Source organism: Numenius arquata, chromosome 1 (genome assembly GCF_964106895.1).
Source record: "Numenius arquata chromosome 1, bNumArq3.hap1.1, whole genome shotgun sequence".
NCBI classification, from domain to species: domain Eukaryota; kingdom Metazoa; phylum Chordata; class Aves; order Charadriiformes; family Scolopacidae; genus Numenius; species Numenius arquata.
The window spans coordinates 32576625-32720803 of NC_133576.1; the positions used below are offsets into that span (position 1 = coordinate 32576625).

Sequence of the window (144179 nt, forward strand, 5' to 3'; positions counted from 1 at the left end):
ACTCATTCATATAGTAAGATGTATTTTTCTTTTAGGAGTGTAGAATTTAATTTCTGTAGTCCAAGGCCGTCTTGTATAAAAAGCTTAATTCCCATAAATTACCCCCCACCTTCCTTTCAGCAGACTGGACGAGAGATTCAAATGTTACATCTCTGAGATCACCATCTTGAGCCTCAACATTGAAGATATCTAAAAACAGCAGATGGATTTCTAACTGTACCAGATGAAGTAGAACAAGTTAAGTGTGGTGCCAAGGTAGATAACCTCTTTTAAGACGTTTCTTTTAAGTCAAACTGACCCTTAACTTTGTACTCAAGTAATATTCATTCCTCAATTATCACTGTCAAGCGTGTTACCATACTGCAGTATAAAGTGGTAATTATGCTTAGAAAATAGGTCCAAAGACAGACATTCACATGAAAGATGTCCAGATTTTTATTGCTGTGCCGTCTGTGCTGAATAATTCTGTAGTTTCTGGTTTACATTGACAGCATCTTGAAAACTGATGGCAAAGATGGCGAAAATAATAACAGATTCACTCAAAAATGCTTCCTGCAATAGCTGAAATCTATAGATTTGTCAGATAATATGTAATTAAATGTTAGGCTCAAGGGAAGTTAAGATTTTGAGCTATGGTATGTATGGAAGGGCAAGCTACAGATTTGGCTGCAAAGTGAATGGACCGAACTTAACTGCACTATCCAGGTAGTATGATTCCGATCATATTCTCTCAGTGCTTGCCCCTGCAGTTTTAAAATCCTTCATACATCGCTTTCCTTTTCCTTTCTATAGGAGCGAGGGGAAAACTGCGTGTATGTGCATTGTGTGCGTGTTTAGAACAGTTTAGTAGAAACCTAAATCAGAAATTTTAGTGCGAGATTTCTACTGTCTTTTCAATGTGATGAGGTTCGTAGTCATCCTCTCTTGCAGAAGAGGTTTCCATAGTTTGAATCCAATCTTGAAAAAGGTCCTTTTTCTGTAGCAATCATTTGTCTAGGAAGGATGCCATAGTGTATTTGTAGCTTTCTCTGAATTAAAAAAACAGTTTACAAGTACAGAATTGCAGTTATTTATAAAGACCTAAAATAATTTTGTATGGGTTTGGGAAGGGAAGGCTAGATCTTAAATAATTTTGTATGTACAATGATGAGTTTTAGTTTCAGCAAAGTGGAAATAAGGAGTTGTGTAAACCTTAATTATACTTATTAATTATATTTCTCAAATTAACTAAAAAAAAATGAATTGCTGTATAAGAAATTCTTGTAGCAATTTGAAATGTCTGCTGTACTCTCTGAAGTATTTTTTCTATAGTTGCATTACAGTAGTGGAGAAATTACTTTTAAAAACTAAAACTTACTGGGAAATTCATATTTTATTCCTTCAAAGTGTTTATTGAAGTACATAGGTCTGTATTCTTTTTGTTGAAGATGTTAGTTTAGGTCTCTGACCTGCTCCCCGGTCTTTGACCTGGCAGGTTGCTGCCTGTGCTAACTATAACCCCGCAGTCATCATCCTGGCTAGTGGCATCCATCAGCAGAAATCCTTGGAAATGCGCTGCCAAGTCTCTTCCCAGAGCTGTGTGCCAGGTGGGCTCTTAGAGGAGCCACGCTTGGTGTCACCTGCAAGTGACAGAAGTTATGGGGTTGGCGCTGAGTAACGGAGGATGCTACGTAGCCCATCACAGGGAAAAGAGACTCTCGCAGAGAGGCTACCTTATGTTGTTTAACAATCCAGAGAGTATCTTGCTTGGATGTGGGTCTTTTGCAGTCAGAGATGGGAATTTGGATTTCTAGGTTGTTAATGACAATGCTAATTATACAAGAAGATACTTAGAAGTTAGAATGCTAGGTTTCAGGTTTTTTGATGTTTTTTTTTCCCCCATAAATACTGAATGGCTATGACGTTATGTTCCTGAAAAATCTCAGAGCGTTTGGGCCATAATTTACTAGTCTATTCACTACTTTAAAGATGAACCTGAACTGTCTGGGGATGAATTGCTCAGACTGAATTGTGTGAGGTCAGAACCTGGAGTATCTCTTTTTATCCTGAAGGCAGGTACCAGCTCCAGACAGTTCCAGACACCTGTTCACAGTGTTGCAAACTAGACATCTAATCTCTCACAGTTCCTAGTTGTCATAGTTTAACCCCAGCCAGCTACTAAACACCATGCAACCACTTAACTCACTCCTCACCCCATGCCCCTTGTGGGATGGGGAGGAAAATAAAAAAATAATAATAAAAAAAAAAAAGGTAAAACTCTTGGGCTGAGATAAAGACAGTTTAACATTACAGCAAAGGAAGAGAAAATAATAACAACAATAATGAAAGAATATTCAAATTGAGTGATGCACAATGCAATTGCTCACCACCTGCTGACTGATGCCCAGCCTGCCCCTGAGTAGCGCTCCCTGATCCCTGCTCCCCAGGCACCCCCCGTTTATATACTGAGCATGACATCTATGGTATGGAATATTCCTTTGGCCAGCTTAGGTCAGTTGTTCCGTCTGTGCTCCCTCTCAGCTTCTATGGAAAGCTGAAAAAGTCCTTGACTTCTTAGCAACAACTGAAAACATTAGCGTGTTATCAACATTATTCTCATCCTAAATCCAAAACATAGCATTAGTAGGAAAACACTAGATGATCCTTGAGGTCCCTTCTAACCTGGTGTTCTATGATTCTGTGATTCTATCTGCAATGTCTGCCTGCTGGGAAATAATTATATCCCATTGATTTCTCTATATGCCATATTTCAGCACGGAAGTCATGTTTTTCAGGTGACTACTTTTTTGCTGTGTAAAGTGTTAATTCAAAACGTTGTTGTTGTTATATAGGCAGCAAAAAGGCCCAGCCTTGCTGTTGCCCTCCACTCACAGGGGAGTTTATACAGATGGCGGGATTAGACATGGCTGATCTCAAATCTTGTCCTGCCGTGGCTCCAAGTTCTAGCACCGACTTCAGAGGACAGTGCATAGGACTAGTGGGTGTCATTGGCTGACTTTGCTCATGAGAAAGCTGAAGAAATTATCTACGTGTCCAATTCCGTTCTTCCATATTTCATTTGGATGGGCTTTATACACAGTCTTCTCTTATAACCTTGAATCTTGCTGCAGTGTTTCAGAAAGCTGTAACATATACTGTATGTTCCTTATGAAAATTGCCTAGCTTCTTCTCATTACAATAGCTTCTTGTTCTGCTGCCAAGAAAATGGCATCATCAGCTACTTGGATTATACAGAATATTACAGAATAAAGACAACAACAGAAATACACTGTTATTTTTCCATCCTTATATCCTGCCTTGTGACAGAAATCCCTCCCCCTGCTAAGTTCATTGGTTAACAATAAACAAAGCTGCTTCCAACAACTGTCTCGCTATGGCCTCTGTAGAGCGTAATACAGTATAGCCATGATAGTATTAAAAAACTGGCTTGCCATGATAGTTTTGATTCTTTTAGTAAACTTTATTTGACTTACAACCTCTTCTAAACAGACATGATACCCTTTTCTTGCATCCGCATAGAATGGGGTGTCTACAATCCCAATAATAAAGAGTAGCATAAATAATTTTCTTTTAAGTGTTTGATTAACATCAGCAGAGAAAAATGTTCACTGCAAGAGATGGCAGGGGGGTTGGAACTCGAGGATCTTTAAGGTCCCTTCCAACTCTAACCATTCTACGATTCTATGATTCCATTCTAAGATACAGTGTCACCACAAAGACTCCAGAAGTGACCAGAAGTTGTAGTTTACTCAGCCCAGGGATTCTGGGTTGCTTGTATCTTGCATTCCTATTAACAGAAGTTTTTGTCGCTCAAGATTTTTAGAAATTATGTAAAGGTATTTGGCTGAATCTCAAACACTGATTTATCAGAAAACATTTTTAAAACCTTAAAAATTTGTCTGCTTTGCCTAAGGGAAATGCCTTGAGGAAAGGATAAGGACTTCACATTCCCTAGCCTTAGGCGACTATTTTTGTTCAACAAAATTAAGGCTTTAATTTCCAAGGACTCCCTCTGTAGTCAACACAGAGAAAGAGGATCTTCCAGGGCATTCCTGACCAGAAGTCTACCTCAGCTATTCTGTGCTGTCCTTCAGAGGGGGCTTATGAGAGGAACTAGAAAGCTCCTAAATACCCTTGGCAGTATGTGAGGGGTGGACTTGCATTAGTGGTCCCAATTTTTCAGTGCTGGAGGCTGCCTGCCAGGTCTGGGGCTCCCCTGAGAGGGTGCCATGCACAGATGCAGAGAGGGGTACCAGTTTTTGCCTGCTGGCATGCCCTGTCTCCTCCAGAACTGCTGGAGAAAAGGTGGTGCGTTAGGACCATCCCGTGTGCCCAGTACCTGACCTGCAGGCCACCAGTTCAGCCACCTATTCCTAGGAACGTCAGTCTGCCCTTTCTCTTCCCTTACAGGTTCTCCGTCTTACCTGGCTTTTGTTTTTCAAGAATATTGTAGGTGATGTATCTGACATTTTGGGGCAAGGTCTTACTGCTCCTGCTTACACCAGGCAAATTATAGGACGTTAAGTTCTGACTAATGCTTTGTTCCACGTGTGATTGTCAGCTGTGGGGGATAACATCTGTATTCAGAAAACACGGATGGCGCCTTTGCACTTGAAGAGTGGTCTCAGGAACGTACCCAAGTACCGCAGGCCTTCTGACCTGCCACGTGGTGTCCCCACAGCTGTCCCACAGGCTGGCCATGAGGAACCAGTGAGTTGTTATCTGTGAGACTGGAGCTGCTGAGGCGATTGCAGTTGTGGGTGCACCTTCACACATATCTGAGATGATTGTCTTTTCAACGTCACAGTTTGAGATCTATCCAGAACTGGACTTCAGAGAGGTGACTAACAGATTTCAAAGATAATGTATGCACCAACTGATTTACTTCAGACAATCCTCTTGGTGGGCACTGACCTCCTGCATCTCTGTGCTGGACAGTCTCTGTTAAGAAGTCCTGTAACTCGCTGTCCTCTTTTGCATTGCGCTGCTAGATCCGCTTAGCTAGTTAGTATTAAACTTTTACTCAGACGATGCATTAAGTATCTGGATCTTGAAGTTTGTTGCCAGATTCTTTAGTATTCGTCCTTCTCATCCGATAAAATTGCTCAGCTCTCCCACAGTGGTTAAGACATAAAAAGCTTCCCTGAATCTGAAACTTTGGTCGGTACCAAAGTCTGAAGGCTACTGGCTTTTCTGAGTATAACACTATTTTGTTTGCTGTTATCAGTGTTTCTTTTTATTAACAGATATGATGTTTTTTTCTTATTTAGCCTGGAAGCCTAATGTTTAAAGTAGGTGAGAATCCGATTTTACTTACAGAACATTTAATTTATTTAAGGCTATTTGAAAGGACTTGTTTAATGAATGTATTGGAACTTAGTTGATGACCTCATCCTCTTTGTGTGCAATTACAGTTCTGCAAAACAGAGAGAGGGCCATATGTATCCAGGGGAAACTGAATCACTTAAGCAGAAAATAAAGTCTGTCAAAACACTACATAAATGCTGCACATGCCTCTTTTTTAACTGAGCCTGGTAAATTGAGATATTTCCAGTGTATTCTGAAAGTTTAGTCCCTTGACCAAGTCAAAAAATGATCTGCCACTCCTCAAGGTAAAATACAAGTCACAAATCAAACAACTAGTCCTTTTAATGAACAGTGAATATGTGTACATTGGTGATTATTTTAGAGCTCCTTGGTTCAACTAATCTCATTAATTTAGTTTATCAAGTACTTAAGACATTTGCTGCATTGAGAACTTCTCTGCCACCCTCCTCACAGAGTTGGAACCTAATATGCTAAAGTGTAGGCTGACATAAAAAGGGTTTGAAGTTTACAGTGCTGATCAGAGGTGTGCCTGTATCCAAGAGCAGCTCTTGCAGTACACTTGGCTTAGCACATGCAAAAGACCTTCAATATTTCTATTTTGTAATGAGAGCCTTAAAAACATCCTCTCATAGGAAAAAGACTTCAAGGGGAGGGTGGGGGGAAGAGGCTTCTTCCCTTAGTGATTCCTTTGAGTGGTTTGGTGCCCTGCAGTGGCTCTCTAAACTGCTATGGATTTTAACATTTACTTGAGCACAGCTGGGCATTTTTTTCCTGACATTTTTCATTCAGATATAAACAGAGAAATAGTACCAAGAATATTTTTAAAGAAATAACCACTGAAGCCATAAAACACATCTAGAATGACTGCCATGATTTTTATGCTCCTCTTCTGGGTGAACACGAGGCTATCTAGGAACTGTAAACTTAAGGAAAGAAATAGAAAGGTGTATGCCAAATACAGTAGGTGAGACCTTTAGTGTAGCTTGTTCAGAGATTCTTTTTGTTAATGTGGCATTATTTCTGTCAAAAATGAAATGCTTTGGAAAATATGCAGTAAAAAAAAAAAAGTCCAGGAAAGAATATTTTGACCATTTTTAGAAGATTTTACAGTGTGAATTTTTTTATTTAAAACAATTCAAAAAAATGTGAACTCTGTATGAAATGTATAGCAACTACAGAAAAAAAAAAAAAAAGAATTTATTAGGTTGAAATAGGAAAAAAAATGGCAGCATGAAGTTTCCTGTGAAATGGGAAATCCAATTCCTGGCCAGGTCTGTTTAGTGTCAATTTTCTAAATCTGTAAATACTTTTGATTGATGGTTTTAAAGAGAGAAAATTCTTGAATGTCAACTCACAAATGCAAGTGGGGTAAAATCTCCCAAGCCACCTGCTTACTCTAGTGGGGATGGCTTGAACCTAGTGTGGAAACCCTGTTCCACATGTTCTTCAGAAAGGTGCCTCAGTACTGAAGCTAGTTGTGCCTTTCTGTGAAAGCTGGCTGATGGTATTTTCCCAAGCTGTAGATACTAATGGTCTCAGACTAATTATGCTTTGCAAAGCCTAAGACTCTCAATTACCTGAAGTGTACGTTGCTGTTCATTTGCTGGCTGCTGACAACTCGTCAGTTCAAGTTGACCTCTGCATATTTTAAATTGGGTATTACCTTTGAAACAAAAAGAACATGTCAGATGAGCTGTTACCGTATCTCCCATGTCACCACAGAGTACCATGCCATAGGTGTCACTGGGAGCTGGATAGTGATGGCGGAACAAAGTTGGGAAATTGTATTATTTTAAAGAACATCGTAGTAGGTGGAAAAAGTGTTGATGATGACAAAGTGTCAAGGAAGCAGAGCCCATTAACTAGCTCTTCTTTCTATGTTGGAAATTGAAACAGGAAATAAAAAGGACTAGTTGCGCTGTGCTGAGTTGCTGAGCAATGAGCGTTGCACCGCGCTTTGAATATAACAGCCACCAAATATAACAACCATCTAGTGGCCAGATTTCTTTTTTTTCCAGGGATTTTTATCTATTTCCTCTAGAAGCAATTTTTTTTTATGTCACATCCATGCATTTCCCATCACTTTTTAAGTTGAAGAAGAAATCCAGTCTGCCAAATTAATTAGCTAGAATTCTCCCATGTAGGAGACCATGTAGGAGTGTGTAGACTTTAGAGGAGTGTTTGTCACCAAATGAACGTGTCTGTGCTAGTTCAAAATGCCCTTCAAGCTATGTCTGAAATATTTCTCTGTTCAAATGAGTTATTCCTTCTCGTGGGTGGAATGAAGAATCTTGTCCTTCATCTTAATTTGTATACATTAGGTTCATGACAGAGTAACTTAGTCATATAAAAGAATGCAGATATCACCTCCCTTCTACACCATACAAAGCTGTTCTGAGCCAAGGAGTTGTACAGCTAACAGACTAGTAAAACCAGGCCTGTGGTGTATACCAAAACAATCAGGTTGCAAACTCTGCATAGTCAAGTTAAAAATCTAATTTGGCTATTGGTATGGGTTCTTAATCATACATGTACAAGTTCACATTGAAGTTTGACTTAATTACATCCCTCAACTCATCCATCTAAATGAACAATCCTTTGCTGAATGTAGCTTTGTTTTAATAAATATCCTCTCATTATGTAGCAACTGAATGTTCTTATTTTACCTTGGCTTTTGTGTGTGGGAGAGACACTCTGAAAACTAAATATATCCAGTATTAATTAAACTATGTATCTAGGAAGGACAACAGGACAATTCTTTATAGTTTTATAATGAGATTTGTCTGCGCATGAAAAAAACTCAGCCATTCAACATTTTTACTTCAATTTTAGAGCTATCTTTACATCTGTGAGGGTGACTAAGAGTTGGCTCCTGTATTTTACAACCTGGTACATGTGAAAAATGAGCTTTTGTGAAATTGAGTTTTAGAAATACTCAGAAAATTGGAAGAAACAATGCACAGGGGAAAAAGAAACGAGGAACAAAACATGGAGAAATGATAAAGATTTTTGGCGTCTAATGAAAAGCGTGAGATAAATGCCAGTGAAATACAAATCTGAACATGAAAGTCTTGTTGAATCCTAAAAATGACGCGCAGTATGTTAGATCGTAATTTTCTCTCTGTTATGTCTCTCTCCTGATTAATCCCCCTACATATACCATATTTTATGCGCTCTCTTTGTGCTCATCTTACTTTCTAATACCGTGTGTGAGCTAGCAAACTTACCATGGCTTCCATTAAGCCCACGAGGTAGGGGTTTCGTGCCATGTTTCGTGCCATGAGCAGTTTGCAGAGGGTTACCATCAGCCTAGCTACAGCAGTGTGGTACAGCCCTCTCTTGGCACACACACTAGCCAGCGCGCGTATGGGCACCGTGCTGTCCTGAGGCCATGACGCTGCCTGCAATTCCCGGGTATCTCTGCCCTGTGTGGACGTGCCCACCATCTTGAATGATCTTGGCTGGTTGCTCTGATGCAGAACCACAAAATTCGGAGACCTTCCTTTGCTCTTGACTGTGTGCAGAGACCATGGAATGGTTTTACCTCTACCCTGGATTCAGCAGAAGGCCACCAAACTTGAAGGTGTTGTGAACTAAATGCTCTGAACTCCAGGTACCAGAATTTTCCCACTGAAGTCTTGGAGGAGTCACTTCAAGATGAAGTTTACTTCATCCGTCACACAGGTACCCTGTTACGCATAACACTTGTGTTTATTCCTTGAACAAAGCAGTTTACCCACTCTTTCAGTCCAGGGGTGAGGTCAGAGACAGCCTGGCAAATGTGCTGAGGTTGTTCAAGGCACAATCCCTCCAAGTTGTCCCATGTGCCCTGTCCCTGCTGCAGCTGGCCTGGCAGGGTGGAGCATCTGCACGTGTCTCAGCACAAAGTCTGCTGTCTTAGCACAAACCAGCTTTCATCAGCACTTTAAAGAAAATTGCTAGACTTTGCGTCTGAGGCATGTACGCGCAGCCCCAGACGGCTGCTTTTCTGCAGGGATGTCTTCCCCCGGAAAACAAGTGGTAGCAAATTGTGGAGGGCGTAGAAGCAGAAAAAAGAAATAGTGTCTTAAACCACCAGTCATTTCTGTCATAAGTATCCAAAGACTTTTTTCCATGATATTGCAGAAATCAGTCCTTAGCCCCATTTAAATAACTACAACAGAAGGCTGTTACAAATGTTCTCAACTGAAAGAAAAAAATATGTGGTATGCAAGCATCGAAGATTACAAATAAATATTTTGCAAAACTGCCTGTAATTATGCAAAGTAAATTTTATGCAAGGAGTGGCGCCACCGAAATGGCAACATAACTTATGCACACATTCAGAAAAGAGTCTTTTCAAACAAACAATTGCCACCATCCTGGAACAGGATGTTTTCAATTACAAGTTAATCTATCCTAAAATGAATTCTTTAATGTTGGGAGTAGTTGTCTCATTTTTTACTAGTAACTGTATTCTTTCTACTATTCAGTGTCAAAACTGTAAAGTGGCATTATAGGAGAAGGTAGAATTACTGCCAGTATGAACACCCTGTGTGGCAACGTGATAGCAGTTCTGTTGCAGCTTTCCTCATGGCAAGGTAAGAAATCCAAAGTTAGATAGCTCAGATGTTACCAAAGCTGGTTTATAACTAGAGTTTGTTAATTTCTCACTTTAAACTTAGACTCGAGCAGTAAGTTTTGCAGTAGCAACAATTCCACTACTCATAGAATCATAGAATCATCTAGGTTGGAAGGGACCTTTAAGATCATCAAGTCCAACCACCAACCTAACCAAGTCCACCACTAAACTCTGTCCCTAGGCACCATGTCTACCTGTCTTCTAAATACCTCCAGGGTTGGCAATTCCACCACTTCCCTGGGTAGCCTGATTCAATGTTTGATAACCTTTTCTGTGAAGAAATTTTTCCTAATATCCAATCTAAGAATTTATTTTCTCCCAGTCACTGTCTTTTCTGTTTCCTGATTTGTGGTGCTGGTCTTGTGGCATTGGGCTGCAGCACTTCTCTGCATACCAAGAGGAAACAGGGCTGTTCCAGCCACAGCAGTTGCTACCTGCTCCTGTGCCGTGATGCGTGTTCTTTACGCAGCTTCTCCGGGGAGCTCAGCTGAAGTTACAGCACTGTGATTGAGAGTGCAACTGCCTTGTAGGAGGGGAGGGGGATACCAGTTTATAGGCTGCAAACTTGAAGCTTCCTTACCTAGTTGGTGCAAGAGCCGGCTTCTAACTGCCTGCATTTTGAAAGCTTCCAGGAAGTCCATGAAAGGGGTATCTGGTATGTTGACGCTGCTGCAGTAATAGCTGCGGAAGAAGCAGCAGGTGTTGCAACTTCCTAAGCAGTAATAATAGATGGGTTGATACCATCTACTTCCTTAGTTTGTCTTTTCCTGCTTTGTCACAAGGGTGTCTGGCAGGGCTAGAAAAGGGAAGACACTTAAGTTTTGAAAGATTTGCAATTGTAAGCATCTGGGAAGGAAATTAGTACTAATTATTGTCAGAGGCAGACTATTACTCTACAGGCTCCATTGTGCAGTGGAGCAGGCTGAGTGACAAGCTGTGGATCCAAGCACCACTACAGAGAAGGGGGAGTAGTGAGTTTGAAAGGTAAGAGTGTCAGTTGGCCTTTAGTAATTCTCCTGGTCATCTGTGAAAGCCTTAGGTATGTGCCTGTCAATAGAGCTGTATCATTCATTAATCTAAGTCTAGGTGACTCTTAAAAGTACAGCAGGCTTTAAGAAGAAAATTCTGATGGTCAGAATAAGCAACAGAACAGACGCCTTCATGCAGGACCTTTCCAGATGAGTCCTCAAATTCGTGACTGCTTGTGCCAAAATTAACTCTACAGTCTGTACAACTTGGTCTTTAAGTATGATTCCTAGATCCAAAGTTTTCCTTCCACTGAATTCCTCTAGTGAAGATCCAAACTCTTGTCATTGCGTGAATTAATAGATACACTCTTTGAATCAGAGAACCTTACATAAAGATGTTTAATTTGTGTGTTACATTGATCCATGGGTCTTCTCTGTGGAGAAGAGAGTCCCCTAGAATAGAAGACAGTTTGAATTCCCTTTTATCATATATATGAAAGAAAACCAACCAAACAACAACAACAACAAAAAACCCAATCCCGTCACACCATATAAAATGTGTTTACCTGAATTTCTCACCTTATTACAAAGGTACATTTGGTAGGATAAGGAATTATGTGTTTCTTCCTGTTTGTCTTGCTCTGTCACTGTGTGCACAGAACTCATATTTCCAGTAAAGCTTCATGACTTCTCTTTGACAGGCCATAAAGGTGTGTGTTTGCAAAGGCTCACAGTGATGGAGACATCGTAATATGGCCACCTCCCACATGCCTGCTACTGAACTTCCATGCCAGTCACCTAACCTGGCAAAGGGTGCTGGTTGCCCTCATATTGTGGGTTGTTTTTTTTTCTCCACAGTCCCTCCTTAGTATTGAGTATGTCCTTCTACAGTTAACATTTTGCCATCACTTAACAATGTTAAGCCATACCACCTCCCAGTCTTGCTTAACAAAAATAGAGCGAGCCCTCAGAACTAATAGCTCTGCCCCCGTTTTCTAGATGGACCACTAAACTAAATGTATAAGACTTCACCTACCTGTAATGCTGACCAGCTACTGTTAAAAGCCTTCTTAATCTGTCTCTGCCTTCATGCTTAGATAATCAGTCCCCATCCTGTTCATGTGATGAATTATTTTATTGTCTTCATTTTGTCCATTTTTATCACAAATACTTCCCTTAGGTTTTTGCCTTTGGAGTTTTTCTTGCTTCATTGATTCTCTGGAATATTATATTGAGCTTGTTTAAAATTGCAAAATACATGCATGTGTAGCATGCCTCAATAAAACATACGGGAACTGCTGCTCAGAGCAGCTCTTGTCAATTGGTATGCAATGTTTCTGATGAGACCGCTGCACCCAAGTCCCTCAAAAGCACTGTCTAAGGCCATCACCTCAGTCCTGTCTCCATTTTAAGTCAAGGAATCTTCTCTCCCCAACCTCAAATTAACCCTTAATTTAACTGCACACCAGGGAGTCCTAGCTAGTGTATCGCTCCCCCCTTTCTGCACAAATGTTGACTTTCTGCCACCAAAGCTTGCCCAAGAATGGTTTTTCTTGGTAACATGTATCTAATGTCTAATGACGTACCAAGTTGAATAAAATTTTACTGATGCAATACTAAAGATCATCAATGAAAGTCCCCATCGAGAAGCAAGTGCCACTGGAGATCATTTGTCAAACAGTGTGACTAACACAATTTATGACCCCATCTCATCTCATCAGGCTCCCGTTTATCTAATGTGTCACCCTTATGTCACCCACCACACAGTCTTATGTTTCACCCCAGCTGTCCATGTTTTAACATTTAAAGGCTTTGCATCTGCTGTGCCTGATACTGTAGTACTGAAGGTCACTAAGCTGACTTTACTATTAGGTGGATTTCATTTTTATATACCAAACGTGATGAGGAAGAGTCATAGGGAGGCCTGTTGACAAGATCAGCTTTAAATGTTGCGTGTATTAAATGACTTTGCTTTCAGTTCGTCGTCTCAGCACAAGCGGGACTGGAAATCGCATTAGAATATATAAAATGACAGATTTTGCAGTGCCAGATGTACTCTTGGAGCCCAATATTGTCCTTCACGTGAATACACAGGGAGGATAGCCGCGTATTCATTTGGAGGTGGTCCTACAGCTGTGTCTAGAGTGCCCGCTGACAACAGCCACACAGTAACCTCAACGCTTCTCTGAGTGGGTTAATAGAAATAAGGAGGTCTTAAAGTGCCATTTTATATTATTTGAAAACTTTCCTATGTTAACTTTTAATCACCCGAATGAACACTGTGCTCGGATAAAACAAAAGTCAAACATGGCACGTGAAACGGCCTGCAACTGTAAGTGTTCTTTTGTAAAATTTAAGTGAAACAGGCTCGTTGATTAAAACCATGACAAGAAAAGAAAACATTTTTAGTTTGTTTTCTCAGATGCCTTTTCACTTAGAAAACTGCTATTGTTGCAGTCAATAAATGTGATCAAATGTTATTGAAATAACATGGAGAATATATTATTTTCTGCCAAAAATATTTTAGAAAGAATTATTTTCTTCATCCAGGTAACAAATACAAGATGGCGTGAGCCTGACCATGCACATATGTCAGTAATGTTTCACATCTACTTGACTTTTTACATATAATTTCTTATGGCCAGTAATAAGATACAAAACAAAGTGACACGTATTCAAGAAAATGAAGGACACATGGTCCCATAACTGAATACGAGAGAGAGAAAACCTTTCAGACAATATGAAATAAGCAAACACGCAGTTCATTTTGAAGAAATTACTACATCTACTACTCAGTAGTTTTGTGTGATCCAGACTAAGAAGTACTAATTTTAAAAAACCTCTGGGCTGAGAGCATGAAATCTTTATGCTATAAAAATCCTACAGGATCCTATTAAAATCCTAAAGGTCTGTTTTCTTGGAGGAAAAAAAAAAAAAAAGCAGTAATCAAGTCCTGCCATGGAGGCCACAGTCATTTGTGAGGGATTGTCTGATCTTTCCTTCATGTTTCTAAGGGCTGAATACAGCGAACCTTGTGCTAACCCCCACCGCGTTCTGTACTGCAGCTGGGTTGGCTGAAAATCGAGATCTAAAAGCAAAAGAAAAAAGTCCAAGTCCCACCTAAATTTTTAGACAAACAAATTTTCCTGGGTAAAGTTTCCTAAGTGCTGGGGAAGCTCTCTTTCTGTGTGTGTGTGCTTCCACCCTGCCAGGGCTGAGTGCCTAGAAACGTTCCCTAAAAGGGAAGCGTGGTATTCCCCAGTTCATCTTCCCTGAGACCAGTCGATAGCTATGCTTTGAGCACGCTGACGGGAATGAATCAACATGACACACAGCAGCCTTGGGTGCTTACATTTAAAAATACAGCCAGCGAGGGAGGCGGTAATGATGTTTGTTACTTATTTAATCTCCTCGTGTTTAAAGTACTCTCCCAGGAGATGGAAGATTTGGGTGCTGTGTCCTCCTACACCATCAGGGCTTTGGTGTCGACATTCCCCTCATTCCAGAGGAGAGGTCAGAAAAGGAGGCTGTTGACCATGCTGCGATAAGGAAGCGGCGTGGTTGGATGGGAGCAAGAATCATTAAGCTTCAGTTGTGAAACATGAATCCTTATCTAAACCAGCTTCCCACCTGTTCAAAAGTAGCTTCCCTGTCCATAGTAGGGGTAGGATATTAGGCACCTGCTTCTTTCAGCAATTTAGCGAGTCTTAGGTTGCTGGATGTTGTAGATCCCAGCTTGCAAAAAGAAGAAAAAATGTGAATTTTGTACTAGTGCCATCAGCTTTGCCTTCTAGCTTTATCTGTGGATTATAGGATCCTGATGGAGAGCAACCTTGTTTATCCACATAGACCATCAGATGAAAGGTCATTGGATAACAAAGCAATTGTCTGTCATTATTTAATTAAGGAAGACTGCATGCATGTACATGATTGCACGTACGGGAAACTTGTCTGGGAGGTTTGATAGGCTGTCATCACGGACAAGGAGCATTTGCTGGAACAGAAAGCAAGAAATGACTGAGAACACAAATGGAAGACAAGAATGTGACTTTTTACTTTGCAGGAAGTTCTGCCATTTGAAAAATATATATTCAAAGCAAAAATGAAAAAAAAGAATTGAATTTTCTGCAAAACTGACTTAATTACTTTGTACTCCAAAATAAATTGTTTAGACGGTGAATATCTGTTTCACACTTGTGATGCTAAAAAATAAAAATGTTTGAGCTGAAATAGTTTCAAAATAAACATTGGAAATAATCATTAGGTGAAGTCTAAAACAGGGGGAGCGTTAATTCTTATTTTACCTCAAAGAAAATTCAGTGGAGATAGTGATTTGTTGTGGAACATGCTCCTTTAAATGAGTTGCCATTCCAATGACAGAAGTACTTGGGGGAAAAGTTCTGGAACTTTCTACTGCTTGATAAATGGTGGGTAATGCCTGTTGGAAGGACTAGTATTCATTGCTGAGCCCTAAATTACCTTTGGCCACATAGGAAAAACCCTTATTGCCTCTCAGGAAGGCTGTGTGAAATATACGATCGATGCACAAGTGTGGTCAAGAAAGTAAATAAAATGTGAAGATGGCTAAGGTTAAATGTAAGGCATTTATCATAGAATCATAGAATGGTTAGAGTTGGAAGGGACCTTAAAGATCATCGAGTTCCAACCCCCCCTGCCATGGGCAGGGACACCTCCACTAGAGCAGGTTGCTCAAAGCCCCATCCAGCCTGGCCTTAAACACTTCCAGGGATGGGGCATCCACAACTTCCCTGGGCAACCTGTTCCAGTGCTTCACCATCCTCACAGTAAAGAATTTCCTCCTAATATCTAATCTAAATCTCCCCTCTTCCAATTTAAAACCATTACCCCTTGTCCTGTCACTACACTTCCTGACAAAGAGCCCCTCTCCGGCTCTCCTGTAGGCTCCTTTCAGATATTGGAAGGCTGCTATAAGGTCTCCCCGGAGCCTTCTCTTCTCCAGGCTGAACAACCCCAGCTCTCTCAGCCTGTCTTCATAGGGGAGGTGCTCCATCCCTCTGATCATCTTCGTGGCCCTACTTGAACCAGGTTCTTGGACAATCCGTAATTCCTATGGAATTCAGCTGCGGTTACATGGACTCAGTACTCTAAATCTCAGAATCTGTATTCTGAATGTAGCACCTGACTTTTAGAAGGTATATGAATAGGCATCTACTGTAAGGAAAGAACTGGAAGGTGGGGGACCTTTAAGATATATAAATGATGGAATATGGAATTGTGTTTTGTACCGCAACAAAAACTACATTCACATCATTTTAGTTTTACTTTTAGATTTTCAAAAGGCTTTCAGACAACAATTGCTCTCTTTCCTGAGTTGCAGCTTTGGTTAGTTTTGGTTTTATTCCCTTGGGGAAGAGCCAACGTAAGATTTTGCAAGTGCAGAAGCATGGTTTGAATGGTTACCGGTGACACAGTATTTGTCAAACTCTGATTTAAAAGGTGTCGTGCTTAAAAAGCTTCTTGAGCGGCAACGGTTTTGTTTCAGGTGACTGAACTACGTATTGCAAAGCACAAAGGCCTAACTGAAAGCGCTCCAAAATAGGTTTTATAAACGTGAATCCAGAGAAACTCTTCTCTAAGGTTAATTGTAGAAGCTCTATGTTTGTAGCGTTTACAGCACTTTTTAAAGCAGTGCTTTCCCCTGTCCAATATAGCAGGTTACACATTTGGGAAAAGAAAACCAAGAAGTCCTGACTTGTACTTCCCCAGCTGTAACCAATGCAGCCACAGTATAATTAAAGCCCTAAATAAATGATGCACTTAATTAAAGACAAAAACAAGCCTATTGAAAACGGAGGGAAATAATGAGCTATTTCTTGTTGTACACGATCTTTGTATACAATAAAGCATGTGCTAAAGTGTTTTGTGGTTGGATGGCGTTTTGTTTGCTCTTCCCAAAAATGGGAAGACGAGGAGCCGAGTGAGCAGGAGCAGGGTTTGCATCCCGCAGGCAGGCTGCAGATCAGAAAGGCGCGATCACTTACTGGTTTAAGAAATAGGTGAAACGAAGCTCAACGGGTATCGTGGCTGAGCCTGTGTCACCCTCTCTTTTGGGCCGGCACAGTTGTTCGTGCACCCGGTCAGTGAACCATTTTGGGGAACTGATCTAGCAGAAGAAAACAACTGGTTTAGGGGGGAGGGGAGGCTGTGGCTGTATTTCAGGTGGATCTCTTCTCCAGCACTGCTGGCGAGGAGACCGTGCAAACAAGGGTAGCCTTGCTGAGGGACCAAGCAGCTGGAGGCGGAGGTTGTGCAACGCCTTGCCAAATGTTTAATAACCAAACCCTGTAATATTGTTAAAAGGTGAGGAGCAATTAAGGGGAAATACGATGAACTTCCGGGGAAAATACATATAGCTACGCCTTATACTATTTAAGATATTTAAGGTACATTGCCCAAATTGCAATCAACAATATAAGCAACAGGAAGGGATAAAAAAAGAAAAATAAATTTTAGCTCTTGAGACTCATAAACAAATGTCATCACGCAGCCACTGACGCCTTCTCTTTCTGTGCACTGGTACCATCAATAAGACTAGCAAGAAAATGCTTGCAGCTCTGGAAGTGTGACAGCTAAATGATCACTGCAGACTAGCAACAGGAGCTCAGAAATTTAAGACTGTGGGCTCTTTGTTAAGGTAGCATGTCAGAAACAATACTTTACAGGTACCGCTCTGTAGGAGATTAGATGATATTACATAAGCGAAAAAAAGCCAAGTCTCCTATATGGTTCTTTTTGTGCTGTGCCAGTGTAGGTGTGACAGCTGTTGGACCTTGAGTTAACGTGCTGAATTCTCTGCTAGGTTTGCACAAAATTCATCTGGGCTCTAGTCAATGGGATTTGAAGCCAGAAAAGGAAGGAATGGTGAAACCAAGAAATCTGCTTTTTTAATTTCTTCTGAAATGATAGTTCTTTACCATATTATAGACAATAAGGAATACTAATATCATCAAGTCAAGAGCTCTTTCTAAATTGTGGCCCTTACGAAATCATCAGTGTTTTCTGATGAGGTACGAATTCCACTCTTATGCTCAATATACTTCATATAGAGCTTGTGCTGCAAACAGAACGTGGAACTCCATTCGGTCTGGTTTCCAGCAACACCATATGTACAACAGAATCCTAATTTGTATGGCTGTGGTTCAGATTATGGCAGTATTTAAATGATAAATCCCTGTGTCAGGAGTGGATTGCTTATTTTTTTTTTTATTATTTTAAAGAAAGTGAGGAAGGGGAGAAGCCGTTAAAAATGGGAGGGGGGGGGGAGGTGAGGGGGGTAAGGGGAGGAGACACAGAATAATTTCATGGAAGATGATACTTTGTCACCCTCTCCTGATTTGAGACGAATTGGACAAAAAGTAAAATTTCCTTGCAACACTTTCTTTTGGGACACATTCTATCTGTCAGGGAAGCTATTCAATTGAGATAAGCTTTGATGAAAATTATCTGAACACAAATAGTGCAGCATATGTCAAAAACACAGCGTAGAAGCTGTAAAGTTGTATGAAAAAAAGCATGACTGTATATTGGAAGAGAAGGACAGAGGAATTGGTCTAGCACTCTCACACAGCATTGCAACAGAAAACTTTTCATAAAAAAAAAGACCCCAAACTACTACTGTTATCTTTCTTACACTTAGCCATCAGTCTGAGCAGACATAATTTCTGCTCTTATCCCCAGAAAAGTAATTTGCAAGGCATTTCTGATCTTATTATATTATCTGCATAGTTTCTTGTCTTTTGCACAATGAATTGTCTTTTGCACAATAAATTCTTTGGGAACATTAATTTTAAAAATCACCTTGTATATTGCAACATAAAAGGCAAAAACATTAAAACTGATACAATCTATGAGCAACAAACCTTAGAAGAGCAAATATTGATCAAATTGCAACATCTCCTGCACAGAAGCTACAGTGAAATGAGGCAGTGTTTGCCGGTTGTCACGAGCTGTACAAAAACTGGTGTTTTACTTAAAGTCCAGGCTCTTGCGGTGACGTTATTAGCTGATAATCTCAGTTTTAAAAAGATTCATACTCTGCTGTGGGGAGAGGGGGGAATTGAATTACAGTCATAAATGCTAAGGCTCTGTGTGACTGATGAGCAGTAGCCACAACCCGTTTTGGTGCATTAGGCTCCCAGCTCATGATTTTTAGATACTTGGGGCTATTAGGCCCGTGCTGCTCTCCTCAGCTTTTCCTACCGACCGAGCTTCAGCGAAGCCGAACTGGGACACCGCCACCTTTTATGGTGCAGGCATCCAAAACGTGGGGTGGACTCCTCTGCTGCCCTTCGCCTGCTTCTGATGAAATGCATTTGGACGGCCCATCACCCCGGGGACTTTCCAAGGCTGGCTTTTTTCCACCTTGTGCTGATGCCCAAAGCTGAGTCCTTCCCCTCCCTTTCCTCTGACTCCGCAGAGCGGAGTGACAGAGGGACAATCTTTCTCCCCACACTGTTTAGCTGCGGTGCCAAAATTCACCGTAGGCTGCCGAGACCCGACACCCTCCCCACAATTTTTTAATCACCAGAGAAATATTTAAGGACGTCCCCGTTTAATTCAGATGCCGAATCCCTTCACCTCACCCAGCTAAACCCAAGTTGGGAGGGGAAGATTTGCAACTTTAAGTGCCGTGTGGTGCCGAGGTCTGTCGTCGATGCGAGCGCTGGAACTGGTCAGAAATTTCCTGCAAAACCCCTGGAAAGCGACGGGGTCTCGAAGCCGAAATACGCGGGTGGCCGTCAGGCGGCTGGTGACTGTCACCCGTGGCCCCCACGCCCCAGGAGGAGCCCTGCGGCCGGCCCACGCACCCCGCGGCGGGCTGCCGCTCCTCGCCGGGAACCAGGGGCTCTCGGTGCCGCCGCCAGACCGCGGCTCCCCGCGCCGTTTTCCCCCGGGGCCGCCCCTGACAGGGCCGGAGGGAGGTCTCGGGGTCTTCTCGACAGAGCGGCCCGGGGGGGGCGCTCGGCGGGGCCGGGTCGCCTCCCCTAGGACCAAGGCCAGCCCGCTGCTGTCCCGCGGGGGCGAGCGCCGCCGCCGCCAAGATGGAGGCGGCGGGTGTAAATAGCGCGGGGAAGGGCAGCGCAGGGGAGGCTGGTGAGGGGGGTCGGGGGTAGCCGTGGCGGCGGGCGGGCTCCGCCCGGGGCAGGTGCTGCGGGGCGGCGCCGCCAGGGAGCCGCTGCCGGGCCGTGCCGAGCCGAGGGCGGGGCCGGCGGCGCGTTGGGCGCTCCGGGCAGGCTGGGCGGCGGCGGCGGCGGGGGCGGCCGCGCTGGGAGTGACAGCGGGGCCTGAGCGGATCCGCGCTGCCCCATGGCGGCCGCCCGCCTCGGCGGCCCGCCCGCCTGGCGGTGAGTCGGGCTCCCCCTCCCGCCCCTCCTCCTCCTCCTCCTCCGCCGCCTCCTGCTCCGCTCGCCCAGCCCGGGCCCGGCCCAGCCGCTGCCGCACGGCGCCGCCGCCGCCGCCGCCCGCCGAGCCCGGGGCGCAGCCGGGAGCCGTGCGGGGGCCATGACGGTGGAGCAGAACGTGCTGCAGCCCGGCGGCGCCGCCAAGGTGAGACACCGGCACAGTTCGGCCCGGCCCGCCGCGGGGGCCCGCTCGCTGCGCCAGGGCCCGGCCTGGCAGCCCGGTTGCGCGCCCCTCGCCGCCTCCCTGCCCGCCGGCCTCGCCCGGGCCTGGCCCCCGCGGCCGGCCCCAGCCCCGCCGGCAACTTTTCCCCCCTGCATCGGGGGCGCAGCCTCCCCGCCGCCTCCCGGGCCCGTGGGAAGCTTCCCCCAGGCGAGGAGGGCGGGAGACCCGGCCTTCCCCGCGCCGCGGCGGCCTCTCCCGGCCCCCCGCCGCTTCAGCACCGGGCCGGGGCCACCGCGAAGCCGCCGGGGGAAGGGGGGTGCGGCGGGGGCGGCCGCCGTCGCACCGGCCCAGTTTCCCCCGAGCCAGCTGGCGGGAGTACCCGGCCCCGGGGGAGACCTGCCGTTCCCCGGGCTGGGACGGTGCCGGGGCCCCGGGCGGGCCTGTTGCACTTTGCGGGGAGGGGGAGCGGCGTATCGGTGAGTGGTGAGGTCCTGCCCGAGCCCCCGGTGTGGTACCGGGGAAAGAGAGCCGGGGCGAGATACACGGCGTGACCCTGCTGCCCCGGCATCCCTCCTGTTCCCCCGGTATCCCTGCCCGCCAAGGGTGAGCGATATTTCCAGCGTGTGACATGACTCCAGCGGCTCTCTCGCTGGAGTTAAAAAAAAAAAAAAAAAAAAAAAGGTGCAGGATTTAGGGAGTCGTGTTAACGTGCATCCTGAAATGGGGTGAAACCAATGTCAGCGCTTCTGAAGCTTTTGCTGTGCAGCAGGAGTTGCTGGAAAATGTTTCTCTGTCAAAAAGGAAAAAAAAAAAAAAAGGAAACCTTCTAAAGCTCTTCCTTGCTTGAAGTGAGCTGTCAAGGGAAAAAGAAACCTCAGATTAAATTGCAGTGCCTTTTAAGCTTTTTAAAATTTTTTTTAAAGGTAACTTGCTGGTTAACGCAACTACTCGTGTTAGCAATTTGTCTGCCTCCTCTTCCCTGATTTTTTTTTTTTTTTCTTTTAATGGCTTGTGATGCTTTTATAAGACAATAAAGATATATTTGCTTTGGTGTAGTCAGTGTGGAAGTTAAATGGTTCCAGTCGTAAGACTGGACAGTGGGAATGCAGTGATTAAGGTATAATTGGTTAAAGTAGTACGACTTAGATTCAAGAAGCTCATTTGGAGGGAGAGGCATGTCTTGTTAGGGACTGCTATCGTAGTCGGAAGTACTTAGTGCTGATTTTGGCTGCTTCAGCAGGAAGGCAAGGGCTGACCTGACTAATTTTGTCTGTTGGTTCCTCAGCTGGTAGTGTTTTGAATCGAGGTGTGCTAGCAGGCTACCGTAGCAAGAGTTTTGCTGCCAGGTCCCATGCTATGTGTGTGTCCTCTGTGTTTAACAACTTCATTTGTTGCTGCTGTGCACCTGACAACTTTTGTGAGCAAGGTTATCTTTTACAAAACCTGTTGTTGATGGTTTACTTAAATATCCCTTAATTATTGTATCGGATGCTCTGTTATGCAATACCTGGTAGACGCTGGTCAGAGCTGCCTGTTTGCACTTTCTGTCAGTAATCCTGAAGAAGAAATGTTACGGTTTTCAGCGAAACTGCTGCATGCAGGTCAGTAGTTCAGGATTACTTTAGCTTCAAATCGAGGATAAGCTTAAAGGGTGGTTGGAGATTGATTGTTGCAGATCACCTGGTAATCCATACTGCAGTAAAAATTAAACAAAAAAAATTAGTGATAATTCTAAAGTAGTAATTGGCATCTATGCATGATGATTACTTGTCTAAGTATCTAGACAAGCTGTATAAAATAACAGGCTTTTTCTTGGCAAGGATTTTCTTTTTTACTTCTGTTGAATTGCCTGATTATTATTTTTATCTGAAACTCCTTGTTACCTTCTTTATCCCTAATCGCATGCTGCGGGGGGGGGGGAGGGAGGGGGAAGGCCAGTCCTGAGAATGTTTTGCAAAAAAATACTCGCTTTGGAGTCAAGTAATATCTCATTGGTTAGTGAGATTAATGGATAGCTTATTGGATGACAAACTTTAACATTGTTCAGCTTATTTTCATGTAAGAAGAAAAATTGTGAAGGTGCAGTGGCCTGATGCATGGTTGAAAGGTGGAGAGGTTACCATACCAGTAACTCAAAGTCTTCCCTCAAAAGAAGAAAATCCCATGCTCCATGAATAAGGAGAGTTTGTTCTGGAGACCTCAAAGTTTGTCATGATTGTTTTCTGTTAGTGTGAAGAAACCACATGCAAGCAGAAATACATTGGATTTCCAAGAGATGCCTGAGTCATCAGCATACCTTATTCAGAACTGTGGTTCCCAACATTGTTCATCAGCTGTTTTCTTACTGTCATACAGGAAGTATGTGTCAAACTTCAGCAGTACTTGGAGATGTAGGTTTGTATTAATAAACGCTCTAACTACAAACAGCCCGTTTCCCACTGAAACTATCTTTAGTTTATTGTGTAGTTAAGGCATCTGGATAGGGTCAAAAGAAACTTTCTTTCATGTTTACTGGTCATCTTGACTCCTAGTTAAAACTTGTAATTTATCTTCTGAAGCAAGTAATTAATCATGTTATTCTCATTGCTTACAGCTTTTGTGTGCTTCTCTAATGTTAGGTGTCTGTAGGTTATCTGTAACATATTAAGACTAAAGACTGTGAATAAAGGTAAATGGCTGGGGAGTTAAAAAAAAGCCGCTTCTGGTTTTGCCCTGTCTGTATTTCCATCCAGTAAAATAGTTTTTGTCAGGCATTTTGCTGCTGAAGAGCTAAGGCATGTATGCAGCAGGATTCCTTGTACTCCGGCAGCCCCACACTGCTGCTGTGGGGGCAGCTTGCACTGGTGCACCTTTACGTTGACTTTTTCTCCTGGGGGAACACTGTCCCAGGCTGCCTCTTGTGCTGTGCAGACCCTTCCCTCGGCCAGTGTCCTTTACGCAGTGGGTTCAGCAACAGGGGCTGGGGTGAACGGTGATTTTCCTATTAATTGGAAGAAATGATGTGGAGAGGTCATATGTGTTTCAGCAGTGTCTCAGCTCTAGCTAACAATTATTGTGATGGTCATCTCAGAACAGCAGATTGAAGAAGCTGCATTTTAAAGGGTGACACTTAGCTGCCCTCTCAGCAATGTGTATTATCAAGTTCTGCTGCTTCTGGAGAGAGACCGAGTGTCGGTTGATACATGGATTTAAAGTCTGTTTTATCTGTCCTTTGGTTTCTCACGCCCACTGTTATTTCAGACCTGTGATTCAGCACCATATTGGTAGTGCAGTCACAGGAATAGTAGAATAAAGTTAGGTGTGTCACCTCAGCTCCTTTTTTCTTAAGAAAAGAAGCACAAACCTTTAAGGATATTTAGCACTTGAAATAATGCATGACTTAAAGCAAGGTCTAATACTATTTACTTCCTCTCTCTTGCTCGATTTTTGGAATAATAAGGAGAAAATGGTGCTAGCTCACGTATGTGCTTCTGCTCTGCTCGTCCGGTGTATTTGATGTACTTATTATTGAAAAATTTAGCTAATAATATGGTACTGACTGCTTTTCTTTCCTGAAAGCCAGAGCCACTAACTTCTTAATACTGTGGTAGTTCTTCATATGGAAGATGATACAGTCATATGTCTTCAACAATTGAAATAGAGACGTTGATGCAGTTCTGAATGGCAGGAGGTGATTGCAAAGAATATCTACTGAGGACTTGGTACGCAAGGAAGGTATTTTGGGAGTTGTGCTCATTTTTTTTTTTTTTTATCATCTCGATAGGTGGCAACCTTCCGAGGATACAGCCTTTAAAATCTTTGTGTTTTGATCAGTTGGGTTCAGGGTTTCCTGACCAACCATTTGCCCAGTGGATCTGAGAAGCTGTAGTTCCCTGCTGTCATCACGTGGCCAGAACTGCTCTTGCCTGTGAGCAACACACAGGTGTCCTCCTGTGTCTGAGAAATGCACCCAGGGTCATGTAATGACGATGGGCTACGTACCTCCCTGTGAATGGGCTGCCTGTGGTTGGACTGTGTGTCATGGTGGGCTTGAATATGGGAGGTTATACCTGCTACTACTGGTATGGGAAGCTTTATTATGGTTTTTTGGCCAGTATGAGCAGAGCAACCAGACTGGTTTACTGAAAGTGTTTGCACCAACTACTAAGTAGTTTGCAAAAATTATTTGAAATGCTGTGGAGTTAGGCTTTTAGATATACACATCTTGTTTTGAATTTAAAAAAAAAGTTCATAAAAAAGTTTGTATTTCTTGTAGTTACACCTTCTACCTAGATTCCTGTTTGTATTTTCTAAAAGCTAGAGCAAGGTGCAAAGGTCGGGCATTCAAAGTAATTTTGAAAGCCTTTGTCAGACTGGTATGCTGAATACCTTCTGGTTTTGTGAATGTTCTGATGTTTTGGTGGGAGGGTGTGTGGTTAGGGGTTGGGGTTTTTTTTGGTAGCTTTGCAATCCAGCTGAATCCTGGCATTTTTTTAATTGGTATAATATGGTATGAATCTGCGCCTTTCTGAAACCTTTATTAGCAGTTTAAAACCTGTTGCATTCTAGAAAACCTTTCATAAAAGTTATGTGATGATTTTGATTGTGGTAGCAGGAGTTTACAACTATAGTACTATCACTGGCATCTGTCTGAAGTAATTTCTTAAATATCTTTTGGTCCACACCTTGAAGAAAAATGGTGCTTAAGAATATGAAAATGTAAGGTTTATACATTATCCTGTTAACCTTTTGTAATATTACTTTAAAATATCTTTATTACTTCCTAAGAAAAAAAAAAAATTATATATTTTTAAGGTAACCCTGTATCTACGGCTATTAGGAGTGGCAGTTATAAAAGATGACAAAACCCATCATCTTCTATGAAAAGGTCAAAAAGCAAATTACCCATGTCTCAAAATAGAAAAATATTTCACATTTTTAAAAGTGCTTTGTAAAGGTAAGCGGAAGGATAATTGAACAGTTGCTTTTCTTGCACTTTTATGCCTGAAAAGATATGTTACGGCAGGAAGTAGCATCGCTCTAATCCTGTGAATTCAGTTGGTGTTCATGGAGTTCTCTTATTCAGTTAGAATGAAAAATAGAATGGAAGATACAATTTCTGTTCTGTTTATGCCTAAATCTTCTCTTACTCCTGACTGAATAATATACCCAAGTTTGATTATTCAGTCTGTGAGAAGCTGGCTTGAGAACTTCAGTGATGTGCATGGATGGGTTGAGGGACACCTTGGATTCTGGGGGCTGGTGCAGTGGCAGAGTTAATCAATCGACCTGATGCCCCAGCTGACGTGGAGGCTGCCATCTCGGGCTGGGCTGAGATCTTTGCAGAACTAGCTGGGAGATGTCTAATGCTCACACATCACCTGTGTCCGGAATTGCTAGGGGTGCTGCATCAGTCACCCCCTTATAGCTGTTGGTGGCAGTGCTAGTGATGGAGGGGGGATTATCAAGGCACCCAGGGGTGCTTATAGGGTTTCTTTATGTTTTATTGCTCTTCACTTTCTGCAGTGAAGATGCTGATTTGCAATTCCCAGCTAGTCATCTGGCAAAAGCTAAGATCCAAACATGACATTCCTGATATTCCTTAGCATAAAAAGTAAACAAAAAGCTTAAGATCAGCGTCTTCACTTACATATTTTCATGTAGGAATAAATGCCTTTAAAAGCCTGACTTTTTGGTTTTGTTTGAGTTGACTTTTGTTTTTTAAATTATTGACAGAAGTACTTATTATGGAACAGAGCTCTTAAAAATCTGAGGGGGGGGGTGTGTGTTGCCAAGACCTGGACGGAGACAGGAGTGTGTTTCTACTTTCACTGAGTAGGAAAGCCACATGCGTGGGAGCAGCTTTTCTGGGAAATGAAAGTATCCTGAGCGCTTTCACTTTCTAGTTCTCTTGTGATAACCAGTGTGACTATGTAAAGGCAGGAAGGTTGCATTGAATCACAGCAAAGGGGAGTGAATATGTTGGGGTTCTTTGTGTTCAGTTTCATTTTTTTTTTTTAATCTTAATTTTATTCAGAGGCATGTGTTAAAACTTCCCCATCACAACCCAGTGACTGAGTTACCGATGCAGTGGTCTTCAGTCAGCAGACAGACACCTGTAATTTGAGAGTATTCAGCTTCTCACAAGGGGGCTGTTGGCTCCTGCCTGGGGTAGCAGCGTAGCATCACAATGCAAATAACAAGCCAGAGTATTAGGTGAGAAATGTAGGAGAGGCTGTTGTGACAGCATATTTCAAAATGATTTTATGAATTCAGGGTAGACTTCAGTCTTTTTTTCCCCATTAGGAAATAAAGACCGCTTCTGTTAGCTGATGATTACACTTCATCAGTTGGGGTGCTGTTAAAGAAGTCAACAGCTGCCAAGAGTAGAAAATACTTGACTGGAGTGAATATTAGTTCAGTTTCACTAGTTCCGTGAAACTAATAGAACTTGCATGCGACCTCTGCCAGAGAGCTAAGTGTGCAATAGGTGGGGTGGTAACTCCTTCCATTCACTTCAGGACTGTGATATGTGCAAAGTTGTGGTTAATGAGTGGTCAAGGATAATTAATAGGGAAAAACTAGTACTGTGAATCACAATAGTTAGTTGCATATAAAACTGCGTAAAGTTGAAACTTTTTTGATAAATTCCTCATCTTTTTTTATTATTTAAAAAACAGGGAGAAAAGATGGTGATAAAGTAATGTAAAGCTGTGAGGCTGAAGTCAAGATGTGGTGGTGAGATGCTTTACTGCTGGACAGGATAGTGGGGGCATGCCTTGCGTGATGGTACAAACTTGGGCTTTGTGCCAAGTCAAAGGAAGTACTTTTTCCTGTTTCCTACATCAGGTTGGCAAATGGCATCTCTTGCTAATTTTTTGTGAACACTTTTAACTCTCAATTTGGCAACACGGCATTCTGAACAGTGCGTGTCAGATTTTTTTTTTTTAAATGTTACCTTACATTAATGCTGTGCTGAATATACATGTGGTCATCAGCCAAACTTGCAGGTAGAATGGAGAGCAGTCGGAGTGTGTGCTGTGGTTGAACACAATCACCATCTAAAATATTGCTTTCTTACAGCATTAAAATTTGTGCTTTCATTGGGTTGCAGGCTTTAGATCTCTCTGTCACTAGATTTCTTTAGCACTTCTAAACTTGCAATACACTAGTTAAGGGCCCTACGGACCAGTAATTGAAAATTTTCATTACTCTGGTTTTGAGTAATCCTGTCCATACCACCTTTCTGCTCTGTTACCATCCCAGTTTTCAGAAGTGAGTTATAAGGGAACGTTAATAAGTCTGTCTCTTTGCTGCAGTGGGTTACGTCTGGATATTCAGGGTGAGTACACCGGTCCATGGTCTGGAGTGGCAGAGGTTTGTGTTGCCTTCTGGTGGTATCTGCAGGGCTGTATCTTCTGATAGAGGAGTGGTTTTAACATGCTGAACTACGTAGTAGTTTTCCTGGTGAATGCGGTATGGAATTTGTGGGCTTAGGCTTTTACAGGAATGAGTTGTTAAGCAATATTTTGAGTCAATATTATTGAGATTCCCATGAAGTGCTATGAAGGAAGAACTGGATCCGGAGACGGTGTAAAGGACAGATTGACACAAAATGTTGCAAAAAGGACACTGATAACTTCGGTCATCTGTGGCAGGCTTTGTGAGTTATTATCTATTTAATTATGGACTGGTTTTCTGTGTATTTAGTAACACCATTAATTCAAAGCATTTGAAACAATGAAAATATTTAATCTATTTACACATAGACTTTTGCAATTTAAGGAGGTGCTGATTTTTTTTTTCCAGTTAGGTTTCGTAGCTTTCATTCTTTTGAAAATGTCATTAGCTACGTACTTTTGCTTTTCTTTGCCATAATGGATGAAATTCAGGAGCATGTTGAAAGCTATCAGCATGAGAGTTTTCCTGAAACCTGATGTTACCTGATGATTGGACTTTAACAGAAACAGCAGTCTTGTGAGAGGTGACAACACTGAATGTCCAGAGTTTTAATTTAGCTCTCTGAAGTAAGGATGTTGGAGAGGTAGAATCCAAAGAACATGCAATATTGAACAGCTTCAAGGCCAGAGTGCGGTTAGGTTAATTTTAGAAACATCGCCTGACACAGATTTGTGTATGTAAAACACTTTTTTTTGTAAGGCAGAAGAAATATTGGTATGCAAATTCTTAGTTTTTATTCTGACATGCACAGCTTTGACTTGAAGCTTTTGTTTATAGTAGGTTTCTGAATTATTTTAACTGGTGAATTCTTGCTGAGAAAAACATATACCCCGCACAACATTTCTTTTAAAATGTTTCTGTTATCAACTAATTGGCAACAGTCAAGCTTATCAAAGTTTAAGTGTCAGGCAAATGCAGATTGTGTTTATAATATGCTTGACTAAAGCTTTTTTTTAGCCATCAGGTGAGAGCATATTTTTAAGGCTTAGAGTAAGCACATGTAGACAGAATAATATATTTAATAAAAGCTTTTCAGAGAGGCATTAGTGTTTTCAAGGCATGATCTGTAGCTATTTAAATTTAATTTTGTTAATTTTAGTTTGGTCTAGACAGAATTCATGGAAATTAATGCATGTGATAAAATGGCATTATATGCTTCTGTGGCTCCTTCCTACCAATTGACATGTCATCATTTCACTCACATTGTACCCCATAATCCAGAGGGCTCCCTTTAATTAAAACAGGATGCTCATTTGACATTAGGGTCTGAGTCTGAGATGTAAGAGTTCTGGATTGTGAATTGTGTAGTAATTGTGTAATGTGTAATTGTGTGGCATTGTGTAATGCCATCTATTGCTTTTGGTGACTAGTAAATGTTAGGCTTGAGTTCGTGCATGGTTTCTATGATAGCTGTTCTCACAGCTGTATGAGTTACGTTAACAGTTGGGCTCGATGATCTTAAGGGTCTTTTCCAACCTAAATGATTCTATGACTTTAAGAAAAATCAGATACCTGTGCTGAAAATTTCTGTTCTTATTCTTAAACCAAAAATGATTCTCTGAATTTCAATAAAATTTCAATTAAAAAAAAAAATATCATTTTGAGAAGTTGAATTTAGCTGTGATTTAACTGGGATTAAGCAAGAAAAAAACCCCCTGCTTTGTAGAAGTTGAAAATGGTATTCATTTACATTCAGGTGTATGCTTTGAGAGTGCTTTAAAGTAAGCAGCTGGAAAAGGCTGGGTAGGCACAAGCAGGAGACATTATTCATTCTTTTCAGAAAAGGAGGAGATAGCAAGTACAGACTCCTACTCCACTTTCCTTTTGTGTTCAGTTTCACTTTATTCCTCTGGAAGTTAGCTACTTGGAAAAGGAAATTTCTCCTGGGACCACAGTTGTTGGAAATGTACTTTTTTTTTTTTTTTTTTGACACTTTCCAAAGTGCGAAGGTATAAATGGTGTGGTTAGATGACCGAATACTGTGTATTTCGTTATATCCTGGAAATCATATTTATGACTGAGAAAGCATTTCTATACTTTGCATATTTTAACTTTTGATTTGCTTTGGCACAGAATCATGGGAAAATATATGAGAGAGGTTCCAAGCTTGTAAATTTAAATTTTTCTTTTTCTTTTTTTTTTTTTTTTTTTTTTTGGAAAGCTAAATAGCTTTTGGACAGCTTGTAGAGTTGCATTTCCCTTCTTGGTGTTACCTACTTTCCAGTTTGTCAGCTTCTTTTTTTCAAATTCAAAATTAATTTGAGGACCATGCTCTTTTCATTTAAAGATTTTCTCACTATTATTTTATTTTCATATATTAAAACCTTTTGATTATTTGGTGATAGTAATCAGGAAGCTTTTTTGATCCAGGCACCTAAGTTTATAATTTTTTTTTTTTTCTTAATGGGGTGATAATTTTAAGTCTTCTGTTTCTCGCTGTATTCCTTTAGTTGTTTGGAAATTAAAAAATAACCAACATATTACTCGCAACATTTAAAAAAGTTCTCTCTAGTCTTGTGTCTGTTTTATGGGACTTGACGCTGAAAGGCACAGAACATATCTTGTGATAACCCTGGCTGGACTGTAATTGTCCCCTCGCCTGAAGCTGACTGTGCTGCTTTTCTGGCTGCAGTGTGCCGGTCTACTGGGTAACCGCTGGATTTGTTGACGGTAAGGGTGGACAGATTTCCCCATCATCACCAGTTTCAGCTCTTGCTAACTTAGCATGTTGCCTTGAAGCTTTTTCTGGGGCTGATTTAAAGAAGACTGGTAAATCTGCCACCTACTTCCTAGTGCTGACAGGGGGTGTGCGTGCAGTGTACAGACTGCTGTGTTCTTACAGACCGGGAAAGGAGTTTGAAGCTGCCTGCTATCCCCAGCAAAGATGCTGAGGTCTCTGTTGCTTTGTAACCTTACTGAGTAGAGAAGCATTGATAATTTTTGCTATTGGAGTTTGTTATTTCTATTGTTTGGTGGAGAATGTGTTGGCATAATGTTGCTGCTAGGAAGGCAGCACAGAACTGTAATTCTGTTAATGTTTCAAATTATTTTTCAAATATGTGAACTCTTTAGAGGAGTCTTTCATACCCTTTTACTCAAGTAAGTCAGCCTGTGAAGTTTCAGCTAGGTATGCAGTGATGAAGGATGGCAGAAAGTTGCTATTGGTGATATTGCCACCACACCACTGAAACAGGAGAGACTGACAGGACTGAATCGTAACAACTGGCGATTATAAACCAAAGTTGTCGTAAGTTTCTTGAGATCATGTCCTAACATATTAGAATATAACGTGTTCAGCTTTCTGTGAAACCTGAGGCAAACATGCGTTTCAATAGTTTCAATATAAGGTAATTCAAATTCATTAAAAAAAAAAAAAACACACCAAAGATCTTCCAGTTTTTCTTTTTTTTCTCCTTGTAAGAAAATGTCCTAGAAAACTTCAGTTGCCCTCTGTGAAGTGCACTGCTGAATTTACTGTTTCTTTAATTGTGAGGTAGTAAATTTATACGCTGATCTTCAGGACAAATCTCAACACATATTTAAATACTGTACTGCCTCCATTGTGTTTGAGGTTCATTTTAATTCTAGTGTCATCTGCATCCATGGTGGTTGTTACCTAAGGGAAACGAAAGCTGCTCACTGACCTTCACAGGCCGACAGTGTGTGGTGTTCCAGTGGCCTTTCTACAGGGGTGCAACACGTGCCGGCGGTGTCCTGATGCTTGACCCGGGAAAGGCTGTCTCGCCAGAGAAGCTGGAACTGCTGTCAGAAATCCGTCATCTTGCAGGCAACCTGTTAAATGCTGCCTTGGATTTTAGGTGACTTAGTGTTATCTGTAGTCTCATTCTCTTGCAGAATTTATTTATTTATTTTCCTCTCAAGCTAGCTATGTATGTCTTTTCAAAGGTTTTCTTTTTAAAAGATTAGTAAAGGGCAGGATAAGCTATTAAATAATTTTACTGATTGCTGCAAATAATGGAGAAGAGAAAGCTCTGGGGAGACCTTATAGTGGCCTTCCAGTATCTGATGGGGAGCCTACAAGAAAGCTGGAGAGGGACTTTTTACAAGGGCATGCAGCGGTAGGTTGAGGGGTAATGGCTTCAAACTGGAAGAAGGTAGACTTAGATTTAGATATCAGGAAGAAATTTTTCACCCTGAGGCTGGTGAGACACTGGGACAGGTTTCCCAGAGAAGTTGTGGATACCCCATCCTTGGAAGTGTTCAAGGCCAGGCTGGATGGGGCTTTGAGCAACCTGGTCTAGTGGAACGTGTCTCTGCTCATGGCAGGGGGGTTGGAACTCGTTCTTTAAGTTCCCTTCCAACCCAAATCATTCTATGGTCCTTGGCTTTTCTGATGGAATTTCCTCGTCATGCACCTTGGACTGAAAGTTGGGGTGGGATGGAGGGCATCCACTGGGGGTGCAGGTTAAGTTCACCTTTGGAAGACCTTCCTGCAGTGGGGCGGAGGTGCTGCCCTCCATTCTTCCCCAGCACCCTCTCTTCTCTCACCTGTCACTTCTTGTGGCCCAGGAGGTGGGCAAGCAGTGGGTAGCACTGTCAGGAGCTGTGTGGTGGCCATATGAACTGCTGGGGAAAGCCCTCATCCTTATGCCACCAAGGGTGCTGGGGAGCCCTGGGGTCTGGCCAAGCTGCTGGAGGTGGCCTTGGGCTGCTGAGGCTGCTGCTCTCGACAGACGGGAGGGCAGGCATGCCTGGGTACGTGCACACTCTTGTAATCACAAAGCCTGTTTCTGTAGGAAATCAGGTTAGTAATTTTTTTAATCGGACTAAATGGAAAAGCCTTTATTGAATGGCATTCCGTTAGTTATTTTTTTTCTTTCTCTATTCAAACCAGACAGCTGAGTTCTTTGCCCAAATGTGTCCCTGCTATTGAATACCGTGGACCCTTTGTAATAAAGGCCTGTCTTTAAAAATGCAGCTTAACTTTTCATTTAGAATTTCCAAGCTGTGCTATTCTGAATTTTGTGTGGAAGAATTGTCTAGTTTTTGAAATCTTCTCTGGTGTCGCTTCCCTAGGGCAGATAGTGGAACTGTTCTGAGACCAGGTGGGTTTTCTTGATACTTGCACCATTAACCGTTGCAGTAAATGACATCTTTCTGGATGTGAATACCTAAATGAGGGAGCGGAGAGCAGAGTATGTGGCTTCAGCCCGTGCAGGAGTGGGCCTGGGTGTGTGCCTTCACTTAGAAGGTGTGGTGTGCAGCTTTGACCACCTAGGCACACCAGGAGCATCGGATGCCTGCAAGCGTGCTGTTGGATGAATTTTATATTCACCTCTTGTTGGAATAAGTTTTCTGTGATAGTGCCCAAGTAGGATGAGGACTGTGGGAGGCTTTTTCCCCCCTCAGTTTCTCTCACTGGATAAAAATAGGGTTAAAATAAAGGCAGAGAAACAGTTCAATCTCATAAGGCTGCTGTTCCACGATAGTATAATCCAGTGGAAATAGGCGTAGCCTTGGTCCCACCCCTGACTCATCACTAAGTCAGCAGGAAATTAATTAAAAGCAAAGAGTGGCTTTCTGATGGTTTATTGAGAGCTCAGGCTCACTTGCTGGAGGTTCAGGCAAGTGGCGGTGCTGGCTCAAAGAGAGGAGTGGCTTGTAGCCAGAGCGGGTGGCATCTGGCAGCACAAGCCTAGGCTGGCCAGCACTGGCAGAAGCTACTCTCTGGGAAGGACATCTGACTCCTCAGAAATAGCTTGTGGTCTGACAGCCCCTTTAAACTTAATTGTTTGCAAGTGTCCCAGAGACCGGGATCCCACCGATTTGAGGACACTTGCAGCTTCCAGGGTTGGTTTGTTCCTCCCTAAAATTGTCCTTCTTGTAATAGCAGAACAAGAAGAATGAATGAACTAGCTAGAACTTGAGAGCTCTTCCGTATTGTGCAAAGCAGAGTGAGATTATCATGACTGGCTAGTTAGGGGGGGGGAAAAAAACACAACAAAACCACCAAATGCATAAAAAAGCTAAACACTCAAATGGGCTAGTGGGACTGCTCTCTTCAGTTGAGAGGTAGGTCTTAGCCTTTCAGTGAGAGATAATAAATGGATGATGAAAGGACTGTGAAAAGCCTCAAACGTGAGCCAGAATAGCTTGTGTTTGGTGTGATGGGTTAAACTGGGATTGCAATGCAAAGGAAAACATCTCAAAGCTGAAAGTTAAAATGTGGATCTTTGCAGCATTGCTTTAGACCTCAGAAAGACAAGATTTCATGAATTGTTTAAAAGACATTCAAAAGGACAATTTTTAATAGCTGCTACAGTGAAATTATGATACCCTGGGCAATAGTCTTTCCTGTGAGGAGAAATTCTGTGTCTTGGTCATACTACCTGGGGAGATGCTATAAAATTTAATGTTCAGGCATTATGGTAAATGTCTATGAACAGAAGAAGAAACGTTAAGAAGGAAACTTTTTTGCAACAGAAAGCAGCCAGACATGACTGGAAAATATGTGTATATATTTATATACATACAGAGTTAGCTGTATATCTGTCATCCTCCGCCCTCTGTCTCCTTTCTGTGTAATGTTGTGTATCATTGAGCCCACTGGTTTTAATTCGCTGTGGCTTGTGCACGCTATTGGCAGCTCTTTAGGGTCCAAATGCATTGAGGTGGGACTGGGACATGAACTGAGGCTGGAGCGTGCTGCTGGGATGTGGCACTTGTGGGCTCTTGGAGGAATGCAGAATTTTATACATAGTGTACAGATAACTTGTGCTGGTGCTTTGAAAGACCCTCTGGCTGCCACCAATAACTTCAGTCACTCATCAGATTTGGATCAGAGCAGATGTATTTTTGCTAATTACTGTCATAGTTATTGGAGTGCTTTAAGAATCAAAAGTGATTTTTGTAAAGCAAACTTCTGCGTGGCCATTCCAGTGAATACAACCTGAAGTTTAACTTAGATCTAATTAAACGAAACAAAAGATCTCATTTGTTTTTATGATAGTTAATTTTTAGAGCTGTTGTCCTTGCTGTTGGGAAGCTCTCCATCATGCTGAGCAGGGTGTGAGAAATCATGGTGGTGGTTTAAAACACAGATCTCAAAACTCTCAATCTTACATTTCTGACACCTTTTATGTTTTCAGTAAGTACTAAGGCTGCTATTCTTTCTTGATTATATGCCTTTCACTGAAGTTTCTTTAGGAGTAGTTAACTACAAGAGCCGGACATGTGGAACTTGGCAATTCTTCACACGCTTCTTCACTCAAGCAACAATGTTTGTAAATCAGTTCATAGACTAATTTTAAGCCAGAACTTCAGTTATGTTTCTGTTGTTTGTTCCTTTTTTGGTTTGGAGGGTTGCTTTGATGGAAATGACAAGGAAATGACAAGGTTTTTGAGCCAGTTCACACTTCTGTTGTGGTAAATGACACTATTGGGTTCTTGTAAGTCAGTTTAAATGGCTTTGCTTTCTTACTAATGTTTACTCTTGCTTTGTCTTTATGATGACTATTCCTATTGCCTTCAGCCACTGTTTTCTTCTTTATTGTTGTTTTTGTTTTGTTTCTTTTTCACTGGGGAAAACACAATCTCTTGATAATGTAAACTGAGCATGATTAGTTGTAATCCAGGCGATAGACCCGCAGGAGTATTGAGTTGGAGTCCAGGGCTGAGTTTCAGTACTTCTGTGGCCTGAGGGGAAAATGAGACAAAATCCACTAAACATGTTCAAGGAAATGTTTCTGTTGCTTTCTGAATGCTCTCCATGTTATCGTATGTGTGTAGTCAGTGGTGCCTCTTCCAGCTGCATTATTACTCCAATTATTTAGCACCCCAAAATTTGCCTGGGAAGATCTATGTAGTAATAAGGTGCTACTTTTCCCCCTGAGCTGTGTAAGAAATCTGGCTTTAGGTTCTGATTCCTTCCCTGTGCTGTCCACATGAAATGGCTTCACACCCTTTCTTCCACATTCTCTTGCATATGGGTGGAATAGTTTGGGAAGTGACAGACTTTCCCTCTGTGAACTGACAGTTTCCTGCTCATTGCAGGAGTGTTCCCCACGTAGATGATGATTTGAGTCACGTTTAACTTCTGGGTTTTTTTTTTTTTGTAAATGTGTATAACTATCTGAGGTGGGTTTGCCTTGTACTTAGTGTCAGTAAATACTATCCAAACTCTTCAAGCATCTCTTTTAAAAATCTCATTTCAAAAAGTTTAAATATTAGCTTGAATTAAAATAAGTGTAAGTGTTATATGTTGAGAGCAAATGAGATGGGTGTTGGTTTTTTTTTGGGGCCATATATGAGGCTCGGAATACTGAGTGTTTACATGAATGCATGCTCTCGTGTTGTGTAGAGTCCTTAGTATCAAGTCTTGAAATTGAGAAATCATTTGTTAAAGCATTTTCAATTGAAGTAGTAGAGCTTTGTTATTGTTAATGAAAACCATAGAAATGTGGCGAGAGTATTCTGAGTGTTGTCTTTATGGTGAACATAGGTTACATAATGCTATGATTAAGTAGGATCCTTCCTTCAAATTTTTGTGGAGTAGTAATTGAGGGTCTTTAGTATACTCCATATGTGTATGCATGTTAAGTAATGCACTCAAGCCTTTTCCCCATGAAACTGTGGCTGGCTGAAAATCACTGCCATACAGTGTGTCCTCTTGCTTCTTTAAAGTAAGTTTGCTCTCAGGCCGGAGGGTTGCAGGTGGGTAATTACCCACTTTGCACAAGCTGCTGCTGTAATTGGCAAGTTTTGGCAGTCTGCGCAGAGCAGTCCTGAACTGAAAATCTGCAGTCTCTTGTGCACATCTTTTGCTCTCCACAGGTGATTTTGTCCAAGCCAAAGCTGAGATGCATTTTGCATTTGTGTGTGTATAAAAATATATCTTTACCTACTTTCTTATTGGGTACAATGTTGTGCAAAAGCTTTTTCTTTTCACAACTGAACAAAAGGAAACCCAGTTAGCAGATACCAGGCAAGGGAACCTAATTCCACTGTGCTTTTGGAAGGTACTGTAAGAATGAACACCTTAAAGCCCATGCAAAGATTTAATTTGTCTTTGCACTAGCAAAATACTGTTTTAAAAATTATATGTATAGATATACCCACTTTTTAATTTAGATATTTATATATGTGTGTTTATTCTACACATACAGAAAAATCTTGAGGACAGAGATGATAAGAGCAAAGACATGTAATAAAGCCTTCTGGAGTTGACTGTGTGTTTTCCCTATGTTTCAACTTATTATCTTCATGGAAGGAGTTAGTTTTTATTTGCCTATTTGGAACTTGACCAACAGCTTATTTAAAAGATGGTTAATTTATCTCTGTTGCTGGAAGCCATAATGCTTCAGCAGTTTATGTGGGTCTTTTAACTGTTCCTAGGAGATATGATTAATGTGGCAGAAAATAACATTCACAGTAGTAATTGAGGGTCTTTAGTATACTCATTCTTTGTACATTTCCTAATTTTTGTTTGTTTGTAGCAGAAACTGAAAGCCTTGTTACAGAGGATTACATTCCTCTAATCTCTCAGTATTCTCATTACAGCAACACCATATGAGGAAATTAGCTTATTAGCTACTTGTTTGCAAACAGTACCATTAGCAGGTCCTCAGCATCTCAGGTTATGTTAGAATTGTCTTTAATACTAAATATTTTGTGCAATGTTGTTCAAGTTTTCCTCCAACAAATAGCTCTTTAAATTGGTGTTGCACTGGAAAGTAAAGCTGGTTTTGTGTGGAGGAAGCGCGTCAAGATGCTGTTCTTGGCACTTACATTTCCCCCCTTTCTTTCTTTTTGTCTCTAATAGAAATATTCATCCCTTGAAAGAAGGGATACCCATAGTTTGTTTTCATTATTTACTATTTAAATGAACTACGTAGTGAGGCAGTAGGCCCTGTTTTCTCCTGGTAATGGTTGGACCATCTCATTTATTACTAAACATACGGCTATTTCTGTGCTTGGAAACTGAAGAGGGTTGTTTTATCTTCGAAGTTTGAAAGCGCTTATGTTGCAAATACAAATATTTGGATATTGCTTGAAGAAAGCCAAAGCTTACACGTACTTCTTCAGAACCTACAGTGATGAGAAAATAAAACAGATCAAAAGGTGGCTAATTTTTTTCCCCAGATTTATCTGAAGTATAATTCAGAATTAGTCAATTTACGAGATGTACCCTGCCCAAAAAAGCATTGGTGCAATTTAGCTTTTTGCTCTGATTTTGATAAGTTATCAGAGTTTACAATACTGCCATGGAACTAATTTGGGCACAGTATCTCCCGAAGCAGATGATAGTGTAGGTCCTTTTCTGCTTCACCAGCGCTGGCACAGCTACTGAATATGCTATTGTGTGAGGTTATAAACCAGATAATCTTAATTGGGCATTTCCTGAGAGGGAGGGAGGGAGGGATGACTGAAAAAAGGAAAGAATTGGAAATAAGGGCATGCATTCCTTATATACAAATTTGGCTTCTATCCAGGAAAACGGGAGAATTTCCTGTTAGTTAAAATCTTCCAAGAGCTGAAAGCCTGAAGATACATACCGCATACCTCAGGGAGCCAGAGGAAGGGGGGAAGGCTGGGAATAGCTCGTGCATGAAAGCCCTGGGGAACCGATCGCTGTGTGATGTGGTGGGACCAAGGGGTGTGAGCAGCTGGATCTCAGGGCAGCTATAGCATCAGCTGGAGGGTAGAAAGGCTTTGCAGAGGGATCTGGACAGGCTGGATCAATGGACTGAGACCAACTGGAAGAGGTTCAATAAGGGTCCTGCACTTGGGTCACAATAACCCCATGCAGCGCTACAGGCTTGGGGCAGAGTGGCTGGAGAGCTGCCTGGAAGAAAAGGACCTGGGGGTGTTGGTCGACTGTCAGCTGAACATGAGCCAGCAGTGTGCCCAGGTGCCAGGTGCCCAGGCCAACAGCATCTTGGCCTGCAATCAGGAACAGTGTGGTGAGTAGGACTCGGGAGGTGATCGTCTGCCTGTACTTGGCACTGGTGAGGCCCCACCTCGAGTACTGTGTCCAGTTTTGGGCCCCCTACCACAAAGAAGACGTTGAGGTGCTGGAGCGGGTCCAGAGAAGGGCAACGAAGCTGGTGAGGGGTCTGGAGCACAAGTCTTATGAGGAGAGGCTGAGGGAGCTGGGGTTGTTCAGCCTAGAGAAAAGGAGGCTGTGGGGGACCTTATTGCTTTCTACAACTACCTGAAAGGAGGTTGTAGAGAGGCGGGGGTCGGTCTCTTCTCCCAAGTCACAGGTGACAGGACTAGAGGAAACGGCCTCAAGTTGTGCCAAGGGAGGTTCAGGTTGGATATTAGGAAGAATTTTTACACTGAAAGGGTTATCAAGCATTGGAATGGGCTGCCCAGGGAAGTGGTTGAGGCACCATCCCTGGAGGTGTTCAAAAGACGGGTTGACATGGTGCTGGGGGACATGGTTTAGTGATGTTTTTTTTTGTCAGAGTTAGGTTGATGGTTGGACTAGGTGATCTTGAAGGTCGCTTCCAACCTAGATGATTCTATGATTCTAAAATCAAATAAGCTTCCCCTGATTTGACTTTAGCGGTCTAGTGTAGATGCCCTAGATTAAAGTTAGATCAAGGACGAAGTAATCTTAGTACAATATAAGTACAATTGTGTTTCTCAAACTTCTTAAGGGAAAAGAAAAACAAAAAGAAAATTTGATCTCGCACTGATTAATGAATGAGGGAAGGGTTTGGTAGTAACTGTCATTTGTAATGAAAAGAAACAGTTATCTGTATTAATACAGTTTGATAACATGCTGTCAATGTAACAGTAAAGGAGAATGATGGCACAGTTAAACAAGCAGTTGCAAGAAAGGTCTGTACACAGTAAACATGGTGCAGTTATGTCAGATTTGAGAGGAAGGGGGGAGAATGGTGAATGCATGGAAGAGGAGGCCACCAGTGGAATGGTACCTTAAGGAGCTCCAGAATTGTTTCTGAAGACCTGTTAGTCTATTAGCAGGCAGTAGTAGAACACACTGATCAGGTGGAAACAAATTAAATCATACTTTTTCTGTTGCTTTGTTGTTTTCCTCCTTCTAGGAAGAGGAGTGTATTGTCATTCTTTAGCTTCTGTGTGATATGAAATAACTCCATTAGAGATTAATGGCAGCTTGTCCACATTTACCTGAAAAGTCAGTAATGTCTAAATCAAGTGTTTGTGGCCTCAAAGCAGTTTAGCTCCATTTGAGGTATTCAGAAGAACTGTTAATTTTCCTCTTAATTTCTGTCACGTGCAACTAGGATGCTTATGGATTCTCTGTGGTGTTCACTTAATTACCAGTTGCCTTAAACTCTTGGCCTTAAAAAAAAAAATAAATTGTATTTAGGTACTTAAATCATCTCTTGATGAGAAAGGAGCATCTTTGGGTCTGGTTCCAATCTGTTAAATGTGTATGTCCTTGGGAAGGGGGCCTCGAACCACAGCTTTACACCAGAATACAGAAATCTGGATATAAACTACAGATGTCTAGGTTTACAAGTTGCAGCTGTGCTTTTAAATTAACAGCCAATATTTTGAACTGCTAAGAGATTGTTTGTTGGTAAACTATGTCTCTTCTTTTCCCAATCTCTGTGAACAATGAATATCTTCCAGTCAGCCTTTCCAAGTGTTGTATATATTGTGGAAGATACAGAAATCTGATAGAACTTATTATAACAATTTATAGTGAAACTAGTTTCCATTTTATTAACCACCACATTGGTAGTAAATATAAAAAGAAATCCATTTTGCTGCCATGCACTGCCCTTAAATTGCTCCTGCCAGTTTTAATGCTGTTGTAATTACTTTTCCCAAATACTCTATTGCTTTGCTTTCCTGCCCCTGGGTCTGGCAAGAAGCAAAGAAACTTTACAGGGGAAACAAATCCTGCCTTTGTACAGTGCTATGAAATGCACAGAGTAAACAAACGAGGGGATGAGGGATGGGGATAGAGTGGGAGTTTGTTTTCCTGCATCACTTTGCTTTTCTTGTGCCAATAGCAGGGTTTTTAAAAAGAAAAGAAAAAAAAAAAGGCAAATTGGATTGTTAGCAGTGTCCCTTAGGATCATAAATGAAGGGAAGATTGTGTATGTAATTCATAAACATCCTGAACTATACGCCTTCTATTTCAACTTATTAGGGCATGAAGTAGTGCCTGCCAGGTTAATTTCACACTGGGGAATTCAGCATTCATGCAGCTCTTAATTTCCTCCTCTATACAAAGCTGTGATAAGGAGAGAATAAGGATATTTGAATATTTGATTCCAAATAATTCATTTTAAAGAAAAGTATGTTAGGAGTAGCCGCAAGACAATCATAGTTGGGGTTTTTCTAATTGAATTTGGAAAGTAACATGAGAATGTTTATTTGTCACTGCTAGGAAATATACTTTTTGTCTAGCAAACAAAATCCTGTACTTTGCAAAGTCTTCTCTTTTATAGATGAAATTACTGGTTTGAGTTCAGGATGTGGTGGGCAAACAATAAAAAAAAGAAAAGCCACTTGCAAATACCACCAAGCTTCTATCCTTTTCCCATCTGCCAAAGGAAGAGTGGAATTTGTTAGTATGGAACGATGGTCAGTCCTCTGTATTTTTGTGTTTTTAGTGGCTAAGGTGGTTTTAATGGTTAACTGGAGTTCAAGGATTGTTCCAGCCTAGTGCCTGCTTTTTGCTTCTGCGATGTGATATCTGAGCATGAGCGGAGGGAATCATCTTTTGGCTCTAAACAGGAGTGAGATCAGATTTTTATTTAAAAAAAGCCTCAATTTATATGAATTGAATATTTAAGACGCACGGAACTTCTTATTCTCTTTGAACTCCATTATTAATTGAAACTCAGTCATGGATGGTGACTGATGTTTTGATTTGGGAGAGCTGGATTCAACTGGTCTAGGAAGGCAGTTAAGATGGATTCCTAAGGTTTTGCTTTAGTCTCAAGAAACTGTGTTTTATGTGGATATTTGTACAGTATTTCTCTTAAAATACATAAATGATCGGTAAAAATTGATTTTTTTTTTTTTTTTTTTTAGTTTTGAGGTTGGAATGGCTGCGAATTGTGTATATTAAGGAAATAGTTGGATTGAAAATAGTTGGGAGTTGAGGAAATTGGTTTTGATGGGAGTTCAGTCAATTATTTCCCCTACTGCCTTTAAAGACCAAGCTATGGAGTTTTATTTGTTTAGGAGAGCCAGTTGTGGCTTTATATAGGTTCCTTAAAGCCATGTTGTATAAGCTCACCCATCATCAATATCTTTGGTTAAAGAAAAAAACAAAACCACAAAACCACACCGAAACCAACCAAACAAAAACATTACATTTGGGATTTAAAAGTGCCCAAGTTGCAGAACCGAAGACAAACTTGAATAATGAATGCTCTACTCCTTTGTGGTGCATAAAGCTTATTTGGAGATACTTTTTAATGTTTGTAGAGAAGCATACTCTTGTAAGTAACTAGTTTTGTTGTTATTTGGATCTTATCTTATTTTGATGATCTGTTTTTCTTTTTAGCACCAGCAAACATTTTTAAATCAGCTGAGGGAGATCACTGGTATCAATGACATCCAGGTACTACAACAGGCACTGAAGGTAAGATGTGTGTATCTGACTTGTAGCTGAATGTGTACATCTTGTCATTAACTGCCTGTAAAAGTCATAAACCCTGCCCTCTCTTACTCTTGTCTTCCCTTCCGTTCCCAGCTTGAATACTTCTTAGATTTATTTCAGGGAAATAAAGCTTGTTCACTTTAGAAGGAATCTTGATCTGTTTTGGTACTGACATAAGAACTAATTTGGCATTCAAATACAAAAAGACAGGAATGGTATGACTTGCCTTTAACCTTTGGCTAAAGTGTTTTGAGACACCTTGATCCTAGTACAGCTGGTCAACTCCTGAGGAGTTAAGTGTTGTTTTCTTGACAAGGTGTAGCTAAGTTTTTTTTCTATCATGAACAAGTCCTACTCAGTATGTAAAGTGAAGAGCTCTCTTTGAACTTGCCACTTTTTGCTAATTTGCTATTGTTTAATTTTTTTTCCCCAACCAGTGTAACTTCTTTCACAGCACCAGAGAGTTCTTTGATGCAAGTAAAGAATGGCAGGTTTCTCTGCATTTATTTCCTATATGTATATATAAAAATCCCTTGTCTCCCTCAAGAAGAGCTTTTCAGCTGTTTATACATGCTAAATGAGGATTTAGTGAATTAAAATCATATATATATATATATATATATATATATATATATATATATATATAAAATTTTGTTTCAGATTCAGCATGTCAGGTATGCAACTGCTTCTCAAAAGCCAGTATTTCTGGCCTTAAAAATGAAACAGTAGACTTTCAGAAGAATTTATCTGACTGCTGTAGAAGTTTGTGAGCGTGCTGATTATCCTTGTTGAGGGGTTGACCTACACTGCAAGATAACTAATTTTTTTTTCCTGTAATAAGTGAAATTCTACCAAAGTAAATTCTTATAAGATTTCCTATCTTCTTTTTTGTTAAAAATAGTGAATTATGCAGAATATGTCAAGTTTGGAAACTTTCTTTTCTAATCAATATTTCACCTAAATATACAATGTGTCATATCTTATAAGTTGCTTGTAATGTTGTCCTTTGCTGTTAAGAATTTAAAAAAAAAAAAAAAAAAGGGTGGGGGACTCTCACTTCCTGTTTTGTTGATGCTTAAAGGACAGCAATGGTAATCTGGAGTTGGCTGTGGCTTTCCTCACCGCAAAGAATGCCAAGGTTCCCCAGCTAGAGGAGGCAACTTACTATCAAACAGCCCTTCCTGGAAATGACAGATATATCAGCGTGGGCAGCCAGGCAGACACCAGTAGGTATTTTTTCTTTTTGTAAATTTTGTTTAAAGGCAAGAAAACTAAAAACTTGCCTGTGAGATGACTGTTCACCTGCTGATAATTCTTACTTAACAATATTTACATTATTATGTATTCTTTCTTTCCTTATTTCAGTGTATTTTTTAATTTATTTGATTAATAATTACCTTTACGTGTATGTATGCTGCTGATCAGAAGATAAGTCAGTTTTCAATCTTTTTTTTTTCTTTTCCCCTCTCTATTGTAGGCTTTATTTTGGGGTCATGCAGTAAATAATTAAAGTCAAAAGCTGGGTACTCTTCAGTCAAAATAAAATAAAATAGGAGAAGAATCTGTGAATGTTTGTCTTAAACATATTAATCTCTAGCATATTAAGAGTAGCTTCTCCCTGACAGGGATGACTTTCCCAAATGAAGAAGTGAGAGGTTAGCTGTGCATTTTGTAGTAAAAGATTACGTATTTTATATGTGAAATTAACCTTAAACATACTTATTTTTAAGCAGTTTTATTCAGTTGATACAGGAGGTCCCAGAAACTGTATTTCTCTGAGTCTTGCACATTCTACTCCTTTGCTTAAGTGCATAGTCATTTTTATAGGGAGGGAGAAACATCAAAACTACTGGACTTCTTATAAAATGTTGATTAGGAAACTATTGACAGGAAAAGTTTTGCTTTCTTGTGGTCCTGCATGTTAAATAAGCTCTGCAAGTAAATATGGAAAATAACCTAAAAGGAAAAAGTCAAAGGAAGTTTTGTAGTGGGATTGATTTCTGTAAAATCTGAGTTTCTTGACGCTGTATTTACATTCCAACATTCTAAACATAGATGTACAATATTTAAATTTTATATTAATCCTTTGACCGTGTATGTAGTACATCTATGTAGCTTTTGAGTGAGGAGAATTACTTAGCTTCACCCATAGCAGCATTTTTTTTCCCCTTCATTTCACTAATAGTGGGGTGGCTACAGTGGCACCATTGTAAAGTAGTTTAGATCTCCTTGTCAGTTGTACAGTTGTCTGTCTTTTGTGTCTGGCACCTTGACATAATTTTTTTTTTTTAAAAAGAAAAAAACACCACTTTTTTTTTTTAAATTAGAGGTGAGTTTATTCTCAACATCTCAGACCTGAAAACTGCATTTTAATCCTTGGTATTACTAGGAACCTCATGTAAGCTGCCTTGAGTGCATGATAGTTGTATTATCCCCTTCCTCCCTGCACCCAGTTGTTGGGGATGGTTTGGGTTTTTTGACTTTCGTGTTCTTTTAGTTTCTGTTTTCTCTCATTTGCAAAGAAAACACACACAAAACTCCACATGTATTTAATTTTCTATGGCAGAAAATTCACATTGAGTAAATGGAGACTATTTTCAAAAACTTACCACTGCTGTCAGTAGATCTTCAGTTCTGGAGACTATATGGCAGTAAGCTGAATTCTTTTGCAGTCTGTGTTTAATTAGATTTATTAGCAATCCCATTAATAGAAGTGTTTAGTTTTGCTATTACGTACTATACTATGCAACCTTATTGAAGATATGAGGAGACAAGGGATGTAAGAGGGGGAAGAGTCAAATCTGCAGAGTCTATGGTCAAACTGAAAAAAGTAACTCTGGAGTTGCACATTCCAAGCTGAATTTCAGGATTGTCTTCTCTTTTCTGGAGGGCTGAAGGCAGACCCAGGTTCCTTACAGTTATATAGCCCTACAAGTCAGTAATCAAGAAGCACCAACTGCTATGGAAAAAGCAGGCAGACTTTGCCAGCCTTTGTTATTTTAGTTAGACTGAAAACATGTTCTGAGATAAAAGCATCTTGGCCAACTTTTCTTCGTGTTGGAAGACTCATGGGGCAAGAATTAAACACCCACAGCAGAACAAAAGTCTAAACCAATCTCGGATCATAGAGCACCCTTCCATCCCCATCTGTAGAGACCCAGTAAAAGCTTCTTGTAGAAGCTGCAGTTCTTGGGCTCTGCTTGTCTGTAGTTATTTTGATTATTAATTTTAAAAATGCAGTACACTTAGAATGGACAAGGTTCAGGGCCCTGCAATGGTTAAGTACTGTCATGTAAGGGAGTGTGGTGAAAGACAGTGGATGCCCTGGGAGAAGAGAATGGAAGGGTGGGCATAGATGGAAAACATATTCAGCAATGATAGCTCTAACCATCAACACTCCTTTCTGCAAAGAATGCTAGTAGCACTTCTCATTAACTATGCTGAGTTGCTGACAGTATCTTGTCTTTCAAATTTGACTCCCTTTTGATGTCCCACGTAGGCATAATTACATGAAGATAATTATAACTCACCCTTACTGTTCCTTACTGCCTAACTACCTCTCTGCGTTTGGAACTTGCAATGTTATGAGTCACTGAGCTTTGCAGTCCCACCAAGTTAAGTCATCCAAACTGGGGATGAGAGGGAGTTACAGTTAAATACCAGAACTGTCTTTTATGCTGCATAAAATCTCCAGCCACTTGCAAATGCTTTTCAATGTATGATTTGCATAAAGGTGTATCAAATGTATTCTGCGAGCTTGACAGAATATATTTTTTTGAAATGGTTACTGAATTAAGGGGTAAAATAAAAATGTATATAACAGGAAGTCATACCTTAACAGTCAGTGGTTAGCCTGGATTATGCACTGGCTCTTCCAAAAGTGACAGTGGTCATTCAGCTGTTTGAGAGTTGCATCCCGTACGGTATAAGGAAGCTTCATTTCTCTTATTAGCAAATGCAACATTTCAGGAGCTATAAAAATATTAATGAATTTGCATAAAACTCCATCTTTAAAATCAAAGGCTGACTTACACAATCAGTGTTAATCATGATGCTTGTCTCTTTGCCTGTTCAAAATGGTATGTGCAAGCACCTGCAAGTGTAGCTTTTTCACGTCAAGAGTGATGCGTGCTGTATCTGATCCCTCTGCAAAGGGTGGGTTTTTTTTTTTCCTTCCCTTCACACAATCTGTTATTGAGCAGAAAGTGCTTAAGTACTAGGATTGCAATGTACAAGTGAACACCGTTTAATCTAAGATCACTTTCATGTTCTGCTTAGTAGCATAAAACCTAGGCATTGCAATTAAACCAAAACAAAATAAGTTGTTTAGTAGTACCTTCCACTACTTCCATTTTATTGATTTCTCTAGAAAGCTTTTTTTTTTTTCTCCCCTTTTGACGTAATTCAGTGTATTTTCATCTACAGCTGCACAACAGAACCACTGCATTGCTAAGCATATATCTATTTCCTTCTTATTATTTGAGAAACTTGCAGAACCCAGGGTTAAAGGAAGCGGCAGAATGAAGAGAAGACATGTGTTTTAGAAGTTGTATTGTCTTAAAATGAAAGAGCTGTCAAGACAAATTCTCTCCCTCCCTTCTTTTGAAAACTCAAAATTCTTTTTCACAAAAACTGAATTATTAGTCTCTGCAATTGCACATTCCATAGCTGAAACAAAAGATTTCAAGCCCTTTTATAAGGGCATAGTACAATGTAACTATAAAATGTCACACACCCCAACTTGAGGGTTGGGGACATGGCTTTTTATGTCTTCCTGTTCCTGGAGTTTGAGCCTTTGCATAGGTCTCAAAAGTAATTCAGTCAACCCTTTCCAATGAGGTAGACTTAACTGCATCTAGAACATCTCAAAGTGATGTTTATATAACATTTCTTAAAGACTCTGGAAAGTTTATGGAGTAACTTGGTTTGGTGCTTCACTGTCCTTACTCTTAGACTGCTAATGTCTTGCCTAACTCCCTCTTGCTTTAGGTTAAGTCTTTTTATTCTTTGTGCTATCCCCTGTGGAGATTATAGTACGCTTCATTCCTTTTATCTCAAATGAAGTGTGTGTGCTTGAAGATAGTGTATCATAACATCCCCACAGACTTTACTCAGATCTAAACAGCCCAAATTCTCTCCAAGTCTTTGGATGCATTTCCCATTCCTATTTCCATTTGTTTCCCCTCTTCTAGACCTTCTCTAATGGTTCTGCCTTTATTTTTGTGGTCTGTGGCACTCAAAACAATAACCAAGAATTCAGCTGAGTTGTTAAGAAAATCTTTATCTTAAGATAAATTTATTGTAAAATAAATGTCCCCTTAGTACTCGGACAATATACCTTAACTTCATATTTTCTTCAATGCTGTGATGATGTGAATTGCAGGTTAAACATGAATCAGCTGTAGCTCCTAGATCCTTCTTGTCACAAATCCTAGTCAGTCCTCATTCTAGAGCTGTACATTTTATTGTTTCTGCGAGTAGAATTTGACACTAGTTTCTTCTGTCACCTTACCTAACTTGGATATCACTATGTGTCTTCGTGACGTTTCCTTCTATTTCAGGGATTATTTGTGTCACCTCCATTCAGGTTCCTGGGAGTGTCTCCACCTTGGTATGGCAGGATTCCTGCTTCAAAATGTCATGAGTTTTGTGCCTTGAGGTCCTCCTTGCGTCCTACAGATTCACTTGTTCCTTTGTTCCATGACTACCCTCCCTCCTTCCCATCCCTGATAATGTGAGAATTGCAAGTTTAAGGTGTTATCATCTTAGGACAGTGGAAGTACAGCTGAGATGAGGAAGCTCCTGTAAGATAGTGGTGGCTAACATTTGCTAGCTCTTTGATCAATAGAGCTGTTTGGGTTGGTTGAGCATGTAGTTTTAACCCAAATTGGCATATACAGCCAATTAAATTCCTTTAAATCTTCACACAGGAGCCCAAGACCATCATAATGTTTAATATCACAGAATAGATGGTAGAATACAGGATCTTGCTTAGCTCTGCTTGTAATAAAACTGATGTAATCTAAACTTCAGTTTCTTTTTTCTTTTCTTCTTACATTCTTGATGTGTTGAAATTGGAGTCCTGCTGCTGGATTTCCATACTTGGCACCTGTCCATTGAACCCATCAGGCCTGCCCCTTCATTTTCCCCTCCCTGTGTCAGCGGTTGCACCACTTCAGTTGTTTATTGCCAATCCCTGGGTTCAATTGCTACTTCAGATCTGTCCCTCATGCTAAGTTTCCCAACCTACTTAAGTTTGAAGGTCCTACTCTGCCTCCTGGTATAAGTAACAAGTCAATAACACAGTAATTATTTTAATGACCGAGGCAGTTACCATGTAAGAACCATTTAAATAAATGATGGTAGAAACTTCTTAAGTAAACAAAATAGTAAGAGTTGGTTTAGAAAAGAAAGAAGATATATGGGGATAGATAGATATAGTGTGTGCATTTACTATATGTACACTAGTATATTTATTACAAATTTCAATATCCCATTTAAAATTTCCTCGTAGAATTACAAACTATGTCAAACTCTCTGGATCTCATGTACCAGAAGCACACATTATTATATATTGGTTTAAACCAAAAATACATTTCTTAATAAAACAGTTGATTAATTCTGCATGTTGATTTTAGTTGAATGAACATCATGAATGCACTAAGCCAGTCTGTGTTGATATGCAGTTTCTTGGTTCATAAAGAATTTTTTCAGAAGCTACCTTTTTTGTTTATTTAGTTTTCATGGCTTAGTTAAGAATCTTCGCATTTTCTAAGGCAATGCGATATACAATAAGCAGTACCTTTAGGAGGATGAGCCAATGAGAACTAAAGTGTTCTGTGGCCTAAAAGAGAGGGGTATTACAAAATCGGCATATGTTAATTAGTCAGATAACTGTAAATTTGGAAATGTGGCATTATTTTTCATACCTTTATGAAATGCATCCTTCAGCCTATCACAGGAAACTCACGTGTCTGATAAATACTTTGGGTAAAAGTCAGCTTTTTTTTTCTTCAAACTCAGTCACACAGGAAACTTCCATAGATCAGTTTAGTGAATGAATTGTACCACTCACTGCTATAAAATAAAGTTATAGGTTTGCATTAACGCTATAAAATTGAAGTGAAATAAGTATTTTAAAACTAGGTTAATGTTGAATTTATTGTAGATTGTGAGAGAAGGCAAAGTGATCATACTTGTAGAATAACTGCTTGGAAATCAGACATCTTTTCACTAAAAAGAGAAATCCCCATGCAAGAATTTACAAAACATGAAGATATTTTAAAACAAAAAAAAAAACTCTGCATGAATTTGATGTAGTATATGTAGTTTTGTATAATCTGTAACCGACAGAAATCCCAAATGTGCAGACAAGCTGATATATATATATATATTTTTAAACGAGGAGTTGAGTCTCAGACTGTTCCGCTTCTGTTATGACATCTATTGAGATCTCCTCTTTATAATCCTATGATTTAGGATTCAAGTCGTATGTGAGTTGTAGCTTAATGAGTTAGTGTGTCAGCTGAGATGCTGAAAAAGACCTTGGACCTGCTCCAAGTACAGCAAACATGAGCTAAAATGCATTAGCTTAAATCTCTAAAACATTTTTGTTTTACATTTGCTACAAACTAAAAGATTGCTTGGAGCAGGTTACCGTGGATCAGCTGATATTTAGAAATATATTTTTTCTGACAAATGTTATGTTCTGTGACCTAAGTTGGTTGCACCACTCACATGTGGTGGTAGTACCTGGCAGCTGGTCTTCACTGCATTGTACTTTTCATGTAGATCAGGAACAATGTCTATGTGAAAACAGAATTTCTAAAGGGAATCCTATGTTGTCTGCTCCAAGACCCTTGTGTGGCAAAGGAAACAGTTGTGTTGATCTGCTTTCTGAAAGCAAGTGGAAGTGAAGGATTTGGGCCTTTAATATTAATGTAATTGCGAGTAATATGAACGGTAATAAACTTCCCAAACATAGGGTGGTGGTGTAGATTAATAAAGATTAAGGAGCTAGGGAGGTGCAAAGAAGTTGAATAATTTAATGAAGGTGTGAGTTGGAGTTGACCCTGATAGGTTTTTTTTGTTTGCTTTGTTTTGTGTAAAAGTGGGAGCTTTTGTTAACGACATAATTTTCAGCTGAGTTTTTTTCTGAAAAATACACCCCATATAAAAGATTTTACTCTTAATCTTTCTTCTTTATTGTTGTATAAGAATTTAATCACTCTTACCTGACTGGAGACTAGCTGAAGGAATATTCCCTTCTGTAAGAAAATGATCGGAGTAATCCCATACTTCTCCATCAGCATGTGTGGCTGCTGGATTGAGGCTTACTCCAGCTTCAAGTGACCGCTACTACTACTTTCAGAAAAACAGCTTGTCTCCAGTGGAGATGAGGTGCTTTTGTGTGTGACTACCTGCAAATGGGTAGAAAAGACAACATAAGCAGCACCACATTTTAGAGCGAAATAGGTTGAGTGTGTGGTCACAGGATCCTGTTATTGCTGTTGACCTTTCCAGCCTTTCTCCTGTTCTCAGGCTATAGAACAGAGCTGTACTTGCGTGTGACCTAGGTTGAAGTATTACTGTAGCCCAAATTATATTGTTCTCAACATGGCAGCTCGTATATCAAAACTCCTCTGGGTGAGACTTCTGCTGGAGGTTCTTGTAATTGCTTTAGTCCTTTTGAAGGAGAATTTCAGGCATCTGAGTTGAAGCATGCTTTTGATATGCTAGAAGATCTGAGATGACTATAAAAGACATAAGAATAAAATTACAAAGTGCTGCTTTTGTGGTCATAGTGTTTTTCCATACTTCCAGATAATGACATGCTGTCCAGTTTACATTGCAGGTAGGAGTGCTTCCTTTAAAGGCTCACTAAATAAAACAGAAATTCAACCATCTTTATTTGGGGGAAGAAAGGGCTAAACTGAAAACTAATTTTTGAAGATGCTGGTGTTAACAGAAAAAATTATTTTACAACTTCTCTTCAGTCTCAGCTTTCTGTGAGGATAAGTAATCCAATTTTCTGTTCATACACAGCTATGGCAATGATTTTTGTATCAGAATTTCAGTGTTTTATTTTGATCCAATGAGAAATGTCACTGACAAGTAAGCCCAGGGAAACAGGGGTAGCTTGTCCCTACAGCGAGTCAGCCCGTCCAGGAGAAAAGTCAGAAGCTAGATGGAAAAGCTTTTTGGGTATGAGTAATTGAGCTGGCTTGTGGAAGAAGAAAAGCAGGGAAGCTGCTCATCTCTCTTTGAAGCGATCATCAGTTTTGAACCTGTATCTCTTTCTCGCCGTCTTTTAGCTTCTACTGTCAAAACTCCAGGCTGGATGGAATCCCTTTCATAGCTCTTTGGGTAAACTTTGGCCTTGAAGCAGGGAGACTGAAACCAGCCAGTGCTTCATGTGCATGTCTGTCTAATATTGCACATATAACTCTCCTTTGTACTTTCCCCTCTCTTTTTGTCTTCCTGGCTTGCAAAATGAGATGTTGAAATCATGGTAACCTTGGCTTTTCTGGAGCTCTTATGCAGTTGATGGACATTCCTGTTGGTCCTGGCTACTCTGGAAGTGTGGCTGTGCCTGATGGGGTGATGACTGGTGTGGCGGTGTGATGTGGGTAGTGAAAACCCTCCTTACTCAGGAGAGGGAGTGCTGTCACTACCCTCAGGAAACAGGGAGGTTTATGAGAGACGTTAGTATCTGATTCTTTAGATATCAGGAGCTGGAGAGGAACGCAGAAGTAGGGTTGGTTTTGTTATTCAGTCAGCAGCCCATCTAGCATTCCCCACATGTCCAAGTATGTATCCTTATTTTGACTTCAGTATTTGTGTTCTTAGTTTTCCTGTTGAGATGGGATACTTCCACTAGACAGAAATTGGATTTAAATACATTCAGAAAAGGAATGCACAGGCAGGATAGAAAAGAATTGGGTTGAATAAAGAACTCTCTTGCATGTTACGAAACCGTGTGAAAGTATTTGGCTCACCAGTGCACAGAAATACTTGTAGAATTTGGGGCTGTATTGGGAAAACTGCATGCGTTCCTCCATGAGGAGGGAAAAACAACTATGCTTGGTTAAGAGAACTTTTTAAGAGAAGCTTGCCTTCATCATGTGTTCCCTGGAAGCAACTGATTGCAGTAGCAGAAGTAATATATTTAAGTGTATTGCTTTAAGAGGGCTTTCAGAAACCATGGATTCCTAAATTTGTCCCATAGCTTTGTGAAACTTAAGATCATTAGGAGGAAGGAAGACTATTGCCTGTCATATCTTAGCAAGAGCAAGCTGCTGAGGCTTTTATCTGGCTTGGAGGTGGAAGGGAGCTGTTAGCAGAGTTAGTGGTTGGAAGAACGCAGGGGGGATGGACCGGAATGGCGCTCAGCAATCCACATGGGCTCTCTCTCCTCTACAGTAAGACTTGCCTTTTCATTCTGTTTCACTTTTAATTTTGAGAAAGATAGTTTTGCTTTTCAGATGTGATTGATCTCACTGGAGATGATAAAGATGATCTTCAGAGGGCAATTGCCTTGAGTTTGGAGGAATCAAACAGGGCATTCAGGGAGACTGGAATAACAGATGAGGAACAAGCCATTAGCAGGTAAACAAACAACTTATATAAAGCAGAAATTAAATTAAAGAGTTGGAGATTGGCCTGTATTGCTTTTTTAAACTTTTAATATAACAAAGAACTTGTTTACTTTCACTTGTGCTACTGATATGCCTGGCTTCAGGATGTTGCTTTATTGTATGTTCTACGCTGGAAAATAGTCTATTATGTGTGGGCTAGGATTTACTAGTATGTTTCATGTTGATGTATTTGTTTAAATATTGAGGAAGTGGATGGAGATAGAGGATATATGCTCATATTTAAATTGGGATCTAAAAGTAAAAGTTTCTCTTGCGTATCAAGTAAAAAGCAATGACAATATAATTAAGAAGCTAATGAATTCTTTGTCCTATTTTTTCCAGTGTTCACTTTACAGTAACATTTTCTTACCTCTGTGCTAAGGCTGAGATTGGGGGAAGGGTAGTAATGCTATGACGAGTATACTAAGAGCAGCTGCTGTATTTAGGCTGATAAAGTATGTTATTAACCTATTTAACAAATAGGATTTATAAGCTTTGAGTGAAGTTAACTTTTTGGTTTAAAATTTTATGAACTTGACTTTCTCAACTCAGGCATGATAAGAGTCTGTAAGTTATCTTTTTATCAGATTTTACAGTAAATTTTTGTACAGTGCATGTTTATATTTAAATACAGATATAATTATGAAATATTTGGGACTTGAACTAAGTCTAAGTGTAGGGTTGTAAGGGAGGGATGTTGGGTTATTTTTTATCTGTGGCTGGCCTTGGAGGGGGATGTTGGATTCTTTTAATCTGTGGCTGGTCTTATTCTAGGAAAAAAGGGCAATGATTTGATCCCTGTATTAGAAGGTTAAGTACTGTCTCCTTGTAAAAGGCTAATTTTATAAAAATTGATTTAGATAGGGGAGATTCACCACAATAATTCTTTTCCTTAGCTCACTGTATTTGACAGACTAAATGGCTTATCAGAAAAGTCCAACTCTGAGAATATGGAGAATGTTACTTTATCCACAGTCATTTGCTTTTTCCTTTTGAAAAATAAATGTATTAATAGTGAGAATAAACATACCTCACTGTCCCCCCATTTGTGATAAAAGCCATCTTATTATATGAGTTTAAGATAATATATATTAGGAGAGAAAGGGTGTAATGAGAGGGATTTATAATCTTATCAATAATCAGAAGATTTCAAGGGGTTGTTTTTTTTTTTCTGAGACCTCTTAGTATGTACATGTATACAAGATTATGATGGAAGTTCTGTGCAGTTCTGGTGCAGAAGTTCAGCTCCTGCATGTTTCTTTTTGAAGGACAGAATTTTCATAATTACAGAGTTGTGATTTAGGCACACACTCAGAAAGATGGACCTATTTCTAGATATGGAAATCTTTTTCCCTTTTTTTTCCTTCACCAACCTTTGCTTCTGCTGTGCTCACTTCTCAGGACCCTCAGAGTCTCAGTTTTTTTTTTTTTTCTTGTAGACTGTTTTTCACTTCTCAGACTAAAAAGCCCTTTTTGGTCTTACCCTGCTTAGCCCATAACTAGGTGTTATAAATACACTCAAAATTATGGTGTATTTTTTTCTGGTTGCAGAAAATATCAAAGTATGCCAGTTTTTTTTCTCCTTGTATGTATAAAGGCATGTAGACAATCTGTTCAGTTATATACAGAGAAAAATGTTGGCCTTCTGACGAAACATAGATGTATATTTGATGGCAAAATTACACACAAGAGCACTTACCAAATTAAGAGCCTTGTTGCTACTAAGGGGGACATGGCCTGCACACTGTACCACATCTTCTACACTTGCTGTAGTATTCTTTGGAGCATTTGTTGCATGAATTCATCTCGCAAAGCCATACAAAAATATTCACTAAAAGATCAGAGTGTATCATGGCACAAGAAAGGGAAATGGGACTTTGCTTGTGAATGGAGGCAGAGAAGAGTGAGAATAATGAGGCTTTTGGCAGCATTGGGGCATTAGATCAACTCAGTTACATACCAAGATGCACCCTGAGTTGATGGCAAATTATGTCAGAGTTGTACAAATACAGGAAGTGCAGAATTCTTGATCTGGACTGTTCAATCAGTTTCCTTAAGGACAGGACTTCAGACTTCTTCAAATAAAAAAAAAAAAAAAACCCAAACCAAAAAATCACTTTGTAGTTAACACCCCACAGAAGAATGTTGGCATTCCAATAGAAAGCACAGTATCTGCGCAGGACTTCTCAAAACAAAATGTAGAACACTGGTTGTAAACAAGTCAAGCTGCAGCCATTTACTTTTGTTTTTCGAAGTTAAGTAAGAAGCTGAAATCAAATAGGAAGCCAATAATAAGCAAATAAGGCTGTGGAAATCTTTCATTTTTAATAATGTAGGATGTGTGCATATTTAAATATTCTTTGGTGTGGAGGATATTTTTTCAAAGGTGTTCATAGTCATTTGGAACCTAATTTGCACTGATTTTGTTAAGGTTTCCAAGGGAACATTAATGGAATTTCTTGACTTGTGTAATTAATGTTGTAATGCACATAGAATTTGTCTTCCTGAATGTAATTGCCTTGTGCTACTTAATGAGGAGAGATCTGATTACTACGTAGGTGTTGAGAGGAGTGCAGCTGAAATGTCCAAGTGTCCAAGATGAACATCTTGTACATGGCCCATTTAAAAGTGTTTTTGTTTTTTTTTTTTTACTATTATCTCTTTAAATCTCCCAGGCATGATCAGTGTATTTCCTCATATGAAAAAGTTTCTCCTGTTTAAATTACTTTTCATGGAGGAGAATGCGGCTGGCCAGATAGGGCTTCACCGAAGAAGCTAGTAAGATATGACTGAGAGAAGTGAGGTGGTCTGTGTTGTGCCTAGGGTAGTAGCCATATTAAAATGAGAGTCCACAGTGTAAGTGCATAAGGATGTGCACAGCCTGTAGACTTTTCTTTTTTTTAACATGATCGTGGAAACTGATGGGAACTCTGCACTGTAGTTAGGCATTGGGTGTATAGATCAAAGGTGAAACTTGGGAGGGATAGGGATTATAGGTCCAGCTATGAGTCCCAGTATGAGGACCTTTCCTTGTCCTTTTTGCTGAATAGTCTGCCAGAGTGGGCTTTTCTGCAGCATGTTTAGTGGCCTTCCTCAAAATAGTTTGGCTGAACTTTTGTGCTGTGGACTCACTTTGCCCGAGGCTTATTGCATTGTCTGGCTAGCCCCATGCAAGCAGCTCTGAAAGCTGCTCCCCTATGCCCAGCTTGTTAGAGAGAGAAATAAAACACTGCTTTCAAGTCCCATGCCAAGCCTGGCAGTAACTAACTATCGCTTCAGAGTTTCCCTCCAAACAAGATTCCAGCACTTGGAGGTGGGGAAGCCTTTGGTCCCATGAGGTTAGGGACATGCCATACCCTGCACGTAGCTTATGGCTCTGCTGCTAGCGACTGCTGCTGTGGTCTCCAAGGGTCGGGAAGAGGGTGTTTTGGCTGCATAATCAGCGTCGCTAAATCCTTGTACTAACTTTCTGGAAGGATGCTTGTTATGTTTGGAGCAATGTGTGAGTAAGATTGTCATGGTAGTCACTCAAATTAGGACTGTACGAATATATAGTGAACAGTATAGTATGAGGTATACTCACTATGCTAGTAAACACGTTTATTTATATAGCTTTTTTGCTGATCAGTAGGTGCCTGTTTACTATGCTCACTTTTATTTCAGTTTACATCACGGCTATTATTGTGGCTGAAAATTAATTTGGCACATACAGTGTGCTCTTTGCATGTGTATTGCATGTGCTCTCTGAGGATAGATAACACTATAAATAAAAATAAGGAAAAATATCACAAAGCTTTGAGAATCAAATACTTTATTATGATATGGAAACAGATTTGAGGTGGAGCTAGAGATGAGGAAATCCCTCACCTGCTAAAGAAATACAAAAACAAATACAGGAAGAAATTCTGGTTGATAATTAAGTTGATAAATGGCAATACCTTTGGGGTCAGGGAACTTTTTCATTTTGAGAATATATATTTTTCTGAACTTGAATCTTGAAATATGTTGAAATATTCTTGAGCCTGGGGGTGGTGGGGGGGAGAAGTTTGATTTTTTTTTTTTTTTTTTAAATTTTATTTTTTTTTCCCCAAAACAAAAGTGGTATGGAGTAGGTATTTTATTCCTGTTACAACATCATTCTAAAGTTATTCCAATCTGTCAGTTCCTTCAATTTAGTTTAAACAAGAGTTTAGGTAATTCCACCTGAATGAAAAAATATTTTAAATATGTAGGACATTCCTTTAGAGTTAATTTTTAATGTCCTCATCAAATAACTTTTACTTTCAAATCCGAGAGACACTGGTCATCTAAGGCTTCTGAAGGGTTGTGTCAGTGAGAAGAGAAATGAATTTGACTGTTCCTTTATTTTTGGGGATTTGCTTAGGAGATGACATTATCATTGCTAGTGTAGGAGTCTTGCCACTGGAGAATCAGGTTCTATCCCTATACATCATTTGAAGATATGTCAGAGCAGAAAGTCTTAGAGGATGATATGCCTGTCCTTTCAGTGTCTTTTGAAAAAAGATGTGCTGTTGACAATGTTATATGTCAAAACTAAATGTTAGAAATCAATGAATCCTTAAAAAATTAAAAGTTTTAGGTTCTTCCCAAGATGTATTGATACAAAAGTGGTATTTATACCAAATGGGCTCTCAAATTCTTAATGCTTCTATTTTTTTTTTTTCAAAATAACAAATTGGTATGTGTCCCAAAGCAGTCCCAAATACAGTAAATTCATATAATGCTTTGTAGTTCTTGTATATCTTGTAAGATACCTTTTCTTACTTTGACAAGAGCATAGTTAGTTAGGAAGCTGAGGGATTATGTCATGTGTTTTCTACACATGCACACACCCCTCTCTTTTTTTTTTTTTGAGGTGTTCAAAGTTTGTTCTTTAGGAAGTCCATTAATAGATCAGCCTAAACCTGCCTTTCTTTGATCTTTAGTGAGTCCAGAACTGAAGGGGTAACCCTTCAGGCTGCACAGACCACTTAGGTACTTGTCTTGCAGCTCCTGAAATCCTGTGCTTGGCCAATGTAGTAGTTCAATAGCAGCTCGGCCTTTTGTATGATCGTTGGGGATAGTGACTGTGTCAGTAGTGCTCATGCCAGGCAACTTTGCTTATTAGTTAGAGCCATTGTTATATGACCTGAATGTATCCACCTCCATCTTTCTATTTGGAGTATGTGGCTACCACAAATTACCTTTAAGATGTTTTTTTGTCACAGGGCTAAGGTTATGTGCTGATGTAGAAATGCTGTGTTGAGCGAAGCTTGAGTTCGGAAGTGTAACACTCATCAGATCTTACCGTCATGTGAGATAGAGACATTTAGCATAAATCATGTAGGAACAGTTTCCTGCAAAGAGTGTGGTCACTGAAGCGTACAATTAACTTGTTGGGTGGCATTTGAAAAATTCTGGGGAGATGTCTTTCTATGGCTCAAAGTAATCACTTGCTATCTAAAGCAATTAATACTATTGCATAAGTTGCAAAAATGGAAACTAAAAAAGCTTCTTCCATTTTTGAAAGTTACCTAGCTAGCTTTGGTTTCCTGTCAGTAAAATAAATATTGGTGACTTTGTGCTTTGCATACCAATAAAAGCATTTGTAGATGAAAGCACTACACTGATAATGCTGCCTAAAATTTCTTGTTGTCCATCCTATTTGAGTCTGATTCTTAAACAATTGATGACTTACAGACATGGCTCTTGTATCTAGAGCTCTCACAGGAGATTCAGTCACTCACCTATACCATTTTCCAAAAGGTAGTGGAATTACTGTAACAATACACCTTCAAAAGTGAGACACTATTTTACTTTTGCATATATTGCATATAAATTTAAAACCAAGTTTAGCAATAGTAACTTAAAAAATGGTGTAATTAAGATGTCTTATTAGTAACTGAAGATGTTTTACTATGTCTTTTTTTTTTTTTTTCTTTCTCACATTTTTCCCTCCGTTCTGTTCCCAAAGAGTTCTAGAAGCCAGCATTGCAGAAAATAAAGCAAGTTTAAAGAGGACGCACCCAGAGGTATGGAGTGACTCTCCAAACCCTTATGATCGAAAGCGGCAAGACAACTGTCCAGTAGGATTAAAGAATGTTGGCAACACGTGCTGGTTTAGTGCTGTCATTCAGGTAAGCACCCTCTTTGATTTACTATGCATACACTTCATTGTATTTAATGTGAGGTGAGTTACCTTATTCTAAGTGGATAACTTAAGGTAACTGTTTTCCTGGGAAGTATAGGCCACTGCATGAGATAAACATTACTTATTTATTGCATCTCTTAAGATGTTCATCCATAGTCTGACTGAAGTGTAGAAAGTACGGTAGCGTAACTTAAGTAAAGCTTCAAAATGTTTCTTATTAAAAAGTTGTTGAAGACAAGGAGCTGAGTCTCTGAAGATCCTGTCAGCTCACACTGACATCAATGACAGTTGTGGATGCCTAAAACCATGTGAAAATTGGATTACAGATGAGGAACAGACTTTTTATATTTAAAGGAATGCATGCAAATGACTGAAAGAGGGTGGCTGGCAGTGGAGGTAGGTAGAGGAAATGAGACATCCTCAATCATGGAGTGCTTAATAGGAAATAGATAGCCAAGTAGGGTAAAAGAAAGAATAACTGATAGAGAAGGAAACTTGAGGAGGAGGAAAGTGAAGGTCTGATGTGGATTCAGTTGTGTCTGTTTTGGGTTGTTCTACCTAATGCAGCCAATTGTGTGTTCTTAGTCTGTTTTTGTGTATATGTAGCTTAATTAAAAGCTATCCTTTGGGGTTATTTTTTTTTGGTATTTTCTTTTAAAAGATAAGATCAATAGGGAAATGGGTACAGGTACTGCAGCTTATCTAGTGAAATCTAGTGTTCTAATATCAATAATTCATTGTACATAAACTTTATGAATCCATCTTTTAAGACGATTTTTAGAAATCTGTGTATGTTCCTGTAAATAAACTGTAGATATGTTCAAAAGCATCCAAACCCACAGAAAACTGTGGGTGAAAATGGAATACAACAGGAGGAAATTTATTTTTAGTCTGCAAGAAGCAAATTCAGCATATTGTAACTTTTCATAGTCTGACATTTTGAGAGGAAACAAATAAAATATTTAATACCCATTTTTAACAAATTACTGGCAGGCTGAAGCACTTCAGATAAACTAATATTGTTATTTTCATACTGATGGCTGTTGTACTTCAGGCTGAGCCCATTTAGATCAATGTTCTGCCTAGTAATTTCTGCAAATGGATGCTTACAGAGGAGTACAAACAGTACACATGATACTGCTCTGCTAAAACACTCCCAAGCCTCCAGCTGCTTTCATCTTGGGGGATTTTCTTGATCCTTTGCAGTTTTATTTGGTAATCCCCAGTGGACCCCTCTTTTATGTACTTGTCTCCCTTGCAAACTTTTTGCACCCATAGGGTCCTTTGGGTAGGAATTCCGTAGTTGTGCTCCCTGTTGCCTGAAGAACCACCTCGTTTTAATTTGTTTTTAAACCTGGCTCCCACCAGTTTTTGTCTGTTGGCCTCCATGTCTCCCAGTGGACAAGATATTTAGTTTATTGTCATTTAGAATTATGTGGACTGCTCTCATACTGTCTTTCAACAGGCTGTTGATCTCTTTTTCCAAGCTGACTGCTGAGTTGTTGCGGGTGTAGAATCTGTTCTAACCTCTGATCTGCCTTGTTGCTGTTCTCCAGATTTTTTCTAGCTCTACTAATGTTTCCTTTGAGGGACCAGGAAAGTTCTCAAGGTGTGAGTGAGCTATGAACTTATGATGTGATGTGATATGATGGACAGATACAGGCTCTTCAGAAGAGACAAGTAGGGATGAGAAGGAAAGGTGTAGCCTTCTTGTGAGCAAGCAGCTCAAATGTATGTGGTACCTGTATGGGACAAGATGACAGTTTAAGATGAGAGTTTGTGGGTCAGGATCAGAGGAGAGGCTGATAAAGTTAACACACTGGTCAGTCTGGTACAGACCACCCTCCTCAGGATGATGATGTGAGCAAGACTTTCTTTAAAGGCAAAGAAGTCTCTGGGTCATGGTCTGTGGTTTCCATCGGGAACTTTAATAAACATCCTGACACCTGCTGGAAGTCCAACAAAGTGGGACAGAAGGAAGCCAGACTTTTGGAGAGTATCAGGGACAACTTCTTGATACAGGTAATGATGGGCCAACTAGGGGTGATGCAAAGCTGGATCTGCTGTTTCCTAAAATGGAAGAACTGGTTTGAAATGTAGTAATATGGGTACTCTTGACTGCAGTGACCGTGAAGTAGTGGAGTTCAAGATCCTGATGGGACTGAGGAAGGAGTAGCAGGGTACAAACCCTAGAGTTCAGAAGAGCAGACTTTGTCTTCTTCAGGAAGTTGGTACCTGGGATCCCATAGGAGGCAGCCGTGAAGGGCAGAGTAGATCAGGAAAGCTGGCAGCATCTTCTAATTGCAAGAAAAGTCCATTCTGCTGTTCCAGGGAACTCATGGCCAAGCTCCAGTGTGAGCAGACAGTGTGCAGGATCTGGAAGCAGAGATGGGCTACTGAGGAGAAGTTTGGAAATGTTGCCCAGGTATGAGGAATGGTGTTATGAAAGTAACCCAGAGTCGATGCCTCAAGGGATGTCTAGGGTAACAAGAAGAGGTTTTGATGTTCTCTAGTCATAAAAGGCTGAGCAAAGTTCTGTTGCTGAATAGAGCAGGTGATTTAGTGACAGCAGGCTTAAATAAAGCAGAGGTACTCAGTGCCTTGCTTTGCCTGAGCCTTCACTGATGAGGTCTCCCAGACATCTGTGCTTAGTTGAGAGAGAGGAACTCTGAGCAGTTGTTAAGGATTCAGAGATTACTCAAGGAAGCTTCACCCATTAAAGTCCATCAGACCCATTGAGCTGCATCCAGTGGTGCTAAGAGAATGGGGAAAGCCTTAGCAAGACCACTCTCTGTCGTCTTTGAAAGGTCATGGAGGTTTCTGATTAACTGTAGATAGGCCAAAAAGTCAACCTGGGAAGTTATGGAATAGTTTGCATTAGCTGACCATTGAGAAAATGGAGTCAGGCTTTTCACAGCAGTGCACATTGGGAGGATGAGAGGCAATGGGAGTAAGTTTAAGATAAGAGATTCAGCCTGGATATAAAAAGCGTTTTTCCCCATGAGGAGAGGCAGGCAGTGGAGGAGGTTGCCCAGAAAGGCTGTGCAGGCTCTGTCAAACCTTGAAGGCTTTTAAGATGTGCCTGGAAATAGCCCTGAGCAGCCTGCTCTGATAGTGCAGGTGACCTCCTGCTTGAGCAGGACGTTAGACAAGAAGCTTTCATCAGTCCCTTCTGAACTCCACTACCCTATGATTCTACAGTGAAGTTAACTGTTTCATTCTGTCTTCCTTTCTTATTTTATTCTGCTTTTAACTACTCCATGTGTTGAACTGATACTTTCATGGATGGTATTTATTACATAGTCACTATTACATAGTCACTCAGTTTCTTCTGTCAGTTCATCTTTGCTAGCCCCCTTTTTTTTTTTATTACATGTTATATCTCTGTACTGAGCAAACTTGGTCATCTTGCCACATGCTCTTTTTTCTAGATCGCTTCTGAATATTGCTTTCCAGCACAGACTTTATGAATTTGCAGCAACCTACCTTCAGGCTGGAGCAAATGGTTTGCTTCTCTGTCCTCTTTCTTTTTCATTGCCTCTTTGTCTGTGCCTGGACCCTTCCATCTTACCTCATTGCTACTTAGTTAAAAGCTTTTGTTGAATGACTTTGGAAATTACTCTGAAATCTCAGTAAACTACATAAACTGGATTGCTGTTATCCACAATCTTTTTACTTGTTGATGTTGAGTGGTGTGTTTTGTTTTTTTTTTTTTCCAGTTTGTAGTGGTGCTTTTTTCTTTTATGCGAAGGATTTCTTTACCTGCAGGTAATACTTGGGTAACATTGAAGCTAGTGAAATGGAAAAACTTCTTGATTTACTGTACCACCTTCCTTCCCACTAAAAGTGTTAATGTTCTTAGACCTCTTTCAGCATCTAGTAATCTGTCAGATGTCTGAATTTTCTATTTTCCTGAGATCTTTTGAAGTTTCCCTGGTTCATCTCTGCTCCTTTCCTTATTCCTTTGTATGCATAGCTCTTTTTCCAATAGCAGAAACCCTGTCTTGGTGCTAATATATAGAAACATTTTGTTTCCACAGAGCTCTTTGTGGAGCTAATATGACTTGGTGTTTTACCTTCTCTGTGTAATCAGATTTTACATTCCATAGCAGTCCCAAATCTCAAGGTGACTGATTTTATGTATATATGTATCTCTGTAAAAGAAATATCTACACATAGGAAACTGCAAATATTTAAATGAATGTTTCCAAGGAAACTGGAATTTTAATTCATTAACCACAGAGGTAAGAACAGAGGCTAGGGAATGTAAAAACCTATGCTAGACCTATGATCTCATGTTATTTATACCCAATGTGCAACTTTATACCTTGAAAATGGATTATAAAGAGGGCTAGCTAGTTCTTATGGTCATCACCCATATTATGTGAAAACCTGTGGCATTTGCAATTATAATGGTTTGACCCTAAAAGGTAGTTAAGCTTCTGTATTTAGGTCTATAGAATTTAATTCAAGCAAACCATTGAAAGGTTTATAACTTCAGTTGGTTGAAAATTTAGGTTATTAATATTGTCTGCCAGCCAGGAAGACTTATGTTTCAAACGACCGTTCCAGGAAATTTAATGCATGTTAATTTAGAGCATTAGCTAATACTATATTTATTTGTCCACAGGACAGATTGACTCCTTGGGTTGCATTGACTATGTGGAAGTATTTTCAAGCTTTCTTTAGGAGTCTTTTGAAACTTGACACATCACATAGGTCAACAATATCTAAATGTTAACTACTGTCAGTCACAATGACATATTGTGTAATATAATCTAAAACTAAATTGCAAAGAAACAAAAATCTTTTTCTTTCTATTTAAGGGGTGCTTGTTAAGGGGGGGAAAAAAGCTTTTGACATTTTGACAGTTTCCTTATGCAATATATGTTGTTTTTTATAGCCACCAATTAGCTGACTTATGACAAACTGTTGATAGCTGTATTTGACTATTTGCATTAAGAGCATGAAATTCCTTAAGACATGTTTGCAGTGAGTGACAGCAAAACTTAACAAGATTCAAACATAGCTAGAAACACTGCTTTTAAATCTGTTTTTATTTGTGTGTTAGAGAAATATGCACATGTGGAAGTCATCCCCTTTTGTAGGGTAGGAGGGGAGTCTCTCTTCAGATGGCTCCAAATCGTAGTTTTGCTTTTAAGTTACATTCAGCATCATTAGAATGAACGGTAATATTTTTTCTACAGTGTAACTTTTAAAAATCTGTCCTGCTCTGGAAGACTTTTGACTTGATAATAACTTGAATATAAAACTGAGTCCTCAAGAAAATAAACCAAAACTGTATTGAAGCATACTTGCTTCTTTCTTAGCTGCCAAGAAATGAATCTCAGTCCCTCGATTTTTCCCACCTCCTCTTGAACCTGTAATAAACCTACCTTTTTGACAGTAGTTCACCCATATATGCTTTTGCTACTATTTAGATAGATTAACTTTTACAGAAGGATCCCTAAATCTTGAGGTGTTAGAATATTTCTGGAAGGTTGTTTGTGTGGATTTTTTTGTTGTGTTTTTTTTTTTTTTTTAATTCTCATTATTGTAACTGCATATGCCTGCTCTTGAAATAGAACTTAAGATATCAAGTTCTTTAAAGAAACAAAACACAAATATACCACTACGTATTGTTACTTCGTTTTTTGCAGTAGATTTCGGTGGCTCCCTTGTAAAAAGGTAATCGTTATTCTCCTTGGTTTTCAGAGTTTGTAGTCTGAAAATGTCTTACAAATAATACATTTATTGAGCCTGTGAAGCAGCTTCTTTGTGTCATGTTGAGAACAAGTTAAGTGTTTGCAGGATGTAGGACGCAGAAGGCAGATAACTCACAGGACACAGATGCATTGTTGCAGTCATGTCTGTAGGCTTGCTTGCCTCTGCAAGTTCTCTCCCAGGTCTTTTGCTTTAAGACATTGCACAAGACTAACTTTATCTTTTGGGGTTCCACATAGGGTTTCAGTCACGTGTGAGAAATAGTGCCCTGCCCTGGCAGTACTTGCCCCTTGAAAAAGGTATTGTGGGAGATACTTGGTAGTTGGTTGTTTAGTGAATGTCATCCACATAGTGTGGTAAGACAAATTCCTGATGGAAGGAAGAAAGAGTCTGGGGAATCACATGAAAATTACACTGTAAATGCTGTTCTATTTCCCTTCCTTCCCAGTCCCATACCTAAAGTACTAGGTGCAGTGTTTTTCTGAGTCTCATGAGTTCCCAAGGGCCTGCCTGGAGTGTAACTGCTCCCTTTACCAAATGAGTTATCCCAACAGGACAGCTGAGGTTTGGCATCTCCACGCTCTTCTCTGGGAGTCTGTCAGAGTATGGTTAGTCTTTCAAAAATGAGACACTTTGTTTTGTTTCTTCCCCAAAACTACATAGCTTGCAGAACAAAGAATTAACAAGCTACCATCTTACAAGCATAAACCTCAATGGCTGCTCTTTAACTTTTATTTTCAGGGTCCCTAACACAACTTCTGGCATTTTACTCTGTTGCATTGTGTTTAGGAGTAGCCTTCTTGCTTTCCTGATGTCAACATATTTGGGGTTAGGATCTCATTCGATCCTAAGCTTTTAGTTCTGGGAAAAAGCAAGCCAGCTTGATGGGTGAGAAACAAGCAAGTATTTTCTTCCCAGTTGGTGGCTTGGCTATTGTTCTTACCATCTTTGAAGCAGCCTACCACAAGTATCTAACTTTTGCATTGTTTTATTTTTCTTATTTGTCATGTTGAATGGAAGGGATTATGATTGATGATGTGGCAGTGCACTAATACCAGAAAGCCTAATATTATATAGTAAGAGTTGCATAAATATATATATATATATTCACACACACACATTGTACGTGACTTCCTTGCTTCCCTGGGCATGCAGTGGAAGCTTGCATGCTGAAGAACATTCAGTGCTCAATCCCCGTTTGAGTTAATGGTCATTGATGGAGTATTTTCTTTCCACTGTTTTCTCTGTGGAACCACCTGGGGCAGGGTAGTGTGTGGGAATAGGATATAAACTGTTCTGTTGAGTTTCATGGACAGAGGAATAGTGATGTTAGAAGTATAGTTTCTTGCTTTCCCTCCCTCCGACACTCCCTCTGTTCCTGTGTAAAGATTGTCATGTCATTTCCACGTTGAGTCATCCTATGACATTTGCCGACAGGAAATTACTTTTCCTGCTTTTTGCTCTTTGTGGTCTCCAGTTCCCTTGGGTTGCTTGTGTGATTTTTTTCAAACTCTAACCTTATATTCAGTGGTATATAATATTGTGAAATTTCTGTAGTGAAGGGTTGGAAAGTGTTAACGGATGATGGCTTTAGCTTTGACTCATAAATAGTTAACTTAATTAAAATAAAGGGTGCAGAGTAAGTGTTGGGTTGTGATCCTGTGTGCAGTTCCTAGGTTTAGAAGGGCATAAATCCATTGCGGTGTTTAAGTGTGGTGTTTAAAGTTATACCACAAACTTATTTCATGTTGTTGTACATTTAGGCAAGAAGTTGAAAACTGTAACCATGTAAGGAAATGTTAGCTGTTATTTTATGTCCTAACAATTTTCTTGCTTTGAACATGTAAGAGGAGTGGTTGAATGGCATTTTTTAGTATGTGCCAAGACACAAGTATAAAGTGAATTCTTCTGGACACATCTCATATCATACTTATCTGTCTTCTGAATTGCAGTAATGTTCTGAGTTTGTTGCTATAAACAAGTAAATGTTCTCTAAATGCAGGCTGGTAATACCATGGTGAGCTGTTTGTTTAAAATGTTGACTTAGCCTAAGTCTGGTAGAGGTCTTAAGTTAGTTTGACTTTCTAGGTCAAACAGTATGAAAGCTGTTTTCCATCTCCTTCCATATTACACCTCAGCCTTTTGGAAAAGCAAAACATGACAGCTTAAAAGTGCATTTTATACCTTGGTTTTCAGCAGTTTGGAATGCTGATTGGTTGACTGTTTATAAATAAAAATGTCCATTTTGAGATACTTTCCAAAGCTTTTAAGATCAAGGATTGAATCTCTCTGTGACTTTGAAAACGCTGAATCTTTTATGACTGCTACCACTGTGCATGTGGGATTGTTCTGCTGAAGTTCAGCCATGAGGTAGCGTCATATCTGTCTGTAGGAGTTTTGTTTCAGAGAAGGAGAGAGGAAAAAACTCCTCTTCCTATGCTTCCACAACAAAGTTTGAACAGGAGAACCTGCTCAAGGCTCTCTTCTGAAGCCATTTTCCTCTCTTCCCTTCCCTCTTCCTTTCATGCAATTTTCTAAAGAATACAAGGATTTTCAGGAAGGCTTTTGATTGAGCCACGTTCTCAAAGAAGCAGTGTCAGAAATATGTTTAGGGCAACTTCCTCATTTTCTTAAGGTTTTTTTCTTTAAAAGGAAGAAGACAATACACAGGGCTATGTGCTTAGGAGAAAATACTTTTAAAATTCTCTATAGTCTTGTTACATTAATTATTTTCTATGTTGTAAGTTAGATGTGTTTAAACTTCACATGCAAATAACTGTGTCAGTTTTCTTTCAGTTTAAGCTTTTATAGGAAGAATTCTTGTTGTATTACACTTGCTGACTTTTACTGCAATGTGATGTATGTATAGACTCAAATATAGACCGGATGTCCACATGTAATGCCTGTCGTTAGTCTCTGTTCTGAAAACAGAATTTACACGCACAAGTGGAACAGGAGACAGCCCCAGTGTGAGTTATAAGGAGGTGCTGGGTGGAAAGGAACTTACTGCAGAAGCAGAGCAGACAGTGCAGCGACAACAGTCGGTCACTTCATGAATTTTTGCTGTGAGAAAAGTAGATTCGAGTTTATGAACCAAAAGGTAAAATAGCAAAATACAGCAATTAATACAAAAAGTGGGGAAGGCCTTAAAGTGGAGGGAGAAGGGATTCTCCTAAATTAGTGGTATAGAGTCCAAAAGACTTGAAAGTTGGAGAGAAGTGGCCTGAGTGGCCAGTGAAGTAGCTTATGTTTTTGCAATATGGAGCTTTGGTGGACGCTAATATTCAATCTGAGGTGTGCAGGAGTGTTAAGTCACTAATAAGCCTAAGTGCACTCTTTAGGAATATTTTTATTTTGAACCCTTAGCACTTCAAATATTGATAATTAGTAAATATAAAGTTCTTAACGTTATTGAAGGAACATATGGTAGTGTGTGCAGATGGGAGCACACATTCCATAGCATTCTGCATTTTCTTCGATCTAGATCATTGGCATAAATTAAAGGCTATTATGGCTGATCTACACCGCTAAAACTAGCTCTGTATACAGTAAACCACCAAAATTGTTTATAAAGTGAAGTGAGAACATAAGTTTAATTTGTCATGTTGGCGGAGGCAAACTATTCCAAGTAATATATTTAATGATGTAGGCAAAGCTCTATTTCTGCTTTTTATTTTTAGAACAATAATAATGTACTCATTTTTTAAGATTGCTCTCTGCTTGCTATACAAAATGAAGGTAGATATGGTCTCTGCTTTGCAGCTTTAAAATCTGAATAAATGTAAAATTGGAAGTGCAAAAAAGGCCCCAGATGACTAAATGAGGCAAATGGGTGTTGCAAGGTGTTAATGCATATATAAGCTTGCACCTTACACAAGATGATTTAGCAAAATGCCAGTACCTGAAGCAATTCATTTACAAGCTCTGCAGGAATACATACTTTTCTTTCCTCTTGCGGAAGAGTTGTTTTTCAAGCTGTACTAACAAAATATATTTACGTTTTGGTTAGTAGTCAAATTAAGTCCTTCCTAAATTTTTTTTTTTTTGCCAAAATTCAAGTTAGTCTTTGTATTTTTCTCCTCTTAAGTCTCATGCCTTGGCACTAATTTGTACAAATTCCTAGCCAGTATTTGCTGCTGACAAATAGGTGGTGTTATGCACACCTACGCTAGTTGTGGCATTCTTGCCTGTGGTTAATCCCCTTCACTTTGGTAAAAGTGAGCCTACAGACTGGCCTGCCACAAGAATGGAAGTTGCACAGCTTTTCTTGCACTGCTCTAAGAGAAACCTGAATGATGACAGCATTTCACAATATGCTGATGGCATTCCACCTGTCTGCCAATAGTTATGTCCTGTTTTGTTTGCTAAGCTTCATTAGTAACCATGATTTTCTTTTTTTCATTTTTCTTATCACGTTAGGAGCAGTTTGGGTTTTCTGCAGCTATTACAGCACTGGTCAAATGTATTCATTCTACTTAAGCATCCTAGGTGATTTTCTGCCAAATGAGAATATTTTTGGCATCTTGCTGACTGGTTTAGAATTAGTAGCCTGAACTGCTTTAATATTAGTTTCACAGATTAATTTGAAAGTCCTTTCTTCCAAGCTTGATCTTTACAAATTGAATGGTAAGATGGCTGTGTTCACAGTGTTATGAAATTAGGGTTTTCATGTAAACTTGTATAAAGGTGATCAATATTAAAAAATTCCCCAGTTTTTGTGCAAAATTTTTGCCTTTTCTTCTCAGCAGTGGAAACAACTGCAAAATTTCTAGTCAAAGAAGACAAAAGGTTTTCATATATCTATTAGTGAAACAGCTGTTTTTAGTGTCCTGTGCTTACAGAACTTGGAAGAATCCATCAGAGAATGCCTGTCTAGAGCTCTGTGCAGCAGCTTGATAGGTCATCTTTTATCTAGACACAGAAGTACTGTTTTACTACTCTCCAAGTTTTGTTATGTCAGTAAATTTACTATTTTAGGACTTTGCTGGTGGCTTTTAATGCTCTGTGTTGTATGCCAAGCTTTTATGCGTTTAATATGCTGACTCATTTATATTCTTGCAGTATTAATGCAGCATCACAGTTCTTGAATGCTAAGAATTAATCCTTTGCTCAGGCAACCTAAATTCTGCCAAGGTCCTTATATTTGATAATCCTAGACACTAAGGGGCAGAAAAGGGATAAGTAGGGTGTTTTAGGTAAAACCAAGGCAGCTTATATTCTGAAATTGCGTTTGGGCTCTATATAGTGTGGGAAGACATTTGTCAGAAAATTGAATGTTTTTAATATCTTGTAGTCTTGAACCTACAGCTCTACCTAGCTCTCTCTGGTATGACAGAAAATACATCTATATCATCACCACCTATAGCAGGGGAAAGTCACGGTATGTCTGTTGTCATTCAGCACAGTTAGTTTGCCCTAAACTGACACTGGATTTCTGTTGGTTTTGTTTGTTCTCAATTTCTTTTAATCTTTTGTTCAGCCCCCAAACTGATCTAATAGGAGGCAAGTATTCTGAAAACCTTATGATAATTTGAGTTGATATAATTTAGCCTTAGCTTGGTCAATTTTCCAGGTGACAGCTTTTAAATAGGTTTAAATACACTGGAAAAAAACCCCACCTTTTAGAACATTTTTCTTGCATCTGTTTTGTATCATTTACATTGATAAATTTTAAACGTGTTTGATCAAGGCCAGTAGATATGAAGTATCCACCTTTTAGATCCAGCCTGTTTTCTTGCACTGGGGCTCCTGATAACCTTTCTGTAGCTGAAGCCAAGTGGGTGAGAGATGAAGTGCTGCCCCATGCAATGTGTTTGGAAGGCCAGTGCTTTGGCCTGGGGCCAGCGGGTGGCACTCGGGCCAGCGACGATCTCTGCTATGTTTCTATCAGTGGCCGCAGAGGAAGAGCTGCTGCTCCGTGGCATTGCCTGCCCTGGATGTAGAAAGCCTAGTCAACAGCTCAGCAAATTGGGAATTGTTTTGCCTAGCCCCTTTCTGAAGCACTGGGGTGGGTGGCTAGGGGAGCCCTCTGCTGCAGTGAGGGCTTAGGTGAGCTCGTTTAGATCTCCTTACCTTGGGAAGAACTGTAGGTTCCTCCTTGAGGTACTTTGGGCACAAAAATTGGTTGGTCTCAGGCACACTTATTGTATACTTGTTTACACTTACACTGGGAAATGATCTTCTTTTTTTTTTTTTTTTTATGAGGATAAAACTTTCCTGAAGCTGATTTAGCTCAGTATAGAAGAGTTACAACATGATCCTGTCCTGTTAGCATCATGGCGTTGATGGTAGATTAATCATGAGTGTTCTGCTGCATCTCAGTACAACAGTGCACAATGGAAGCTGTTTTGGAGAGTTTAACTAAATATCTTACATAAGAAATTCTGAGTAGAACAAAACCGAAGAAGAAAAGAGCATATGAAACAATCCTTTTAATTATTTTCAGCAGCTTGCAGAAATAGGTTTGTTCAGCTTAGTAAAGCATGGAGTTACATGTGCACAGTTTAAAGCTCTGGATTAAAGAAGTACAGCTTTTGTGAAAAACTTGTGGATTGAATGCCAGGCAAAAATTCTAAACTTTAGTACAGTTTTCTGTACTTAATTTGTGTGTGTGTGTATTATGAAATTGGCCAGCTCAGCTGCTTGGCTCTTTGATGGCACTTGGATTAGTCATGGAGAGAAGTCAGTCTTTGGACACTATTTCAGCAGCTGGTTTATTTTGTATGTAAGACATCGCTATGTTTTGCTTGATGGAGAGCCTGCCAGTGGAATGCTGTTACATCATGAAGCATAACTTCAATTAGTATTAACTTCTAGAATGACACTTGAATTAAATATTAACATTTTCTATGCTTTAAGTAAACAAAGGACTGTGCTTTAGTCTCTCATCTCTGCAAGGATGGATAAAAGGTGAACCTGTATTTTGAACAGCAAAACAAGGCGGGGGGAGCTTGACTACTTAATTTTCTGCGTTGATTTAGTAAGATCAGCAAGGTCTCTTTGGGTTAGTGTTTTTGAATTTTTTATTATTTTTATTTTTTAATCTAAAAATGTTAGGAAAGACAACTCTAGCCATTTCATTTTGCTAGAGATGCTGTGTACTCTGGGGTATAGGAAGAGGTTAGACTTAGTACAGGCTCTTTCACAAGGAGAGTCAGGAATGCAGCAACTTTTCACAAACTCATCTTTTTTTCCTTCAGACATGTTCTAAATTATTAGAATAAATGCAGTGCCTCTTCCCAATTTGTTTCACTTCCTTGGCACTGTAGGGTTGAAATCCTATTAAACCACTGTGGTCTGTGAATTAAATCTTTACCTGTGAGGGAGAAGTTGCGGGATCAAAGTCTGTTGCTGGGGTAGGCATTCTCTGCCTTTCCAAAATAAATAGCAATATGTGATCAAGGAAAAAAAAGTTGTTAATTATAGACTGTAAACCTGAAGGGGTTGACTAGGAGGGCAAATCTTTCCTGTGCTTCTCTGATGAACATGTTTAAAATACTTTAGACCTCTTCTGCTACCCTTTCTTCATCAAAATGCTAGTCTGCGGTACTGAGGTGAGCTTTAACTGAAGTGCTTTCTGCCTGTACGCAGCAGTTACGCAAGGGCTGAGGACTTCAGTTGTCAGCTACTGCTTTGGACTTTTTTTTTTTTCTTTCTTGCAAGTCATCTTGTTCTTGTACTCTTGGCTTCAGGCTGTGTTACACTGTGGGCTTCTTTGTGAGTGTGCCTGTAGACACCTGTTACCATGTCTTATTGTCCATAGGAGTGTTATCAGTTACTTATCTGCAAAGACATATAACCCACTGTCCTTACTCTAATATACAGAATTCAGTTTCTGTAATAATGGGAGGAGTGGACAGAATGCAAAAAGTATGGATAACTGAAAGGGGATTTAAGTTGCGTATACAAATATGTACTTCTTTGCAATGAGGAGGTAGATGATGGAGGGGCTACAAGATGAATTTTACATGGCTAAATAGGCTTTAATTTTGATTTAAAAACTGACAGTTTACACTGACAGTTACACAGTTAATTTTTTATGGTAAAAAGTTGTTCACCTATTATCTAAAATTATTGTTCCATTTATGTGATTAACTGTAAACAAGTTCTTTTGATTATGCTGTTTTCTCGGCAAAAATTGTGTTCCATTGAAAATATGCTTAGCAAAGTTAAGTGAAATAATACAGCTTCTGAAATGAAACTTTAGCGTCTCATATGTTTGACATTTCATTTAGTTCACTAAGGTACTTTTGGAAGAATTTTGTATTCTTTACAGAACTGCTTAAATGTTTTTTTTAATATTTTTTTTTTTTCCTTTTCAGTCATTATTTAACCTGCTGGAGTTTCGGAGACTAGTTTTGAATTTCAATCCTCCTGCAAATGCTCAAGATTTGCCCCGAAACCAAAAGGTAAAATTAGAAGCTAACTTCCCCTAGTGGCTGCTAAGGGTATTTCTCCCTTGTCATTGAACTTCGCACTGTTCTCTAGCTCAATTAGCACGGATTTTATAGGTGCCAATTAACATTTTTCTGAGCTTCCTCTTACGGATCTTACATAAAATACATTATCTTCACAGTAGAGTACGAGGCAGGGAGTTGAGAGAGGCAGAGTTTGCGCGCCGTACTCCTGCTTAGACCAGATTCAGTGGCAGGGCTTCGCTGATACAGCTGTGGCAGCGCTGCCGCTGGTGGCTGAGCATTTCTGATGTGAATGGAGCTTACGTTAACAAATGTATTTTATTCTAGACCCCTCACGCTGTGCAGCTATGGGCATGCTTTTTGGTTGCCTGCATGTTTTTGATCTATGTAGCTTTACCAGCAGCATTGTTGGTGTTGGCCTGGCCACTTCATTGGTGTTTTTTTTTTTTTTTAGGGTTGTTAATTACTTATAGCTCATGATCTGAGATTAAGCTTTGGGTTATTAACTTGTCTCTTCTGGCTTTCTTATGAAGTGATTGTCATAAGTTTTCCCATGTTTATTCTGGTACTCGTATGGGATTGGGGAGCAGGGGCCTTGGCTCCAGTTTCTTGTGACCTCAGACTAGTGAGGGGAAATGGTCATGGACTGAGGGACAAAACAGACCAATTTTTCTTCCTTCATGGATGCATTCTGAGGAGAGATACATGGGAGTATCTTGGTTTCTGTTAGAAACTAGAAAGGAGGAAATGAGAAGAGGAAGTGGCTGTATGAAGCATGAAGGCACTTGATGCCCTGATTTTTAGCAATGGCTTACAGAACAGTGAATTTTTGCATATCTAGAGTTAGACTATTGTCTTTGCCCCTTTCTTTTGGATTTTAAAAAGGGAGTGTGGTGTTGGCCTGATCTTAGCTGTTTGGCACTTCAGGCTTGACTGGAATGTTCGCTAGCAAAAGAAAGAGCTGTAATTTAAAAGGCAAAAGAAAACAGACATAGAGAAGATACTGTTCATTTTCTAAACCTCAGGGTATGTTCTGTAAAAGAAGTTGCATGTTCAGTCAGAACTGTGTAATTTCTTCCCTGACCCCCACACCCTAACCCTGTTCAAAGAGCAAGTTGTCACTTATTGGGTTTTTTGGGTGATGATTATTTTTTATAATTAGGAAAAAATGTTTGCATTAGGTCATGAGATGGTGTGCAAACACAACATGGGTAATATTGGGAACATATCACAAGAGGGTGAAGGTACAGTGTATTTTAGTAAGAAAGATAGCATAAATTCATGCTTTACCAAAGAGTTGTACTGAAATATTTATTTCTTGCATTTTAGATTGAATTTCTGCCTGGTATTTCATTATTTGTCTCATAACTTGTTTTAGTAACACCATCCAGTACTTGGAGTTCTTTACCTTTGTTTTTCAGGGTGTAAAAAGCAGTTGGCATCTAAGAAGTGGTATGAAGTAGATTAAAAACAAGCTGTTTTTGAAAAATGTCTTGCCCGAGCATTGATACTAGCAGCCAAATGCCTTTAGTAATTCTAAAGTGCTATTTCTTAGAAATACTGACCATGACAGACAATGTTAAGGCTGTGTGAAATGGTGTGACACCAGGCAAGTATATGGATTTCTGCAGAAACCTTGCTTTCTGCAAGCTTGCTAGTAGTCTCTGGCAGTAGTTTGTATCCTCTCCTTTGTTAACTTTAAATTCCGGAAAGAAATAACATTATTAATTGATGTACTCATCTTTCCTATCTACAGCTGAAAAAGGATTGTCTTCGTGTTGAAATATGTTATGGGGAGAATTTAGGAAAAGAGATCGCTTCACTAGTTAGAACTTAGTCAGATAGAAGAAATAAGCATGCACGCCTCCAAATATGGTGCTTTTATTTCTTTGTAAGGTGAAGGCAAGTAGAGGCAAATTGACCTAAAGCTCTAATATTAACTTACCAGTTGACAAAAGCCCTGGAATTTACTTCCATTTGCTTACTTTTGTTAAAAAACTATCTGAACTTAGTTTTGTTTTGGTTTTTATTTTTAACCTATTTTAAGTACCATATGTGACCGACATTACCTAGATTCAAATTTCCTTGCTAATAAGACCAAGTTTCAATAATTCCAGATTTTCTAGACTTTGGTTTACATCCTATTGTACTTTTAGTTGGTGGAAAGTAGAGTTTAATGCTAGGGTCATGACAATCTCTTGATTTTAGAATTGAAGCATGTGGTTGCACTTCGGGGAATATTGCATAGTGGAGTGCTTTTGTTCTTTCCTATCAATATATTGAAACCAAATGCTATTAATAATTTGCAATGCAAAATTGTTAATCTAGAAATTATGGGTATGAATTTTGACTTGAAAAAAAACCCAAACCAAATAACTTCATCCTGTTTGCCCCAGCTAATTGGACTTTGTTTTTCTGGATTTTAAACTTGGGCATACATTTAAAATCTCCAATCTGTTTTTGTTCTTTTTCATTGGAAATTAATTTTTCTTCCTTGGTGTGTTCCTCAGCTTTTTCTGTAGAACAGATACCGTTCTCTGTAGCTACTTGAGCCTCTTCACTCTTCCAGTTCTCTTACTGTCATATGAACAGACCTTTTTTGCTGTATGCAGTGAGGCCAGCTAAATATTTGGCCTCAATGATATCTCCAGGAAACGTTTTATTATCAGAGGAAGTGTGTTACTGTGCTACAGGTTAGCACATCCTTCCCTCTGTTTCAACGTTATCGTTAGGCCAGTGTCCTGGCATGCTCTGACAATAATAAATGTTTGCTATGTATTAAACATGTAGAATGCTTTAGAAGCATTTCTTAACCATAAGTCATTCCAAAATCAGTGTATTAAGAAATTATTTATGAAGGCAGGATAGGTGATAAAATAGAGAATGTTTTAGATCATGGACTTTCCATACAGCTTTTATTTTAAAATTTATTTTAATCTTTTTTGGTGTTGCACCTACAGTATGCTTTGTAATTGAGAGCTGTATGCTCTCAGTTAATTCTTTTGTTTTAATATGCAAGTCCTTTGTGGAACTGTATACCTTGTCTTGGGGACTAGCTCACATCCTTTTGGAGATTATAGGCTTTGTTTAGTCAGAATCACTGTTTGCTGTGGTAATGCCAACATAATCTGGTCAAGGATCATGACTAATGCATATGAAATCAAGCTTTCTCAAAAAAACAACAAGGATTTTTCTAGTTTTAGAGAACTTTCATAGGCTTTACAGAGATATTTGTTCTGAATAATCCTACTGACATCAGTAGCCAGTTGTTCAACCTAAAGCTACAAGTATGCTTAAAACTCAGTCAAATTAGTGTAAATTTGGATAAGTAATGCAACTACAGGAAGGACATTGAAGTGCTGAAGTGCGTCCAGAGGAGAGCCACCAAGCTGGTGAGGGGTCTAGAGAACAAGTCGTATGAGGAGAGGCTGAGGGAACTGGGCATGTTTAGTTTGGAGAAGAGGAGGCTGAGGGGGGACCTCATTGCCCTCTACAACTACCTCTACACAAGGAGGGTGTAGAGAGGTGGGTGTTGGCCTCTTCTCCCAAGGGAATAATGACAGGACCAGAGGAAATGGTCTGAAGTTGCGGCAGGGGAGGTTTAGATTAGATATTAGGAAGAAGTACTTTACTGAGAGAGTGGTCAGGCACTGGAACAGCCTGCCCAGGGAGGTGGTGGAGTCGCCATCCCTGGAGGTATTTAAGAAATGTGTAGACATGGTGCTTCAGGGCATGCCCTAGTGGCCGAGATTGTTAGGTTGTGTCTGTGGGTGGGGTGTGGTTGTGGGTGTTTGTTTTGTTTTGGTTTTGGTGTTTGGTGTTCTGGGATTTTTTGGGGGTGTTTTTTTGTTGGTTGGTTGGGTTTTTTTGTTTGTTTTTTGTTGGTTGGACTCAATGATCTCAAAGGTCCCATCCAACCAAAAATGTTCTGTGATTCTGTAATACTCACTGCTGATGTACTTCAGATTTAACAAAAGGAAGGTTGTGATCTAGAGTATTCTGTGGTCAATTATCTACATGATGCATATGAATTATCACTAGTATTCTGTATCTAAAGCTTAGAATTCTATTAATTTTTAATAGATTACTTTATGAAAATAGTATGAAAAAAATCACTTTCACAATTTGTTTCCCTGTTTTGTTGTTATAAAGTGCTTTAAATATGTAAATGGGAGATTGATTTTTATTGTTAAAATATGATCATTTAATGCTGAATTAGGATGTCACTTGATGAAGTCTTCAGCCTTTTCTGTGAACAATGTTTATAGCTGGCAGGTGTTCTGCGAGGTGGGCTAGAAGAGCAAGTAAAACTTGGGTATTTAAGTGACTAGAAGTATTTTTTTAGGTGTTATGCAGAACATGTTCCAATTCACCACACACAGTTTTTAAAGCTGAAATAAAACAGACTTTATGTACAACAAGCTTTATGCATACTGGATTGACACAGGAGTGACTAGCCAAGTCTGCTGTTTGATGAGCACGTGAAACAGTATGTCATCAAGTAATTCGAGTTTGACCAGCATCTGACATCTGTGCTGCCTTTGAATGATACTTTGTTCTAAATACAAGTGGATATTAGGTGGCGTTTAATTTTACAAGTATTTGTCAACTATCTACTCAGGAGTATGAGTGATATCCAATCTCCACAGCATTTGTAACCTATGGTATGACAGATTTGTGTTTCAGTTACCTTGCTTTTCATTATACAGGCAGAAAGTATTTCTTCTGCTTCTCTCCTGGAAAACAGAAAAAGAGCTCCATGTTCCTCATGAATTATACTTTAAAAAAAAAGAAAAATATATACAGGTAGAAAGGAGAGCAGGCTAGTTCTTTTACTTCTGTCAAAAAAAAAATTATTTGCGTACACCTTAGAAATTTACCCTTCGGTAAAAAATAAACTTATAAAGGTACTAGGCGGTGTGTAGGCTCACAAGAAATTCTGCTAGAGGTATAGGGGAATACGAAGTTCAGTAAAATCAATGCATATTGTTGCAGTGTATTACTTAAGCCTTTGTAAGTCTCTGTAAGATGTAACAGCAGGTACATCCAAGATGCAACTCAGCTTGTTCACTTGTCCATTCAGCCCCATTTCAAGTCAAACAGCCACATCTAGATGTGGTTTCAGGGAGCTTTCAGTTTATGAAATGTAATTTTCTTCCCAGAGAACTACATTATTTTGTAAAACTGACAAGTAAAAGGCATGCAACACTGCCTTGGTAGTACTACAAGTAAGCTTATATATTATTATATTGATTAGCTGGATATACGCTTAGTTCATTGGGTAACATTTTCAGTAAAGTGAATTTGTTTGTTTTGTTACCTACCGCTTTGTTAAATGTTTTTTTTTTTATTCTCCTTCAAATACAGGAACATAGGAATCTGCCTTTTATGCGTGAATTGAGGTACCTGTTTGCACTTCTAGTTGGTTCGAAAAGAAAATATGTTGACCCATCAAGAGCAGTTGAAATCCTTAAAGATGCTTTTAAATCAAATGATTCCCAACAGGTAATTTCTATGTATTTTTATGCAAGCTTATGCATGTTTTCATATGGTCATCTAGCAATAGGAAATACTTAAAAAGGAGAACAACAATTCAAAATATTCACAGAAAATAAACTTTCAATTGTCACGGTCTTCAAGCTTTTTCTCTAGTATTGTGTGATCTCTATCCACTTTTATTAAAAAAATTAAAATAATAATAGTAATAAAATAATTTCAGACAGCATGTTTATTTTATTCAGTGCACTTTCTTCCTGTTACTTTAGAAACTAAGTAATAGTTCCGCATTCTTGCTTTTAGTGTTTAGTTTAGCTTCTCTGTCTGTGGCTTTTGAAAGAGCTTTATTCCTCTGTTCTAACAGTACATCCAGGGCTGGTACAGTCCTAGTATACTATTTGTCTGTGTATATACTGGTTTGGAGGGTCCTAATAATCATATTTCAGGATTCTTGTGTAAATCATAGTTAAGTGTATTTTGCTCTTCTGAGAAACACTGTTTCTTCAGATGCTTTATTTTTCCCACATGAGGTTATGTGGCTAAGGTGTTTAATTACAGCAGCATGCTGAATTTAGTGCTTGATGAAAGTAATATTAGTCACCACTCGTTAGATACCAAAGGGTTTGAACAATGGGATTCATAAGATGCCTTTGGACTAGCATGGTGTGGAAGCTGAATCCAAGTAATAAGGATCACAGGACAGTGTAATGGCTGAGGAACACCAGAGCCTTAGTGTGCTCTAAGAGCCTCCCATAAAAAAACCAATTATGGCATAGTCGTAGACATAGTGTGATTTTGGAGCTCTTGTGGGGGGGAATACTGCTATACTGATCTTGTAAGGTGACACTTCATCGTGGTGTTACATATGTGAATGTATACTGATCATTTTGTTTTCCAACAGCAAGATGTTAGTGAATTTACACACAAATTATTAGATTGGCTAGAAGATGCCTTCCAAATTAAAGCTGAAGAAGAGAGGTAAGATTTTTTTTGGTTTTTTTTCTAGCTCTGTATCCGACTTGGTTGGATCTCTTTCCAGAATCTGGATTTTTGGTTGTTTGGTTTGCCTTTTCTCATCAAAATATACTCAATATACTTCAATATACTTCTCAGAAGTAAATGCTCATTGTTTGGGGTGCATTAAAAAGAGCATGGCCAGCAGGTCAAGGCAGGTTATCCTCCCCCTCTACTCTGCCCCGGTGAGGCTGCATATGGATTACTGTGTCCAGTTCTCAGCTCCCCTGTTCAAGAAGGACTGGGAACTACTGGATGATGGAGCCGGACTCTTTTCAGTGGTTCCCAGCAATAGGACAAGGGGTAACGGGCACAAGCTGGAACACTGGAAGTTCCATTCAAATATGAGGAAAAACTTCTTTACGGTGACGGTGACAGAGCACTGGAACAGGCTGCCCAGGGAGGTCGTGGAGTCCCCTTCTCTGGAGATTTTCAAGACCCGCCTTGATGCAGTCCTGAGTAATGTGCTCTAGGCAATCCTGCTTTAGCAGGGGAGTTGGACTAGATGATCTCTAGAGGTCCCTTCCAACTCTGACAGTTCCGTGATCCCGTGAGTCCAGCAGAGGGCTACAAAGATGGTCAAGGGAATGGAGCATCTCTCTTATGAGGAAAGGCTGAGAGACCTGGGTCAGTTTAGCCTGGAGAAGAGAATACTGAGAGGGGATCTCATCAATGCTTATAAATATCTAAAGGGTGGGTGTCAAGAGGATGGCGTCAGACTCTTCTCAGTGGTGCCCAGTGACAGGACAAGAGGCAACGGACACAAACTGGAGCAGAGGAAGTTCCATCTCAACATGAGGAAAAACTTCTTTACTTTGAGGGTGGCAGAGCACTGAAACAATCTGCCCAAAGAGGTTGTGGAGTCTCCTTTTCTGGAGACATTCAAAACCCACCTGGATGCGTTCCTGTCCAACATGCTCTTGGCAAGGGGGGTTGGGCTAGATGATCCTTGAGGGTCCCTTTCAACTCCTACAATTCTGTGATTGTATAAGTGAACATCTGTGAACTGTCTTTTGAATACAAAATTGTTTCTAGAATGTTGCAGGAAATAGTTTTTACAAAGGTTTTGTACTGCTTCACATTTGTTTTAACTGCTCACGAATTGAATCTGATTTACATAAATTTTCCTAGAATGAAGCACTTCTAACAATTTTCACAATATACTTATCATTGCAAATATGTGAATCATTGCTATTGTCATTAGAGGAAAGTACAAAACTTAATGAACAGTAACTGAGTAAAATAGGCAGCATTTCCATAATGAATTAAGAAAATTCTGCTCATGGTTTTATAAAAGTTCGTAGCTTTGTGTTTGATTTTTTTGCACTAACTGAACTTCCTGTTTCAGGGATGGAGAGAAACCAAAGAACCCAATGGTGGAGTTGTTTTATGGACGATTTCTAGCAGTAGGTGTACTTGAAGGTATGCACCTGAATTTGCTTGGACTTCTGTGTTCGTTTCTGTTCAGTGCTTGTCTAAGTACACAGGTGAATGATGCAGTTGTAGCATTTTAGCTACTTCTACAGGATTACACTTGGAGAACACGCATTCAGTCTGTGGCAAAAGGTTTGTCCTGAGAATATGAGACCGAAGGTAGATGTAGTGAGCTGCAGTGGCCCACAAAGACTGTTTTGATAACTTTTGGGAGCTGAGTGTATGTACTTAAGTGCAGTAGAAGTTAGGGTGAGTTGCTGACCAAGAATGCTTGCAAGAAATTATCAGGGTACTTTAGCCACTCGTATACAGAAGGTAAGTTACTGTATTTCATTGACCCAGTCTTTTGCACTCTCACTGCTTCATTTAAATATAATTTATAATTTCAATTATTGCATTTTATTTTGCACAGTTTCTGGTATGGGTAATGCACCCTCTTAAAAGTACAGTTTGTTGAAAACAATTTAGTAGAAACCTGCTTGGGAGGAGTGTCAGAGAGAGTACTGAGGAGGACCAGATCATAGAACAAGCTTCCCTTTATCTTATCTGCATGTAGTTAGTAGATCTGCAGAATTCCAGCATTCACTATTTCCAGGAGGCCAGCAGTTGTGAAAGTATTTTTTTAATGTTGGTGATTCTGTCCCCCATCCTGAGAGTGAATGACTCCTGAGATGCATTTGAATGGAGCAGCTATAATCTTTCTTTAAAGTGGCTTCTAGGTTGTTCCTCAGCTTGGAGCAGCATATCTAATGATTTGTTGTCAGATTTCAAAACTATTCTGCAGATTCCTTGCTACTAGTGACTTCGTGTTAGGCTACTTTCATCTCTTACATCCTCATCTTAACTGAGAAGATATGTAAAAACCAAACCAATGAAAAGAAACTGATGGGTATAAGATGATTTGTTTACTGCCTTTAGGATGAAATAAATCGAAATTTTAGATTGAAATCACTTGTCACCCTTATTTCTGCTCATGTTTGTGCTTACGTCTTTATACACTGTTATCAAATTATGGTCTTGTTTTTAGGACAGAAATCATGAATGTTCTCTTTTGTGGTTTATTTTACAAAATGTACCCATACAAAGGGCTGTTTCATACCAGCAATTCCACTGACTTTGCTGATACAATGTAGGGTTGTATTACTGAGCTGCTATTTGCAGGAGGAGGACATTGATTTATATGTGTATAATTATTATACATCTGTGGTGCCAAGTAATTTTTAGGTTTGCTTATTAGCAATAGATGCAAAGACAATATAAAAAATGGGCTGAAGAGGAAAATAGAGTAAATTTCAATATTACGTTCAAGCGACTTTGAGTAACTTTCATACATATGATTGAATTCATCAATAAGAAAATGTGGGTATTGTTTAGTAGACTAGATCAGGTGACCTAGGATTGTTAGGTTTTGTAAAAGGTTAATGTTTGTTTCTAAAACCGTAACTGTTTAATTTCTTATGTGAAGGTAAGAAATTTGAAAACACAGAAATGTTTGGCCAATATCCACTTCAGGTTAATGGCTTTAAAGATCTGCATGAGTGCCTAGAAGCTGCAATGATTGAAGGGGAAATTGAATCTCTCCATTCAGAAAACTCTGCAAAGTCTGGTCAGGAGGTGAGTTAAGTGCTCCTGTGGGCTCCTTTAAGGGTGGTGGTGTGGTGCTCTTGATTTTTCATTGGGATTCATGGTTGTTTTTTACGTGACCTGCTGCTGCACAGTTTCTGATGTCTGGCGTAATCGGATTGTTAATTTAGGGAGTGTGTATCTCTTTTGGAGTACCCAGAGAATCATCGTTTTGTATTTTTCATAAGATATGAAGTTCATGCTTACTGAAAGCTGGCACAATTAAGTGCTTACAGTGATTTGGCACAAGCTGGTTCCCACCTGTTGCTGCTATTTGATCTGCGGAGATGTCAGGGGTGTAATGTCCTGTGGTAGCTCTGCCTGACTTGCTGCCCTGTGCCATACTGTAAACAGCAACTGTGAGCTGTGTGTTTGACTATTGCTTCAGAGCGTCGTTGTTGTTGTTCCTCTGTGCCTCTGCCTTGTAATTCCTCAGCATCCTAGCCTTCTTCCCCTTTCCTCTTTTTACTGACGTTTCCCAGCATCCTCCTCTTTGCCCCCTACGGTGGGCAATTCTCCTCCTCTTCGCTCGCGGTGGTGGATAGACAATACTTGCTCTACGAGCTGCTGCTCCTCTCAGGAGAGCTCTTGCTAGAGCAGGAGGCTGCCAAGCGTCAGAGCACGCTGGAAGCACGGGTGGAGGGATTCAGATGGAGCCCCAGTAAGCAGTGGTGTGCTTGTGGTGTCGGGATGAGGTGATGAATGAGATTTCTTGTGCAGAAGTCACAGGTTAGGAAAAAGAGGTAGTTGGACCAACGGTCGTTGTAAAACTAAGGGGGGTATACTCTGAGATGTCCCCTCTTATTCCTGGAATGCATGTATATGCCCAGCATTTTTCTTTGGCAGAGCGCTTCCTAATAATCTGTGGGTTATTGATGTGGAAATATGGGAACCCCACTGCCTGTAGAGGCTGATAGAGGCTGAGCTACTTTCTCTTTACACAATTGTTAATGTTTCACCACAGTTATTCTAAAGATACGAAATCTTAGGATGTTTCTTCTACTTCAGTAAAAAGTTCAAGTATAGTTTCTTCCATGATATCAATCCTTTGCAGTAATGAAACTTTGCTTCCTTTAATCATACCAACATACACACAGGATTTAGTTACTAAGCTTGGTGACACACACTGAAATCCTCCTCCAGTATGAAGTTTTATATCCAATTTTGTGTTATCAACAAAAATTTTGTAGCATCCCTTTTGCAGTCCCTTTTTCTGGACAGCTATTGTCCAGATATTGATCAAGCAAATCTGACATTAAAAAGCATTTTCAAATGTATTTACACATCTTACTAGATGTGTTCTTCTTTCACAGGATGTTTAATTTTTTTTTTTATCCCAGCACTTGTAGAAATGTCTTCTTACAATGGTCATGTTTCCTGAAATATAACTGGAAGAAAAAAAAAAAATCTCATAAATATCTTAGTACAATCCAAAGTTTTATTTCTTTATGCAAGGTGGAATCTTGTATGTACCTACTACGAGGGCACAATTGTTCATCTTATGGACTGAAGGTTGTCTTACAGTTAAAACCTGTGTGCATTCATGCATAAAATGTCGGTTCAGTTATAAATGCTTGACTAGAAATGTCAGAGTTGGGTTTTTTGTTTTGTTTTTGAGTTGTGGTTTTTCAGGGGTTTTTTTAAACCTGTAATGTGAGGAAACTAGACCTGTACATAACTATCTTTCTGTTCCCCATGGAGTGTTAAGCTTTGAGTTCTGTGAAATTGTCAAGGTCTTAATCAGCTTGGCTTCTTAGCGTGTGGAAATGGAAGTGAAATAGTGATGTGACAGATTGACAACAGTGGCAAAAGAAGAAGGGTAACATGCAAAGTCCTAGCGTAGAAAAACATTACTGCATTATGACCAGGGCCAAGTAAATTGTTTGCATTTCCCTGGTGTAATTTATTAATAGTGGTTGCTGCTGTTAGTAGGTATCTTTAAACATAATGCCTCAAAGATGTTAACAGTGCATTGGAAGGTTTGGAAGTACTGAAGGAAGCTGAATTTCTTGTAGTTTTAATGAAGTCTGTCTCTTCCGAACTAAGGCTTGAAGTGGCATTCGTCTGTGCTGGTAGATATCAACGCTTAAAGAGATTAATATTAATATGGTACTCACATGTGTTGGAAGATCCATTTTATCCTGAAAGTAACATCCTAATTCTTTTCCTTGTTCCCATCATTTCCTCTAATGTATTTAGCTTGTTGTTCATTATTTTTATTATTATTATTATGAAAGACTCAGCCAAGGAGTAGCGTGGCAGCAACCAAATTAATGTATGAACAGAAAAAAGAAACATTCCCTGTCCCAAGAAGCTTAAATTCCAATTCAAGAGAAGATGGAAGTCGATGCACATACTTGGAGTTTAAAGTGTGGGGAAAATGATACACCATTTGTCAGTGTCATGGTTGATGAACTTCAGCACATCAGCAGCTTAGTCATCATTAAGTGGTTTGGAGACCTCACAATGCAAGGGTTTCAGAGGAAAGGGTTGTGGTGTGGCTTTGCTGACTTTAGCATTAAAATTTACTGCTGTGTGAAGTGACTGCAAGAGAGAAGTCATGATTATCTCCTGTAAAACTGAAAAAGTGCTTAGTGGAGGCTGATATAGGCAAGAAAAGGGAAGGCATCTCATTTTATGTGTAAACAAATGAGAGGAGCGATGCTGAAGGCAATGAACTAGGAAAATTCAGTGACATCCTGGAAATCTGTTAGTGTGACAAGTCTATGTGCGCTAAGGCTGGGCAAGGGGAGAAGGGAGGAAACATTGCACTGGGGTGTGGAGTGATAAGAATGTAGACCCACATTTTAGCCATGAGCACAGGAAGAAAAGGCTGTCTTGGAGGTATTGTACCTACCATTCAAGATATTAGGCTGGGTAGGAGAACTTGAAGCAAGCCCCGAGTTAAATGCCACGTCTGGGCTATTGGCACTGATGTCAGAAATGTGTGGCAATGGTGTCTGCAGCAATCAGGGAAGCCCGAGTTGATGGTTAGACATCAAAACATTAAATGGATAGACCATGTTTTTTATGTTACAGAGTGGGGACAAAAAGGGAACTCTAATGTTGGAGTTGGATCTGAATTTGTTTTTTAGTTGAGAAATGAAGTACGTGAAGAGATGAGGACTAGGTATAGACCTCTACTGAATACTTAGGGAAAATTGGGATAAGGTAATGATAACATGGCTGGATTAGCAGTGATTAGAAACATGAGCAGAAACTTCAGGAGAGGTTGTTAATATGGAGAAGATTTCAAGAAAAAGTATCAGATTTACAGCGCTGAGAGAGCTTGTCTAACCCAGCCCAGGGTACTCGCTGATCCTGTTTCAGAGAAGGTCATTAGAAACTTTGAGTGATACCAGTCAGGAACTTGAGTCTGAGGGAGCTGACTGGAACAGCACTTGATATAATATAAAAGCTCTTTTCAGTGGCCTTTGGGAGGTAAAGAAGAACAGGAGAGTTGGCAAGGCAGGTAGGTTCAAGCATAAGCCGCTTTTAGTATGAGCGAGACAAATGTGAGGGGAAGGAGCCTTCCTGCCTGCTCTGCTTTAACGCAGGTAGCAATAGATGAGTTGAAAAGCTCTGATGCAGCATGGGTGACAAATGGTCTGTGTTTATTGTGAAAGTGAAAGATGGGAACTTTGGAAAGCTTATGCCGATCCACCCTCTAACACCAGTTTCTCCCATAGCTGTCAGCCTTCAGGTATCATAACATTATTACTAGAGCTCTGCTATTGGAAGGCATTCATTGTGGGGTTTTCTGTTTTTCTTTTGTTCAGCACTGGTTCACTGAGCTTCCTCCTGTCTTAACTTTTGAGCTATCAAGATTTGAGTTTAATCAGGCTTTGGGGAGACCAGAGAAGATACACAACAAATTAGAATTTCCTCCAATTTTGTATCTGGACAGGTACAGTATAATATTATCAACAAAGTTTTAGTATGAATATGAATCAAATCTCATGAGTTTGGTAAAGTTGGTGGTGCATCTTGTACTTGCTTAAATAACAGTAAATTTCTGTTCTAGCTGGGAAAGTTATAATTTTCATGGGTTTCATCTGTTTCAGAAAATACACATAGACAACAACTTAAAACCTGTTGCTACTTTGTGCCAAAACCTGCTTACGCTTCAGTCTTTTTAATTTATTGCTAGGTAGTCGTGTACACAGGCAAAATACTCTGAAAAATCACAGTGGGTCCATTTGGGAAAGAGGGCGAGTAGTTAGATATTTCATGGTGTTCCAGATAGACTGCATGGACTGAAGGAGGACTCTCAACATCAGTGCATGCTGTTCATATATAGAGGTGAAATAGTTGGCTTTCAGTTAGATGCTGAATGTTATTTGTGAGCCTAAACAGTGAAACGGGAGTGTTGCTACATGGTTGCTACTTAAACCACTTAATTTAGAAGCTTTCTAGTATGTGTTTGTATACTTTCATAAGACACATCCATGGTATGAACAGAGGTTTTGGCACTGGGGATAAAGCATCTTCTGAAAGTCGTAGAAGGGGGTGGCTTAATGGGGTTACCATTTTCTTTTCAGTTCCGATTTACTTCTTAATGTGTTGTAGGTAAAACAAGGTTCTGAAGAGGGTTAGTTTTTATTAATACGGAACACCATGGCTGATGGGTACAGACCTCAGTTTCAGTGTTGGAATATCTGACATCTTTCTCTAAATTTCATGTTTTACAGGTATATGCACAAAAACAGAGAAATAACAAGAATTAAACGGGATGAAATCAAGAGACTCAAAGAGTACCTCACGGTTTTACAGCAGAGATTAGAACGGTACTATAGATAACTGTTCCCAGTGTAAATGCAAATAATATTATGGGCTGTATAGAATAACTCCTTTCAACTATGCACTTTGTGTGTAGTTATTTTGCTTTAAATTTCCCTGCTGTATCTTTTCTTTTATCATTTTCATTGACAACAGTGTATAAGCACAGTAGTTCTGGTGCATGAAACATGCTAGGAAAGGCTTGCTTTATTTAATTGCAGTCAACCAGAAAAAAATCTTTTTTTCTTTTTCTTTTTTTTCTTTTTTTTTGTGTATATGTGAGTCATGGCATTAATACGTTTTGTGGTTAACAGATATTTAAGCTATGGTTCTGGTCCTAAACGATTCCCCTTGGTAGATGTCCTGCAGTACGCCTTGGAGTTCGCCTCCAGCAAGCCGGTGTGCACGTCTCCAGTCGATGACCTGGGTGCTAGTGCCCCTGCCAGTGGCACGCTGCCAGCCCAGACCTCACCCAGGTAAGGGCTGCCTCCTACTCTACCAAGGTGAGAGGCCAGTCATCCCCTCAGTGCAAACCCAGCCCCTGAGAGAGAGGGGATGAAGTTTAACTGCCTTGTTCACCGGATTAATACACCTGGGCATCTCCTAAGGGGTATAGTGTAAAGTTTCTGCTCTCTTCTTAGAAGTGTTTTTTTTCAGCACGACAGACATAAATAAATAAACCAAAATTTTAATAATCTGGGTTTGTCTCATGTTTATAAAAATGTCTTTAGGTGGAAAATTACCATTTTCAAATGAAGCACAATTCCACTTACATTTCCAAATAGACACAGTATCTGGTGACGTCACTGCTTCTCAAGTGCAATGTTTAAGAATCTGAATTTGGCCAGTACGTATGTGCTGCAGAGCTTCAAGGTTTATGGTGTACAATTTATCTGTTAAATTTTGCCTGGGAGTTAAGCTCCTTTGCTGCCTTGCAGCTTACACTTCTTAATGAGTTTGTCAGGAACCCGACAGTCTGACTTTTAAAGTACAGAATAGCTAAAGTATCAGGGAGATAAAGGTTCAATACTGTTGTTTTTCTCATTATAGAAGCTAGTAACTGTTAGTGACACTTAGGGTAGGACTTGGCTAAGTGGACACTAACAGTTTATAACAGCTTTTTTATGTTGCTTTCAGAGACTATCGTTCTAGGTTCTGGTCCCATCAAGATGGTTAACTTTGTACTTCAAAGAAGTAAAGTAAATGAAATCTTTTAAAGGCTTTTTAGATTCAGATGTCTTACTGATATAATGCCAGTAGAAATCGTGATGATTGATAAGACAAACTTTTAAGAGCTACCATTGCTTGCATGAAATACAATATCAAAAGTAACATACTCTGTTCAGACTCCTAAATAGGCAGTTTGTTCTGTCAAAATGTGTTGTGACTTTTTTTGTCAATATGTAGAAACACAACAGCATGTTGTGTGGAGTGACATGATCAGCTCTTACTGTTCTTGGAACTTTCTGAACTACTGAAGAATCCCAGTTCCCCAGGCTGTATCATGATGCTGTGCACAAAGTAAAAAGTGTGTGGCTTGCTAGAAAGATCTTCAGATTCCTGTTATGCGTATGATTACATATAAGCGGTCTTGTTGATGAGAAGAGGAAAATCTGTAACAGGTTTTCGTGCTAGCATAAGACACGTGAAGAACTTATTAAACAACAAACATATTTATTGGATTTTATGGTCAATGGGCCATAAGACAAGCTGCTGTGATTTTTTTCATTCTGCAGTTTGGCATAAATGTTTCAAAGTGATTACTTATATCAAGTTATTTGAAAGGGTTTGAATAGCATTTCTAGTGAAGCAAACTGGGGCTTGGCTGATCCAATTCAGATTCCTTTGTCTTTGGTAATGGCAGCCAGAGTTGTGCAAACTTGTAGTATACCACAAAGTTTTCAGGATTTACGTATTGATATTGTAGGTATCTTTTCTGGATTACACTGTACGAATTTATTATGTTTAAAATTTATGTTTTCAGATGAAAAGCTTATTTTTATGATATAGATTTTAGTTTATATATGTGATGATCTGATTCTTGTATTTCATGTTTTGAATGAATGCAGCACAATAGAGCAGCAGGGACCTTCATCTTCAGATGTTCCAAGCACATCTCCTGTACAAAGATCAGTAATACATAAACCATTCACACAATCACGAATTCCTCCTGATCTGCCAATGCATCCGGCGCCAAGGCACATCACTGAGGAAGAGCTGTCTGTCCTAGAAGGCTGTTTACATCGCTGGAGGACTGAAGTAGAGAATGACACTAGAGGTAATGCCACAAGCTGGAGAATGCATTTGCCCTTGGAAAGGGTTTGTGGAAGTGGGGGAAATAGCCTTAATGTCCATGTGTGTACTGAGTTGCTTTTTTCATACTTCCAAACTTATCTCTAACACATGGGAAAGGAAGTCAGAGATTATAGTAGACTGGAGATGTATAAACTGAACATGCAAACTGGGCACTGAGTGTAGCATATATGGGTGTTTCAATGCAGGTTTCTGCACGTGTGGTGTTGGGGGAAGTAGAGGGAAAGAGGTGGGATCCGCACCAAAGAACATCTCTGCAAATGTGTTTGAGCTGGGCTAGTGGTAGTGGCTGGGCTCCTGCTGTGACTTGGTGCTCTGTGGGGAAGTTAGGGTAGAGTGTCCCCTTCTATGACGAAAAATTCAGCAAATTTCCGAGCAAAGCCTTTTTGGAGTTGGTAGAGCATACAGTCTGTTCTGTTCCTCTGAGGGAAACAAGGGAAGCAGTTGTTCTAGCAGGGGGCTTGGTTGAGCTCTAGGAAATGAGCAGTGGCATGTCACTAATTGCTCTCTCTATTTTATCATCCGAGAAGGTTTAGTGTTTGGCATGTAGGTAGGTAAACAGATGCACCAAATGTGAAATGTACCCTTGTTTGAGCCTTCAATGAGAAAAAAAAATAAAGATGTAGCCATGTGCAATTATGCAGTCTCATGGAAGAGAGCTTCTTCTTTTATTTTTCTTTTAGATTTACAAGAAAGTATATCTAGAATACACCGGACAATTGAATTGATGTACTCTGACAAAACAATGGTCCAAGTAAGTACAATTTCTGCATGAGATAATTCAAAATAGATCCTTTTTGTCAGTTTAATAAAAGTTCTTAAGTGCTTGAAAATAGAGCAAGTACACAACATTTACATACAATGGTTTGAGAAATTTAATTGGAAAATCATAATGGGGTTTGCAAACTTAATTATGCATGGTCAGATAAGACAGTATTACAATGTTTGATAGGTGGCATGAGACAGGTATAACATACGACACACTTAAGTTTAACTAACTTTGTAATGGAAAGCCCAAATATGATCTATCTTTGATCTGTTTTTTTTGACTCAAATGCAGAACTTCAGTTTTTGTATAATACAATAACATTTTCTTACCCCAATTTGATCATATTGCTAGGTAGCCTTATGGCTTTAAGGTGGGAAAGCATTAGACACAAGAAACTATGACTTTTATACCTCAATGCTTATTGCCATTGTGTATTGCAACTTTTATATTAATGCTAAAGGCTTAAAATTCAAGGCTCCTGATTTTAATTTGTAGATAATAATGCCAGTGGGGGTTTTTTGTTGTTGTTTTGGTTTTTGTAGGTTTGTGTTGTTTTTTTTTTTTAAACTCTGTCTAGATTTAGTATCAGTCACAACCTTGACTATTAGTATAAGCTGCCTTTTAGGGAGATTCTCATGCTCTGTAATCTGAACAGCATTTTTAGAATGCTTTACTATGGAGTCGTGGCTTCTCTGGTATTTGTTATGTTCACATACTCATGTTCGCTCACTTTGACAGATTTTAAGGTTAAGGATTACTTTCTCTGCTGCTTTCTTTTAGTAAAAAGAGCTATTTTCCTTCCAAGTAAGGTCTGTTCAGCTTATAGTTTTCCTTGAGGTATGTTTCCATTTTATACATGGCTTGTAATAGTTCCTGCCAGCTGAACTCTGATGTTAAGGATTTCAGGCAGACTTGCCTAGATTGCTTTCTTTAAGCTTGTACTGGCAGACTTTTTTTTCCTTAATACTTGTGTTATAACAGGAAGGCTACAGGCTACATGTCATCTAACAGTAAAATGAAGCAATTTGGTAATCTCACATCCAAATAGCCTTTGTTGGCTTGTTTTTTATAGGAGGAAATACCTCTGGATGGTGAAGATACTAGTCAGCAATCATTACAACGGAAAAGGAGATTACTCAGTAATTTACTTTGTTATTTTGTTCTAGTACAGGTTTGCATAATGTAGACTAGATTTTTTTTGTTTGCTTTTGTTTCGAAAGAGAATTCCACAAACGGAGGAGGATGAAGATGGTATATAGATTTGTAGAGAGGTTCCTGTGCCATGCCTGAAATTAGTGGTGTGTGTTAAGTGATTTTTAGGGAACAAGTACTGAACCCACCTGAAATCACAGGCTGGAAGTGAGGGCTGTCCTTCTGCAGCCTAGCTGGTTTTGTCTCTGTGGATGTTCTGGCACGACAGGAAGAAGGCAGGTGCATATAGCTGTCTACTTTTCCCCCCATCTACCTCTGCATCTGGGCAATTAAGATAGCTTAGCATTGCCCCCTTCTCTGGGAGCAGTTTCACAGTGTTGATTTTTTTCCTCTGAATGATACAATTATAGGACTGAAGGGTTTTCTTTACTGAGTTGATAAGGTCTGGGCACATAACATTAGATTTTTTTTTTTAAGGAAAATGCTTGATATTTGCAGGATACTTCCTAGTGTTTGTATGGACTATTTAAGAAGGTCTTAGTCTTCTTCTTATGTCCCCTTTGATTCAAAGGAAACTACAGTTGTCCATATAACCCATGTTAAATTGTCACATGAAATATATTCCCAAACTTCTTATTTTGTCTCACCCTCCTGAATGGATTTCATCAGCTGCTATTTGAGTATTTCCCTCCCTCTGTGAACTTGCTGTGAGGAAATGAGACACACCTGTTTTTCCTGTGGGAATTAATCTTTGATAAATCAGCTTTGAATATCTGTTCTGTAGCTGCATGTGACAAGGGTGGTGAAGCTCCGTTTCCGTTTCATGAGTAGTAAGTGTAAGCTAAGAAGCTTAATGCCAACTATTTACTTGTTGTGTTGCCCTGTACCATTAATTGCTGTTGATATAACAGCTTATTGCAAGAGAAGCCTGTTGACAGTGAACTCGCCTGTCCTCCAGTCACAAACCTCTGTGGGGAGCCTTCCTGGAAGCTCAGCATGGATGACTGACAGCTGGTCCTCCAGAGCTGGAGCCAAAGGGTAGGGCCCCTCAAGCTGACCCAGTTAGCATGGTTTTAAGTAAAATGATTTAATTTCACCTGAGATTTTAATGCCCTGTTTTAGGCATAAAGTTTTATTGTCAAAGTCTAAAGAGATTTCACTTGCTTTTTTTTTTTTTTAATCAGTATCTGCATATATTTATGTACATTTGCATGGACCTGCAATTGTTTTAAGAAGACTTTCACACTGGTTTGAAAACAGATGTTAAAAACCCCAGAGCATTCAGATTTAAGGACGTGCTAGGATTTCTTCTGTGTATACTTCTTGTGTTTGGGAGACTTGGAGTGCAGTTTGGTCTCTGGGATGACAGACTGTTTGATTCCAGCTGCTGTGCAGTCAACCAGCTTTACAGTTCAAGGGGGGGTTGCAAAATCTCCACCACTTGTATATAACCTGGAAGAGAGTGATCAGGTTGAAAATAACTCAAGGAGTTTCTCAAGTCAGAGTTAGACATGCATTTATCGTTACTAATTATTGTGGTGCCCAAATGATATTTGCAATAAATATTTAGTACACTTTATGTTAAATAGACCATTTATCCCCAGTCCAGACTGTGACACCAGAGAAAGATTGTTTCAGTTTTTTCATCCTAGCTAAGCTGCTGTCATTGAGGCATACTGTGCATAGCAGGGAAGATAGTTTTCCCCTTTGTGTTGTGTATGCTGTTGCAGCAGGTTAAAACGAGCCAATCACTAAGATGCTTTTAGAAGACTTGTAAGTAAGGAAGCACCCATTCTGCTTTTTTCTTCTTCACATTTCCAACTACTTACATAGAAACTAAATTTGCTATTCTACTTATTTGTCGGTGAACACATTACCTGGGAAACTTTTTACATTGATCCTAGAAGCTGATATCTTACTTCTCTGCCTTAGGAGGAAGAGAGGACCTCTTCCTGTCTTCCGTCCTCCTCTTAGCAATGCTTTTACTGATACTTTTAAAATACTGGAAAAAAGTTGTATTCCTATCCTGCCGTAAGAATTTTACAGTTGTTTTTTTTTAAGGAAGTACTCACCTCCCAGATGTTCCTGTAAATAAACTGTTTTACTGGCACATAGAAAGCATAGAGTTTATAACCTTGAATTTGCATATGCCTTTCCAGACTTCAGGACCAAGTTTACCAGGTCAGAACTGGAGCAAATCGTAGATATTTAAGGCTGACGTATTTGAGGGGTTTTTTTGTAGATACAGGAAAAATAAGAATATTAAGGAATTAAGAAAAGAGAATGCCTGGCAGTAAAGACAGCGGAGTAGACATTTGTGCTATAAAATTACTAATATTCTTATAATCTCTTGTAACTAGTAGTGGTAAGTAAAATTGCTCAAAGTCCTTTTTGCTTCCTAGTGGGTTGCTAGTTTTACCTTTTTGTTTTCCCTCTGTCATGTTTTGATCCTGTTTATTTTTGTTACGTTTATTTAATGTAGCTATTATTGATGTCAGGTAGTAGGAACTAAATGCTGACAAAGAGAGTGACATTGTGGATTTTTTTGTTTTGTTTTGTTTTTTTTAAGGTTCCGTATAGGTTGCATGCTGTGCTAGTTCATGAAGGTCAAGCTAATGCAGGACACTACTGGGCATATATTTATGACCACCACCAGCACAGATGGATGAAATACAATGATATTTCTGTGACAAAGTCAACTTGGGAAGAGTTGGAAAGGGACTCTTTTGGTGGTTACAGGAATGCCAGTGCATACTGTTTAATGTATATCAATGATAAGGAACAATACTTGATACAAGGTAATGTTATGGATATGTTTTTTGCATGATATAGAATAACTGAATATATTGATAAAAAAGAGCTGCTTTCAGATGGATTTCCAGATTTTTGAAATGGTTTTAATTATTGAAAGTTCTATTTATGCTCATAACCATTAGTCAGACTGCTTATGTGGGTGGAACAATTGCTCTTCAATTTGTAGATTAATAAAGAGTGCCATCGTTTCAGCATTATTAAGAGAGAAAAATAAACTAAGTTTTTCAGATCACGTATTCAGAATTTTGGAGGTGTTATCTCACTGAAGATTAGAACAAATATGGAAATAAAGAAAATGACCCTCTTGACATTAAAATCTTTGTGTAGCATTATTTTTTCATACGCTTCAGAACTCCGAACTTTACTGGAACATGGAAACTTGAAGATTTATGCAGTATATTGAAATGTGAATAACTTAGCCCTACCAACCACACATTAAACCAAAGTAATACACGGATTTGGAAATTTTTTTTCAGGTCATGTAGTAATATGTAACTATAAGGCTTGTTCAGAAGCGTTTGGAGAGAGAGCAAAGATCCCTTATGAGTTTTGTAGGGCTTGATAATGGCAGCTAGGGAGCTGACTATGAAAATAGCCAGAGATTCAGTAACAAGTGGTGGAAAATGTTCAGGTTCCTGTCTTTTCATAGGGCAAAAAGCTAGAGTGTGCATTTTTTTAGTTTTTAAATAAGAACCGGTATTAACCTTGACATTTCTAGATTGACAGATTACTAGTGGACTTGCCCCATTTATGGGCCCTCTATTAAGGGTGAGGCCTGCTTGCTGGGGACAATTACAGCTGACCGATTCCCCAGTATCTGTGATGCTCTTACAGAGACAATTCTCTAAGCAAAATGGAAGGTTATTTCATGTAGTTGGTGTTCTTATCAGTTGACTTTCCAAATCCCTATAGGCCCACTGTCCTTCCCATTTTCTGCTGTGAAGTTGAGCTGTTTTGAACTCCATGTGACAGGAGTGCAAGCAACCTGTGGTGGTCTTTTTGTGACTCTTTTTCCTGAGTGTTTACAATCATAGGCTCCTCTTTCAAAATGATCTGATGGTGCCCAAGAAGATATAACCCAAAGATTGCAAGAGCAGTAGCCGTACATCTCAGTAGCAGAGGGGTGCCTGACAGATAATAAAACCAGTTAAAAGTAATATAGTTCTAGGGTTTGCTGCTGACCTGTACGTTTCCAGTAATTCACTTCAAGAAATTCGTTAAACGTGCTTTCTTTTCTTGTATTCTTTCTTTTTCTGAAATTTATATGTCATGTTACTGCAGAGGAGTTTAACAAAGAAACGGGGCAGATCCTTGTGGGAATGGACACGCTACCTTCTGATCTAAGGGATTACGTCAAGGAAGACAATAAACGTTTTGAAAAAGAACTTGAAGAATGGGATGCAGAACTTGCTCAGAAAGCACAGCAGGAGAAGTTGTTATCTCAGATACCCAGGGCACCAGCACCCTCACCTGCTCCAGGTTAGCTGCTTCTACCTGTTTGTAAAAGGAGTAGAACCAAAAATCATCGGGTTTTGTATATATTGTTTTGCATCTTAGGGAAAAAAAAATTAATTTGTGCAATTTTGAATTATAACTATTTACTTGGCCAAGGTAATTGCACTTGAAGCTCAGTCTGTTGGGATTTTTTGCATTTTATTTTTTATTTAAAGAAAAGATGATCTGTTGGTTCTGCTGCCTTTTCCCTCCCAGTTGTGCTTAGCTTTTACTAAATTAATTATTTTTTTTTTCCTGTAGAAACTTTAGTCTTTTAAGATAGGTAATTAACAGGTCTCACCAATCTGTTTGGAGAATTTATTAGTCCATAAGTGATGTGTATTCTTTAATTCAGAGTGATTGAGTAGAATACCTACCTTCTTATTTTAAATTAGGACAGAATTTAGATCTGAAGAGAAGAATAGTTGATTTGGTATTGAACATGTGTTGAATAGAGTTAACTACCCAGTACAGTTAGCTAGTAGGGCCCACTTAAGAAATCATTATGTGAAAATTAGAGTCTTGAAACTTTGGAAAAGGCTCTGAGCAGCAACAGTGAGGCCAATGCTGTTAAGAGCCTAGATAATAAGGACCACTGGCAATCTGACTATAAAACAGATGACTGCTTTGACACAGAAAAACCTGTCAGGTTTTAGGTTACAACCACCTTTTGCTCCATTGCAGAAGGCTGTGTGTACATTATGTGAAAGATGACAAGATGGATTTGTGTAGTGAGACTGTTGTCCAGATGTTCTCATTGTTGTATTTGGAGTCATTAAGACTGAGCATATATTTCTCATAACTACCTATGACTACAAACTGAATGTAAAAAGTGTAGTTATTTAATGACATTTCTCTTTTTGCAAACTCTATGGAGAGTGACTTCATCTATACATTTTGATTTCATAAAAGCCTAGGTTTAGTTCTGTTGTTAGTAATTAAAAGTACTAAATGAATATTTTATTTGTCTGACAAAATTGGCTTTCATCATGTAAGGAATATAAGACATTGGCTAATCAGTTTTACTGCCCTCAAGTGGGGGAGACTCTGAGATTATTTTTTTTTTAAATCAGAAGAATAACGTGTTGATTATTTTGAAAAGTAAAAGTACATCTGACACTCAGTTGGCTGTAGGTCATCCCATATATTGGATCTGTATCCTATAGAAAGTCAAAGTAGAATCTCATTTCTGGTTTCAGTCATCTGCCGTATGATTGAACATGCCTCACTCGAGCATTAATTAGTCTATAGACAGGACAGGTCTATAGTTCCTAGTATAAAATCATAGGACCATTTATATGAAAGTGTTCAAAATGACCTGAGACAGACTGGCGTAAAGTTGTGTTTGTGAATGGTGTGACCTACCCTTTATTTTCAGTGTGAGCTACCTTATCTATGAGTGAGGCAGTCATCCAAATAAAACTAATCAATTCAAAATTCATGCTTATGTTAACATAAAAATTTGTTGTTTTATTTCTGTCACTAAGTTCAAGCAGGAGAACCAGAATATTTAGAGCAGCCATCAAGAACTGATCTTTCAAAGCACTTAAAAGAAGATTCTGTACAAGCAATCAATAAAGCTTTAGCTGAACAAGAAGATAGAGGTCCAGAAGCTATAATGGATACGGTGAGGATATTTTGAAGCCTGAAATGCTACTTTTGCTTTTATTTTGCAAGTGGAAAAAATATAATAGCTGATAAAAGGGGGTGTGTGTGGAAACTTTGAACTGTGAATTGCTATTTCCTCAGGGACTGTCCAACACTAAAGTCCGTGCAGAAAGTGTGTATAACAGAAATGGATGTAGTAGAAAATACTAGGATGTCCTCTATGTGATTGAAGTACTTGTCACGAGTACAGCATATTGTACAAATGACAATCCTGTGTTTGTGTCCACCATCTTTTCAGAATGTTAGATGGTTCCATTTATTTTTGAGGAGTAAACATTGACATTCCATGTAAAAGTTTTGAAAAATACTACTTTAAACATTCAGGTTTTTATCTGAGAAAGGTAAGATTATAATTCAGTTGCCTTGAAAGACCTATGGAAGTTCAAGTAGCTTTCAGAAATAAGAGTTTTTTCCAACAGTATTCTGTAGCTTCAATGCAAATTCAGAACTTGATGAAAATTATTTTCTATGATTCATCAGATGCATATATTAACTGAAAATGGTTGTAAGAATGTTGGATGATTCTGTTTTCACTCCATACAACAAATACTACGAGGAATGGGAAATTAACTACTTTATGAGTTATTAACGAAACTAATATTTAACAGGTTTATTTTCTTTCAGCAGATATTTTTTTTTTGCTTTCTTACAAGTATATAGATAACCAATATATTTGCCACCAAAGCAAGTGCCTTTAAAGCAATACACACATCAGTCTTGAAACTGTACCCATAAGGATAAAACATAGGAAATGTACAGCATAGCTTCCTTAGGCACCCCTAGTAACCACTAGAGATATGGGCAGTTTAAATCTGTGCAAAATTTGAAGCATGCTTCCTAAATTCAGCTATGAGTATTCAATAAACAAAAGCAGTCTAGCCCTAGATATCTTTAGGGACAAGAGGAATGTCCTTTTAAAGCTGTTGAAAATGATGTGACAACTTCTTGACTCTTGCACTTGATGTGTTTTCTGTCCCTTTCTCCTGTGGTGTCAGGAGAGCAGAGAAGCGCGCTTTCTCTGCTAAACTGAAATCAAAACCAACAGGGAAACTACTCTAACCCTGGACAAAAAGATGCTTTACCACTAATGCTTTAGGCTACTGCATATCTGACTTCTTTGAGTTCTCGGAACAGCTTAGGGGAAGCCTGTTTAATGTGAGTTATCCCCAGCTGAAGGGGTAGCCATGAAGATATCAAACACATGATAAAATGTCTTGCATGATGCTGTCCTCTTTCTAGAGTCTGTGGGCATCCGTCCTGGTGGGACATGGAAGAATCCATGGATTAGGTGTTTTATTTTGCACAGTGATCACCCTTAGGACTTTATAAGACTTGGGTTGAAGAACCACATGGGGAACATCATGATAGGATTAATGAGGCAGATGCAGGTCATCTTATTCCAGTATTTTCATGGCATTGTTCTGCAACAAGGTGGATGGCTTTTTAAAACCAAAAAACTCCAAAACATGCAAGCTCTTCTATTTAGAAACAAATGTATTTTAGCTGTTAGAATCTAAAGCCAATTTCTAGCTTAACTGAAGGTACTCTGTTAATGTTTAAAAGTTGCTCTCTGCATACCCAAATTTAACTTAGTCAGAATTGTGCTTCCTTCTCAGTGTATCAGCATGCTTTTTAATTATTCTCCTTCCATATGCATTCTGACATGCAGGCATATAGTCCTTTCATCCACTTTTTGTTTGTACATTTTAGGAGGAAAGTCAAATCAGAACATGTAACAAACAGGACTGTAGGTTAGTCACCACATGATCATTTGTGCCATTTCTGCCCTTTTTGTCCTTTTTTCTACCCTCTGCACAGTCTTCCTTTGTATTTTTACAGGTACTATGTGTGTTTCTGGAAAATGAGACTATTGTAATAGTTTCAGAACAAGTGGCGTGGCACTGTGATTGCTTAGATTAGAGTCAAGGTTTAAATTCTGCAAATGTTGTAAACTGGCTGTTAAACCATGACAGACTCTGGGAGCTGAGATTTGTCTCCGTTGTTTAAAACTTACTTTTGCATAGCAAGGATTTCAGTGCCTAACATAATCTTCCCCTTATTTTCTGTCTAAATACTTTTCTAAAAAAGTACACCTGTTGAATGTAATGCACTTTTAAATATTATTTCAAGTATCTTAATTACTAGAGGCTTTTTTGTATTTTTTTTTTTTTCCCCGGAGCATCAGGAAAAGTTAGCCCTTGGCTCGTTGCCATCCCTTATTATGAATTCATCAGATAGTTCAGTTATATTTAGTAATTTTTTTGCAGATTGTATGAAAATAAGTGGTGGTTCACAGACTCATCGTTTAACAACTACCTTATATTTGTAATGGATGTTAGAGTTGCAATACTGGCATACTAACCTGTAAAGATGTAATTAGTGAATAAAGGACAAATTAAATCTTTTTAATAATGGTGGTTTAATTTGAAAATGTACTGCTTAAAATTAAGAAACTGTAAGTAATTAGAGAATGTGTGATATTTATAATTTTTTTCAGAACTTCAGCAGTGCCCATCTTCTTACTTCATCAACATGTCAGTTTGCGTGTCGCTCTAATTTTATCTTTTTTTATTCTGTTTATTTTTTTTTTTTTATTTTCCCCAACACATACTGATAATGGTTTTCTTCTGCAGAGCTCTGATAATGCCCCAGCTCAACCAGCTCCTAACCAGCGAGTTGTAGAGGTGGCGATTCCTGATGTAGGGACTTTTGTGATTGAGTCAGAGGAGGGGGGTTATGACGATGAGGTACATTTGATTGCAATTGTGTGCACCGCTCCTCCTCGGTGCTTTCTCGTGCTGCCTGATGAGAATTTTTGGCATGTCTGCACATTGTGACACCTAACAGATTTCTGCAAAACTAAATGCTTAGCGATTTGTAATCTTAACACTGTCTTAACTTGTAATGAAATATGAAAGGAGAGCACTAGCTACTCTAATTGGGCACGCTTTGCATGTACCATTTACACTGGAGGTACATTTGTCTTTTTAGCTGTGGAAGTTGAGTGTTTGTGTTAGGCCAGGAAGCCTTTGAAATGCTGGTGGCAGACTGTGGTCTACTACATTATTTAAAAAATGACAGGGTAGTGAGTGATTTTCTTAATGTTTGTGCTTTCTTGTCAGTCCAGTAAAGCTGATGTTCAAGTCTGATTCCCTTATTTTGCAAGGTTAAGCTCTTCAGACTTCAGGGATTAAATTATCCATGGAAATAACCTGAAACTGATATAGCTGGTGGAGCTGACTCTTCCAAAGCTTAAGAAAAAATACTTCATTTCTCCTAGTTTCAGACCCAGGTTGGTGCATGTACCTGGTACTACTGGAGGAACAGAGAGGCTCGTGTCATCCTGAGAGACATGATTTTCTGCTGCCCTGTTCTAGCAGCAGAAAGCAACGCTGCCAGGTCATCAAGCTGCCCTGCCTGGGCACTACTTACTCCATGTTTGTTTTGGTTGGGGTTAGCATTGGTGCAGCCCATATTCTCAGGTGCCTGAGCATGTGTTCTTGGTGGGCTATGAGGACCTTTTGCTTCCCTAAGCAAATGGATATTTCAGGTCATTCTGCCCCGTAATTGTGATCAACTGTAACTGGCAGTATGGGGTAGGGAATAAAATTATTTAATCGCTATTCTCACACTGAGTTTGGTTTCTCACAGATGTGTAGTCTTCACGTTTAAAGACATGAGGATTTAGCCTCATCTAACGACCTGCTCTTTTGGGGTTTTTTCCCCCCCATTGTTGTCCCCATGTCTTTCTACACGATGATAACCTTCTTCCCTATTTCCCTGTTCCTTTTATAAATGTATTCGCTTTCTTCGTAATGTTGTTCTTATGTGTGGGGAAACTCTTCTGGGGAGTTTAGGATTCTTCATATTCTGTTCTTAAGGGCCAGCTGTTGCTGTGCCAGTTGCTGCCCCAGCTATACCTTGGGCAGGGAGAGAGGGAGTGTTTTTCTTTACTCACAGATAACAAAGGGGAAAGGCCTTTCTGAGTAACCTAGATATATCAAATTGTTGGTATATAACTGATGTGAATGGCTGTGAGATGTGCCTTATGTTTGGCTTTGTGTTTGTTAAATGTTTTAGGATGGTTTGGTTTTTTTTTTAAACATTTGTCTGCAAACGCTTCAAGGATCGATTGCATTTGCAGCAATAGGTCCCTTATTTTGATGTTGAAATACATACAAAATACAGGCGGTGTTGTTTACTATGTTTTTAGTATAGTATGTGTAAAGTGTGATTGGGTGATTTTTCAGTTTGAAGTATCTTTTTTAAATCCTTTGGTGGCCATGGGTAGCGCTCATTCAGTATGCAGTTTCTGATGGATACTAATGCTGAACAATGCATGTTCCTTTCCTGGGAAGTTTTGACCATGTAACTTTTAAATTGTATTTGACACAGTTCTTCAATTTGTTTGTTTGTTTTTTTTTTTTGTAAGCTTCCTTTAATCATACGTTGTTACGGTAAAAAAATATACACATGCCATGACTGATTTGCAGAATATGCACACCAGATCTGTATTGAAATGTGCCGTTTCAGTGTATGCATGCATGAAGTTGTTTTTTATCTTGCATGAGACTAAAAGCGTATTGAATTTGGTCATTAAAATATTAATCATTCAAAACTTTTACCTTAAATCCCTTGTGGCAGGTCATGCTGACCCCGAACATGCAAGGTATTATCATGGCTATAGGTAAAGCCAGGAATGTTTATGACAGGTGTGGGCCAGAAGCAGGGTTCTTTAAGGTACAACTAACATTTTCAACTTTTTCTCCTCTGACATTTCTTGTTAGTTATGCCTTCTCTCTCCACCCTTTGATGTGTATTAAGACTGTTGCAGCATTTATACATACTCCTCTGTGATAGCAGTCCTCCATTTAGATATTTCTCCCTTGAAAAATAGACAGCTATTTCCCTGTTGATTCAGCAATATACTGCCCTGATATCAGTAGCTGATATACCATTTGGTATTTTAGCTTTCTAATAATAGTGGCAATTAACATGAAACCTAGATGTGTGATGAAGAACAATATGCTTTTTTTATTCCCCCCCGTGCCCTTAGTAACAAAAAACATGTCTTCACTAGACTGCTTGGGACATGAATTTTTCCACCCAGGGACATCAATGTTCAGTCTTTTGTTGTTTATTTCAAAGAGATGTTCTTGTTTTGTACTCCTTAAAAGTTTTTTAGTAAATCTAAATTATTTTCTTTTGTGTAACTGCATGGATGTCAATACTATTTATTTACGCAGCATTTTATTGCTGGGAATTAGACATTAAGCTTTTTGTGGTTATTAATCTTCACAATGATACCAGATTTAAAATGTGTTAGTTTTCTTAAATACGCAAAATTCTGAGCATTTTTAGCTCCTGATCTTTTGAATTTTCAGGGTATTAGAAAGGGAGTTGCTTTGGGATGATGTAAAATCCTCTCAAATGTGATTTGGAAGGAGGGAAGAAGTTTCATGCTTGTTGAGTAGCAGTCTGTTTTCTTCTTAATTACTATGGTGTATTTGCACTAGAAGAAATTGTAAAAACCAAAAGAAACAACCCCCAAACAAACAACAATCAACCAAAGAACCCTCTCCCCCCACCAAAAAATTCTCTAACCCTTGGTAAGGAAATGAAAACCTCATGGTTCTGTTCATTTGTTTGTGTGGGTTTTGTAATAGATATGTAGAGTACTGTCATGACCACAACATTTGCTTGCAGGGCTGTCTCTTTTAACCAAGGCTGCCCCCAGGGCATGAAGAGACACCTGCTATAGCCTCTGGCTAATGAGATAGGTTTCGTTTGGGATTCAGTACTGGGTTGGTTGGGATTTTTTGTTTGGTTTTGTTTGTTTGCTTTTTTTCAAATTTACTTAATGGAAAGATGTCAATCTTCTTTATTTTTTTCTAAGTTGAAAAAAAATGCTCATGTGATCAAATCAAACTTTTTACTGGAAAATTTAATTACATCAAATTATTTTTTGAATATGAATGGTGTTTTGGTAATTTTAAAACAAAAATGCAGTTCGAAATAGAATTTTATTTAGTGCTTTGGCATTATGAAAGCAATGGTCAGTTGAAACGTTTTCAGGTCTTTAATTTTGAATGCTTGAACATTTTTACTTTACGGGGGTCAGAATTTCTCTGTGAGTGAGAAAGCGTTCTGGCACTAAATTGTTGGAGAGTAGAAAGTTTCCTTACTCATTTTCTGCTGAATCATGTCTGCAATAACTTAGAAGTGGAACATGCTTCATTTTTTGAGTAATACATTAGTATGAACCTATGCAGTGGTCCTACTTAGCAAAAAAATTCATATTTTGAAACGTATCAGATGGAATCTCGTGTTACTCTGTAAACTTATCATAGAACCTTCTATGATATTTTCTTAATACTGTTATACCCTGGGTTTCCTCGTGTGTGTGTGTTTTTTTTAAATAAAAGAGTGTTTACAGGAAACTGTGGGTTTTTTTCTGTCATGTCTCTGTTTTAGTGTACCCCAGCTAAAACACATTTGACATTAGTTCCACTCCCTTTTTAGATCTCAGGCCTGAGACATGACTGATACAAACCCATTAAGATATTTCTTGATCAATGACCTTTGCCAATCATCCTTCTTTACATTTTACAGACAGTTCCTTGCAGAATGTTTGGCTTAAGATCTTTATATAACATTCTCAGTGAGAAAATGAAAACATATAATACTTTTTTATGCTGTCCCTTTTTCTTGTATTCTGTTAAAGAAATAGTGTTAATTTTCATTGTGCATAGGGTTTCTGAGTCTGTACTATACCATTTTATTTTTTAAAAATATGTATATAAAAATACAGATTTTTGTGTTGCATTTTTTCCTTCTTCGAAGTAGTTAGCTGAAGAATTAAGTGTCTAATAGGAATTGTTTTTTGTTTCTGGCCTACCCCAATAAACAGGGTTTAATGGCATAGTTATTCATGTTGGATTTCTGATTGTTGAACTTCTTATGAGAGATAATAGAAACTGTTGTCTGTGGCTGTTGGTATTTATAATCGGTTCTCCCAACCTTCCTTTTTAATGATAATGCATATGATTAGTATTCAAAAATATTGATGCAGAACGCTCTCTTAAGCTTTAAACTTTGCCACACACTGTGTGTTTAAGCCTGTATGAACAGTATCCTACCCATGTGTTCAGTCCTGAAATAAAACGCATATTGGTAGAGGATGGGAGCCCACATTTCTGATGGTTAAATGTCAAAGAAGTTACCTGCTACTGCCAGGTGTTTCAAGATAAAGGAATTTGAAACGTTGAACAGGATATTTTTGTGCCTGCTTTGGAGCTTTATTTTGTGCATATGTTGTATTGAAATGTTGCTAATGTGTGAAGCTACCATGTTAAGTCATTTATTTCAAGTCAACAGTGTTAGCAATCTGATCACCTCCCTGTTTTGAGAGATAAATTATGGAACGTCCGAATATTTGTCAACATTTTTCTAATTATTTTTCTTGTTGTTGCTCTTGTTCATTCTCTATAGTTTCAGTGAATAAAATCTAATGAACATAACAGATGATGTTCATTAAAATCTAATGTGCTGGAAAAGAAAACACTTTGATAACCTCTAGAGTTGATTTAAAATATTCAGTGAGGACTCCGTACTGCCCTATAGGAGACTAATACTATTCATATTGAAGTATTATATTTTTTTTAGAAATCCTACATTTCTTTATTTTTGTTGAACAGCATTTTCCATTCTCACTTAGTGTTTCCAAAATTATACATGTTCATTAAACTTTCTGTATAATTTTATTCCTGTATTTGCATGTTAACCATGTATTAGAGGTACCTTTTTGATTTTATGAGAATTTAGAAGATTCCTTTAAGTACAGTGTCTGATACTGCTTTTGGACTGTAAGTGCTTAAAGAAGCCTCTCTAGGGATTAGGTAAACCTTCTCTTAGGGAGATGAAGCACAGCATTGGGACTGCTTTTGCAGTACAGGTCTACCTGGGATTTTGGTAGGTTTAGTTGGGGAGAGACAAGAACAACTTTACCATTTGTCTGGTGGGTGGTTGTTTTGTGTTTTTTTTTTTTTTTTAAACATAGTTCAGACTTGTTAGAAGGGTGGAGTATGGAATTGGTAAAAATTATTTTGTAGGCAAAAGGCCATGGGATATGAATTATCTTCTTAGTGTCTCTGAGGTTTGAAAGTTAAAAGCCAGAAAGAATAATGTATATTTTTAAAATTATTTAGGCAATTAAATTGGAATACACGCGTCTGCTAAAATTAGCCCAGGAAGATCCACCACCTGAATGTGATTACCGCTTGCGTCATGCAATTGTTTACTTCATCCAAAATCAGGCACCAAAGAAGATAATTGAGAGAACATTACTGGAACAGTTTGGAGATCACAATCTTAGCTTTGATGAAAGGTAATAAGATCTGCATGTCTCATGTCCTTTACTCACAAATGCTCTCTTATGGGTGGAGAAGCCCTTTTGTATACAGGTACTGCACGTAACAAAGGAAAAGCTAATTTGTTTTTTTTTTGGTTTTATCTTCTAGTTAATACATTGCAAGTATATTTTGTAAAAAAAAATATAATTTCTGTAAAAATCTCCATAAAAAGAGTAAACAAGAAGTTGGGTTTCTATTGGTATGAAATAAGGAGAAATACCCAGTGTTGCTCGTAGTTTTGCACACAGAATTCCGTACCTCCTTTCAGAACACTGTTTAGGGCTGTGTAGTTTGCATTCTTCACTGCCCTCAAAGCCAGCAGTAGACAGTAAAGCCTTGCAAGCTAGATGGGTAACTTACTTTAATGCAAGACAGTATCTCTTTTCCACTTGAAATTCCATATATTTACTCATTTAAAGAAATAAATAAATTGAAAGGGAGAGAACGTTGTTCTGATTTCTGCATAGTGAATAATCTAATGTTACTTTTGCAAAGTAGATACCGGGGAGTTTCAAGCCATCTGAACTTTATGTTAAAAAGAAAGTCTAAGCAATGTGGCAATTTAGCAAAATAATCCAAGAAGTAATTCATAAATAGCACAGGCCTCCATTGTGCTTACTTTTAAAGTAAGCCCTCTCCTCCTGATTATACCATACATAATAAAACCCACATTTTCCACAGTGTTTTCATAGTGTTTCACATAAGGCTGTAGCTTGTACTGTTTGAGGTTGCTGTCTTTGGATGGACAATATCCTTTGTGAATTTCCAGTAATATCATAATTTCTTGTTGCTTTCTGTTAGGTGCCGTAACATAATGAAGGTCGCTCAAGCTAAACTTGAAATGATAAAGCCAGATGAAGTAAACATGGAGGAATATGAGGTCAGTATTTTTTATGTTTTAAGTTAAACTGTAATATGAAGTAGTTACCAGTAAGCTGAACTTCATCTTCACAATTTTCTTCTTGTCTTACACTGAGAAGTTAAAACCAGTTATTGAAAGACCATTTATTTGTAGGAAGGCTGTTCTGATCCGTTGATCTAAAGCTGTTTTTTTTTTTTTCTGCATCTGTAATTCCAATGACTTGAGCCGTAAATAAATGTCAAGTTTGAGTCTGTCCTTACTACTTAATGCGCCTCAATGTCTCTAACAGTATTTTGTAACTTATCACCATATGAGCCAACTGGCTTTCTCTAGTCAGAAACAACTAACAGTAAAGGATTGAGAGTGGTCTAAGCCTAGCCTTGCACATCTTGAGAACTGGGTCACAGGTACAGTCACACTTGTGATTTTCCTCCAGCTGTTTCTGCAGCCATTCCAGTTTTTTTAAGAGCTCCAGATTCTTTTGTTTGTCGAGACCATACATAACCAGTTTATGCATTTAATTTTTCCTTCTGTACTATTCAGAAAAACTTGGAAAGAAAAAAAGAGCAAATCTAAGACATTAAATAATCATGACTAATATTTGCCAAAATAATTCATCTCATATTTAAAGCTAAGTCTGGAGCTGGTTTTGCAGCATCAGTTTCAACTCTGCATAATACTGTTCATTAAGGCCTCTTAACAGTGGATATTTATGTCCTAGGCAGATTAGTGTACCACTTAAACCTCATTGTTGTGCTACTATGTCCAAACAGCTTGGACAGGAGGACTATGGGAGTAATCTCTCCCTCAACAAACCAAATAAAAAATATTTACTTGTCATTTCTCATTACTGGGTTCAGGACCTACAGTAGATGCTACCTCATTACAATGTGCCCTCCCTAGCTTGTGAGGGGAAAGGACTCTTATAGTGGGATTTCTGTTGCATTTTTTAGGCTGTGCAAGGCTCAATATTTTACCATTTTCTGAATGGCATTGCACAGATAGAATGAACAATTCTGGACTTAGCTTTAAGAGTGAGGGAGTGGAGTGTTTCCTGTTCCCCTGCAGATACATGCCACTCTTTGAGCTCGAGGCAGGTAGTTGGTGACTTTTGCAAAGACTGTGTCAGTACTTGTCCTGTACAGTGAGTTGGCATTTCATCAATGCTCTCTCATGCTCTTTGGGTTGAATCTGCAAGCGGCTGTGTATTATGGTATGCTGTTCCCTATTTTGTCTTAAATGAGCCATTGCAAGTTGGTTACTAACCAACTACAGTAAAAGCTCCTTTCTTACTTAGAGCATTTACCTGTAAAGCGTACCAGGATTCACTTTGTATAGATGCTGATGCAGCAAGATAAATGTTTTGCTCTGATACAAACATCTCCACAGTATGAATTGCGTTTGGTTTTTTTGTCACTTCCCATGTAAACTGTTCAGACTTTTTCTATGTTATTCTTATATTGAAAGTTAAGCTTACGATTTAGTGTATGAAAAAGCTTTCTACCACTTTCTGAGTAAATAACTGTGTGTAATGTAGGGAGGAAAAAAAAAAGGCTATTAGCTTCTCAACTGTTTTTGAGAAGGAAAGGGGGATATCATATCATTCTGACTGTCGTTCTCCAAAGATGCTTTGTGTTACTTTCAAATGGTAATATATTCTGTAAAAATAATCTCATCTAGGAAAACTTTAGATAATTAAGAATTTCCTATTTATTGGGGGAGGGGGGATTCAAGCGGACTTTTCACACATGCAAGCTTACTAGGGGTCCCTAGTGCTTACTGTGAGTATTCAGCACTAAGTGTGTGGTTAAAAATATTTTAAAAAAATGTATTTTGTGTTTGTGGATGAAATTCTATATACCCTTTCTTATATGCAGAGATGGCATCAAGACTATAGAAATTTCAGGGAAACAACCATGTTTCTCATGGTAGGATTGGAGTTTTTCCAAAAAAAGAGGTAAGTGGTAGTATAGAACTCAAATGTAGTAGAGCAATTTGAAGGCAAAATGTAATATTGATAAGTAAAGCTATTTTTTTAAATTAAGACTTGTTTAATGTGTTCTTCATTTTAGACAAGCATTTATTTGGTTCATTAATGTCTTCAGTCTTGCATCTACCTCAAGTTTCCTGCAACTTCCTATTCTTAATCTGCATTTCCAATCTCTTACCAAGCCATGGACTCTTCTCAGAGCACCCTCCACATGCACCCATGTTCCTCCTTTTCTCCTATTCTTATGTGCTCTGGGTATCTCTCAGACATAAAAATCTTTCCTCTCTGGCACCACACGTGCACATACATTTATCTGCTTTCGTCAGCAATCACAAGTCCTGTCTTACCTGTCTTTTTATTAGGTCTTCCCACAGAAGCAAAGTTTTGCCTTCTGCATTTGTCTGAGCCAAAAATTTGACCTGTGATGGGCTTTAAAGGTCAGGAAAAAAGAACATATTTGAGGAAAACTACCATAAGTAGCTATCATAATTGTAGCTGATTCTTCTTAGCTCCATGAGGCAATGGTTATTCATTACCGTCTCTTTTTGAACCAAGTCAGGAATTGTGGCTATATAAAATTGGTGACATTTATGTACTTAATGCACTATAGGTAAAACTTATTCTCTGATGTACTACATGCAACAAGGATGATGATTACAGTATAAATGCCTCAAAGCATTCTGCAGAAGAGTCTTTACAACAGAATTGTTCAAAAGTATGTCTTCCTCCCATGCCCAGCCAAAACAATGAAAGGATTACCTGTAAATTGTCTAGTGGTGGACACCTGTCCAAAATTGAGCTATCACGCGATACAAATTTTTGATTGTGAAAATAGTTCTGTAGTCAATCACTGATTTATTTTTTTTTCATGTATAACACGGGAGTTAGGGGAATTATAGTGGGAACCAAACTTAGTTTCTTTTCTGTATGTTGTGTAGTAAATTGCTTCATATTTCTATTTCTTGTCTTGTATGTCCCAAAAAGAAAGGCCCCAAACAAAACAGGAAAATAGATTGTGTGCTTGTCTTTGGGACAAGCTATGGCTTTGTATAGTGGCTAACACAATGAGCCCATAGTCTTGATTTCTCTTCTGGTTGCTAGCATGTAGTAAATAGTACATTCATTAGTAATCTAAATTGCAATATGCTACTTTGTCAGGCTTAAACAGCTTGTATACAAAGGTTGGTCAGAAGATTGCCTGGCTTATTTGAAAAATAAACACTCTGGTATTGCTTGATCCCTTAAAGAGGCAAAAATGTCACGGGCATTGGTGTGGTGTATAAGAACCCTCCTTGTTACCCTCAGACTTCATGCACATTCTAACCAGGCAGACAGGATCTTTGAGTTCCTTGGCACTGGAACTCCAGGATGGCACCTCCAACTGCAAAATACCAGTGTTTTCACTAATCCACTTCTTACTATAATATATTCTGACTATGCCAGGGAGAGGGAGGGAAGCACAGGTTTCTCCTCTGTGCTGAACAGTGTTTTTAGCATAGCTTTCCATTATTTACAATAATCTGCAGAATTAGGGTGAGGCATTTGTTACCAGACTTCCTTGTAATTTAGAAAACAAGCCTATAATGGCTGGTCTTAGACTCAGATATTGGTCAGAAATAAAAGATATAATACTATCAGACTCATCTAACATCAGAGGAAGTGTAGCATTTATTGCCGTTGGCAAGAAATGCAATTTCATAAATGCTTCAAGAGGTTTTTAATACAAAGACAGTAAGACTTAGAGTTAAGCATGCTTAGAGGATGGGTGAGGATCTGGGTATCCATTTACCTGCTCTAAAGGCATCTATTACAATTAACGCACCCATGTTTCACCTACAGGTTCCCAAAGGACTAGGATATTTACCAAGGTTCCCATCTGGTACATTCTGGAGGGCAGTACTACCATCCTCATTCTGAAAATGAGGCTAAATTAATGAACTCTTCCAATTCTCTTATTAACACTGAAATCATAAAAATGTAACTTAAAAATATTTATGAAAACATAGACTTTCATAGTCGACCTTCATTAGCAGGACGGTTTTGATGGGTTTTATGAAAAAACGCCTCTCCTTCAGTCAACCAACTTTCCTTAGTTTTCATAACACTAATTCATACCTGGCAGCACTTAATCTCTAGACGGAGCCAAAAATTGACCTTTATCCAGGTGGTCTCTGGTTTCCTTAAATAATTGTACTGTGTTGAACAAATGCAAAAGCAACATTAAAGAAGTGGTTTGGTGTATCTTTTACTTTCAGTGTTCACTCATGATCCCTTATGGTGGTTGACAGGGCCCTCTTTTCAGTGCAGGTGGAGAATTAAATGGTTTTTCAGGCATATCTTCTCTGACTGTATGGTAGAGTAGGAACCTGCTGTGGGTGAGATGAACGCAGCCAGCTAGTGAGTTTTACCTGCAGCTCACTTTTGTGGTACCAACTGAAAATTGAACAAACTGTAGACGTTGGCAGTTGCCTTTAAGTTTCTTGGAAAGCCGATACAGTTTTTCAGTTTTGACTGAAATACCATTTTCAAAGCAGCGCTAAAACTTAGCCAGCCTGTACTGTCTGCATCTTTTCCAAAGCCTAGACCCAGTGAGCTCCATAGTTTTGTGAGCAGCTTCAGTGATTTTAGGCTTAGGCTTCATAGGCTGGAGCTCATATGCACTTCAGGTGTAAAAAAGCAGAAATTGTTAGGCATTATACTCTGTAGTGTTATTTTTCAGACTCTCAAGGTTATATAAGGACTCCAAGCTTGGATGTACAGTAATGGTGATTTAAAATAGCTTACCTTGGCACTATGGTTGTTTCAGAGAAAGGTCACACAACTGAGGGAAGGAGCAGGAAGAGGGAATAGGAAGAAGGCCACTACCAGCAGCAAGTTTATTTAGGTCAACTGAGTTTTTGACACTGTGATTTGAACCTGCGATTTCACAAATAACTGAACTAAGAATGAAAAAGGAGAGAATGTCCTGCCCCTCTGGCTTTATATTATCCAGTACTTCCAGTTCCTTGCCATTATCTTCTCCCCTTTTCTTGTGCATTAGCTTTTCTGCTGTCTGTCGTGTTGCTGATCAGTGGTGTGAGGAGTTCTCATGGGCAGGAGAAATGGACTTGAGGAGAGGGTGATAGAACTTCCTTTAATGAAAGCATAGCTTTATATTTTGAGGACAAAAAGGTAGCGAACAGTGACTATACTTGTAATATAGTACGTACTTAAGCAATAAATGCTTAGAATTGCAAGGGACTACAAGCAGGTCTCATGATGGAAAAAAAAAAACTTCACAGTAGATTCTGAAATTATTGTGCTGGGCTTCATCTTTTTCTTCTAAACAGGGATATTAGAAGGTAAAGCTTGTAGGAACCACCGCTATTTCAAGTAGCCTTTTCCTTTCTCTTTGCGTTGTCTCATTGGGAGACGTTACTATAAGTCTTGAATTTGTCTGCTTTGGAAAATTCTGACATGTATTTTTCAGGTATGTCCTATGTGTATTCCCACTTATTTTTTAGCCATTTTTAGTGGTTTGGTTTTGGTAGTTTAAACCTTAACCATGACCTCCCGCTCTCATTAGGAGTGAGTGAATGCACAATGTGTTGTTTCTCTAACACTCCATTAGGAAATTTCTCTTCCTAGATGTTTTTAGTTTGAATAAAAACGAGGTTTCTGACTGCTTGTTTTTAGAGTAACTGCGTGAACTGCTTTCAGTGGTTGTCTGTCATAACTGGGTTTCTGTAAGTCAGAGAATTAACAATTTAAGTTGTTTGCTGGAAATAGTGTGCAGCAGTGTAGGGTGAGATTGTTAATCTGTGTGTGAAGGGATCACAATTGATTATTAACTGTTAGGTTCTTAAGTCCTCTGTTACTTGTCCTTTACTAATTAGGCTTGTATTTATTTTCTGCATACCAACAGTCTATCAGCGCTTCTGCTTTCAAAATGCTGTTGTGGTTTCTTCCATCACTTCAGACTTCAGTAGTTTGGAAGAACTCACTTTAGTTCTAAAAAATAAACAGTGAATTTTTAGCCTCGCTAACTGTAAACAGCTTTAAATCTTATTTGCTAAGGTGTAGAATGCTATCAAGATATAGATGGCAACAGAAGATCAAACTTAATGTGACATAAAAGCACGCAGGAAAAATTAAGTTTTAATGTGTACTCAAGGCTAGTCCAAAGCTCTTTTTTGAAGCGAGTGAAATGATATCCATGGATTTAGTGAACTTTGGACCAGACTTCCTGTGCAAGTGATCTAACCTGATAATAAAATAAATTTTTCTAATGTGTATGAAAGATGAAACTGTGTGGTAGAAAAAACGATGTTATGAAGAGATTGGTGGGGAGGGATGGACTTAGTCAAACAAGGAAGTTAAGTTACCTGTCTTGTGAAGAGCACAGTGGTTAGCTTGAAACAGGTGGTACCTGGATGTTGCATCTAATGTTTTTGTTTCTTTACTTTGCTTCAGCTACATGGAAGCCTTGCTCTACCTTATCTATGCTTACCAGAATAACAAAGAACTCTTGTCCAAAGGCCCATACAGAGGGCATGATGAAGAACTGATATCTCACTACAGACGAGAATGTTTGCTAGTAAGTGAAGGGTGAAGTATGTTTCAAAAAGTTGAACTTGCTTCATAGGTTTAACAAAAGTTATTAGTAGAAAACTGTTGCCAGCATGTAAACCAAAACCAACAAAACCCACCTTTCATTAGCGAGTTAATACTTAAGAGTTATGTAAAGGAAAAAAAACCAACCCAAAAGTAAGAAGGAAAACATTATTCCCATTTTTTTTAATAATTAATCATCATCTTTATGATTGTAAGTAGTGTGCTCACTGCCATCGTGTCTGGGCTAGGTAGGAACAACAGTTGGCAGTGTTGGTGAACAGACTTACCCTATTGCCACAGTTTGATGGGGAGACAAATATTGGAAAAGGCATCAGCAGGAAACAAGGAGGTTTTTTTCCTTGATTATGTCACTCTTAGCAATAGTGAGAAAACAAAAGCAGGTGATAGGACCTCAGTCTTTCAAAAGTAAAGCTGCAAAGGTTGAGTTGGCAGTGGCTTTGAGGAATAGCACAAGATCAAGTGGTTCAATAGAGTATGTGCATCATTACTGTGAACTTTAAAGCTCAGCCATGGTTAGTACAAATTACCAGGTAGCTTTGTAGGAAGACTGTGCTTAAAAACAAACAGAAACTGATGCATGGTAGAATGTGAAATGCTGTGTACTTAAAGGTTTTCCTTTTTTGTGGTGGTTTATGAAGAAACTAAATGAACATGCTGCAGCACTGTTTGAATCAGGAGATGATCAGGAAGTAAATAATGGCCTGATCATTATGAATGAGCTTATTGTCCCGTGTTTGCCATTACTACTGGTGGATGAGATGGAAGAAAAAGATATTGTTGCTGTGGAAGATATGAGAAACCGTTGGTGTTCCTATCTTGGACAAGAAATGGAACGTAAGTCATTTATTCATTAAGGTAAAAGGCGATTGTGCACCATTTTTAAATAAATACGATGCTTTCAGTGTCTTGAATTGACCCTCTATCTTTTGTGCCTTGCTAATGTATTTTGAGCTGCCATGACTTTTGAATAATCCTGTACGCATTTAAATAAACAGTTTTTCCATATATTGAACTGCATTATTAGGCCTTAAAGGAAACATGCTTTTTGAATGGAAAAACATTTGTGGTGGTAGACCATCTGAAGGGGCATTTGTATTAACATCGTACTAGGAATTGGTATGTCCTAGTTACTGCTGGCAGACCTGAAGAAAGTGGATTATTCCAAGTGAAACTCCTCCTCTTCCCACCCACTAATAAAAGAAAAAGTAAATGTTGGGTAGAAAAAGGAGAATTCCACATGCAGATGTAAATGCTTATGGATTTTTTCCTTTTTTTTTTTATTTGCAGCTAACTTGCAAGAAAAGCTGACAGATTTCCTGCCAAAACTGCTAGATTGTTCTACAGAGATTAAAGGTTTCAATGACCCGCCAAAGTTACCCTCCTACTCCACACATGAACTGTGTGAAAGATACGCCCGAATCATGTTGTCACTCAGTCGAACTCCAGCCGATGGAAGATAAAGTCTGCAGGCTTCCTAAGCACATTGTATAAACTTTTTTAGTTCTTAAACCTTGCCTTCCTGTCACAGGGTTTGCTTGTTGCTGCTATAGTTTTTAACTTTTTTATTTTAATAACTGCAAAAGAGAAATGACTGTACAAACTTTAGCCAGACTGCAAACAATTAAAGCTGAGAATCGCATGGCACTCAGTCGTTTCAACCAGAATTGATGCAACATGCAAGTCTGATCATTATGGCAAAACTGCTTTTTTGCCACTTATCTGTTACAGTATTACTTTGCTTTTATCTTAAGATCCTTTACTTTATCAACAGCTGTCTGGATCATTTTGTGACTGCAACTACTTTAAGTGTCCAGTGCTGTGTAAATACATGGTACTTGGTAGCTTGTAAATGAAATGAAAGAATAAAGTTTTATTTATGGCTACTTCTGTGTTTGCAAGCAGATACCTTGTATATTACTGTAAAATACGGGTATTTTTAGAAGAGATACAGTATATTGATGGGTTACTCGATTTTATAGACAAGGTTCTTCAGGATTTATGGCCAGTTTAGTTACAGGTAGTCGGAGAATACTGTATGTGAATATATTGAAAAGCTGTCACAGTATTATACACTATGGTTTTTTGTATATTCTTTACTGATCTGTATGATACTGCACCTAAACACTTTTGTGTGTGTGTGGCCATGCCAAATCTATTCTGATAGCAGGACTGGCTTCTGAAGCAAAACAATAATGGCACCTTTCTATTCTTAGAAAAAAAACTAAGGAAAAAAGAAAGTATTATCAGTAAAAATAGAAATATACTACACCCTCTGAGCAAAATTTCTAGAAATTGATTTAAGTAGAGGAAATAGAAGTTTAAAAAAGTGGAATTTATGAAGCTTAAGAATGGATCCTTTTTTTTTATTGGTATTTTAGTCATGTAAGTGACCAGAAATAAAACCTTACGTTAGTTTCTTACTTGAAATGGGTTCCTGTTGTTGCAACAAAATATCTCACAAATCTTTTATCAGTCCTAATTAAATTTCTATTGGAAGTAAAAGAAAAGATCGATAGGGCTTGTTTTGTACAACTGAAATACTGTCTGGTTTTAATGAAGAAGCTTAATTATTTTGTGGAAAAAGAAATCTAATGCGTCCATAGGTAATCCTGTTACCTGACACTATTTTAATTCCTACTTTTTATAGAGAACGTTTTGTGTTAGAACAGTAAAATATGTGAATATTTGTATGTTTTTATTGGAGCGGAACTCAACTTTTCATTACAGGCTTTCAAGCGATGTTTATTCAAATATCTACTAATAAAAGAACACAAAGGGAGGGAAGGAATAATTAACTTCAGACCACCTAGAAATGTAGTGGGCATAAATATAGGCATCGCATATGCAAGAAGAGGCAGAGTTCAATCCTAGTACTTATCAGTCTTGAAAGTTGTTCACTCTTGAAAGATACCATATCACAATGGACAGTCAATATAGTGTGAACTTCAATTCAAAATTTTTTTAGGGATGTTTTCCGCTTCCGTTTTCAATATTGGAGTGCTTCATACTTTGTCGAACTATCCATTTATTTTACCATTCTTTTTTTAAAAAAAAGAATATTGAACTCTTAAGTGCAATACTACTCAGGAGCCTTTCAGGTCTGAAACTACTGATGTGTGAAATACCACCTTTCAAGGAAAAGGATTTGCAGATTATGAAAAGGCTGAAGACGTATTTTAAGTTTTCACATTTTTCATCTGTTGCGCTTTGATTTGATACTCGAGAATATGCCTACTTAGCATTGTGTATTTTTAAATAAGGTTTTGAACATATTAGAGTTTTTGCCTTTTTCAATAACAGTGAAAGCAATGAAAAGTGAAAGAGCAATTTCATTTCTTTATTGCTAACAGGTTTTGAATTTGAAAGTTCGTGAATGCTTTTAAGCAAAGCTCCCCTCTAACCCTGCAGGAGCCAGTCACCCTCAACTGTGTAATCTTCCCTGAAAAACACAGGGGAAAAGGCACTCTTTCTAAGGTAAAAAGAGGAAGACATTATTTCACTTGGGAAGGATATCTAAGGTATTTAAATTAAAAGGAAGTAAGCAAGGATGAGATTATTTGTTCTTTTTGTTTCAGGTTTTTTCAGTTTCATAAAGTACGGAAATAATCCATTGTAGTTCGTAGTACTGAAGATAAATATGTATTCATTTGCAATGACTTGAATTTTTGAGTTGAATTGAGAAGGTCTGTCTAGTAGAGCAGAAATAAATATATATGTATTTTACTATCTTTTCAATATCTTGTATGACTTTAAACCTTCAGCTAAATGACTAAGGTGCTGTTTTTGTCTTAAAAACCTTGGTTTTTTCACTGCAGTAAGATAGCTGATAGCTTGGATTCATAATATCTAGCACAAAACCTATACGAGTAACTGTGTAAGGTAGTAAAGCAATACAGTTCATTTGGTTACCTAATAATCTGTGACTGAATTATGTAAATAGCTATTTCTTTTCAGTGTGGGAATTGTGGGATTTTTATCAGGCTCTTTTTCAATTTATAGAATCCAAATTCATTTACTAAATCACTTGCACCATTAATTAAATGCAAAGTTGTTGGGTTTTTTCCCCCAGATGTTGCTTGATGCCATGGAGGACCCATAAGGCACTGCAGTCTTTCAGTTATGTGCCTTTTTCTTTTCCCCCCACCCATGTGTCGTCTTTTTAGCTGACCTGTCGTATTGCAGCACTTATAACTGAGATTTTGGTAGTGCCAAATACCTTATCATTTCTAGTTAAAGCTGCTGTAGCAGATCTGTTAGTTCCAGCCTCGCAGAAGACCATGAACAGCAGCAAAATTAATCTGAACAAATGAAGAGGACTGATGAAATCAATTTGTACTACTTAGACATGGTGATGTTGCAATGACACCAGAAGCAAGGGGGTAGACTTAAACCTTCATTTCTGAGTCACTGTTGCTTTGTGGACAATCTGTACTTTAACTGCAGTGAATGACTGATGCAATTAACAGATTTGCTCTAGAAAGTATAGTCAAAAGCATATGTTTCATGTTCAGGCATTAAAAAACCAAAAAGCTGATAATGTCTGTATTAAATATCTTTCAGATTATTTTTAGGCTACTCCAGTGAAGACAGCAGCTCCCGAAAGGTACCCAATGTAAACTGTAGCGCACAGGAAACAGTCTGATATTGTCCAACAAATATAAAGGCCTATAAAGAGAGACAGTGGTAGATGTTTATATTCTTCATTTTGTGCTGTTTCCTTTTCTCAAAATCCAGTGAGTCCAACTGTCTGTGGGAGGCCTTATATAAACACAAGAATGTTGATGGAAAAAATGCACCACTCTAAGTATATAATAAATCACCTAATCTATGAGCATTTTCCAACATAAATATGTACCTTGATTTTTTTTAAAAAAATATATTCTGGTTTTGTCTAAAAGGATGCAAGAAAAATGAGTGTCAGTCATGGCATTGAGAGGAAAGTGGTTGCATCTTTCCATTAATTGCGTCTGGAAGAGGATATTAATACAGATATAAAAAAGCTCTTCGACAAAGATCTTTTTGCAAAATGCAATAGATGAAAGAATCACTCCCCTTTTGAATTCTAAGTGAAACAAAATTATTTTTCATGTGATCAATACTAGTTTTCCTCTACATATTGTGTCCTTGAAGATCTTTTGAAATCTTGGGCTTGATGGATGAGCTATTAACTGACAACACTCTTAATTCTGAAGGAATATCTTTCTTTGTAGGGAAACTAACGGTATCAGTATATGCCTAGTTGACTTTCCATCAGCAGAACATTTCTGCTTGGTTCAGGTCTTCTATTTCAGTTTTGATCCTTACAGGAGCAAAGCCACAAAACTTTTGCAGACGCATGTATTTCTGAGAGCTCCAGCCATCGCTACCATACACGTGTGGTCCGACTTCATTGTCATGCCCTTAAAATCTTGGACTTGGCTCTGAACTTCTCTTCACCATGAATTTCAGACCTTCACTGGAAGTGAAGCACTGGAAGCAGGAAGAGACTCACACTTCTCAGAAACAGCTTCTTGAGGCAGCACTTTGAAAGAACAGCTTAACTTGCTTCTGGTGATTTAAGATCAACTCAAATCCTCTTCTCACAGGCTGGGAAATGTGTAGTGAGAAAGGCTTATTTTTGCAATGGTGTTCACTGGGTGGATTCATCATGAATGTTAGGGTTATGGTTATCTGTCACTTATCCCTTCATATCTTAATTGAAGTACCTCTCAAATAAATGTTTGGGCCCTAGGGTTCTTTTTTTCACTACTTCTTATTTCATTCCTGCCCTGTTGTTCCCCAGTTAAGTCACTCAAATATCCACTTTCCAGGCTTTCTAATTTTAGTTTCTGCTTCACTATCAGCTGGTCTAACTGCCGTACCTTCACTACCAGGTAGAGTTAGTCATACAGAACCAGGAGTCTTCTGCTTCCATCTGATTAGTGTGGGCTTCTTCATTTTTCACTTCTTACAGGCTCCTGAGTGCTTTTCTTGGAACCGCTCTGGTGTGTGTCTGTGTGGGATCTGTGGGTCAAATAACACCGTCCACATACGAGCTGTCTGGCAACTCGGTGTTTGAGAGCCTGAAATAGGAAAGTTATGGATGGTTCAAGCTGCAGACTTTTTTCTGCATGGTGTCTTGGCACATTAAAAAAAAGTAAATAATTTATTGGAGGCTGACTTAACCGAGCACTCTCTGAACTGGGTGCTTCAGAAGCATGAGGCATCTCATGCACTGTGTCTCAGCGCTGTCTATCCAGGTTTATGAAGGCTGTAGAGGCTACTCCTCATGTTGAATAATCTTAATTTCAGTTAGCCTGATCCTCATGCTTTGACTTGAATTATTAAAACTGCAGTCAAATTTTGGCAAAAGGCAGCTATGCCTTGCTGTGCTATTCTAAGTTGGTGTCTGTACAGTCTCTATTCGTAACTGTGTTCTGAACCTAGGTATTCCCTACCACTTTGTGGGATTGTCTCTTCTTCATGATCTGTGTTAAAGTTCTCTGAACCCATTTGTATTTCACAGACATGCAGTCAACAGGGAGAGAGCAGTAATTCCTGTAGAATTCCTTCAAGAAACAAAACCTCTGTTTTGTCTGTGTCTTTAATCTGTAATGGTGAAACTTTTAATTGAACTATGGACTAAGGGCTTGGAAAACCTGTGAGTTTGGGGAGGGGTTGCTTTTTTTTATTATAGATGATACAGAATCATAAGTTGGAGGCAATTACTACGTAAACAGTAAACTTTTATATGGATTAGGGAAAAAAACATTTTTTGAAGTAAGTTTTAAGTAAAAAAGTCAATGTTAAAATAGTGCAATTTGAAGACAACCTCATGCTTTCTTAGGTAAGAGGTTGGAGCGTTATGCTTTTGAGACACCTTGATCTATGGAACTGAAAATCTTGAAGTTTTAGTAGCTCAAGGTAATACTTCTTTGTAACCTGCTTATGAAGGTCTTTTGTTTGAAAAGATTCTTTAAGTTTTGCATCTTATGAAATAGATTCTTTAAAAAAACCCAAAAACAAGCAAACAAAAAAAAAAACCAACTAAACAAAACCTACATTCCTTGAGGGAGATAATATTGTTCTGAGAAGTCTAAGTTGAGGTTGGATGCTCAAAAGAGTTCTTATCTCCTCCCTTCCATGCTCACAGTCTATTTTGAATAAGTACCTTCTGGTTTGGACTATGTAAAATTTCCCCATTGAATTTCTAAAGGAAAAATTCTTATCTCCAATGCCTTTGAACATGAGATTAAGGCCTGTCATTGTGTTTGGCACAGATGCTTGTGCCACTCTCAGCTGATGGTGATTTAGTTATGTGGTTGCTGCAAGGTGCTGGAACAGATGATTTCTTGCTTCAGTATCCATCTGTCGGATGGAGTCCTCAGTATACTTCGCATAACAAACATTTATACTGCTGTGTTTTAAGAATTGACTCCCCTTCTCCTTTTTCTTGGTCCAGTTTAATCCTGTTATTCAAATGCTTTGCACTGGGCAAGTAAAACATTTCTGATTTTGTTTGCCATCGTTCTTGTCTTTTCCACTGAAGACAGTGACATCTCTGTGTTATCTGGACTCCTTAACAGATTTTATAGTGCTTTTGTGCTCTGTGAAATTGTTTAACTGAAACGGAAAGTGGTGGAGTTAATTACCTGCTAGTTGAGTTGACAGAGAAGAGACGTAATGTTTCCAGGGATGGCGTATCTACCACCATTATGAAAACAACATAATGATGTTTTCTGATTAGTAACAAAGTAAAATTAAAGAATTTCTCCCTTGACACAGTGCCTCAGGAGATTTGGAAAGCTGAGTATCTTTTCTAAGAAAATAGAAGACACTAGGTAAAATCTGGCGAGTGTTAACACTGGCCATAATCCCTTAGGGGAGGGCACTTGCATGGATAGCATGTTTTTCTCCTGTCTGTTCCTGGAGTAGGCACACAGCTAAAATATCAGGTGAAAAGTATTTATGATAATTTTTTTATCTGCTCTGTAGTAATCTTATGGGTATTTTGCTTTATATATGTTTGCTTTAAAAAGGCTTGTATTTTAAATGCATAATGTCAATTCTTGGTGATAAGCATGAAAGTATGATGAGTTAGTTCAGATGGCTATTTTCTATCAGAAGTTTGGTGAAGTTGTGAAACTTTGGACTTACCCTCAGTTATCTCTATCCTATTAGCTGCCTAAGTTTCCCCTCCACCCCTCCCCACCCCTCACCCCTTCAAAATGCTTTTGAAACTAAGTAGTGGACTCAGGGCAGCCTATAATGCTTCTGGTTTTTTAGGGAGAAATCAGTTGTTTGGCAAAGAGGGTTACAAGAGGTGAGCTCTGGCTAAGAGACACTTGTAATTTAGGCAGCTTTAAACTAATCTGTTTTATACGTTATTTCTGCTATTAAGACTGAATAATTTGTTTTTAAGTGGTGTGCTAGTGGTTATAAATGCTGTTTACAAGCCTCTCTATAAAAGGGTGCTGTACAAAGAATGTCTAAAGGGAAGTGCTGCTATGAGTAAATGTTGAAGGCTTTTAAGTACTGTAGTCTAACACCTCTTTCCAGAGTGAAAGTATTGTAGGGTTTGATTCCAGGAGAGATCGAAAAAGAAATGAGAGATGTTATCAACCACAGAATCACGCAGAGGTATGAACGGACAGAGGTATTCCTTCAGGATTTCTGCAGAGCAGGAGAGTGAAGGCTGCTGCATTCCCACACCTTGCCTTTCATCAATCCCAGGCTCTTTTCCCAGAGGAGACTCAACGCTTCTCAGCAATGTAGGCAAAGCTGGATTTGGCCATGAGAGGCAGAGTACAGGGCTCCCTTCTGCTGTAGAAGAGGGAGAGGAAACAGGCGCATTTTGGACGGGAGCCCTGGGGAGCCAGACGTGCCATTTCTGGAAGTGGGAAAGATGGCAACAGTTGGGAGAAGCCCTGCACACTGGTCCTTCCCCTCCTTCCCCTTGTCATCGGCACAACTGCGACTCTAGGCTCGTGCATCCGTGGAGCAGGTGCAGAGCTGACAAGACTGTCCACCAGCAGCCAGCTTCGTTGGCTGAGTGCCTGCTTTGCCGCTCTCCTGCTTTGTGTCACACCTGCAAGCTTATTTTTACTACTTAAGTCCCTTCTGAGCCTCTCCCTTCTAGGGTACTAGCCCTGTTGGATAAGTGAAGTGATGTTCTTGCTTCCCGAATAGTGAAGTGGAGGATGCTACGTTAAACCTGCACTCGACTGAATCCAGCTTGTTGAGTAGTCTTCTTGTCCCAGTTGGCTACACCAATTGACTGACTCATGGCAATGTATATCCTTCCTTCAAATTGTACAGCATTTCCAGATTTTCATCAATCAGTGCTTATATTTCAGCTCACTGACGAAGAGGTCTGTGCAGGACCTGACTCCTTCCCCTCCCTTCGCTAGTAATGCTTCTCCTGGAAAGTAGGTCCTAGTAACAAGAAACCTGCGTGTCATGACTCCACAAAGACTTCTTTGGAATAAAATGTGAACTTCTAGGTCTTATGGCCATCTCAGGCAGCATTAAGAGCCATGAGATTGTAATCAGGTGGCCCCTCTGGTGGTCTGTGGTGTCTCCCCGTAGGTATCGATGGAGCTCCCTGTATGACTTGGTGCAGTTAGACTTGGCACTAGACTTTGACATCAGCACCGTGTGCTGTCATGAGATAGTTCTCATGGCTCTCCAGAGCAATAGCAAATGTCCGGACAGCGTACGCAGAAGGGTTATGTAGGAGATTATCGGGTTGTGTATAGGAAGCTATTTCTACGTGTTAAGTCCCCGAGTTGCAGATTTCAGCATTAGTGGTCAGCCCCCTACACCAGGGAAAGATAAACGCTTGGGTTAAAATGACATCAGAGGGACTGCAGATGGACACAGATTTGCTGAAACTGAAACCTTTGCTTTCTGAAAAACCTTACATGGCAACAGCCTAATGACGAGGAATACAGTTAACGTCCTTGAAGTTTCCCATTTGTTCAATTTGGACCCAGCTCTTATCTATTGTATTATAATATTTTAAAAGCTTCTATTTCTTACCTTAAATGGCCCATCTTCCTAAACCAGGAATCTGGAAGTTTTCACGGGGGTGCTCAGTGACAGTCTATACATTATATTTTTATTTTTTTTTTCTAACTTTCCTGTGGAGCTTTTCAGCTGACCTACGTAGGAAATAATTTAAAATGAACGCGTTACTTTGGACAGCCTTTCTTCTTTAAACGTATAAGACGTGTCTATTACGGACAGTGCTTTTATATTGCAGATTTTACAGCGCATGTGGGTTTTGTCTGGCCTGGATTTGGTTTGGTTTTATGCCCGTCGTACTTATTATGTCTTCTAGCGAGCCTAACGGTGTAAGTGACGGCTTCAGACTCCGATGACGTATTGTTTCAGGGAAGAGGGTCTGCTGGGGCCCGTAGCATCGCTGCCGGGCTCCGTGAAAAAACGTAAATGCTTCCCTCGGCGCTGGAGACGGCTGCTTGTCTGGGGAAGCTGCGGGGTTTTAATCTCCACGGGGAAAAGGATTTTGAAATATTTTAAAATTTCTTCTGTCTCTATAGATTTACCGAAAGCATCCCAGCCTGGCTTTGGGTGCTTGAGAAAGCGCAGAACAACGGCTGGCGGAGGTTGCTTACTCCCGGGGTGTAGTTCCGTCGGGCCTCAGGACGCTCTCTGCCCTTAGACAAAAGACGTCCAGTGGCAGGTAGGCGGGAGATGCCATTTCCTTCACTTTGAGGCCAATTTCCCACGAGCTTGGCTCTTCAGCGCCCCGGCGGACGCGGTCTTTAGGACAGGGTGATAAACTTGCTGGTCCCACGGGAAGCCACCAGCTGCCCTTCAGCCGCGCGAGCGGGGGCGGCCGCGGTTCCCGCTCTGCCGGAGAGCGCCGGGACTGGGTTACGGCGGGCGGTAACCAGCGGGGGGCGCCGCTCGGCGGCATCGACCCATCGACCACCCCCCCCGGCCCCGAGGCGGAGACGGGGGCGGCCCCGGCGCGTTCCGCGGGGCTGGAGGGACCCCTGCTGGTCACCGGCTCCGGCGGCGGGGGAAGCCCAGAAGTTCCCTTTTGCTTGTATTTTCCTCTTTTCTCCGAGTCTGGTGGCGGCTGCTCCCCTCTCCTGACGGGGTGCGCAAAAGGAGCGCGGAGCTTCTCGACGCTTCCTTCTTGAACGAACACTAAAGCTATATGCGTCACTAAAAATCTCGGTGTGTGCTAAAATAGGTTTGACTTTTTTTTTTTATTTTCAACATTTAATGCTGTGCTTTGCTCTGTCTGGGAAGAAAGGCACCATAGGGTCCATAGACCCATATTTCTTTTTCCTTTTTTTCCTTTTTTTCCTTTTTTTCCTTTTTTTCCTTTTTTTTCCTTTTTTTCCTTTTTTTCCTTTTTTTCCTTTTTTTCCTTTTTTTCCTTTTTTTCCTTTTTTTCCTTTTTTTCCTTTTTTTCCTTTTTTTCCTTTTTTTCCTTTTTTTTTCCTTTTTTTTCCTTTTTTTTCCTTTTTTTTTCCTTTTTTTTCCTTTTTTTTTCCTTTTTTTTTCCTTTTTTTTTCCTTTTTCTTTTTTCTTTTTTTTTTTTTCCCTGTGACACTTCAGACCTACATCTGGCTGCAGCAAGGGAAAATAATTTTACACTTTTAGCTGATGTCTTCGTGTGAACCAGAACAATTGCTTTCTTTCCTTGGGGTGGAAACGTGGTGTAGATTTTGCCACAAAAAAGCCTGAAGCGATTAGGTATTTTGGTAGGGTGGGCAGCTTCTTTCAATAGTTTGTTCTAATGTCTGCAGTTAGTGTTGCCATTCATACTAAACAACTGTCTGATTGTAAAATAGCCAGTGATTGGTAGTGCAACGGGGGTTTTTTGCATCTGGTCCTTTTGCTCTGAAATTTCCTTTTGGACTGGTACCAATCACCTGGCTTTGGCACGATGTGCTGGCTCCCAGAAAGCATTCCTAGGAAACTGGTGGGGCTTTCTGAGACCCTGGGGTGCTTGCAAACAAGAGAATCAAAGGTAGTTCATTAGAAAATGTTTAAAAAGAATCTGAGATATTGTGAATTTCATCTTTCTACCTTGAGGTTGTGTGCTAATGACAGATTAAGGATAGCCATATGCTGAAAGTCTTCAAGGAGCTTTTCTTGGAGTTTTCTTTAAGTTTCTAGGAAAATAGGTATTTCAGTTATTTTGTTATGGCTGCTATTGATGCCTCTCAGGGAAGAGAAAGAATAGCCTATCAAATGCTGAAAGGTATTTCAGTGGGTGCCTAATTACTAACTAGTTACTATGCAGTTATTAGGTTAGTAACTAACAGATTTTTTGCCTGTCAGATGCATAAATGTGAGGAAGCGACAGTGAAAACGGAATGATCTGACTTGGTCTAAGTCACAGAAACACTTGAGTGAAGAAGTAAAATTACTGTCTATAATTTTGAGCATCGTATTTTTAACTGCGATTTGTTCCTAGCAAATCAGATAATTTTGACCCAATGTGCTGCGCTAGCTGCTCCAAAAATAGCAATTTCGTGTCTGTTTCTAGCATGTATGGCAGTGTCTCCCATCCGCTTGTCAGGACCGAAGTAGCATCATTCAATCATGATACTGGTACACAAGGTCTGTGACTTGAGCTTTTCTGCTGCATTTGAACTTGCTCTGAAGAAGGCGTCATTGCAGTGCCTCCCTGAACACAGAGGTGATAGGTGGTCTCCAGCATCCTATTTGGTGCCCAAGAAAAAAGGAAGAAGAGATTAATCTTCATTGCATTCACCTGGTTTGAGATTTAGTAGGCAGACCAAAGATTACTTTAGCTAATTAGACTCTCTAATTGGATTTTAAAAGTTATTAACCTTTTAAATAGGCTCTCCAGAGTGGTATGTCAGCATGTACTGAGCTAATTTTCAGCCAGGTTCCACTTGCAGGGCTGACAAGCGGAGGGCAGGCAAGGGTCGGGTCGCCTCTTGGTGAAGAGAGGGCAGGGAAAACGTCTGTGGCTCTGCTCTGCCATGACTAGGGGTGCAGGGGAGGAGGAAGGTGCCCTGGCAGCTTGTGCACAAGTGCAGGTTCTCAGTGGGTAATGCTGGGCTGGGTGCGTGTCCAAATAACTTTCTGCCTTACCTTCTGCATCACTTACCTCTATTGAAGCTAGCTGAGATTTTGCCAGGAGTCTGAATGAAGAACAGAAACTCTCCCCAAAGGGAGTTTTTCTCTCCTTTAGCTCAGTCTTGACTTTGTGTTTGCCTTTCCTGTGGCACAACTTTTCTTCATCCCACAGACAGTAAGGAGTTCCTCCTACACAAAATCCCAAGGTGCACATTACAGTATCTGACTGGCCAAAGTTGTCACGGGGACAAAAGCTACAAAGCAACATATTATTTGCTGGACATATTGGGAGGTACAACTAGCCTTTTACAAATTTTGGACCAGGATTGTTGGCGACTTTTTTTGTTCTTGATGGTTTTAAATGGTGCTCAGTGTTTGCTCCTCTGTGCCACTCTGTTCCACATATGCAAGGCCAAAATAACACAGTGTGAAAATGTCAGAGATGATAACCTGAGATGTTTAGATGTGCTCATGATCACAATCATGAGGATGGATGGAATTTGTGGAATTTGGGTCTGCTGTAGCATGTCTGCAAGAGGTTTCCTGCAAGTATTTCTCTTTACCCGGTGTGCTTTAGGACTTCTGAAATTTTTTTCCTCCCCTTAACAGCCTTGCAGTATATGAAGTCATGTGAGCAGGAAAAAAGATATACAGTTATTTGCTCGAACTTGCCCTGTTAAATAGAACCCGAATTTACAGCACAAAATCTCTGATACTCAGTTTTCATATATGAACAAGAAGTTTAAAAAACCCAACTCTTATGACCCATTGCAGTTTTCTTTCTTGCCGCAATACTTTTCCCTTGCTTGTAGGTTATAGCACTCTGTGAGAGCTGGAAAACTGAGGGCAGCCCTAGGCCAGTTGTGGTGTCCATGCTAAAGAGCTGCTATTTGATGGATTTCATTAACGCAGCAGCTGCTCTGTGCTTCCTGCTTTCCTCCCTGCTTTCTTGACCAAAGGTGATGCTCTACTCGCTACGCAGAGCTCAGCCTTACTGTCCCAGCCGTGTCACACCGTGGATTACTGGCAGCGCGTCGTACGGCTGTCAGCCTGGTGACGATGGGTTTCTGTCACTTTGCAAATGGAAAGCTCGAGGGCTGACAGCAGTCCTCAGCTTGCCAGGCTGCTCTATCAAAAGCCTGGCACGGAATAGAAGAAAATATGTCGTACTTCTGGTACTGAGCTTTTCCATAGTTCCACTTCCAAATGCTTTGCTGAAAAGTAGCAGTAGCTTTCCTCAGTTGCATATAGCGCTCTCTACAAAATATTCAGAGAGAAGGTTTGCCAAAAGTCAAGGATGGAGTTAGTGTATGCGGTAATAACACTGCGTTCTTCTATCACGTGGATCTTTGTTCTTTTTATGCAAGTTTGCTGGGTTCAGCCTGGAGCAGGCAACCTGTAGCTGTGGAATGCCAGGCTGAGATACAGGATTTTTCTTAATGGAGTGCACACATTGGTGGGAGAAGTAAAATAAAACCAGCAATTTTTTATCTTTTTCTATAAACTACATACAAACGGTATGTTACCTGCCCTTCCATTATTACCAGCTACGTGTGCGCCTTGTTGCAGAATGGAAGTGCAGTAATAATTTTTTTTTTTTGGCCTTATAGTCTTTGTTTTTGCTGTTGTTAAGCTCTTTCTAGACTACACGGGGAGATTTCTGGACCTACTCACTGTCTTGTGTGTTAAAACTAACATAGTGCAGCACTGTCCCCTCTTCACCTGTCAAGGCTTGTAAGTTTTCTGTGTGGTTCATTCTGCAGAGCTTATGCTGTAATGGAAATGTTCAGTGGGAATGCGTAGTTGTAACCTGTATGGTCTGAAATGACGCACACTTGGAAAAATCTTAATGTGGTATGTTGTAATGAGGAGTTATAAAAGTATGAAAAATAGATTCCCGCCCTATTTCTCCTCTGAAAGATTAATTATACTCTTCTTCGAAATGTGCTTTCCATTTTGGAGAGCTGCATATTGCCTGTCGTGGTTTATGAGCAGGTATCCCTGAGCAAATACAGCCCGTCAGCAGTTTGACCTGACACTCACTTGGGGCAGGGAGGAACACAAAACTCGGAGATGCATAGTCTCATCATCACCTTCTGGTTTGTGTTGGGAGTATATGCTTGAAACCCCAGCTGAGAGGGAAGCTTCGCTGTCAGTGTACTAAAATCACTAATGGTAAGAGTTAGTAACTATCCTGAACATCTTTTAACTTGAAAAGACAATGTGGAGAGAGATGCGTCCTCCCTCGTGTATGGAAGGGAAGCTGAGCAGAAATAAACAACGCTAGGCCGTGTGTTTGAGGACTACATTTCTGGTCTGGGTATTGAGTCTTCTGGAACCACGAAGTTCTAGAGAAGCCGGTTGAATGCTCAGTCTTTTCCTGCTCAAGATACCCTAAAATACGTTAAAAACAAATCTTGATTATGTGTCATCGAGCCAGTCTTCACCTGTTCCTCCTATGGATTAAACAGGACGGTTGCTGGCTGTAGTCTAGGATTGGCACAAATGTGTACTTATATGAGTGTATTTGTGTGTATATTCTGATTCTTCCTCCACAAAGGAGAAAACGGAATATTCTGTGTGTTCAGAAAAATAAAAAAACCTTCAGGCTCACATTTGAATGCGTTCTGGATGGCTATAGCTTGCTGTGCGAGCAGATTTGTTTGTAAGGGCTCAGTGGCTCCGTCTTGAAAGCTGATAATCGATATTATTGTTCAAAGATACTTAGACCTCTGCAAATATGCAGCTTTAAAAATGATTTAAAGATTTTTTGTTTGCTTGTTTTGATTTTTGAAAAATTAGTCATTTAAAAAATCCCTTTCAAAATTAATGTGGCATATAAAAAGTGTAAAAGAAATTGAAAAATCTATGTAGATAATAGGAGAAATACAAGTATACGGGTTTTGGAGTGCTATGTGGAACAAACACACTTTTCAGAATGTTAGTTAGCCCTCGGTATCTGATATATTCACAATCCAAGCCTAGTCTGTGGTTTTTCTCTTCAATAACATTGTCACCTTATAGGTAATATGAAAGAAAATGTTAATTAAAACATAGTTGAAAGCAGAATAAAACGAATTTTAGAATAGCTGTAATGTCAAAATCAATTAAAATATAGTTTTATTATGTTGATATTAAAACTACTGGAGCGTGCACACCATAGGGAATTATTCAGCTATTAGCTATTTCTGTGCTAAATGGAATTTCAGCCAAGCTATTTTTGGGGGGTAAATACTAAAGATAAAAGTGGGACTTAAACTGTCACTTTAAACTTCTAGTTTGTACCTTTTACCTCCGTTAGAGCCTTTGTGTCCCAAGTGAACTGTAAGATTCTGGAGGTCAGAAGTGTTTGGTGCGAGGCTTTTTGCATGGCTACCATGGATCACTGTTTGCATAAACAGCAGCAGCAACTTGGATACCGATGCAAAACAACCTTGTTGAAATGACCATTTAGTGGCAACTAGTCCTAGGATCCAGCTTTTAGTCCTTATTTAGTTGTACTGCTCTCCTCCTGAAGTAGGGGGGGTTGGGGGGGGGGGAAGGTTTGCTGTCATCACTTGTGTCAGAATTAGCTGCTTTCTGGTCCTCGGATGTACCCAGTCCTCATCAAACCGCTCTGTGAAATCCTGGTGGCATAAAGGCATTGAGACAACTCTGGAACTTCTCAGGGATCACAGAGAAGAAAAAGATCTGAATCTGGAGTCACTGCTGCCCTACTGATGGTGCCACAGAAACCTGACAGATCCACAGGAGTCGTTTTCACGCAGTTGATGCCTCCTTGCAAAAAATCTTTGGTGCTGGGCTGTGAAATTGCTAGAGAGCAGCCCAGTGCCTTACCAGGACCCCTTGTGTTGATACGGACGTATAAGGAAGATGAGTTTTAGTTGTCGTTAGTCCTGTTAGTTTCTGGTGCTAAGCCCTTCTGGTGCTCTTTAAAAAAAACAATAATAATAACAATTTCTCTGTCAGTTTTTTGCTTTACAAACTAGTACTGAATGTAAATTCTTCCTCCAATTCTCAGACGTAAATCCCCTTCTTGATTTTGAAGTGGAGGAAACGTGCAGTTTCACATCCCAGTTTTGGAAATCCTGTTATCTCTATAATCATTGAAGGCAGAGAGCAACAGGAGACACGTGTGAAACATGAGTTTTCATTTCCTTTTTCTACAGCAGTCCCAACTGCTTTTTGTAAAATCCTATTCAGCGATTTGAGGAAAAGTTTTAAGGGCCGGAACAGTTCAAGTACAAGCTAAAAAGTGTTTATAAAACAAGTACCAAAACTAGGAAAACATGTAACAGCAGCAATATGAAGGTTTGGATATATTGCTGCTGTGTTTTCCATAACTGGTGTTCTGATACTGGTTGCATGTTGTATAAGTAATAGTATAATTTATTTTAAGAAAATAGCATTAGAAAAGAAATATTATTACTCTGACATTAGGAGTGAATGAAGCAATGGGGTCTTTAAATTTCATTGCAGCCAAAGAATCTGGAGTGTCCAAGTCATGCTGGCTTTTGGGGTGTGTGTTTTGGTTTTTTGTTGTTGTTTTTTTTCTTTAAAGCTGATGGTCTTCTATGAAGTTCTACATGATCAGGGTGCTTTTGTTTGGGTTAGGTATTTCAGTACTGCAAAAAAACCAAAACAAAACCAAACCACAAAAAAAAAAGAGGAAGCAAGAGAGAATACTAATGATTAATACATCTATGTCTGTGCCTTTTACATTTTCTTTTTAATTTAAAGTGAGCTTTCAGAAGAGATACTACTGCGTTAAACACCTTAGGATCATTGACCTTAGGACACTTAATTTCCTTAAACCTTCTTTGAAAGTTCAAATACTTCCTAGGAGATGAAGAAATGTTTAAGCAATAGAATATATGAAAGCTATCTAGTCTTTCCTCAAAACCAAGAGTGTGAACGATGTATACTTTCACAAATGTGTTTCTTTTATATAGGTCTGCAAGTTTTGATGATACCTAAGCAATGTGTATGCACTGTTTTGCAATAGTCACGTGAATTGACCCATTTTTCTAGCAATAATGAAGAAAAGTTGTAGCTGTACTATTTTAAATATTGATTTTTATTTTGTTTTAAGTGTTCACTTGGGCATCTGAAAGTCAGACTTGATGTGCATTATTAAATATTGACTTTTCAGAGCCTCAGTCAATCTTTTAAGACATTGAGGAATTTTATCATATAGGCTTGAGAAGCACTGTACCCTTAACATGACTACAATACTGCGTTGTACTATTAGTTCAAAAATCTGATAATCCTATTCCCTAAACAGATATCTCTTCATTTGTTGTTGTATTTTCAGAGGGTTGAGGGAACACTCTAGGAAGAATGGAGCTGTTCTAACGGAGGATAACTTGCTCTTCAGATGAAAGTATTTCTTGCTCATCTCATACGAAATGAGTGTTAACAGTGCAAGCAGCCAACTTTTGTTCTCCTATGCTTCAGGTAAGATATCTTATGGAATTTTTTTTTCTATTAGGGGATGGAACTGGGCATTCCTTTCTTGCTGCTGAGTAACACAGTGTTTGCCTGTTCAGCAAACTGAGACCTTAGAAGAACAGTCATATCCTTGCGTGCTTTCCGGTAAGGTAAAACTGCTTTGGAGTGTTTGCAGTGTATCAGTGAACCTGATCATGGTATTAAAACAGCACGGTTTAGTGCAGTTTCGACTGTAAACAATCCTTTAATAATGTTTTTATTAAATTATCTTAAGATTATATATCAAACAGGCACATATCGTTTACTTGTTGCCCCCCCCCATTTCATAAGGTGTCACGTACTTTGGGACAGTTTCTAGGGAAAGACTTCATGAAATGTCTTGTGTAGCTATGAGATTACCTGATCTATTTTCTTCAGTTTTCTCCTCCGGCTGAAGTCTTTGCTCTATGAGGGACTCCTCTCTTGTTGAGGTAGAGCAAAGTGAGTCCTTTAAATCCAGAAGGGCCTTAGCATGGGTGAGGACTGAGCCCTTATGTTGCTGGTAGCCTTAGTAAGACACACCTGCTGGTTCTGTAAGGCCCAAGGCTTGCAACGTGTCAGAAGCTGGGAGTACATAAGTCGAGGAAAAATCACAGTGTGCTTGCCTCGGCATTTCCCCTAGGAATCATTACTGAATATCCTCAGGGGCAGGATATGGGGCTGGAAGTGCTTTTGGCCCTGACCGGTACAGCCCTTTTTATGTTTTTGTTGCCTGATAGGTCTGAGCTTTCCTGCCTGCCTCATCCTGCGACATGGGCTTTGGTGGCAGATCCTCCACCGCACCTCAAGATCCATCCAGAAGGGTTGGGATGGGAAACCACCCTGCACCTTCTGTCATCATTTTCTGCTCGTTTCTGCAGGAGAAGATGCAGCTGTGTTTGGTCTTTCTTGCTATTTGCTGACCTTCTATCAGCAAGTGAAAAACATTCCCTCTGAGGTGCTTGGATAGGGGAAGAATAGAAAGTAGTTAAATTGAGAAAGTTCTTTGGCCCGCTGTGCTTTGCAGTGCCTCTCAGTAGAAGGCATTTGTTGTCTTTCTCCCGTCTAAACCAAGGCTGAAATTTAATTTGAATGTCCTCTAGACACGCAATACCCCTGGGAATGAATCCTATAAAACAGCCTGTATCAGGCTTGTACAAATTGTAGACCTGCTTAGTCTGAATGAGCTTTAACTTCATTATGTTAGTACAGTATAATTAGTAGAAAACTGAAATGCAATTTTGTCTAAAGAATGGCAGTTCTGGGGCTTTACCTCACCTATAGCCTTGCAAGGCTTTTAGTGTCCTGACAAGCTATCTGTCAGAGCAGGAATGTTGAGTGCATTCATTTTTTACTTCAGCTCTTTTCTTACAGGAGGCTCAAGTGACTCCACTGAAACTCTGGCATTTATCACAGACAAAATTAGGTCAGAAGAGAGCACAGGGGTACGGAGCGGAAAAGAGATAAATTCATCCTTAGGAAAAAAAAAAGTCTCAAGCTGCAAACTTGGGCTTAATTTGTCTCCTCCACGTAAGGTAAGCCTTTTCCTAAGGGATTTTCCAGCCAAGCTAAGAGTATCTTTGATATAAATGTACTATCAAGTTCTATGGGAAGAATATTAAGTATTTTTTTTTGAGCTATGTAACTTCAAGTAACTAAAGAACATTTCCCCCCCCCCCCCCCCAAATGTAAATAAAAGCAGCCCAGGGAAGAATCTGTTCAGGTCTGGTCTTATGGTTATTGTCCTGTTGTGTGAGCTACTGAACCTGTTTAGGCAGCAGCAAGAGTAGGGGGATTCATTTGTCATCATTATTTTGCAGGACCCCAGTACTTGCATTCTGGTTCCTACCAGCCTGATGATAAAACTGATATATAAAACTGACTGATATATAAAACTGACTGATATATAAAACTGACTGATATATAAAACTGACTGATATATACTGATATAAAACTGACTGATATATAAAACTGACTGCTGGTGTGACGGTTTCCAATGTGAAAAAATCCTAACTTTCTAATTGACATTTAAGGAAACAAATATTAGCATCTTTGCTATAGAGCATATTCCTTAACTATATACAGTGTTACAGTTAAGGTTTTGAATTTTTTAACCGGGCCCAATTGAATACGTACACACAGAAATAGCACGTGAAGAAATATCCTCGTGAAGAAGATGCCTCTGGTTTTACCGAAATATCTTTCAGGATGCATCAGTGTATTTGCCACTTGCTCTTAATCTCATGTAAATCTGAAATTACTCAGACCCTTTCTACAGGAATTCTTCTCTTCTAAAAGCTTTTGTAAGCAATTCATTCACCCGTTGAATTTACTACCTAAAGTCATAACACTACTGCCTCTAAGAATAAACTGGGTAGCACTGGGTCTAATAGTTATTTTGATTTAAAAAGAATAATTATTGAAAACTTTCTTACAAATAACCTACAACTTCCTGCAAGAAGGGAATCATCTGGTTCACAATGAATAGCACTACATTTAACAGTCCCAGTGAATCAAAGTTTTTTTCCGCAGAGAGGATGCGGGGAAGAATACTGGAAGGGGCAGGGAGGATACAAGAGACGATTTCTGATGATTTTGCTAAAGTAATAGCATATTACATCACGTACTGTGGGCTGGTCCTATTACTTACCTATATGATGTGACTGAATTCCTTCAGCAGCGCAATCTTAGGCACACGTGTGTTTGCAGGCTCGGTGCCTTAGTCTGCAGGTTGTGAGATCTACACAGTCTCCCAAGTAAGAACGAATGGGTACCTCGGCGCAAGCTTCTGCAAGTGGAAAGATAAGGCAGAAGCTGTTCAGCTGTTTCCTGATCAGGAGGAAGAACTTGACAGAGCTCTGGCCATTAGGCTGTGACTCTGACAGTGAACAGCCGAGGTGATCAGTGACCCCTAGAATATTTAAATACAACATGAAGCAAGCCAGCAAAACACACATGCTTCCAGATGTTCTGTGGTTTGTGTCAAATCAAGGTTATGAATAGAGTCCACGTGGTCCAGGTGTAAAATATCTGAGTAAAAGCACCTCCAAATTTTGACATCTGCACCTTAGTACTGAGTCCTCGTAGTTGAAGCTAAGTTTAGTGGTGTTTAGAGAAAAAAAATCCTAGTCCTGTTTTGAATGCAAAATACATATAAGTTTAGAAAAAAAAAAAAAGTAGCTGAATGAAGACCTTGCTTTCCCTCATCTCTTCACAACACTCTGTGCGGGAGTGTACTGCAGCTACGCAAAATGCATTTGACAAAACTATAGGTGTTTGCTTAAAAGCATCTCTTATTACCAAGTCATCTCTAATAATAGGTTAACTTTTGATACTTCTGGTACTACAAATTATCTTTGTAAATGGTTTTTTTAACAAATTGTCAAATATTTATGTAAAAGCATTTACCGTATTTACAGCCGTATCTTGGGATGTCAGACACTGACTTTTTTTTTTAGCTAATTTATTTTAAGAATTATTATTCTAATTTAGCGCATCCCATAGTAAAATCAGGTTCTGAAACGTAAGGACAAACTTTTTATAAGGTTGGTAAATCAAAGTTATTCTGTTAAGATGCTACTGTTATTGCTAGGACATATAATTAACCAGCTTCTAAAGAATTACCACATCTGCATATGGGAAGAATATATCACTGAGGTAGAAAGAACAAGACCTTAATGTCCTTGTAAATAACATGGAAAATCTGAAGATTTGCTTGGGAGCTGATGTAAAAGGAAAATCTAGTTTAATGTGCTGACCTGATTCTGTTCCTCTTGGTAACCTTGCTATAAGGTTTTAAATCAGATGGAGCATATTTGAGAAACCTAATAGAAAGCAGTGTGGATAATGAAGTGTTTTAAATGAAATGCAGAAAAACATTGATAACTCTGGGTTTGGGGCTGGTGGGTTTTATATTGGTTTTATTTTCTTTCAAATATGACAAACAATTTTGGAGCATAAATATATATATGTATATTTATATATGTTTATATATAAACATGTACGCACCAAAGCGTGTTTGTTTTGACAGTTAAAAAACCCAAAAACCTGTGTCTGTATATTCACATACATATGTATGTGTGTACACACACATTATATTTCATTGAGATGAAAGATAATGATTGTTTTCTTAAGAATAACAGACTACATTTTAACACAAGGCTTAAGAACTTGATGATGTTTTTCACCTATTACTCCCCCAAATGGCTGCAGCTATTACTGTAGGTTACACATTTTCTGTATCTTAAGTATGAGCCGCATTAGGTACTACATCTTAAAAACAAGACTGAGAAAATTAAACTGTGTGTCTTGCTAAGCAGGAGCACACTTGCAAAGAGGATGATAATGGGAATTACAGTAGCTCAGACTAACTGCTTTCTCGGGTACCAAATGAACATGGTGCTAGAGCATTTCTTTTTGAAATGCTCCCAAAGCTGCCGTTGCTCAAGGGCTATAAGGGGCAATCGTTTGAGACAAGGACAAGTCAAATGTCTCTTTTGAAGTGCCAAATTGTATTTTTTTCAAGCAGTATTCTCAAAATGGAAGATAAAGTTCAGAGTCTTTTGCAAGAGAGCTTCAGTGCAATCTGCACTTTGGAGAAAAGTCACTGGGCTTTTAGTGTGAGTGATAAGGACTTTTGCTTTACTAAATGAAAGTGCAGGACTTAAAAGTTCAGTGTTTGCTTTGCAACAATTGGCAGCTTCTGATATCTAGACCCAAAGCGAGGTTGATCTTTGCTCTCAAAATTGCTAATTTTGTCTCAGAGGTTGAAATTGTCGGGGAGAAACCAGACGTCCCTAAAGCTGAATTCTCGTTTTCATTTTGACAGATCGCTTCTAGGTAGGCATTGTCGGGATGCCTGCACAGCTTTTTGTTTGCCTCATCATCTGGAACTGATTGGGAATTTTCTAGTAAAAGAAATCTGATCTAATTCTGATTAATAAGTAATCTTCCTGACCAAGCTTTGGTTGGGTGGAAGAGGAGAGAAAGAGAAAGGTTCTGCTGTCAAATAGCAAGTGACACCATTATGGAAGTTCCTACCAGGAAGCTGAGGGTTCAGGCTGAGATTTCTGTCTCTGCTGCATGACCGGAGGGTGTCCCATAGCCACCAGCTGTCCATGCAGGGTCTCTTGCTCTGTTTATACAAAGTGGAATAGCTCCACAGAGCTGAAGGTACTTTCTCCAAAATAGCCGATGATCAAGTTACAGCTTTGGCATCTTGGAGACCAAGGTTCAAACCCCCTTCCTGAATTGCCGAGAATAATTCACTTTTGGGACAACTTGAACACAAAGGCTTCTCTGCCATGTAAAATCCCACATCAAGCAAATCAGACATGCGAGTCTGTATCTCGGATGGCTAGGAGGTGTGTCCTGAGAGCTAGGGTATTCTCAAGTGAATCTGGGTCCACAGTTGGGAATAAATGACAAATTTTGAAAGCCCTTTGTGTTCAGTCTGTATACAATTGAGGGTAATGGGGAATTATTTTCCCCTTTTCCTGCCTTATGAACGTTTTACTTAATGTTTATGCTATTTTTTAGTTAAGTTCTGGAAACAAGGGGAAGGCACTGATATCCATCTCTGGAGAATATTTTCAGGTAAAATCATAGAATCATAGAATGGTTTAGGTTGGAAGGGACCTTAAAGATCATCGAGTTCCAACCCCCCTGCCATGGGCAGGGACACCTCCACTAGACCAGGTTGCTCAAAGCCCCATCCAGCCTGGCCTTGAACACTTCCAGGGATGGGGCATCCACAGCTTCTCTGGGCAACCTGTTCCAGTGCCTCACCACCCTCACAGTAAAGAATTTCTTTCTGGTATCTAATCTAAATCTCCCGTCTTCCAATTTAAAACTGTTATCCCTTATCCTGTCAGAATGAATAGCTGTTCCATGTAAAACTTCCTCATCTTCTGTATCCAAGAATATCTTTTTTTAGTTCATTATTGTTCAAACTTTTATGTAAAAATATTTTACATAGAACTATTTTTCTTTGTTGTTGTTAGATCATTCAAAAGCATTCATGCATTCAAAAGCAATGACCAAAGATTAAGTTTGTTTTGGAGAGTAGGATTTAGAAAATAGATGTAACTTAATTGCTAAGGCAAATCTTTCTGTATGTTACAGTACATGATCACTTTTGATATCCAAGTTTAGACCCTGGTCCTACAAATTCAGGATCATGACAGAAGAAGATTCTAGAAATCTGGTTCCTCTGGCTCTGAATAAAGCCTGGAAATGCAGCTCAGGAAAGCCTGTTCAGCAAATCTTTTCTAGAGATGTCTGGACATCTCTCCAACTTAGCTTATCTAAGCTTCTGTAGCAGGAAGAAGATTTGTTCCAGGCCTCGTCACGGTGACTATTTTTACATTAGTCTGTTGTCTAAAAAGTAGAAGTAATATTGGAGTTGAATTGAGGAACCATCTTATCTTTCCCTTCTGCATGGGAATGGCAAAAGACTAGGTCCTCAAGTTCCCACCTGCCGGCACTCCTTCCAGATCCATTAGTTTTCATCTCCTGATTGTGCACAAGTGCAGGATGGAAACTGCTCCTGGTGCGCAGGGTGTTCACCTGGACTGTGAGGTTAACAGGATGGGTCTAGAACCCATTTTAGATGCTGTCAGGTTCCACTTCTCTGAAGTGCAAAGGCAGAGTGTCTGTGCAGATTTGTTCAGTTAGGCTGCTTCCTGGGTCTGCCTTTTGAACTTGTGTGCTTAAATTCAAATTCCTGAATTCTTCTCAGTTTAGGTACCTAAACTGTCAGTAGATTTATCCTCCAGCCTGCTAGGGTAAATTTTGTTCATAGACATCATGACAAAGTCCCTCTCCTCTCAGAATCTGGTGTCATTGTGTGGACTAGTGTAAATGTGACTGATTTATTTTTAATTCATGTGATTAATTTCCTTATCGCAAGGACCTTTTGTGGCTATTTAATTTGTGGCTATTCAGTTTCTGACAAGGAAAATCTTTAGGCTGATATAGGACGCCTATAACACAGACTAGTAAGGTGATTTGGATGGTCTGAGACTGCAGCGTTCACATTGCCATGGTTATTTGCCAATCAACTATCTTCTCTAATTGGAGTATAACAACCTTGGCCCTTTATCATTAAGCCGTGCAACATCAGTCTCTGGCCTTTTCCTGAACTCTTAGGAATTGTGACTTTTCTTTGAACTCTCAGCTTTTAGTTCCGCTGACCCTTTTGCCCATTTATAACTGGTGTGCCATTTATCACTCTCGGGCTTAGAAATATGGTTGGGAGAAAAGACCCAAGTGCAATCATTCACACCTATGGTCTCTTTGTATTTGGACTTCACAGTTTCTGTGTAGTGTAACTGATAGGGAGAGATTAGTTACAAAACTGTAATTCCATTGAAGGATTGTGATGATACCGTACCATAAACTGTGTATGATGCTCAAGAGGTTTGACATCATCAGGGTTCTGAGATTAAGTTAGAGCATCTACTATTAGTCTCTGGCAGTATCTGTTTCAGAAGAGGATTTTTGTGTAACCTCAGTGTAAAATATAAGATATTTTGTGCGTTAGGAAACTTGCTGTTGCATTAATCCTCTCAGTGTCATGTTAATAGTTAAACTATAGTATGACATAAACCAGATTTGGTACAAAAAGACATAAATACTTCTGTTTGTGTGCTACAGAGAAATTCTCTGTACTGACTACTGACAAGATCTTGGCATATCAGGCTGAAATGGGACCACTTTGGCATTTTAACAGTTTTGTCTTCCAAAATAAAAAAAAAGAAAGCAGCATGTAAACGTATCAGAGTTACTGGTGAGCCTAGAGTATCAGCCCAAGAAAAAAATCAATGTGTAATTTAAAAGCAAAACAAACATACTCCTTTCTCTCTTGCATTCCCTTTTCCTTGTATAGTTTCTGCTCTTTACACACACATGCTTTTCTTGTGCCCCTAGGAAACTATAGCTTTCCTTTCTTTAAGCTGTTCTTCACACCTTTGTTTTATCCCTTTTTTCTTCATCTCACTCTCTCCTGCCTTTTCCTGTAAAATTTTCCATCACTAAAATGAGAAAGAATTGAGTATGTTGTGCTTTAGTGTGATTTTGGCCACAGAATGCTTATTTTTAAAGTGATTTGCACTTATGTAGAAGAAATAAGGAAACAACCCTTCAAAATATGAAGTTGTTGTTAATATGGACAAGAGATCTTTACACAATTCATATGAGAGAGACTAGATAAGGACTTTGGAAAGCTGAATGGCTCCAGCTATAAGACTTTGGGAGGGATTCTCTTCTTCTGAGAATAACTCTCTTGTTATGAGAAGAGATCAAAAGCTCAGGATTTCATGCAATGGAAATAAAAAATGTTTTCTTTGAAATCAGACAGATTTTTTTTTATCTTTTTTTTTTTTTTTTTTGTTCACTACAATATGAACCACTTGGGAAAACAATGATTAGAATAATTATTTTACTTGGCATTCTCTAATCAAATACACCATTTTTTATAGAAGATCCAACAAGCAAAATGGTTTATTTTGACCAGGTTCAACAATGAATGACATCTACCTTATTTGCCATTCTTTCTTAAGCTTATTTTTGCCTCCTGTAGCCAGGCTGTGTCCTGAGTGGACTGTGTTTCCCATGCCATGCCTCTTTGATCACAGCATTCCCATACTGTGTTATGATGTAGGAAAGAAGGCTGCGGAGGTGCCTTTTCCTAATGTCTGCCTCCAGTGAGCTTTTTTTAGGATAGAGAAATATTAAGTTCCTATGAAGCATTCAATTTATGCCTAGTAAGTAAGGAAATATTGGATTATATGTCAAATTTCACAGTAAATCTGTGCCAAAGCTTCTGACAACTTCCCTTGCATTTTCAAAACCACCTTTCTCTTTACTGTGAAACACAGCCCCCTCTCTGCTGTTACTTATTGTTATTTCGTGAAAATTTACTAAACTCATAAGAAGGAAAAGAGCATGTGATAAGAGACTAGCTATCTTTTAAGGACCAAGTAGTCAAAGTCTCAAGCCACAAGAAAAGACTCAGACAGGAAAAAGCATGGACATAATTTTTTCTTTCTTTCCAGCTCTGAATTCCTAGTGGACATTTTCTTGAAATTCTGATTAAGATGCCTAATGTCCAAGTGAGACATAGGACTCGATGGTGGGTTTTTTTCCCCTCTTCATTCTCAGTATTTCTATTGCCTAGTTCTAAATGGTTACATGCCAATATTCAAACTTCGTCTTCTCAGTATGGTGGTTGTCTTAAACCTTACACTGAAGTGCCCAACTCTGGTGAGAAAGCCTTGTCCTCTCACAAACAGCTCTGAATTTCACGTATTGTTTGTAGATCTAGCCTTATGTTATGCTTTGCAGTAATACCATTTAGAATAAAGAAGTGTTGTGATATCCCAATGCAGCTATTAGTTTGGGTGCAATACCACTTATGTTTAATTAGTAGATAATTAGTCATTAGTAATTGTAAATGTTGTATGTTCTGCAAGCCTTTGCGATCAACGCTGTTGTGTTGAAAGGGTTTCAATTTTCATTCATTCAGGATAAGGTACTTAAGCCACTTTGTTTCTGTATTCAAAGTTAGTACTCAAATGAAGCCCTGTAAATCTTTGTTCCCCTCAGAGGGGAAAATGTAAATGACATGAACCAGTCGCCATTAGATCTTTTAATGCTGGCCTGTTCAAGATGATGTAGGTTAAACAGTGTTTTATAAATCAGGTGTGTTTTAGTGTCGTTTAAAATGCTCCATTTGGTTTTAAAATTAGGGCTGTAACTGATGCAGAGACGTATGAGCAATGGAAGGTTATTCTGGTTTAAATGTAGACAAACGGGTTAATTGTTTGATTCTTACATCATCGACTAGAGGCTTCTCTGGCATTTCCTTGCTCCCTCAAGTGTTGCTCAGCAGGTTTTAGTTCATACTATTTTAAGTTACTATTTCAAGTTACTATTTCACAAAGATTAAGACAAGCATTTCAGCACAAGTTTCGATAGATTTATTTTGGAGCTTTTGTATTATGAATAAAACAGGATGGTTAGTATTACATCTCTTTTCCACAGAAAAAGACACTGTGGCCTATTGTTAAAATAAAAAAAAAAAGAAAATGAAAGTGCTACTTCTAGAGATGGGAGAAGGGATCTTAGTTTCTTTCTGTGGAGTATTGACTGGGGATTTGATTTAGTTACGTAAAAGGTGGCTCTCCACAAGAGAGCTGATTTCATAACTCTGCTTCTGTAACAACAAATTATGCTCTGTCTAAAAAACATGTGCACATATTTTAGAGCTACCTGGATTAACTGAGTTTAATTTTTTCCTTAACATTTCAGAGAGCATTGGGAAGCAATCTGTATCTTGTAGGAATATAGCATCATACTCTTAAGATAGCCTCCACACATGCTCTTCTGTTTGGGGGTAGCATTTGCTTTTTGTTCCTGAGACAGTAAACCCCAGGGAATTTCTCTCTTGAGTGTGCAGAAGGAAAAATTGGGACAATTAAGTTGCTTGTCTTTTTAGTTAATTTTTTTCTCAGTGGGTTATGAAAAAATAAATAATTAAAATTGGACTATAAATAATGTACTGAACTTGCTCTGCTGAGAGGTGCAATGCTGTCCTTCTCAGTAGGAGGAAAATTTATACTGTAAATAAAATGAGTTCATTCTGTTGTCCAGGGACCAAAGGGGCAAGTGGGAAAGGAGGGAGTAATGCAAGCTGCACAGCGGTAAGATCCAACTTTAATTTATCAAACCTAGCTTTGCTTCTGTGGCTCCACACAATTTAAATAAGACTTGTCTCAGTTTGTACATGTGAATTTTATTGAATAAACTCCCTGTCTGGTGATATGAGGTTTTTTTCATATGGTTTATGTGATCTGTAATAGACACTCTTACCCCTTTCCTTCAGATTTGAAAAAAATTGTAGTGGCCGAGGACGCTGTTTTTTAATGTGCTTTTTTAACATTGTGTTCTTCAAATTTGAAATTCAGGAAAACCCCCTGTATTTTAGTGACAGAAAAATGCCTGGAGCTTAGATTCTTTGAAAAAGTGAAAATGCTTTGTGACATGAATGCAATTTACCCTCTTAACATTCTCTGTACAGTGCTCTCTCATCTGTTTGCTTCCTGTGTACTTTCAACCCCATTGAAAATGCCTTAAGGTCCCACTTCATAACACTCACAAGCCAAAGTGTGCTGAACCTTTGGAAGATGATCAGAATGGTCTCAGATTGATGCATCTGAGCATTCAAAAGACCTGGGAAAGACTACTTTCTCCTAGAGCTTGCTTATAATTTCAGGTTTGACGATAGTTTCACTGCTTGGAATTATATGTACATACTAAGGATTCATTTTTGGCAGATGTCTACTTCTGAGTATTATACAATATGCAAATCAGTTATGGAAATAAGTTTTTAAAGGTGGTATCTTGCTTGATTTATTTTTCCTAGAGTAAAGTTACTGTAGGAGAGCAAAAGGAAGAATGATAACGATGAAGTAAAAATGAATCTACTGCTTTTATGGGAATCATGCGGAAAGCTGTGAAAAGGAGATACAGCTTCAAGGAATTAAAAAGAAAAAAGAAGAAAAAACCCAACAGCAATAGTGCACCTGATGGGTTCTTTTTTTCATAGTTGCATAACTTGAAGTAAGATATGACTATGATTTTCGACATACTATTTTCTTCTTTTATGTTTTTATGGAAAGCTTAGAAAGCTTGAATAAATTTCCTTTAGTTTAGTTTTACAATTAGAAATGCATT

General features: G+C 39.1%; 1 protein-coding gene across 3 annotated transcripts; it reads left to right on the forward strand.

Moving 5' to 3' along the window:
* Positions 1 to 20211: 20211 nt before the first annotated feature.
* USP25 (ubiquitin specific peptidase 25) lies at positions 20212 to 117625 on the forward strand. Of its 3 annotated transcripts, none has more exons than XM_074144349.1 (26): positions 20212 to 20505; positions 42446 to 42523; positions 43623 to 43767; positions 53026 to 53149; positions 59153 to 59315; positions 73375 to 73461; positions 78838 to 78975; positions 79868 to 79944; positions 81329 to 81402; positions 82880 to 83028; positions 86817 to 86944; positions 87729 to 87824; positions 88131 to 88292; positions 89886 to 90094; positions 90813 to 90883; positions 94620 to 94848; positions 96146 to 96343; positions 97846 to 97985; positions 100660 to 100773; positions 102671 to 102766; positions 106234 to 106412; positions 107239 to 107317; positions 109177 to 109256; positions 113742 to 113865; positions 114542 to 114737; positions 115191 to 117625. In XM_074144349.1, the coding sequence occupies exons 1-26, from the start codon at positions 20461 to 20463 to the stop codon at positions 115361 to 115363; spliced, it is 3354 nt and encodes a 1117-aa protein (XP_074000450.1). In that variant the 5' UTR covers positions 20212 to 20460; the 3' UTR covers positions 115364 to 117625. The 3 variants fall into 3 exon arrangements, with proteins under 3 accessions (XP_074000450.1, XP_074000459.1, XP_074000467.1); XM_074144366.1 differs by lacking the exon at positions 20212 to 20505 and adding an exon at positions 39727 to 39771; XM_074144358.1 differs by lacking the exons at positions 100660 to 100773; positions 102671 to 102766.
* Positions 117626 to 144179: the final 26554 nt, after the last annotated feature.

Bases quoted from the DNA above. Each gene is read 5' to 3' on its own strand.
- USP25 (XM_074144349.1), top strand. From the start codon at position 20,461: ATGACGGTGGAGCAGAACGTGCTGCAGCCCGGCGGCGCCGCCAAG. The intron at 20,506-42,445 runs GTGAGACACCGG...TTTTCTTTTTAG, and splicing joins AGCCCGGCGGCGCCGCCAAG to CACCAGCAAACATTTTTAAA. The intron at 53,150-59,152 runs GTAAACAAACAA...CTGTTCCCAAAG, and splicing joins GAGGAACAAGCCATTAGCAG to AGTTCTAGAAGCCAGCATTG.